This window comes from Girardinichthys multiradiatus, chromosome 6 (genome assembly GCF_021462225.1).
Source record: "Girardinichthys multiradiatus isolate DD_20200921_A chromosome 6, DD_fGirMul_XY1, whole genome shotgun sequence".
In the NCBI taxonomy this organism is placed as follows: domain Eukaryota; kingdom Metazoa; phylum Chordata; class Actinopteri; order Cyprinodontiformes; family Goodeidae; genus Girardinichthys; species Girardinichthys multiradiatus.
In genome coordinates this window covers 45057985-45201571 of record NC_061799.1, presented here as the reverse complement: position 1 = coordinate 45201571, position 143587 = coordinate 45057985, and the positions used below count along the sequence as shown (strand labels likewise).

At 43.8% G+C, this 143587-nt stretch overlaps 6 protein-coding genes, 1 long non-coding RNA gene and 1 pseudogene across 12 annotated transcripts; 4 read left to right on the top strand and 4 right to left on the bottom strand.

Annotated features, from left to right (window-relative positions):
* Nucleotides 1-32451: 32451 nt before the first annotated feature.
* On the bottom strand, nt 32452-36228 carry LOC124869726 (transcriptional regulator Myc-B-like). Its single transcript, XM_047367800.1, has 3 exons — nt 35821-36228; nt 33338-33980; nt 32452-33226 (listed from the first exon to the last, which is right to left on the bottom strand). Exons 2-3 carry the CDS (start codon nt 33969-33971, stop codon nt 32724-32726), a joined length of 1137 nt encoding a protein of 378 aa, XP_047223756.1. The 5' UTR covers nt 33972-33980; nt 35821-36228; the 3' UTR covers nt 32452-32723.
* Nucleotides 36229-42841: 6613 nt separating this feature from the next.
* Nucleotides 42842-53229, bottom strand: LOC124869725 (zinc finger protein 391-like). Its single transcript, XM_047367799.1, has 2 exons — nt 52927-53229; nt 42842-44195 (listed from the first exon to the last, which is right to left on the bottom strand). The coding sequence occupies exons 1-2, from the start codon at nt 53084-53086 to the stop codon at nt 43204-43206; spliced, it is 1152 nt and encodes a 383-aa protein (XP_047223755.1). The 5' UTR covers nt 53087-53229; the 3' UTR covers nt 42842-43203.
* Nucleotides 53230-59217: 5988 nt separating this feature from the next.
* On the top strand, nt 59218-68793 carry LOC124869742 (immunoglobulin lambda-1 light chain-like). Its single transcript, XM_047367825.1, has 6 exons — nt 59218-59458; nt 59544-59864; nt 64546-64578; nt 67699-68007; nt 68140-68208; nt 68306-68793. Exons 1-6 carry the CDS (start codon nt 59416-59418, stop codon nt 68437-68439), a joined length of 909 nt encoding a protein of 302 aa, XP_047223781.1. The 5' UTR covers nt 59218-59415; the 3' UTR covers nt 68440-68793.
* A 4673-nt stretch (nt 68794-73466) lies between these two features.
* LOC124869734 lies at nt 73467-82643 on the bottom strand. Of its 2 annotated transcripts, none has more exons than XM_047367809.1 (4): nt 82537-82643; nt 77561-78290; nt 74054-74365; nt 73467-73953 (listed from the first exon to the last, which is right to left on the bottom strand). In XM_047367809.1, exons 2-4 carry the CDS (start codon nt 77784-77786, stop codon nt 73718-73720), a joined length of 774 nt encoding a protein of 257 aa, XP_047223765.1. In that variant the 5' UTR covers nt 77787-78290; nt 82537-82643; the 3' UTR covers nt 73467-73717. The 2 variants fall into 2 exon arrangements, with proteins under 2 accessions (XP_047223765.1, XP_047223767.1); XM_047367811.1 differs by lacking the exon at nt 82537-82643 and having other exon boundaries at nt 77561-77909; nt 77995-78401.
* Nucleotides 82644-83917: 1274 nt separating this feature from the next.
* LOC124869736 lies at nt 83918-96022 on the top strand. Of its 4 annotated transcripts, XM_047367818.1 has the most exons (6): nt 83918-84382; nt 84946-85008; nt 85234-85409; nt 94928-95236; nt 95369-95437; nt 95535-96022. In XM_047367818.1, the coding sequence occupies exons 3-6, from the start codon at nt 85307-85309 to the stop codon at nt 95666-95668; spliced, it is 615 nt and encodes a 204-aa protein (XP_047223774.1). In that variant the 5' UTR covers nt 83918-84382; nt 84946-85008; nt 85234-85306; the 3' UTR covers nt 95669-96022. The 4 variants fall into 4 exon arrangements, with proteins under 4 accessions (XP_047223774.1, XP_047223773.1, XP_047223771.1 ...); XM_047367817.1 differs by having other exon boundaries at nt 84943-85409; XM_047367815.1 differs by lacking the exons at nt 83918-84382; nt 84946-85008; nt 85234-85409 and adding an exon at nt 93999-94781.
* A 3781-nt stretch (nt 96023-99803) lies between these two features.
* On the bottom strand, nt 99804-104458 carry LOC124870152. Its single transcript, XM_047368678.1, has 3 exons — nt 103633-104458; nt 100140-100451; nt 99804-100039 (listed from the first exon to the last, which is right to left on the bottom strand). The coding sequence occupies exons 1-3, from the start codon at nt 103856-103858 to the stop codon at nt 99804-99806; spliced, it is 774 nt and encodes a 257-aa protein (XP_047224634.1). The 5' UTR covers nt 103859-104458.
* Nucleotides 104459-107484: 3026 nt separating this feature from the next.
* Nucleotides 107485-142226, top strand: LOC124869744. 2 transcript variants are annotated; one of them, XR_007038653.1, is made up of 4 exons: nt 107485-108253; nt 108815-108880; nt 109106-109292; nt 141487-142226. It is a non-coding gene; the product is annotated as an uncharacterized LOC124869744 (long non-coding RNA). The 2 variants fall into 2 exon arrangements; XR_007038652.1 differs by having other exon boundaries at nt 108815-109292.
* Nucleotides 111575-112600, top strand: LOC124869729 (annotated as a pseudogene).
* Nucleotides 142227-143587: the final 1361 nt, after the last annotated feature.

Below are 143587 nucleotides of genomic sequence, written 5' to 3'. Positions count from 1 at the left end.
AGAGGATGGTCGGCTCAAACTCAAGTCTCCTTGTTTGATTTCTTAGTGTTTAAAGATTAAAAGAATACATATGAGTACAAAGGTACACAAGGTGATTTCAGATTACTAAGAGATAAAATATTGGAACATTTATCAGCATTTTGATTATTAAAGAGGGGTTCTAGTAATAGATTTTCCCCAACTCTCAAAATTTAAATAGCCCAAATTAAAGAAAATGATGTTTGTTCTTTTTTGAAACACTATGTGGGAAAAAGTCCAGTTTGGAGTCAAGCTTCTTATCTTAATTTCTGATTAAGTCAAACACTGCAGTTTTGTTTAGTTTGGGTATAACATAAAAATGTCAACGCTGACTTTTCTAATTTCCCCTCAGGGATCAATAAACTATCTTTGAATTTGAATTGAATTAAATAAAAAATACTTCTTTGCATTTAACTTGAAATTCTGCAATGCAGCTGCGATCAAATTGAGAAACAAAAAGAGAATTGTAACAATAACTCTCAGGATTGTAGTTATTATTACAGAGTTACAGTACAAAGAATTAGCAAAAGGTTTCAGCATCAGTAAATTTGGATTCATTTAAGAGAAAACTGTTGCTGTGCTTCTAAATAGTTTGAGATCTCTTTGGACTATGTGCACTCATCTTAAAAAGGATCCTGAAGATTGTCATAACAAAATTGATCAATTATAGCATTAAAAGATATGGTTGAGAAAACATATTCTGAAAATGTTTGTTTATATGTTGCATGAAACAATAATCCATGTTTAGAATAATGTTTCTAAATCTCAGATTGATTAAAACTTTGAGTTTTCAGGAGAGTTAAGAAGCAGCTTGTTTCTGAGGTAGGTTCATGTTAATAGCTAAGCAGTTTAAGTTACACTAATGTGGGATGGGATGAAGAAACTGTGGGTCCGCCCATAGGCTGTCAATCAGAGGTTAGTTCTGCCTGACTCCGCCCACCTACCAGGTTGGTTCACGCCTTTGTTGTCATGGTAACGCTCAGCACCTCCCTTCCTGAGTTTTAACATTGTTTAAGAGACAATAGAATCAAAATGCTTGTAGTGATTGTTGCCTTAATAACATGTTTTTTTGTATAATAATTAAGGATGTAGCATGACTTTTAGATTTATGTGTTTTATTACTAAAAGGTTAATGAAATAGTTTAAACTAGTTTGAATAATTAGTTTTGAATGCAGAATCATTGGTGATTTATTAGATTGAAAGTTTCCCTGGTGCCATTAAACTAGCTGACAGTTCAAGATATGCAAAAGTAAGGAATATATTTTTGATAAAGAATCAGAGTTATGCCTTTATACTTGGTGGGAATTATTTATTTGATTCAATTTGTAGAGTTTATGCATCAAAATTACATTGGATGTCCATTAATCTAATACTCATCTTCATACAAGACAAATCAGGATGATATGTGACTAATTTCTAAGTGAGACATTGATGACGTGAATAACTAAAGTTTGTGTTTAGTTGTTAATGGAACTGAATTGCAGTTAAAAACATCTGGATTTTCTTTTTGTTGCTTTCATTAAATTCATAGAGACACATAGTTATGTCAGAATTCATTTCTTTGGTTCTATGTAATGTGATCTTGGTTATTAAAACATTTTTGTACAAACTTTTTGCTGAATTGTCGCATGGGTTGGACCCTGCGTCAGAAGAGGGGAATGTCAGAATAAAGTAACATGGGGTTCCAAAAGTTTTAGCACCCATGGGAAAAAGGGTAGCTCATACCTCCAGTGAGGACTTAGTGACAATGCGAGAGAAACGTTGTACTTTGTTTATATAAATGGTGCATAGCTCCCTAAGACCACATTATGAAAACATCTCTGAAATTATGGTGTTGATTCTTTGTGAAATTTTATATCTCCACAGATTAGACCATTTTTGAAATTCTTTTTGGGTTTTCTGAAACTATGAAATGTTGACCTGTAATCAGACCTTCCACAAACATCATGTCACATTTTTGATATTCAGAATATTTAGCCGATGGTCACTGCTAGTATATCAGGTGAAGTCAGAAGATCAATTCTCTTTGGTTTTGTTGGATGTTTTGATGAAGTTCATGTAGTTAAGCACTTAGGTTTGAGAATGGGACTTTGAATTGAAAATTAGCCAAGTGTTGTGAAGGTTCTACCTATTATTCTCACTTATATGAGATTGAGACAAAGGACACAGGTAAATCTCAGTCCTTTTGAAGTGCTGTGTGGCAGGTCTCCTAATTTGGACATGGGGATATTGCCAAGATAATTTTCTTCCACATCTTTGTGTGAAGATAGGATGTTGTTTTACTGTCAAAACCTGTCCACTGTGTTTTCTCAAGTTTCACAAACGGTGAAGGCTGCATTACCAGAAACAGCCACTTCCACCCTTCAGTCCTTTATTCCTGGTGACTGGATTCTGGTCAGAGAATCTAGGAGAAAACACAGGAAGTCCAGGCGCTGGAATGGCCCATATCAGATCCTACTAGACACCCAGGAAAGCTGCAGGAAAGCTGCAGGAAAGCTCCAGCTCCTCCAGCTTCATCTGGCTTCCAGGACACAAGTCATCTTCCAACTGGATCATCCACGGCCTGAAAGGTGTGAGGACAGCGGACCACCACAAGATAAAGAACTGTAAGCTGATCACTGGCGAGTGATTGAAGAGGTGGTTGAAGAACACTGTTCTTACAAGGACACAATAATCCCTTGGGCAGTGCAACGTTATTTAAGAATCTACTTAAGGCCATCGCATTGCCTGAAAGTTAGAAATCATAAGGTCATTTGCCTCACTGCACACACACCACAGTGAGAGATTCTTTCCTCCCACTTTGACAGCGAGACTGACTCTGAGGAGGAAATCTCGGATGCTTTTATCTAACTTTTATGTTTATTACTTGATATTTATCATTATGGTATTATTACAAATTTGAATGTGTTCATTTCCACCGTTGTTTAGTTGGACTATGGAAGCCTAACTTCCAGCAGGTTAGAGTTCCTGTTTCTAAATATATTTCTAGAGGAGCTTCCTACGACCGCCCACCTGTACCAGACTGGTAACAGGGCAGCTTGAAGCCATTCAGGAGAGACAGCAGGATTTTAGTTTTTTTTGTTTTTTAAGTTGTGTTTATAATTTGTTTTCTTTGAGAAAAAACTGTTTTCTTTCAGTACCAGAAGAAAGGACATTCCACTTCAAGGTCACGATGCAGCTATATGGAAGATGGTCTGTTCAGATGCTAATGATTGGTATTGCAAGTATTTTTATAACTCTTGTGTTCATTTTGGGAAAAGGTACAGCAAAGACAATGTGTGGTTAATCTGACTAATAATATTCATCAGCGGATTCAAAGAGAGATTCATCACTTTTCTGACTATTATGAACATACTGATAATGTTTGGTGGCAACTGATGCATCAAAACTGTGAGGAATTATAGTGTAAGAAAAAGCAGAAATGTTAGTAGATTTTCTAGTGAGATTAATTTAACGTGTGCGTCTACAGGAACTCTTTATAGAATTCGGGGTAATAGATTATATATCCAGATATTTGTATTACACAGGAGGAACGTACACCTTATTTCCTTGGGAAGACAGTAGATTGCAAAGCTATTATATGTGTTTTATGTGCTTTAATCAACAGACATAAATTTGTGTCATGTCCTATCAGAACTGATCCTTCTACTATTTCAGAATCTTTGGATCCAGATCCCTTTGTGTTAACTTTTAATATTACAGCTTTACCGGATGGAGGTTAAGTGTATGGCCAGGCAGGTAAATTAACCAGGATTCTTGTTACTTTTCCTTTATGAGATGGGTACTCATGTCCTCAGAACATGGGTTAGATGTGTGGAAATAGATCATATCTGTATCTGCCTGCTACCTGGTCTGGAGTATGTTATCTAGCTCACTTACTACCTACGGTCACAACTTATACTTCAATCAGCCTAAGCTATTAGAACGATGAGTTTGCAAACTAGAATGGCTTTGGATTATCTGTTAGCTGAGAGGGGCGATGGTTTTGAAGAATTTTCCTTTAGTTGTGATTATCTTGTAATCAGAAGAAAGGAGTTGTAATGGAAATTCTTTTATTAAGTGTCCCAAAGTGTATGACCTTTGGTTTACCTCACTCCTCAGAACATCTGTGTTAGAGGAGGAAGCTGTAAAAGCCATTATCAGAAGTTTAATGGTTAAGGCCATTTGTTACGGGGATGCCTCGGGGAGAGTAGATGGTTGTTCCTAGGTGACCTTGTCACCTTTCCTCTGAGTTTGACTAATTAATACCTAACATAAAGTTGGTCCTTCGAGCCGGAGAATTTTTAAACAAATCTAATCTTGGTTTTTTTGCAGTGACTGAAGGACCCTGGGGACCGCCGACCCCGAGGAAGCGCTACCGCACAGCCGCACCTAGGCTTGGTGGCTGAAAGCCCCGGTGTGTAAATTCACATCAGGCCGGTAGGTTAACTGTTAGCTCGACGCCGGGGGACTCTGGGGGTCCGGAGAGTCACCTAGAAGTCAGCTCAGAGGTGAGACGTTTTGTTTAATATTAAAGAAAGTTGGAAGTCGCTGGTAGTGTCTCGCCGAAAGGAGACAGCAATTGGAAAGGTATTATTTTGCCGAAAGGGAATAGCAATAAATTAGGTATAATCTCGCCGCAAGGAGATCAGAAACAACTAGATAGTTCTGCCGTAAAGGAACTGGATAATTTGGTTGGTAACATTCCGCCGGAAGGGAATGAAATTAAATGTTGATCGGGGCTCTGCTTCACTGACCAAGTTCAATGACAGGGTCTTCAAACGCTGAATGCCTTTGAATAAAACTTATAAAGACAAAGCCCGGTGCTCTATTAATTAGTTAATTTCTCTCCTACTTTGATAAGAAAATTTCACAACAATTTTAGCGTCACGAACAGGATCTAACGTGCCAGAGGAAACCGCAGGATGGGACACGGACGCCTGGCCAGCCTGGAGACGTTGTTCTCAGTCCACCTCCATTTTATGGAGGGGAGTCCTCATGTCCGCCTGCGGCTTCTGGCCAATTGGATCCGAACTATTTGTCTACAAATATATCTGGGTGAGAAGTTGCTCTGTATGATATAATGTATATTATTATTATTTTTATTACACATGAACCATCATCTCCTAAAAAATGAAAGGAAAAGGTGGGGATGATTGTGTTAAATATGCTTTAATTTGGGAAGATATGTTTGGTTTTTCACAGAGTGGAAGTTTGAGTGTAAATAAGTTAAATAGTTTAAAGAGTTTCAAGTAAAACAGTTGATGGATGGAGATGAGAAAAATAAAAAACATAAGAAAAAGATTAAAAAAGCACAGAGTGCATCAATTAAGGGGTTAAATAGTTAAAACTTTCCTGCAGGAAGTTTTGTTTGTCTTAAATATTGCGATCAGTCGGTAAAGAAGGTAAAAGTGAAAAGGGACATTAGAGATGCGAAAAGAAAGTTGTTTTAGAAAGGAGTATAGTTCATGTTGTGAAAGGAAGTGACAGGCAGGGGGACAACTGACTGACTGACTGATAATATTTATTTGTACAAAATCTGAACCTATATTAAACTTTTCTTCTGCCTCTCTCACACACACACACATATATGGGATTTGAGTTCAACATCTGCGTTTTTGAGTCTAGATTTTAGAAACCTGCCCTTCTCCATGGCTACTCCACCAGAGATGCTTCTTCATCATGGCCTGAAAGAGAAAGATCTGCCTTCCTGTCTGTCTGCTTGCTGTAAATCACAGTGTGAGTTTCCACCAGAACTCAGAAGAAGTCTGGACCCACTGAGATGGACAACGATCCATGCTGCTGCAGAGCCAGAAGAGCGATACACTGGATTTATATTGAAAGCATCTTATGCGGGCAGAAGAGAAACCGGAGCAAAGTTTCTTCTTTCTCCCTCCTGGAAAAGTTAAAGTGGACAAAGAATGATTGAATGTCTCACCAACAGACCTGGGAAGGGCCTGGTTGTTTTTTGGACTGATAAAGGACTGTGTGCCTGACAGTCTGACTCTGGAGCGATTTAGAAACTGATGGAGGTAACGTACAAACACACACACACATTTGCATAAATCTTTTCCTATTTTCTGCAATGAAGAACGCTTATTAACCGCTGCTCATGTGACGCTTGCTTGACGTTGACAGATATAGCGGGTTAAAATATTATTTTAGGGTTAGAAAAGTATCTTTAAAAGGGTGATAACTTAACTCATTTGATACTTTCCAGTTAATTATTTTAGAGAAGCAAGTTCTCTTTCGTCGTGGAATATTCAGGGTCAATTATTCTAGTTATTAAAAGTTATGAAAATGCAGAGGAAGTTACAACATCTCCAAAACTCAGCAGTAACCAAGTGTTTCTATGTTATTCTCAGGACAGATCTCATGAAGGAGCATGTTTAAAACCTGATGGGTTTCTCCTTCAGATATTATTTTCTGTTGTCAGATTTTGTATCCCATAAATCTAATGGGTAGAGACCTCATTAAAACAGGCTTAGTTTTACTGCAGATGGTCTTCATACAGTCTCTGACACAGTATTTACAGTTTGGTGCAGTTTTTGTCCGCAAGTGTTAACTGACGCTTATGGAAAGTACAAATTCATTGTTTTTCACAGCAGCTGCTGGGATGAGGTTATATTAGTGTTTTTTTCTTCCCTCTTCTGATTCATGCAGCATGTTGATTTATACTGTACCTTATATCAGGTCCTGATAAAAACTATGACAGGCTTGGTTCTGCAGGTTCTTTTTTCTCCCTTTGGAGAAGGAAAGGACACCTGATCAGTTCTGTGTTGCACAGAAATATTAAAACACTTGTTGTTTTCTAAGATATCACCAGCTAAAACTATTAAAACTTTGAGAGTAATTGGTTTTGTTAAACACATTTTCCTTGGTAAAACAAACCTTTAAAATGAGAATGAAAAAATTTGGTTATTTTTGAAGGTAAGAAAGATTCTGATTGGACAGTGGTACCACACAAAAATTAAAACAGATCTAAGCCAATGATGAGTTCCAGTCATTTGGTGGCTTTGAAATGCAGTCAGTCAGTCATTTTCTACCTCTTATTCCATAGTGGGTCGCAGGGGAGCTGGTGCCTAACTCCAGCAGTCTATGGGCAAGAGGCAGGGTACACCCTGGACAGGTCACCAGTCCATTGCAGGGCAACATACAAACAACCATACACTCATTCATACAGCTAAGGGCAATTTAGAGAGACCAATTAACCTAACAGGCATGTCTTTGGACTGTGGGAGGAAGCCAGAGTACCTGGTGAGAACCCACGCATGCACAGGGAGAACATGTAAACTCCATGCAGAAAGACCCCCAGTTGGGAATCGAACCCAGGACCTTCTTGCTGCAAGGCAACAGTGCTACCAACTGCACCACCGTGCAGCCCACTTTGAAATGCAATAATACTCAAAATGTCTACTCTGGGGACACAGATTGGGGCTGAAGAGTTTAGTTTTGGAACCAAGGTTAGGATTTTTATAACAGAATCAAGACAAGTAAAATCCTTCATTTTAGTAAAAGAAAAGAAATAAAGGCTCTCTTAACAGTAAGGGGATGGTCGGCTCAAACTCCAGTCTCCTTGTTTGATTTCTTAGTGTTTAAAGATTAAAAGAATACATATGAGTACAAAGGTATACAAGGTGATTTCAGATTACTAAGAGATAAAATATTGGAACATTTATCAGCATGTGGATTATTAAAGAGGGGTTCTAGTAATAATTTTCTCCTCAACTCTCAAAATTTAAATAGCCCAAATTAAAGAAAATGATGTTTGTTCTTTTTGAAACATTATGTGGGAAAAAGTCCAGTTTGGAGTCAAGCTTCTTATCTTAATTTCTGATTAAATCAAAATCTGCAGTTTTTGTTTAGTTTGGGTATAACATGAAAATGTCAACGCTGACTTAAAATACTTCTTTGCATTTAACCTGAGCAGAGAAATTCTTGAATGCAGCTGCGATCAAATTGAGAAACAAAAAGAGAATTATAACAATAACTCTCAGGATTGTAGTTATTATTATAGAGTTACAGTACAAAGAATTAGCAAAAGGTTTCAGCATCAGTAAATTTGGATTCATTTAAGAGAAAACTGTTGCTGTGTTTCTAAATACTTTGAGATTTTTTGGACTATGTGCACTCATCTTAAAAAGGATCCAGAAGATTATCATAACAAAATTGATCAATTATAGCATTAAAAGATATGGCTGTGAAAACATATTCTGAAAAGAGATTGTTAAAAATTTCTTTGAATTCTTGAAGCTTCAAATTTGTTCATTTGTTTGTCTTTGATTGTTTTTGTTTTGTTGGACTGAATGTTTGTTTATATGTTGCATGAAACAATAATCCATGTTTAGAATAATGTTTCTAAATCTCAGATTGATTAAAACTTTGAGTTTTCAGGAGAGTTCAGAAGCAGCTTGTTTCTGAGGTAGGTTCATGTTAACAGTTTTGTAGTTTAAGTTACACTAATGTGGGATGGGATGAAGAAACTGTGGTCCCGCCCATAGGCTGTCAATCAGAGGTTAGTTCTGCCTGACTCCGCCCACCTACCAGGTTGGTTCTAGAGGCTGACATTTTTTTGGGAGTCCCACGGGAGACAGCATCAGTAAAGATCACGTGATTGGGACGGTACAGGATATAAAATAAAAGGGAGCAGATGGGAGCGGGAGCTAACCAATAGGAGGGAAAATAAACTAGGATCAATTGTCTTTGGAAATGTAAAACTGAGACTTTGTTATAAATTTTAAGAAAAAAAAAAACTTGGATCGACGCCATCATTGTGTCGTTTTTTTCCAAGAAGCCTATACTATAATGTGAGTCAAACGAACTACACGACCCACAAGCCAACAGTGCTTCTGATCGATGTTTTCCACCTGCGTTCAGAATGGAGGGAGCAAACGCAGGTGGAGAACTGGACGTGGTAAAATTGGATTTGTAACGTAAAGTCAGAAATAAGGACTTATCTATTAAACTCATAGAGCTGACAGGAAAGTCGCAAATATGACCGAACTTCAGGAGAGTTGAATGTAGCGGTTTTAACACGCAGTCTGCTGCTTGTAAAACGTGTTTAGTTGTAATCAAGTTCACCAGTAATTAAGGGACACTTGTAAGACAGATTCTGGATTAAATCAACCCTGCATCTCTTCATTCATCAAACCAAAAGTACCATCATGCATCAAGTCTCATCTGACCAACTAAATTGCTGCATGTGCTCTAAAGATTTAAGAGGTAAGGTACGGAAGCCCGTGAGGGGACATGTGGAAATGTATTTATTTTGCGTCCCCACGCAATACTTTTGCGTTCGGCATTTTGGAGCAACAGCACAGATGATAAACTGCTCATAAAACAAACACTGATATGTCATTGATATGGTTTATTTGTCATATGCAGGTTAACACGCAGTAAACAATGTGATTAAATGCTTAGGATAAGAAGAACCGTTCAAATCACGATAAAAACAAAAACACTAATGGCGTACAAAAAAAAGTACCCATCATGCAGCAGTAATAAGGAAATAAAGTGTCACAGATGTGGTTTCATGCAGTTTTATTGTTCAGTAGTTTGTTTGACAGCTTGTGGATAAAAACTGTCTTTTAGTCTGATTTGAAGATAATTTTATTTAATGCTGATTTCAAAATAAAACTCAATAAATCTCAAAACGGGTGTAGTGTTTGTTTCATTTTTGCAGTTATCTGGTTTAGAAACTATCCCACAAAGTATTGCGAAATAACGCAAAGACTATTGCGTGAGAACGCAAAAGAGAAATAATTCCCCATGTCCCCTCGTGGACCTCGTAGAAAGGCTTCATCAAGGGAAGATATTAAATAAATACGTAGTGAAATAGAAAAAAATTGAATGTACCATTAAATGTACAATTTATTTAATACATCATTAAATATTAAGTGTACCACTAATTACGTCATGTCGTCTTTAAAATTATACTTAATTATTAAGTGGCACATTTAATTGCATAATAATCCATTTCATGATATAATGGTACATTTATTGTTTCTAATGATGTATTAAATAAATAAATGGTACCTTTAATTTAATGGCACATTTAATGTTACATTTCTTTCATGTTACATTTACTTCACTTATGGGACATTCACAACATTTATTTATTTAATGATGATTTAATTGTATTAATTTTGTCCAGTTTGACCCTCCATTCTTGATGCCTGTATAGGAGGTCATGTCAGAATTTAAATCAGGTGTTCTGGAGCAGACAAACATCTAAAACTTGCAGAGAAGAGGTCCCTGAGGACCAGGGCTGTGAACCATTGAGGTACAGTTTCTAAATTATGAAGGTAATGCCTTTTTACACTTTTGTTCAACAAGTACAGTTCCCTTACTAGGTGCATTTTTCTTTCGTTTCAGCAACTTGAAACATAAAAGTAATGTCATTGTTCAAAGGAAACAATCACTTAATAAATAAGTAAAATACAATTAGGTATATTTTGTTTATTCAACTAAGATAGGCATGGTCTGTTTCCTTGTTTGATATTTTATTATTTCTTCATTATTATTCTTTTTACTTTAACTGGCCTTTACTACAGCTAAAAACAGGGACCTAACTGGTCCTTCAAAGAAAGAAATTACCAAAAGACTAAATGAAGAAAACTAAAATGGGAGTGACACAGGAGTGGGACGTGACAGAAAATCCACTCCCGTGTCACCCTCTAGTTAGTTCACGCCTTTGTTGTCATGGTAACGCTCAGCACCTCCCTTCCTGAGTTTTAACACTGTTTAAGAGACAATAGAATCAAAATGCTTGTAGTGATTGTTGCCTTAATAACATGTTTTTTTGTATAATAATTAAGGATGTAGGATGACTTTTAGATTTATGTGTTTTATTACTAAAAGGTTAATAAAATAGTTTAAACTAGTTTGAAGAATTAGTTTTGCATTCAGAATCATTGGTGATTTATTAGATTGAAAGTTTCCCTGGTACCATTAAACTAGCTGACAGTTCAAGATATGCAAAAGTAAGGAATATATTTTTGATAAAGAATCAGAGTCATGATTTCATACTTGGTGGGAATTATTTATTAGATTCAATTTGTAGGGTTTATGCATCAAAATTACATTAGATGTCCATTAATCTAATACTCATCTTCATACAAGACAAATTAGGATGATATGTGACTAATTTCTAAGTGAGACATTGATGAACTGAATAATTAAAGTTTGTGTTTAGTTGTTAATGGAACTGAATTGCAGTTAAAAACATCTGGATTTTCTTTATGTTGCTTTCGTTAAATTCATAGAGACACATAGTTATGTCAGAATTCATTTCTTTGGTTCTATGTAATGTGATCTTGGTTATTAGAACATTTTTGTACAAACTTTTTGCTGGATTGTCTCATGGGTTGGACCCTGCGCCAGAAGAGAGGAATGTCAGAATAAAGTAACATGGAGTTATTGCCAAGATCATTTTCTTCCACATCTTTGTGTGAAGATAGGATGTTGTTTTACTGTCAAAACCTGTCCACTGTGTTTTCTCACGTTTCACAGACGGTGAAGGCTGCATTACCAGAAACAGCCACTTCCACCCTTCAGTCCTTTATTCCTGGGGACTGGATTCTGGTCAGAGAATTTAGGAGAAAACACAGGAAGTCCAGGCGCTGGAATGGCCCATATCAGATCCTACTAGACACCCAGGAAAGCTGCAGGAAAGCTGCAGGAAAGCTCCAGCTCCTCCAGCTTCATCTGGCTTCCAGGACAAGTCATCTTCCAACTGGATCATCCACGGCCTGAAAGGTGTGAGGACAGCGGACCACCACAAGATAAAGAACTGTAAGCTGATCACTGGCGAGTGATTGAAGAGGTGGTTGAAGAACACTGTTCTTACAAGGACACAATAATCTCTTGGGCAGTGCAACGTTATTTCAGAATCTACTTAAGGCCATCGCATTGCCTGAAAGTTAGAAATCATAAGGTCATTTGCCTCACTGCACACACACCACAGTGAGAGACACATAGGAAACATACAGGGAAGACCTCTACACATTTACACATAACCTTTCTCTGGATGATGGACTGGCGACGTCTGCAACAGAGAGACAGTCAAACATGCGCCATGATGCTAATTCTCCTTAATTTCTTAATATTTGGTGGCTACTAGGGGCTCCTTTGTCTGGACAGCAAGGGTCAGCCAAGTTCTTTTCTCCCAGCGAAACTGACTCTGAGGAGGAAATCTTGGATGCTTTTATCTAACTTTATGGTATTATTACAAATTTGAAATGTGTTCATTTCCGCCGTTGTTATAATTTGTTTTCAGTACCAGAAGAAAGGAGTTGTAATGGAAATTCTTGTATTAAGTGCTCTAAGGTGATCCAAAGTGTTTGACCTTTAGGTTACCTCTCTTTCTTCAGAACATCTGTATTAGAGGAGGAAGCTGTAAAACCAGTATCAGACGTTTAATGGTTAAAACCCATTCCTTTTGGGTGATGTCTCAGGAAAAGCAGATGGTTGTTACCTCTGACCCGAGGACGGTTTAGGGTCATAAAGCACAAACTCTTTTAAGTTGAGATAACACCCATATACTCTTTAAATACTGTGTAAATGTTGACACCACACTGAACCCAAAGACAGATGACTGAAGACACAGGAAAGGTTTATTTTACCGAGCTACAAAATAAAGACCACTACTCCTATGATGACATGTTATAAATGAAAATATATTTGACGCCTGAGTGTATTCATAATTGTTCTTCATAAAATGACTTTATAGCAGAAAATCGAAAGAAGTTGCTGTTTAAGTGAAATGAGAAAAAGTACAATGATGACATGAACAAGGCTTGTTTTAATTCTTTTACTTTTATTACATTTTGTTTTCTTTGATTTATTTTATTATTATTGTACTCTACCATACCCCTTAGGGGGAGGGGCATGTGAGTATTTTTCCCACAATATAATCTGCTTTCTGTCCGTGGGTTTTTCACTCACAGAGTATTTTCTTTTACATGTATCTAATCATGACTTTATTCGTGATAAAAAAGGAGGGACTGTTAGGGTTTGAAAACTTTTGTAATGTTTATCACTCATGTCAGCTCTAAGTGCTTTTCTCTCCTACATGCCACAGAAAAGGGATAAGAGGGAAGGGTGAGTTATGCTTTTATCAGCAACATCTAGGGGCTGGTACCAGTCCTCACTCCCTCTCTCTGTTTAAAATGAAGACACATGAACCCTAACCTTTCTGACCCCACACACACACACACACACACACACACACACCCTGAATGTTTGTTGAACTGTGTGTGAACCAGCATGTATAAATAAAGAAAGAGGGGTGCTAATATTTGCAATGCAGAGTGTGAGCTACCTCTTGCACAAGAAAAGAACAAAGACTCTGTGTCGATTTCTTCTTTCCTCTGAGTTGACGAATTAATACCTAACAGAAACCAACAAGGAAGGAGCTGCTTGAAGCAGCCAAAGGTAGCGGACTGTTAACCAGCCGGTTAGAAAGAGAACAACAATACTAAGATTTCATATCGTCAACGTAAAGCTGTTTGGTTGTGAACTTATGCTGAAATTTACAAGCATCCAGTTTAAAAGTTATTAATGATCAGGGGCACATATGTGTGCTGTGGTGAGGTGGACCAGTACTGTAGTTAAATGCAGATTAACTGATGGCTAATTTCTTGCCCCTAGATGGATAGATCCAGATGAGGAGATTGAGACAGATATTAGAAAAGACACAGAGCAACAGTCGACAACACAGGGAGCACCGAGAGATAATAGACGGGAGTCAGAGACAGAAATAATGAAGACCCAGAGCTACAAATCAGAGACAGGACATAAATGTGTTTAATTGACATTCAACACCCAACTGACCCAGCTCATGTCCTACAGTTCAATATAAATAAGATGAGCCGTTTATCCAAATGTAAGTAAACCAAGGACACTGCCAACCAGTGCTCCCAATCCCAAAAAGTGAAGAGGGGAGGTCATTTAAAAATTGTATGAGAAAACCAATAGCTGGAGTACTGGCCCGGTTCTGATGAAATGACTGGTTTCAGCTGCCATCGATTTTTGAATGAGGAAAAGAACATGAAAAGCCTGGAAGACAGAAATAGACCTACTTCACACTACAATCAGTCATCCACCCGTTCATCCACCCACAGTGGTGAGCTACATTGGAGTCACAGCTGGGGCACACTGACAGAAGCGAGGCTGCCATACACAGGCCCCCTGACCACCACCAGCAGGCATGGAGGGTGAAGTGTCTTGCCCAAGGACACAATGACTGAGACAGACAGAGCGGAGATTTGAACCAGCAACCCACAGGACAAACCTCTACCACTGTCGCCATCATCACACCGTAGGGATATACGGGTGGAAAAGAGCTTCAGAGAAAATTAAAGAGCACAGTGCATCCAGGGCACATATGTGTGCAGTGGTGAGGTGGAAAAATCACTGGAGGCAGCTTTGCAACCGGTAACTTTCAGTCACACGACGCAACATAAAGAAAAAGGCAGAGAACCACAGGAATGTTTTCTCAGTTACTTGTTGTTACTCATCTGGCAAGACAGGATGTGTCTTTTAAGGGAGCTGATGAGACTTCAGGAAGCCAAAATCCAGGGATTGGTTTAGAACTTGTAGAGTTATTCAGCAAGTATGACAGTAATTAAATTGCACCTTGATGGGATAAAAAAGAAAGCAGGAAAGACCTCTTGTGTCACTTCATCAAATAGATTGCACAATGACATAATGAAAGCTTTATTAGTAAGACACGCCATCCAAACAGAAATAAAAGATCTGGAACTGCATTTCATACTTATTGATGAAACCACAGACGTTTCACATGGAACAAGTGTTATTTATGGTCAGATATGTGCACAACAAGCAACTCAACATGCGATTCAAGGAGCGATTTATTCAGGTGTGCAATCTTCACTCAACAAGCAGAGAAGCTCTTAAACATCTTGTTCTGGATGTACTGAAGGAAAATAACCTAAAAGAGATAAGATCAGGGGTCATGGATACGATGGAGCGGCCAACATGAGCGAAAACTACGAGGGACTTTGGTCAAGGATTCTCCAACACAATCCTAGGGCTTTGTATGCATACTGCCTTCATTTGGTGTTAGTTTGTCACATTTTACAATTTGGTTGAAAAACTTTACACATTTATAGCTAAGTCATCAAAAAGGCTCACTGCATTCACTGAATGCAGAAAAGAACCAGCGACCACCAGGGGCGGACTGAGGAAGGAAAGGTGGCCCGGGTGTTCCTGGCAGACTGGCCCACTTTCAACTGCTGGGCTGAAACTTTAATGAATAATATAGGCAGTTAAATACTATATACACACATAGTTGTAGGTGTTCACAACTTGAACCAGACAAAATAGAGAGGAAGAAAAACCGTTTAGTTGCTGTATTTTTCCACCTACATTATTTAGGAACCGACTCTTTTCTGCTCCACCACCTCAAATCTTCTCACTCTCCTGCAAGTACAGTTACTTTGATAACAATTTACTTAAATAAAAATAAAAGTAAAAAGTACCTCATCAAAATGTTACTTAAAGAAAAAAGTTTTATATGAGCAGAGGAAAGTGTCTCATGCACGTCATACAGGAAAAGAAGTTTTTAATCCGAGGAGCATCTTTATAAATGTAAATAGATCACAAAAATAACACGTTAGCCTATGACATCATGAGTATTTTGTGTAAACATAAGTTTCTTCTGTCAGCTGCTGTCTGTATGGTTCTGCTCAGGTGTTATGAGAGCCCAGGTTGCTCTGATAGTGGCCTTCAGCTCTTCTAAATTGTTGGGTCTGGCGTATTGCATCTTCCTCTTCACAATACCCCATAGACTTTCTACAGGGTTAAGGTCAGGCGAGTTTACTGGCCAACAGGGATACCATGGTCTTTAAACCAGGTACTGGTAGCTTTGGAACTGTGTGCAGGTGCCAAGTCTTTTTGAAAAATGAAATCTGCATCTCCATAAAGTTGGTCAGCAGCAGGAAGCATGAAGTGCTCTAAAACGTCCTGGTAGACGGCTGCATTGACCTTGGACCTCAGAAAACACAGTGGACCAACACCAGCAGATGACATAGCACCCTAAACCATTACTGACTGTGGAAACTTCACACAGGACCTCAAGCAATGTGGGTTCTGTGCCTCTCCTCTTTTCCTTCAGACTCTGGGATCTGATCTCCAAAGGAAAAGCAACATTTACTTTCATCAGAGAACATAACTTTGGACACTCAGCAGCAGCCCAGTCCTTTCAGTCTCTAGCCTAGGCAAGATGCTTCTGACAGTAAACCCGAGCAGCCTGAGGCGCCGTGTGAACTACAGGAGCTTTCTGTGCCGTCACGACATAAAAGTGGAAGGACATATACATGAAGCAAACCACAATGAGAGCAAAACAAATCAACATTTTCTGGACCGTTGAAGGAAACTCAAGGTGAAAAGAAATGGCAATTTAAAAGGATGTATTTATTGCTATAGCTGCATATTTTAATACCTACAAAAGTCTAAACGTATTTAATATCCATTCATTCATTTTCTATACTTGCTACAATTGTTTTCTTTCCATAAATTTGATCAAAATGTTTTTATTTACATTTATGAACACTTTTCTCCTACTTTTGAATAATGTTGTTCTTTTTTTTGATCACTTGTGTTTGTTAACATGACTGTTGTAGCTGTTCCTCAAGCAGCTGAGGAGAGATTTTACCTTCATCTAAATCCCTAAAGGCTTTTCTAATTGCTCTTCTCCTTTTTCCCATTTTGGTTGTTTTAAAATGAGGTTTTCTACAATGCAACAAATAAACAGAACCCCTCAGATAAAACTGGGTCCAGTACAACAGACCACACCCAGCAAACAAACCCAATCACCTGTCCAGCTGTTTGATGTTCAAATAAATGTCATAAAATACTGCATCTTATTTTATGGTTCTGCAGCAGAGACGAACACAGAGCCGGACCACAGAAACACCAGGAAAGTAAGGGTAAAAGCAGCAAAGGTCTAAAAAAGAAAATCTATGAAAGACCTTCAGAAAGTCTGGAGAAGTGATGATGAAAACCACCTTAAAAAATGAAATAGAGCAGAAAAGTCTGGATCACAGGAAGGAGATCAAAAAATGATGAGAGACGGATCAGAAATTTACTTCCAAGGTTTGAACAATAATGCAGAAATATGAACATTTTCATGTATTCATTTAATGTGGATTTTTGTCAAACGCAAAGTATTCCCAACAGGAATGAACAAGAAAGAGTTTTAAAAAATGATTGGCTGTGAACTAACTGTCTCCCTCCATTGGTAAACTTCCTTAAGCCCTCTTGTCAACATGCTGCAGTTTTCACACAGAATCAATTGTTGCTCTGCAGGTTCCCCTGCTTCCTTTGAAACTAAACATCTGACACATTAAGCCTCCATGATTGAAACTGTAGCTTCTCTGCTCCTCAGCCTGCAGTTTTCTTTACATACCGACTCTGTGCAGCTTTATCTGGGGTCTCCAGCAGATTTCCAGCAGTCTGCGCTCATCCTCGATGGTTTTCTCAACCTCTGAGAAGATTTCTTCAGCAGCAGCAGTTAGTCGCTCTCTGATAAACTCTCTCAGATGCTGAACTGAAGACATTGTTACTGAAACTACTGAAATATTCAGCTGAGATACGGAAACACAACCGTTTGACACTAGATATTGAAATTTGAGCAAAGCAGGACTTCTGAATAGACAAAGGAGAAAAGCCGATGATCCAATCAGAGCTTTTTTAAATGGTGTGAACCAATCAGGAACGAGCAGTGTAAAAATATGCTGAGCAGGTTTGGCCCGACTGCTCTGAGATGGAAGAACAGTTTGTGTCATCTTCAAAAAATCTAATGTTTTGTTGTTCTGATGGGAACATTTCAGACGTTTCCGTTGATCTATCGTTTCTATTTGAATGTTTGCTCCTATTGAGTTGGAAGAATATGAGAACTCAGTTCTAGTCTTCTCCTTCTTCCTGAAAGCTTCATGTGCAACCAGGTGAGCGGACAGAACCCGGCAGGCCTAAAACAACTGTATGCAGCAGATAAGCTGTGTCTTTAATAAACAGGGGACAGGACCTGAGAGGTGCATCATCTGGCCAGCTGTGTGACCTATGATGGTTCTAGATTTGTCTGAACTAGCTTTGTCTTTATGACAAGCTGCTGGTGGAAGATCCAGTTACAACCGGTTCTTCTGCTGGCAGAACTCTAGCTCATCCCTTGAGTTTAGGAGCCTTTTCCTGCCTGAACAGTTCGGAGGTCAGAGGTCAGGGTTTTTACAGCCACTGGTTTCCCATACTCCTCCCCTGTCCTGCCTGAGCTATTTTACTTCCTGTTTGACCCGGTTACACTTCAGCTTGTTCTTCATATTAAAACCACATAAACACTGCATATCAGTCCAAGCATGAAGTCACATTAAGTCCCACAAACACAACAGCAGAAGGTCTACTGCCTCTTCTTTTGAGCTGTGGCTGTTTTTGATTATGTTGCCACAACATTATGAATATTAGCTGTCTATGAATTGAATTTAAAAAATTTTATTAATTTCTAAATGGATATTTAGTAGTTGTTTCAGGAGAAGACACATCTTTAAGAACCAGAAAAACTGGACCTTTGAAACTGCAATGAACACTACAGCCTGCAGGGGGAGGCATTGATCAACAGCCAAAGAAAACTGAACCAGTTAATGTTTCCAGATGTGGAAGTGTTGATCTCAACAGTGTGGAGATCAGATGTTCCTAACCTCATGGCAGGAGATGAGATCCTGAAGGAGCTCCAGGAGATTCTCCAGATGTTCTACAGTTGTGAGAGGAAGTATAATGGTTCAGAGGGATGGACTTTGTTTTTAAATGCAGGTTAGAAACCTCCATTCAGATCCACCTGTAGGCTTTTTCTGCTCTTCAGATCCACCAAAAACAAATTCAGCAGATCAAACTAAAACACGTCAGAAAATCTTCAAACATGAACCTTCATAACCTTCCTGTCTGGAACTGAGACACAGCAAGTTGAACTCTCCTACAGAGATCATGTCTCTTTCTGCATACCTGGACCCTCCGGTGCATTCTGGGTAGCGTAGTTCCCAGACATTATCAACATTAACACATCAACATCACTAGAGTTACGATCAACACCGTCCACATCAGGCTTACTGGTCCATATTTTAAACGACATCTAATAGAAACAGAACCCGTCCAAATTCAGAGAATATGTTCTATCAGCGCCAACTACTGGTACGTTTGTTCCTTCAGCCTGTCGTCCTCGCCAGAGTTTGATAGCATCAGCTGGCTCTGTTCTGATAAATCCTGTAGTTTGGATCCATCAGGTCCAGTTCTTCAGTCTGGAACCATCAGGTCCAGTTCTTGAGTCTGTGATCCACCATCAGGTCCACTTCTTCATTCTAGATCCACCAGCAGGTCCAGTTCTTCATTCTGGATCCATCAGCAGATCCAGTTCTTTAGTCTGGATCCATCAGCAGATCCAGTTCTTTAGTCTGGATCCATCAGCAGGTCCAGTTCTTGAGTCTGTGATCCACCATCAGGTCCACTTCTTCATTCTAGATCCACCAGCAGGTCTAGTTCTTCGTTCTAGATCCACCAGCAGGTCCAGTTCTTCATTCTGGATCCACCAGCAGGTCTAGTTCTTCGTTCTGGATCCATCCGCAGGTCCAATCTTCAGTCTTTGATCCATCAGCCGGTCCAGTTGCTCCCAAGCTTGATGGCTCAGATGGATCAGAACTTGGTGAAAACAACCTGCTCAGATCCATCCTGCCTGCTGTCAACGGTCCAGGCTGGAGGTGGTGGTATCATGGTGTGGGAGATATTTCCTTGGACTCTTCAGGACTGATGGATCCCTGTTTAAACCCCACAACCTACCTGAGTTCTGATGCTGACCGGGTCCATCTCTTTATGATGACAGTGGATCCATCTTCTAATGGCTGCTTCCAGCAGGTCAATGTTCCACGTCACAAAGTTCGCTCCACATATCTGTGATAATATGAAATCTTTCCTCACTAAATGAGCCTCAAACATGTTTAGTTTAAATTTTTTACTTTTTCCTCATTTTTTCTGCCAACAGCAGCTGAGATCAGCTGTGGAGAAGCTGTGCTAAAGGTCCTCATGAACATCAGGGCTACATGTTGATCTTCTGAAGCTTTGAAAGTTTGCTCACTTTAACTGTCTCCATGCAGGTCAGATAATATTATTATCACCTCTGACCTGATTTCCTTCAACTGCTACAGTTAAAAATAAACTTGAATGTTTCAGACAGGCAGAAGATAAACGTCCTGCAGGTGGAGAAGCTCTCCTCCTGCTTCCTGTCAGCTGCTGTGGGTCGTTTTCACCACCAACTGAACACAGCCGGGTCAGATGGAAAACATTGATGAATTCATCTTCCTTAGTTTTTATTCTGCATTATTAGGAAGCTACAAGACGTCACCATGAAAAAATCTGGAAAATGAGCCCTGAGTTTTGTCTGTCAGGCCTGAAACAGCACAAAGGAGTCAACTCTCTCGTGTCTACAGGCTTTCCTCAGAAAATTTATTGAAACTTCAGAAAATTTGAACTTTAGCCTAAATTAATATTTCGACATTGGAATGTGCAAAAAGTAAAAAATGTGTGGTATAGCATTATTAACAATTTTAATATTTAAGGATTTTATAGAAAAGCAACAGGCCACATGTTTTAAGACTGAATCGTTTACCTTTTATCATCATGGCGCTCATACCTGCTGCCCATATAAGGAGCTTCCTTCCTCCCTGTTGGTGGGATGAAGCAGGAAACCTCTCCTGGGTCTGACCGATAAGGCAGCTCAACAGCTTATCAGAGGGCGGTTAGCACCTTTAACAGCTCAGCCGTCAGGTGCAAAGTTTTTCTCTCAGTTATTGTTGGTTAGCCTAACAGCAGATTACACACTAACAGGCTGAAGGGGCTGCGTTTTTCCTCGGGTAATCTCCAGCTGAAGGCCACGGCTCCTGGTTGGACTTCTAGACTTTTAGTTTCCATTCAAATCCACAAAAAGACAACAAAAAGCACAGAAAAACAATTACAATTAAAAACAGCAGAAAGTATGTATATGAAAATAAAAGTCCATGATCCCGAGCATTGTTTGGACTAGCACCCCTACAGGTCAACAGGAGGTATTACACATTTTCAGAGGTCAACGACCAAAAAGGACATTAGTTAAACTCACTGACTGGGGACTAAACTGCTAAACTGCAGCTGGATGAGGCGATATGGAGATTAACACAGAGTGATCGGTGAGGACGAGCAGCTGCTGCCTGATCTGAGGTCAGAAACCGCAGCAGAAAAGCTAAAGCTGCTTTCTTTGAACTTCAGGAAACTGCTGCAGTATTTTTAGGTTCCTCTCTTCCTGACGAGTCTCAGCAGCTAAAACAAAACTGCTGCTTCAGGCCTTCTTCACCTCTTTGAATCATCTGCAGTTTACTGGATCTTCTCACAGCAGCTGAGGCTTCATGCAGATATCAGGTCACTGAACTGATTTTAGATCAGTGTAGTTTAATAAAATCTTCTCTTCAGATGTTTAATAAAGAGAAACAAACAGAGAGGAGAGGAGATGAAGCTAAACGTTCTCTGTGGAAAATGAAAGCAGAAGGTTTCTGCAGATGTTATCAGCATGTAAACTCTGTCACGCAGATCTTTGTAGATGTTCCTGGAAAATAAGACGGAAGCACGAAGAGCTTGATTCAAAAGGTAATGTCTGCTTGGAAGGTTCTGGTTCTGTTCTGTGATGCATTCATTCCAGTCCACTGAGGTCTCTGATCCAACAACAGGTTGAGAATGTTCTCCAGCTCCTTCTGGGAGAACCCAAGGTGTTCCCAGTCTACATGGAACATAAAACTAAAATATTAGTTGAACAAAATCATAAACTTTATATAATTGAATCAGTTCAAGAATCTGATTTAAGGGGATCCGTCCTCACATGTTGGGTAAAAATACATAAATTACATAAATGTTATGTATTAATTTAGTTTCTACACATTAAATAAATCTTTACATAAAACATTTAAACATCAATGGAGCAATAAACTTTATTCAGTTATGTTACAAATTAATTCATTGTGAAAAATAAGTAATAATAATTCACACATTCAACCAATATAACAACTGCAAATCTAAGTGATGAACATGAAATAGTTACATTTGTACAATATTTATTTCTCTCATTGCCTCCTAAGACCAGAGGAAACATCCAACAAGCTGCTCAGCAGGTAGAAACAAGATGTTTCCATCAACAATTCAGAAGGGTGAAAATTATTGACATGCAACTTATTTTTTTAAATGTATATAATCAGATCTTAATAATATTATTTTATTATCTGTATTAGATACATGTTTCATTTTCTGTCTCAAACAAACTTGTTAGTTAAATAAAAACCATTTGAATCTAAATCTGCCAGGAGTTTGAACATCCTTCCATCAGTTGTCCTCCGGTTTTGATAAGGAGGAGCAGCGGCTCTCCCGCTGGATGATGGAGCTCCTCTCGCTGGATGATGGAGCTCCTCTCGCTGGATGATGGAGCTCCTCTCGCTGGATGATGGAGCTCCTTCCGTTGGATGATGGAGCTCCTTCCGTTGGATGATGGAGCTCCTTCCGTTGGATGATGGAGCTCCTCCCGCTGGATGATGGAGCTCCTCTCGCTGGATGATGGAGCTCCTCCCGCTGGATGATGGAGCTCCTCCCGTTGGATGATGGAGCTCCTCCCGCTGGATGATGGAGCTCCTCTCGCTGGATGATGGAGCTCCTCCCGCTGGATGATGGAGCTCCTCCCGTTGGATGATGGAGCTCCTCCCGCTGGATGATGGAGCTCCTCCCGTTGGATGATGGAGCTCCTCTCGCTGGATGATGGAGCTCCTCCCGTTGGATGATGGAGCTCCTCCCGCAGAATGATGGAGCTCCTCTCGCTGGTTGATGGAGCTCCTCCCGTTGGATGATGGAGCTCCTCCCGCTGGATGATGGAGCTCCTCCCGCTGGATAATGGAGCTCCTCTCGCTGGATGATGGAGCTCCTCCCGCTGGATGATGGAGCTCCTCCCGTTGGATGATGGAGCTCCTCCCGCTGGATGATGGAGCTCCTCCCGCTGGATGATGGAGCTCCTCTCGCTGGATGATGGAGCTCCTTCCGCTGGATGATGGAGCTCCTCTTGTTGGATGATGGAGCTCCTTCCGCTGGATGATGGAGCTCCTCTCGTTGGATGATGGAGCTCGTCTCGCTGGATGATGGAGCTCCTCCCGTTGGATGATGGAGCTCCTCCCGCAGGATGATGGAGCTCCTCCCGTTGGATGATGGAGCTCCTCCCGCAGAATGATGGAGCTCCTCTCGCTGGATGATGGAGCTCCTCTCGCTGGTTGATGGAGCTCCTCCCGTTGGATGATGGAGTTCCTCCCGCAGGATGATGGAGCTCCTCCCGTTGGATGATGGAGCTCCTCCCGTTGGATGATGGAGCTCCTCTCGCTGGATGATGAAGCTCCTCTTGTTGGGTGATGGAGCTCCTTCCGTTGGATGATGGAGCTCCTCTTGTTGGATGATGGAGCTCCTCCCGTTGGATGATGGAGCTCCTCCTGCTGGAGGCTGGAGCTCCTCCCACTGGATGATGGAGGTCCTCCTGCTGGTTGATGAAGGCCCTCCCGCTGGATGATGGAGCTCCTCTCGCCAGCGGGATGGAGCTCCTCCCATTGGATGATGGAGCTCCTCCCGCTGGATGATGGAGCTCCTTCCGTTGGATGATGGAGCTCCTCCCGTTGGATGATGGAGCTCCACCCGCTGGATGATGGAGCTCCTTCCGTTGGATGATGGAGCTCCTCTCGCCAGCGGGATCCTCCCGTTGGATGATGGAGCTCCTCCCGCTGGATGATGGAGCTCCTTCCGTTGGATGATGGAGCTCCTCCCGTTGGATGATGGAGCTCCACCCGCTGGATGATGGAGCTCCTTCCGTTGGATGATGGAGCTCCTCCCGCTGGATGATGGAGCTCCTCCCGCTGGATGATGGAGCTCCTTCCGTTGGATGATGGAGCTCCTTCCGTTGGATGATGGAGCTCCTTCCGTTGGATGATGGAGCTCCTTCCGTTGGATGATGGAGCTCCTCCCGTTTGATGATGGAGCTCCTCCCGCTGTCTCTAAGGCTGTGTCCAGCCACCCTCCGGAGGAAGATCCTTTTTAATTTCCCTGGAGACAACAGTGTTTGAGAAAAGCAAATCATGAAAACTAACCACTGTAGACCTGAAGCTCCTGCTTTCCTTCTTGAGGTCTGATGACTTCACTAAAAAACACCAAAAACAAAAAAGAAGCTCAAAACTTGTCCAAGTTTCATCCAACAGATTCCATATAAATGAACAATCCCTCATTTTCAACATCTGGACCTTTTCTGTGCTGTAAAACATGTAAACCCTTAGTTGAAGGTCTTCACATCAGAGGGAGAACAAGTGAAAACAAGCATCTGGGTTTTATTTGCAGAGCAGCTCTAAAGGTCCAGGTTTGCCGGGGATGATCCATTTCAGCTTCCTGACTGAACCTCAGAGAAGAAATGTGACAAACCTCAGCAGCAGAGTCCTTTTCTTTCTTCTATGGTCCAAATAAGGATGACGAGATGTTTCACTGGGGTATTGCTGTCTTCTAGGGACTCTTTATGCTTTTATTATTAATATTTCTTTTAATATGGATGGGTTTAGCTCACAGCTAATGAAAACTCTAAATTGAGTTTTTCAGAAATTTACGTAATTGCATCAGGTCCTTAAAATCCATAAAAATCATTAATGTTCTCCAGCAGACAGTCACCGCTTCCCTCCACAGGGGAGGGTCAATCACAAAAGCTCATTGCTGAATGTAAAAAGGTTCACAGATTTGCTTAATCCAAGTATGTTATTGGAAAGTTGAGTGGAAGGAGAAATATGTCAGAAAACCAGTGCACAATCAACTGCTGCAGCTGGAGCCAGATCTTCAAGAGACTCCAGAGACAGAGAGATCCAGGACCTGGACTACAGCTGTCACAGTCCTTAAGTTAGGACCACTCCTCAACCAGAGACAATATCAAATGGTCTTATCTGGGCTAAGGAGAAACAGAACCGGGCTGTTGCTCATTGGTCCAAAGTTTTTCTTTTAGATGAAAGCAAAGTTTGGACCTCATTTGGAGATCAAGACTCTGGAGGAAGAGTGGAGAGGCCCAGAATCCATGTTGCCAAGTTTCCAGTCAGTGAGGATTTGAGATGCTATGTCATCTGTTGGTTCTGGTCCACTGGGTTTTCTGAAGTTCACAGTCAACGCAGCCATCTACCAAGACATTTTAGAGCACTTCATGCTACCTCTGCTGACAATCTTCATGGAGATGATGATTTCATTTTCCAGCAGGATTTGGTACTGGCCCACCAACCAACAGTACAAATAGATGCTTTAATCACCATGGTAACGCCAACAAAGCGGTCTGACCAGAACTCCATACAGAACCTATAGAGCAATATCAAGAGGAAGATGAAAGACACCAGAACCAACAGTGCAGATGACCAGAAGGTCACTATTAAAGTAAACCGGGCTTCCTGATCACCTCAGCAGAACCACAGGAGGTTCACATCCATGCCACACCGCAATGATGCAGTAGTTCGTTCAAAAGGAGCCCAGACCGAACAGAACCTGGACATTTTGTTTAGTAGCCCCACATTAGTTAATTAGCAAGAAACCATTATTAGGATGAACCTGTAGAACCTGTAGAACCTGTGTGACCCATTCTCAGATTGATCCTAGGGGGACATGCCCGGGAAACCTCCAAAGGTAGACATCATGGAGGGTTCTGAGGAGATCACTTCTAAAGTGGAGGAGCAGTAGCTGATAGAGTTCCTTTCCTCATCTCCAAGGCAGAACCAGAACAAACCCACTGTAGCAACTGATATTCAGGATCTGGTTCTTTCGCTCATGAAATGTTTCAGTGGTACTGTCAACACCTTATGATATATCTGCATTAACATATCGGCATCGGTTCCATCAGTAAAACCGGGCCGATATTAACAACTGATTCATTTCCGTCCTGTTGCTGTGAGGTTTCACCATCACTGTCATGTGATGCAGCACAGGATTGTGGGCCATTTAACTGGAGCAGAAAGCAGTGGCAGAGGTCTGGTCGTTTGGGTGGGGAAAAATTTATATAATAGATACCATATCTGTAAATATTGGTCATCGGTCATAACAGCAATATTATCGGTTGTCGACATTGGCCCAAAGTTTCATATCGGTACGTCACTAGTGACAGCTGGACTGGTCTTCAGAAAACCTGAAATCTGAATATTTTCTGACATATTTCTCCAGAAAGATTCCTGGTGGCTCTAGACGCTGAAACAGGATTTGACTCCAGAAGTCATCAGAAATCTGTGTCTCTTTCTGTGAAGCGTTGAGCATTTCTTCGGGTTTGTGGAATTTCCACTCAGTTTTTTTTTACATACTTACTGAGAAAGTCCTCAAAAACAGCTGGATGGAAACTCACCTACTGGGGTTCTTGGTTTCAGTCATGCTCCAGCTCCTACATTCAGATTTCTGACCCAAAGACCGGATGTTTACAGTATGTGCACAAACCAGAACTGCTTTGCATGGAACATTACTCTGCACCCTGCTTCTGTAAGTCATCTGAAAGTAGGAACTCCAAGTTCATTGATTCCCCACAGTTTTAATGCTCAATGCTTCCTGCTTAAAGACCTAAAGAAGAGTTTTTAAGGGGGCCTGATGGGACAGGACAAGGGTCTTTAGTTGTGTTTCTGCAGGAAGTGAGCGATGGAGCGCAGAGAGCTGAGGGAGGTGAAGGGGAGACACCGATGTCTCACACGCTTCTTTCTGACACATTTAGATTTTCCAAATTTAACATCACGTTTCTGTCTTTGTTTCACAAGCCGAATGATGCATTTAAAGGGAAATTCCCCTTTAAAGGAGTAAAATCAAATTCTCCAGCTGTCATATTTCCTTCAGTGAGTCATCTTCAATCGTTGCTCTTTGTTTTGGAAGATCTTTGCCTCTTTTTTTTTTTATCACGGTTATTTTTTTCTCTTAATGTTATTTTATGCAGATACGTATTTGGATCCCAAAATCACTGATAATCCTTTTTTCACTTGACTGGTCAGCATGTTTATTTAGAGGCTGCGCGGTGGTGCAGTGGGTAGCACTGTTGCCTGGCAGCAAAAAGGTGCAGGGTTTGAATCCTGACCTGGAGTTGGCCTGTTCTCCCTGTGCAGGCAGGGGTTCTTTCCAGGCACTCCAGCGTCCTCCCACAGTCCAGAAACAAGCCTCTCTACATCCCTTGTTGGTGCATGGTTGTTTGACTGGTGATGGACTGGTGACCAGTCCAGGCTGTGCCCCACCTCTCACCTAATGACACCCCCACCCCTCGACGTGGTAAGGATGCAGGTAAAGGCAATGGATGTTGATTTTGAGTTTCTTCTCTCTGATCCTTTATTAATGTGCTACAATTAAACAGGCAATAAAAAAGTATTTAAGGCTGAAATGTTTGTAAAGAAGCTTTAAAACTGATCCGTGAGAGAGACCCTCGTCCCAAGAGGGCTCACATTTTTATTTATTTACTTTGTCAAAAGCTAAACATTGCTGTTTCGGTGGATAATCTGCAGTGGAAACATCTCTGAGGTGCGGTTGACAGACGGTGGTCTGCTGACAGAAGTGGTTTCACTTTCCGTGCAGCGCTCAGGAAAACCCGGCTGCAGACGTAGGTGGGTGCTGTTAGAGGGGCGGAGGCCATCATGGAGTCCCAAGGGGGCTCTGCCCGTCATCGGGGGAAATTTTCTTTTAATTCGTAAACGTCGTGAAAAAGCCAGAACATCCATCAGAATTTGAACCCGGTAGCAGCTGCTGGTTTGGTTCATCAGATCTGAGTTATTTATATGATTCATTTACAGACCGCCTCGTTGGAGCAGGTGCAAGAAAGAAGCTGAATTATTGATAAAACACCTGCAGGCCTTTAATGTGGGTCTGATGCGAAAATGTTGGCCTGGTTCTGAACAGCAGAATAAACTGGGTCAGGTCAGAGGAACAGTGTTCTTGGTGTTTTCTATGAACAGAGTTTATTCTTATCAGGATCTTTGAACAAACCCACAGATATAAATAAATGACTTAGTTTCCACAAAGTGTTTCAGAGCTCAGAAACCTGCAGCAGGTCCATGATGATGAAGACAGAGTTCCTCCTCCTCATCAAACCCGTCCTTCATGATTCCCTACATCAAGAGACACATCCTGCTGGAAGAGTCACTTATGTCAAGTAAAGGAAGTTCTGCAGGAGGAATCGGTAATTAAAGTGCTTCAAAATTCAATCTTTCTCCACCAGAGTCTCAAACTCTTGACCATTCTGTCTAAACATGCTGCAGTTTGATGATTATCATGTTGATAATTAAATATAAAGCTAATAAACTGATAACACAACAGCTATAGAGTTATATTATGTTCTCCAGGTTATAAACAGGTTGGGTCATCAGTGACCCTGCCGGCAGCAGGTTCTGAAGAAACCGCTGCTTAAATCTGCCTGCAGGCTGCCAGGCTGGCCGTGACATGAAGCTGCCAGGTCTCTTGTGGAGATCACATCAGGAGTCATTAACATGGTAGTTTTCAACAAGTTTCCACAATGGACTGCACGGTGGCACAGTTGGTAGCACTGTTACCTTGCAGCAAGAAGGTCCTGGGTTTGACTCCTGGCCAGGGGTTTCTGCTTGGAGTTTGCATGTTCTCACCGGGTACTCCGGCTTCCTCCCACTAGTCCAAAAACATGACTGTCAGGTTGATTGGTCTCTCTAAATTTCCCTTAGGTGTGCATGATTGTTTGTTCTGTGTTGCCCTGTGATGGTCTGGTGACCTGTCCAGGGTGGACCCCGCCTCCCACCCATAGACTGCTGAGAGAGGCACCAGCTCCCTGTGACCCACTATGGAGGAAGCGGTATAGAACAATTACTTGGTTTAATGGGAGGCTGCTGGGTGAAGCTGAAGAACACCACTGCTCACAGGCCAGCTAGGATCAAATCATCATTTATGTTGAACTTTTACCAACAGGTTTACCAAGTGGTTTAGGAAGCAGGAGGCAAACAGTGAATCTGGTCACAGCAGCTTATGTTTGACATCATCTTCAAGGTTTCTCAAAATCAAACGGTTTGGGTTTTTCTTAATGTAGTTAAAGTTCTGAGCTCTTAAAGAAGAGTTTAATAAAATGTGGATAATTAATGAAAATACGTTGATTCCTCCTTTGTTCTGAAACTGGGAACAGTCGGCAGGCTGCTGATGAGGAATCTCATTGCTCAGATGAGCGAGTCATGTATTTATGGGACATTTCAGGCTTTAAAGGTAAAAGCTGCTATTTTAAAATAATTAACAGGCGGGTTTTTGGGCAGATGTTTTTGTCCACTTCCCTCCTGGTTAACAGCCCAAGTAGAGGCAACTAGCCGGGCAGAACAACGACTGCTTCAGGGATCCCTGAGAGGAGCACAGCGCTGTAGTCAAGGAGGCAAAACAGCAGAGAAGTTGTTGTTGTCAGTCAGCAGACTGTAAAGAAACGCTCATATTATGTTTCCATGGAGAAAACATCAGCCGTCATCCATCAGCATTACTGACAGATTCTTGTCTTACCTGAGAGAGATAAAAACAGACTGGATGACCTCTGACCTGTTAATATGACAGATTCTTTGTCTATTCAAGCTAGATGTGAAACTAGAAAACTAATAATCTACAAGTTAAATAGATTACATTCAAATATGATCCTAGTTATAGTGGAACGCAGACAAATTTAGTTCATTATGCTCGTTAGTGAAACATTTACAGAAAGCCCAAACCTCCAGCAGAACCTGGTTCTTACCTGGGCTAAGGACATCATGTAAAAAAGCAGAGAAGTAACTTCTGTTATTTCTTATGTAAATATAATGACAGATAAATGTGTTTCTGTTGCCTGGAAGAGAACAAAAACACATTACCTTCATTTTGATAACAGGTGATTAAATCAGACTTTAGGGAGGAGCCGGGTCCCTAAAACATGTCAATAAAGAATCAATGGGGACCCGTGATTGGTTCCTGTGTTACACAACAACTAAACCAGATGATCTGAGTATAAAATCACTCAGATTCTCCTGTCTTCCCTCTGGGATCAGAAGGTCAATAATCACTTTAAATGGGTTCAATGTGGTGATTTATTCAGTGAGGAGGAGAAGGTCCTGAGAAATGTTGTCCAAGAGCAGTAGTTTGGAAACCTATCAAACCGGCACCATACGGAGGGATTTACCAGCCCTCTGTGGTGAGCCCAGTCTGTCTGTAATTCATCATAGGAGAATAAATGCTTGTGACAAAATTCTGACAGCATTAGAATTTTTCCACCAGTTCTGACCAGTTTGTTATTCTAGGGTTCAGGGCCAGAACCAGAACCAATCCTCTTGAACAACTCACCTGAGGAATGAACGATGCTGTGGTTGAGCAAGTCTGACTTTCCCCCACCTAGTCAGTTTTACCTGCGAGGGTTTTAATCACTGCAGCGTTGTAGCTATAAAAACGTCTGCAGTTAGTTTACCCACAATGACACGCTGTTTGGTTCTGGAACGTCTCGACCCACCTGCTGGAAAGGAGTTTGGTGGGAAACTGAAGCGTCTTCAGACAGAGACGTTTTATGCATGTCTGAAGGTTAAATGATTACCCACATTGTTCCAGTGACCTGCTGTCCTCTACAGAGGAACCGCTGGGGGAACCGCTGCAGGAACGCTTCGTTTGAGGTGTTCAATAGAAGCAAACAGGAAGTGATTTCCTGAGGAACCCTGCAGGAGAACCGGGATTATCCCCGATGACATCGGGACATGGTGCAGTTTCATGGTTTTAGGATTCTATCACCGCTGAGATGTTGCTGAGGTTGAGGTTAATGAGACCGATGAGGAGCAGAAATCTGAACCTGATGAAGACATTTTACAGCCAGTTAGTTTCAGCAGTTTGTTGAAGATGAAAACATGGCGGATGGTTCATGAAGACATAAAACAGGTTAATAATTAGGACCCCGTCCTTCAGTGTAACTCAGTTCGGGTCATCCTGCTGCAGCTGAAGCAATAACTGGACCGAGATTATATACAGTTTACTGAAACCTTCAGAACCTTTAGAGCGTTTTAAGAGAAGATCCATGCAGGTTAGCAGGGTCACCCTGGAGCTCTGAACCATGACAAACCGATGAGCTGCTGGGGGTCACACTAGGAAGGAGGAGCAGAAAAATCAAGGTCTGCTGTAGATCTTTCTCTCCTGACCCAGAAGATCAAACCACATCCTTTAAGATCCAGTCCAACCATGAAGATCTGAACGGGTTTGTGTTGTTTGTGAATCAGCTTTAGAGCAGGTTTGAGTTAATAAATTAAACTAGAAAATCATTTATTTTCAGATGTTTGATCAGATTAACATGAAACAAGCTGAGGAAGACGAGGCTGAAAGGATGTTTATTAGGAGTTAATCATCGTTTCTTCATGAAATTCTGTCAAAATCAGGACAACATGAAAACAGTCAAATAAAACTGAACTCATCAAGTTCTCCAGAACCCAGATGTTAACGTTTTACATCTGGTTTTAACTAAAAATAAACTGGAACCAGCTGCTTCTGGTTCTGATCATTTATTCTCAGACATCCTGGAACAGAACAAACATTAACTCCTAAATTTAGGGAAGAACCTGCTGGAACATGTTTTGGTGCCAAGAGAAACAGGAAAGCCGTTACTCATCACTGATGAAGCAGAACCAGCAGGACCAGCTGGAGACCCGGACCATGACTCAGCAGTCTGGACTGATGTTCTGACTCAGTCTTGTAACCCACCACAGCTTCTTGTTTTTACTGTTTTTGGTAAGAGGAAGGAAGAAGCTGCGGTTCTGCCAAGAGTCCAGATTAACTCCGTAGTTTAGGAGTCCAGGCGACCCAGATGACCTTTTTGTTTCTGCTTCTTTAGTGAAAAATGAAATAAAGTTGAATTTTTCTTCAATAAAACCGTCAAATTTTCCCCTGAAGAAATAAAACTGTTTTATTCCTGGTGTTCATCTTTGGGTTTGGGATTAGAAGTTCTGAATCAGGCCCGCTTGTGTCTGAAGCCACTTCGCTGCTCGTGGATCAGCTGATCCAGGTTTAAACAGACCGGAGCTGAACTTTCACCCAGTTTTCCCTCCCAGTTCACTGGAAACAGAACCAGATAACATCAGATGTTCCTGGATGACACAACGGTGTGAAACACTCCAACTGGACCTCTGTGGAGACATTTGATGGGATCGCAGAGAGTGATCCAGAACATAAACAGGAGAAAGTTCTAGAAAAACAGCCCACCGGATCAGATTCTGTTGCTCCCATGAGGTCAGGGTCAACCCTGAGGAATGACATCGGGTTTCACCAGAAATTCTCTTCCAGTGAATCTGAGCCGACTGGGAATGCGGGTAAGATTTGAGCTGTGAGGCTGTGAGGAAAAGTTCTGGTTAATGAGAAGAAAAACCACGGTCTACAGAACCTCTGATCCAAACAGGGGTTTTATTTTGTTTGATTGTGTGAAGGAAAATATAAAAATAAAATGTTTCGGGACAGAATCAGAAGAACACAGCGATGATAAATTAACCTCTAAACAGGAAATAAATAAGATTACAGACCAGCCGCCCGCCGCCGGTCGCTCAGATATGATCTGGTACTGTTCTGCAGAACATGTTTAGTCATTATGACCCACGGGTTATAAACTACACCTCAGTTTCCAACATGAAAACTAACTAAAACAGCAGAAAAACTGCCGTTAATGTAAAGTCCGGAGCTGCTCCAGTCGCCGCTTCAGCTCTCTGCTCCTCTTCGTCAGCTCGTCCTTCTTCCTCAGCAGCCTCCTCTCGTCCTCTCCGACCTCCCTGATGAACTCTGTCGCCCTCTTCAGGATCACCACCTTCGCCGCCTTGTCGTTGTTGGCCACCGCCGGGATCTGGTCCCTCAGAGCCAGGAAGCTGATCCTCAGCTCGTTCCGTCGCTGCCGCTCCAACACGTTGTGAGTCCGGCGCCTGTCCTCGTCCTCTCCGTCGGACCGCGGGCTCCAGCACCGCCGGCCGCCGCTCTGCTTCGCTGTCGCCGGGCTCTCCGCCACCTTCAGCCGCTTCTCAGCAGGCTGTGGGGCGGCGTAGTTGTGCTGCTGGATGTTGATGTGGGAGCGCTTAAGGACCAGAGGTAAGGCATCAGACCTCCGAGATGTCCTCTGTCTGTCCACCGTCACCACGTCAATCTCTTCTTCCTCACCATCCTCCTCTTCTTCTTCTGTGGAAAGAAACAAAAACACTGAAATGAACCAGATTTACACCAGAGAGGAGCAGAACTTCATAGAACATCAACAGGACAGGCAGAAAAGAACAACTTCCTGTTTCCCACCTGATTCGCTGTCGCTGCTGCTGAGCGGCGGCGTCTCCAGACTCAACTCTGACCCCGCCTCCATCGTCGCTCCGTCTTCCTCGCTCTGCTTCTCGCTCGCTGGCGAGTACATGAACACCACAGAGGGATCAATGCACTCTGATGCTGCAGCCTGGAGGTCCTGCAGGTACTCTGCGTTCACCTGGCACCGGCCCACCTGTGGATCAGAACCTCCACCTGTGAGGCTGCAGGTGTCAGACGAGTCCCTGCGGGCCCGGAGAGACGCCAGCCTCTCTGACACCACCTTCTCCAGCTTGGTGGCTGCTCCGAAGCTGCTGCTCCACATGCAGTCCTGGATGATGAAGGACTGAAGGAACGCCGCTGAGGGGTTGGAGTCTTCATCCAGCAGTTCTGACACCGCCTCCAGGTGGTCTGCGGCGGACAGCGAATGGTCCGACTGAGGAGGAGTCCGGCTGGGCGACAAGGGAGGAGTTGGGAGGAGCTCAAACTTCTTCCAGATGTCCTCACCTGGACCAGGGAGGAGCTGGCTGTGTGGAGGAGGGTAGAAGTCCTCCTCCTCCCCACTCAGGAAGAAGCACGGCTGGATGGTGTCGTAGTCGTAGTCTGTGCTGGGCGTGGCTAACATCGGCGCCATCACAGCTGCCTGAGAAGACAACAACACACGGGTTAAACGAGACTTTTCCTGGACCGGTTTCGGTGAGGTCCGAGTTGAGTCCAGAACTGCTGCAGGTTCTCAGATAGAGACGTATCTGCAGGCTGTGAGGTGATGCATTCACTGACTGAAAAGTGTGGGAGTTTTTAGCTTTGAGGCATTTACTGAACAGGAAAACAAAATCAGATATTCCAGAATCTGACTCTCAGATCAGTGGCCGGAGTCGGTTCAGAGAAGGTCCGATGTTCAGTGCCAGACCTTGTTAGAAATATTATAAAATGTTAAAATGGGTCAAAAGAGAAAATCTGTTTCAGTTTAGGAAAATTTTAAAGATGAAAACAGGATGAAGCGTCTCTGTTGGAAAATTATCAGGAAATTTGGGTTTTATTTGAACAGAAATCCAACAAGAAAAGTTTTTATCAGAAAGTTTAATAAAAGCAAACCTGAGCTGTCTACAGACAGCCGAGATGTTCTGCGGGTTCTACAAGGTTCTAGTGTCAGGTTCTACAAGGTTCTAGTGTCGGGTTCTATCGAGGTTCTACTGTCAGATTCTATTAAGGTTCTAATGTCAGGTTCTATTAAAGTTCTAGTGTCAGGTTCTACAAGGTTCTAGTGTCAGGTTCTATTAAGGTTCTAGTGTCAGATTCTACAAGGTTCTAGTGTCAGATTCTGCAAGGTTCTAGTGTCAGATTCTACAAGATTCTAGTGTCAGGTTCTATTAAGGTTCTAGTGTCAGATTCTACAAGGTTCTAGTGTCAGATTCTATTAAGGTTCTAGTGTCAGATTCTACAAGGTTCTAGTGTCAGATTCTACAAGATTCTAGTGTCAGATTCTACAAGATTCTAGTGTCAGGTTCTATTAAGGTTCTAGTGTCAGATTCTACAAGATTCTAGTGTCAGATTCTACAAGGTTCTAGTGTCAGATTCTGCAAGGTTCTAGTGTCAGATTCTGCAAGGTTCTAGTGTCAGATTCTACAAGATTCTAGTGTCAGGTTCTATTAAGGTTCTAGTGTCAGATTCTACAAGATTCTAGTGTCAGATTCTACAAGGTTCTAGTGTCAGATTCTATTAAGGTTCTAGTGTCAGATTCTACAAGGTTCTAGTGTCAGATTCTACAAGGTTCTAGTGTCAGATTCTACAAGGTTCTAGTGTCAGATTCTATTAAGGTTCTAGTGTCAGATTCTACAAGGTTCTAGTGTCAGGTTCTATTAAGGTTCTAGTGTCAGATTCTACAAGATTCTAGTGTCAGATTCTACAAGGTTCTAGTGTCAGATTCTATTAAGGTTCTAGTGTCAGATTCTACAAGGTTCTAGTGTCAGATTCTACAAGATTCTAGTGTCAGATTCTACAAGATTCTAGTGTCAGGTTCTATTAAGGTTCTAGTGTCAGATTCTACAAGATTCTAGTGTCAGATTCTACAAGGTTCTAGTGTCAGATTCTGCAAGGTTCTAGTGTCAGATTCTACAAGGTTCTAGTGTCAGGTTCTATTAAGGTTCTAGTGTCAGATTCTACAAGATTCTAGTGTCAGGTTCTATTAAGGTTCTAGTGTCAGATTCTATTAAGGTTCTAGTGTCAGATTCTACAAGGTTCTAGTGTCAGGTTCTATTAAAGTTCTACTGTCTCGGCTAATTACAGACTGTCCCGTGGTGTTTAGAGTGAAACTAGAGAAGATGTTCAGAAGAAGCTCCAACCAGATTCAGGTTTTATTTCACATAGAAACAATAGAACCGTGACGTCACGTTCTCTGACAGCTGAGATGTTCTGCATCCAGATGTTTCCGTTTATTTACAATCAAGGTGGGATAATTAAAAACCAACAGCTGTTGAACTCACCGCTGACGTGAAATCCAGAAGTTCCCGCAGATAAAGTGGAGTCTTCAGAGTAAAGTTGGTGCAGCAGAACCTCAGAGTCAGAACCGAAACCCGTCCGGATCAGTAAACCAGGGTTATTATTGTCTGTGAGCTGATGTTCTCTGCTCTGCTTTCTCAGGCTGACTCACCGCATCGAGCCGCACTTCACGCATTTATCTCCTCCGACTTCTTTTCTTTCCGCTTACGTCACAATCTTCCCGCCACTTGTCTTCTACGTAACAACCTGATGCGCGTCGTCGCTCAGTTTCTAAGCAGCTGACAAACATCAACATCTGTGTTTCTGACAGAGCAGCAGAACTACGGCTGCGGGTCCGGGTCCATCCGGGTCAAGGGACGCGTTTAATGAGGGAACTATTTTACTCCGCGGATGTGCGGTGTAACGGTTCGGGTGGTCCACACTGACTGTAAATGATGCAAGGGGAGAAAGTTCCGGGAAATCAGAGATTATCCACTGGTGATGTCATGAAAACAAGGACAAACAAACAAACAAACAAACAAACAAAGAAAACAGGGAAATAAAAGAAAATAAAAAGGTTTAAAGAGCGCGAAAATCTCACAAATTACTGACAAGAACCAGTAAAAGTATTATTATAAGATCATAAAATAGACAAAAATGTTAATATGGAGGTTTTTTTTATCTTATAAACATGAAATATAAAAAATATACAAATAAAAGTTTACAGTTTTTGCTTTAAAACTAAACAAATACGTCAAAGAAAATAACATTTTAAAATTATAAAAATAAAAAACAAAAAGACCTAAAACTGCTGCTTGAAACTGAAGAGAATTCATCAGTAATTTTAGCTTTTTAAAAAAAATTAAGAAAATTTAAAACATTTTTTTTTAAAACTAATAAAATGAAACATTTAAAGTGATAAAGCTGATTTAGATCTGGTCCACATATCTGATCCGGAACCAGAATCTGGTTCAATAAAAGTGAAAAAATAAAATAAGTATTTTATAGCTGAATTAAATCAAACATGAAAATATTTCTGCAGCCATGTTTGACTGGAGTTACTTCTGGTTGTATTTATCATTAAATAAATGGTCTGTTTTCAACAAACGGTTCTGTTTGGTTCACTTGACCGTCTAAAACCCAAAACAGAACATTTACATTTTCACTGAAATAAATTCAACTTTTATTTTAGATAAATCACTGAAGACAGATGAATAAAGTTTGCAAACTTCAAATTTCTTTATTATTATTTTAGATTTTTTTTTATTTTGTATTTTATTAATATTTTATTGCTTTATTATTGTCACCAGCAGTTTCACACATTTATGTGGAGCTCCAACTCTGGCAGAAAACAGGGAACCACTTCTTCTACTGGAAACAAACGAATGCTTCTGCATCAGGTCCAAAGACCTTCAGCTGCCTCGAACCGACAGGAAACATGGGCCCAGTTGGATCCAAACAAAATGTTCTGGCTGGAAAGCAGAACCATCCTGGTCAGCCAAGAAGAACCCAGAGCATCAGGCCAGAAGACTCAAAGCAACGTGGCTTAAAATAAAAACTGCAGAACTGAAAGACAATCTGAGCTGAAGGAGAAGAAATTCAATTCAAAAATACTTTATTAATCCCAAAGGGAAATTAAATGTTGTTGTAGCTCATATTATGAAGGTTTCCTCAAAGAGCCGTTGTAGATGCTGATGACTGTGGACAGGAAGGATCTCCTGTAGAGCTCCATCTTACAGCAGATCTGAAGAAGCCTCTGACTGAAGACACTCTGTTGTTGTAGGACAGTCTCATGAAGAGGATGCTCAGGGTTCTCCATAATGTTCTTCATTTTATTAAGAATCCATCTTTCCACAATGATCTCCAGAGGTTCTAGAGGAGTCCCCAGAACAGAGCCAGCCTTCTTTATCAGCTTGTTGAGCTTTTTTAAGTCCCTGGTTCTGATGCTGCTTCCCCAGCAGATGATGGTAGAAGAGATCACACTTTCCACAACAGACTTATAGAAGATATGCAGCATCTTGCTGTTAACACTGAAGGACCTAAGCTTCCTCAAGAAGTACAGTCTGCTCTGTCCCTTCTTGTAGATGGCTTCACAGTTGCATCTCCACTCTAGTCTATTGTCCAGGTGAACACCGAGGTATTTATACTCCTCCACCACCTCCACTTCTTCTCCCATGATAGAAATAGTTTTTGACTTATTCCTGTTTCTCTTAAAATCTACAATCATCTCCTTTGTTTTAGTCACGTTCAAAATGAGATGATTGTTTCCACACCATGCCACAAAGTGGTCCACCACCTTCCTGTACTCAGCTTCTTGTCCATCTCTGATCCACCCCACAACTCCAGAATCATCCGAGTATTTCTGCAGATGACAGGAGTCTGTCTTGTACTGGAAGTCTGAGGTGTACAGAGTGAAAAGGAATGGTGAGAGTACAGTCCCCTGTGGTGCTCCTGTGCTGTGGTTTAGAAGCCAAACTAGAACCTTCATGAACTCCTAAACAAGCCTCCCGAGGTCCAAAGAGGAGAGAACGGACTGTGGGTGACGGAACCAAAGTGGGATTCAGGCAGGAATCCTGGAGATGATGCTGGAACGTTGTTTACTGTCAACCCATGGAAACGTCTGAAGATGATGCAGGACCTCTGCAGGAAACGTCCAGCAGAACATTCTCTCCTTCCATCAGGTTTGCTGCTGATGAAGTGATGTTTCAGCAAGGAGAACCAAACAGATCCTGCAGGTCAGATCTGATCTGTCAGCTGCTGAGCGAGAACGTTGGAGCCTAAATGATGAAGAAGATGGATTCTCATGAGTGACGTTCTGAGATCATTCAAGCCATCAGAAAACCCAGAGGAGCTTTTTTCTCCGTTTGATCTGCAAAAACAACACGAGCCACTAAGGTTGTTACCAAACTAGACAGCTCAGATGTTCCAAAAATTATCTGGGATTATCTTCTGGAGCAAACCAACGGAGGATGAAAACTTTATATGAATAAAACTGTAGATAGTTTTAATAATGTTTTGTAAATGTTGGGCCAGACTTGGCAGGTAAAATCCATAAATCCAATAAACTGGATAATTTATCCATAGAAATCAATTCAAAGAAGATGTTTCTGTCTGGAGTTACTGAGGTAGAATGAATAGATATTATTTGATAAATGTAGGAACAAATCATCTACTGTTTGTTATAAAATAGATATTACGTTAGTAAAAAGAATTATACATAGTATCTCTAATCCATTAATGTATATATATATAATCTATCATTTCTAACAGGAACTTTTCCAAATAAAACGAAGATTACTAAAATAATACCACTATACAAGAATAGAAAAACTGAATATAATCATTAAATCATAATATTTAATGTATCTAAGTTATTAAAACTAATTCTATTTGCAGATGACACCCATATATTTTACTCTAGTGATAGTTATATTCATTTAATATACATTATAAATAATGAACTACTTCAACTAAAATCATGGATGGATATAAATACATGATCTCTATATTTAAATAAAACTAAAGTAATGTTCTTTGGAAATTATAAAGAGATTTTAAACTCAGTAATAAATATAGATGATGTTGATATTGATATCGTGTCAGAAATAAAATGTTTGGAAATAACTATTTAGAGCAGATTAAGATGGAAACCACACATCAGACACACACAAAGTAACATTTCTAAAAGTGACTCAATTATTAACAAGGTTAAATACTCCTTGGAAAATAATGCACTGCGATTATTGTATTGCTCATTAGTTTTGCCTTATTTAACCGACTGTATAGAAATCTGGGACAATAAGTTTACTACATCCTCTCTTTATACTCCAAAAACGTGCTGCGAGAGTTATACATAAAGTAGGATTTTTTGATCACACTAATACTTTATTCTGGGAGTCTAAAATGTTAACATTTTTTGATTTAGTAGATTTTTATATAAAGCCAATAAAAACATATTACAAATATTTGGGGTGTGACTGGACCTATAATGTAGATCTATATATTGTGGTTATAATGACTATATATTGAATATGTTGATTCTCTTCTTTATGTATATTGTTATTGATGTAAAATGCTATGTTGATATGACAGATTTAGTTATTAAGCTGTAATTGGCAGCAATCATATCATTTCTTAAGGAATGTGAACAGGAGGTCGGACTAAAACAGGTTTTCTTCATCCCACTCCTTTCCAAGTCATTCTTACTATTATTATTATTGTTATTATCATTTTTTGGATTCAGTAGTACACTATACTTAAAAAAAAAATGTTTTTATTATATGTGTTTTCTTACTGGCTTGGAATAAACCTTTAAATAAAAAAATTTAAAAATCTTCTAGCGGCAAGAAGGATGCTTGGACTAATGGACCAATTAGAACCAAACCCTGCATGAAGAAGTTCTGAAGACTTCCTCTGAATAAATGAAAACCCAAATTGCTGCTTTCTGATTACCTGAAGAAGATCCATCATCACCCTCCTGAAGCTGCTGCTCTGCTGCCCTCTGCTGGTGAAGATAACAAACTGCTTTCATCTAATGAAGTTGGCTCCACCTGCCCTTCATCACACAACAGAACACAACAGAACAGAACCATTGATTTGCTGCAACAGCAAACAGGAAAGGCAGAGCGAGGGGGAAACATTAAAGAAACTACTGCACAAAAATAATATTATAAAAAACGTATTAATGCAGAAACGTCATCAGTAGATCTAACCAGTCTGTAGATAAAGAGCACATAAAGACCTGCAGCGATGGCTCTGTAGATGTTTCTTCTCAAATGTTCTACAGGGCTTACATACATGGACAAAATTCTTGGTACCCTTCGGTTAATGAAAGAAAAACCCACAATGGTCACAGAAAGAACCTGAATCTGACAAAGGTAATAATGAATAAAAATTCTATGAAAATGAACAAAGTCAGACGTTGTTTTTCAAACATGTTTCAACAGAATTATTTTAAAAAATAAACTCAGGAAACAGGCCTGGACAAAAATGATGGTACCCTTAACTTAATATTCTGTTGCACAACATTTTAGGCAATCACTGCAATCAAATGATTCCTATAACTGTTAATGAAACTTCTTCACCTCTCAGCAGGTATTCTGGACCACTCCTCATGAGCAAACAGCTCCAGTTGTCTCAGGTTTGAAGGGAGCCTTTTCCAGACGGCATGTTTCAGCTCCTTCCAAAGATGCTCAATAGGATTTAGGTCAGGGGTCATAGAGGTCCGCTTCAGAATAGTCCAATGTTTTCCTCTTAGCCATTCTTGGGTGTTTCTAGCTGTGTGTTTTGGGTCATTATCCTGTTGAAAGACCCATGACCTGCGACTGAGACCAAGCTTTCTGACACTGGGCAGCACATTTCTCTCTAGAATCCATTGATAGTCTTGAAATTTCATTATACCCTGGACAGATTCAAGACACCCTGAGCCAGATGCAGCAAAACAGCCCCAGAACATAACAGAACCTCCTCCATGTTTCACAGTAGGAACAGTGTTCTTCTCTTCATATGCTTCATTTCTCCGTCTGTGAACATAGAGCTGATGTGCCTTGCTGAAAAGTTTAATTTTTGTCTCATCTGTCCATAGGACATTCTCCCAGAAGCTTTGTGGCTTGTCAACATGTAGTTTGGTAAATTCCAGTCTGGCTTTTTATGAATTGTTTTCAACAATGGTCTCCTTGGTCGTCTCCCATTAAGTCTTTTGTTACCGTTCGTTTTATCCGTCTCTTTGTTTTGTCATCAATGTTCCTCCTGTGGCCACGTCCAGGGAGGTTGGCTACAGTCCCATGGATCTTACATTTCTGAATAATATGTGCAACTGTAGTCACAGGAACATGAAGCTGCTTGGAGATGATCTTATAACCTTTACCTTTAACATGCTTGACCATAACTTTCTTTCTAATCTCCTGAGACTCTTTCCTTCACTTCCTCTGGTCCATGTTGAGTGTGGTACCATGTTACCAAACAGCACAGTGACTTCCTGTAGCCCTATATATAGGCCCACTGGCTGATTACACGAATGGAGACACCTGTGATGCTAATTAATGGACACACCTTGATTTAACACGTCCCTTTGGTCACATTATTTTCAGGGGTACCATCATTTTTGTCCAGGCCTGTTTCATGAGATTATCTTTTAAAATAATTCTGTTGAAGCATGTTTGAAAAGCAACGTCTGACTTTCATTTGTTCATTTTCATAGAATTTTATTCATTATTACCTTTGTCAGATTCAAGGTATTTCTGTGACCATTTTTCTTTCATTAACCGAGGGGTACCAACAATGTTGTGGACGTGTGTACATTCCTGAGGTGGTTGTTGCTCCACTGCTCCCCCTGGGGGTCACCACTTGTCCTGGAGGTGGATCCAACCTCACAGTCATTTAGTTGTTCTGGATGTCAGGATTGGACCGCTCTCCTGGACCATGTTGGAGGAACATACACTCACCAGCCACTTCATTAGGTACACCTGTCCAACTGCTCGTTAACGCAAATTTCTAATCAGCCGTGTCATGAAGCACGAATCATCTCTGACTGGTTTCTTGAACATGACAATGAGTTCACTGGACCCAAATGACCTCCAGTCACCAGATCTCAGTCCAGTAGAACATCTTTGGGATGTGGTGGAACAGGAGATTCTCATCATGGATGCAGCTGACAAATCTGCAGCATCTGTGTGATGCTATCATGTCAATATGGACCAAACTCTCTGAGGAATCTATGCCACCAAGGATTAAGGCAGTTCTGGAGGCAAAAGGGGGTCCAATCCGGTACTAGCAAGGTGTACCTAATAAAGTGGCCAGTGAGTGTATGATTTATAAATGATGAAGCTTCATGAAACCCATCAGATCTTCTCCATGTGATCACTTTAAAATCTGGAGGAATTGTTTTCTTAATATTTTGCTTCTTATTCTGTGAATTTATTGGAAGATTTTAGGTTTGAACACAAACTCTTTATTTGTGTAAAATATCAAATTATTCTTAAAATTCAAAGATCTCATCTGTTCTGGAATAATTATCACTGATGCAGATTTATTAATGAAGAATCTTTAATAATGAAATGATTCACAGCAAAAACTGGATCTTTTCCTCATTAAACATGCAGAGATAAGCTGAAGGCTGTCAGGAACCATAACCCAAATGTTTCACCCACTTTCCTCTGCTGGTACCGAACCCAGAATCCAGCAGCTCACTGACTCAGAATCTCCATCAGAACCCGATCCTGTCTTTAGATTTTTAGGAGGATGGATGAGTTTTCCTGTCCAGGAAGACAGAACCTGAAGCTAGAGATCAGAACATGGAACAGAACTGGTTCCTGTGGATAGATCATGTAGGCACAACTAGATTTAATGACACCTGTAAAAACATAAAGTCCATTTCCATGAGGCCCGGTTCAGGATGGAGGCGGACCATCGGTATGGGACCGCAGGTGAATCTTTAAGCTGGTTCTCTGGCTGAAACTCTTCCCACACGTCTCACAGGAATAAGGCTTGTCTCCCGTGTGGATCCGCTGGTGGTCCGTCAGACCCGTCCTCTGGCTGAAGTTCTTCCCACAGGTTCCACAGTAGAAAGGCTTCTCGCCTGTGTGGGTTCTGGTGTGGATGGTCAGGCTGCTGGAATGAGTGAAGCTCTTCCCACACGTGTCGCAGGAATACGGCCGGTCCCCCGTGTGGGTTCTCATGTGGACGGTCAAGCCGGTCCAGTAGCTGAAAGACTTTCCACACGTGTCGCAGGAGTACGGCCTCTCTCCTGTGTGGACCCTCATGTGGAGACCCAGCTGGCGTTTCAGTCGGAAACTTTTCTGACAGGTCCGGCACTCGAAGGGCTTTTCTCCTGTGTGGGTTCTGCGGTGTTCCTTCATGTGAGACTCGCATTTAAAGGATTTTCCACAAACGTCACATTTCACAGAACATGTTGCTGGTTTCCCAGTAATCGGATCCTGTGGCACCGGAGATCCGTCCACAACGTTACTGGGAGGTCTGTGGTCCAGCTGCATCTCTGAAGTTCTTGTTAGGTCTGACTCCACAGGTTTCATTTCAGTTTCAGAGGAGCTCATAGGACAGAACCGGACCGGGTCTAGTGGTTCTTCACCGAAGTCCGTTTCACCATAATCAGCAGTGACCATAATGATCTCAGTCTCCAGCTTCAGAGCAGCTTCTCCTCCATGCTGACTGCAGCAAAGTTCCTCCTGTTCCTCTTTAACCAGCAGATGTTCTGGTCGCTCCGGGTCTTCCTTAATGTGTGGACTTCCAGGTTCCTTTTGGTTGTCTTTAATCTGTAGAGGTTCTGGTTCATCCTGGTCCAGACTGCACTTCCTTCCCTGGTTGCAGAGCTGCAGGTCAGCAGGAGCTGCCGGGTCCTTCCAGTCGTGTTGCTGATGGAGGTCTGCAGAGACAAGAAGAAAAACACCTCTGTGAAAAATATGTTCTCCTGGATCAGGCTACAGTATGGTGGTTCTGTAGTTCTTATGGTTTAGCGGTTATAGGTCCGGGTGGAACCGTGTGTCCAAACCTTTGATCTACAAACTGATTTTTATTTTCTCTTTCTAGCGTCGACCACAACGGACCATGAGTCCGTCTGTCTTAGGAAACTAGCTGTATTCTGACAGGTTGGATGGATATATTTGCCCAAATGTTCTTTAGTTAAAGTTGCCGGACCTTTCTGGTACCAGTTTCCATTAAAGTGCAATAAAAGACCCAGTTCATTAACTTTGAGTTGGTTTCCATTTTAAGACAATTCTGTAAAAATCTCACCTTAAAAATGACAAAAAGTCTCCATCTGCACCATCATGGAGGCCCACATTTTACCTTTCTGAAACTGAGGCCAAACGGAATCCTTCCAAGGGCCACAAATGGCCCCCGAGCCGCACTTTGTACAACCCTGATTTAATATGTGGTAGGAGATCATGGCTGAAGAGCTACAGCAGATAGAAGAAATGAGGGAGGAACTAGAGAGAGGAGAACACGGAAGCTGGAGGGAGGTTCTCAACGTACAGAACCAAGGTGTGCTCCAAAGGTCCTCAAACGTGGCACATTAAAACTAAAGAGAAGAGGAAGCATCCCATAATAACCCGACACAAGGAACCGAGAAGATACATGAGCCGAGCTGTCCAAACCACTGCAGGTTAAACTAGAGAAGATAAAAAAGCCTTAATCTGAGTTAATGAAAGAGGTCATCAACGGCTCATCCAGGAGGTCCCAGAACAACATCTGGAGCTCTGCAGGCCTCACTGCATCAGTTAAGGTCAGAGGTCATGATCCAACAATAAGAAGGAGAGAATGTGCAGAGATGGCCTCCATGGGAGAGTTCTAATGCCAGAACCACTGCTGCCCCAAAAGGACAGAAAGGTCCATTTCACATTTATCACAAAAACATCTTGATGATCCCCAGGACTTCTGGGAAAATATTCTGTGGACCTTTTAGGAAGGTTTGGGTCCCGTTACATCTAGTGTCAAACTAACACAGTATTCCAGAAAAGGAATGTCATACCTACAGTCAAACACGGTGGTGGCAGTGTGGTGGTGTGGGGTTTCTTTGCTGCTTTAGGACCTGACGACTTGCTGTAGCTGATGGAACCATGAGTTCTGCTTTTTATCTCAAAATCCTGAAGGAGAATCTCCGACCATCAGTTTGTGACCTTCAAGGTCACTTGGGTTTACCAAAGCACACCAGCAGGTCCACCTCTGAATGACCCAAAAAATAACAAGGAGGTGTAGAGTGGCCTAGTCAAAGTTTGACATAAATCAGAGCAAGACGCTGAGGGCGTGACCTTAAACAGGCCGTTCAAGCTGGAAAACTCTCAGGGTCCAAATTTCTCCACAGTGACGGAAAAGACCCATTACCAGTTATCAGAAGGGTGGAACAACCAGTTAGGTTTAGGGTGTTATTACTTTTTTACGTAGAGGCAGGTTGGTTGGATAGATTTTCCTTTAACACATGAAATCTGTTTTTGTATCTCCTCAGATGAAGATGATCTGAAACATTTAAGTGGGACAATAAAGCAACAAGGAAAATCTGTCAGGAGGAAAAACTTTTATTAGACACAAACACACCGCTGACCCACCTGGGCCCAGCTGTCCTAGACCTCTACGCACCCAAACACACTATGAGCTTCTGTCAAATGGACTTGAGCCACTCCTGATCCCTGCAGAACCCTGCTGTCGGTCCTGCTTGGAGGTTGGTTTGGTCATAAAAGTTCTCACTGCAGTTTGAAACGGAGTTAATGATCCTGACACTCCATCGTTCCTGAGCCCAGTTTCTGTTACCTACCGACAGGGTTCTGGTTCTGTTGTTTCCAGCTGATCTCCACCAGTCTGCGTTAACATCTCTTCTTCAGCAGCAGAGCTCCATGTTTCACTGAGAAACTCTCTGAGACGCTGAACTGACTCAGATCTTCAGCTCACAATCAGCCATCTTCTCTACATGGGGCTGGTTTCTTTGTTTACTTCCGGTGAGCGCCCTCTGCTGCCACCTCGTGGTCCCTGCAGCTCAGTGCATGTCCATCGTTCAGGTACAGCAGTGTTTCAGATGTATTGAAATGTTTTCTCGCTGACAAGCTGATTTGTTGAAAGTTGATGCTTCTGTATAAAAGTCATAATCCAGATTTAATTCCTTTAAATTCATCTTCCTGACAGACGTTGAATGTTTCTGTACCTGATCGACGTTTGCAGGCTTTCTGAAGGTCTTTCAGGTTTATTTTTGTCTTTCACTGAATGCTTTTCTGATTATTTCTGGTCAAAAACTAGTTTAATACTAGTTAGAACTTTGACACATGTTCCTAAGGTTTCCACAATTGCCCCAAATTAAATGTACTAAAATCTGAATAAATATGACTAATATTTATAGTATTACTGCTTTGAATATATGTTGTCATAAGATTTTAGACAATGTTCACACACAAAAGATCTCTTCTTCTCTGAATGGAGGATATGTTTTCATTTCATTGAAATATTTATTTACTAAACTATTTTTTATGATTGTTTAAAACAGGGGTGTCAACAGGACAATGTGTTTAATGCCAGAGAAAAAAGAGGAGTTTTCAAAAAGGATTTAAAAGAAGACGTGAAGGAGCCCGCCGAATACGTAGCACCGACCCGCTCCATAACTTAAAGGCCGCAACTGCAAAATCCCGATCACCAGTGAGCTTCAGTCCTGTCTTTGGAACAAGCCAAATGCAGCTAATGTTGACCTCAGAGACCATTTTTGTTTCAGATTAAACCTCATTCATTTATTTAGTGTTAGTTAAGGAGTTTTTATAAGAACCTGAAGTCTAGTCCAGTTTCCCTCCCCTGGTTCTCAGGGAATCTAATCAGAATGCCGCCTGGGTGCCTCCCTTTGAAGGTTTTCTGGACAAGTCCCACTTGGAGGAGACCCCAAGGAAGACCTAGAACTCGCTGGAGGGACTGTATACCTGCCTGGCCTGGGAACACCTTGGGATCCCAAGAATAGGCTGGAGGATGTCGTTGAGGACAGGGATGTCTGGAGTTCCCTCCTGGTTGTGTTGTCCCTGCAACCCAATCTCGGTTGTCCCTGCAACCCAATCTCGGTTGTCCCTGCAACCCAATCTCAGTTGTCCCTGCAACCCAATCTCGGTTGTCCCTGCAACCCAATCTCGGTTGTCCCTGCAACCCAATCTCAGTTGTCCCTGCAACCCAATCTCAGTTGTCCCTGCAACCCAATCTCAGTTGTCCCTGCAACCCAATCTCAGTAAGCGGAAATCAATGGATGAATGGATCCATCCTACCCTAACCCGTCCATCCACCCGTCCGTCCCTGAAAGCCCCCAGACTTTGCACTCCTAAATTCTGACAGCTTCTCTTTTTATCAACTCAGAAACTCGGGTTTGTGGGACCAGAACACAACAAAATGTTTTCCTTTCATGCAGATTTTAAAGTGATTTAACCTGAAATGAAGAAGAATAAAATTTCTCTAATTTCTTTAATAAAGATGAAGCTGATATGAAAATGTTCTGTGTGGAAAAACTGAGGACTGAAGAAGGAAAGAAGCAGCCAGGTTAAAACAGCAGAGTTTCAGGCTGCATTTCCAGAAAAACTGTTGCAATGGCCTAGTCCAAGCTGTGTAGTCCAACCTAACCAGAGCTGTGTAAAAATAAATGTGTGCAAACTTCCATAAAACAAGAAAAAAGAACAATGAGCTAATATTTAAAACGAGAGAATGAAAAAATATTACAGAAAAACATCCTACTGAGAGTTCCTGTTGTAAAAAGACTTCAAGCTGTTGGATCATGGGGTGTACTTAGTTCTTCCTCACCTGACAGAGTGGAAAGTGCTTGTTTTGAACATAACCGTAGAACCTGGTGAAGACCAAACCGTTATCATTATGTCCTGACATGTAAAACTGTTGGAAACAAGATTAATTTTGTCTTTACTCTGAGATTTGAACTAAATGATACTTTATTTCTATGCTTCTGTTCTCAAACTGAGCCGCTCTTCATCCCCTGTGAAGAAATGTGTTTAGATGATTTACTCCACAGTGATCTCCATGAACTTTCCACAGTGATGGAGAACTTCCAATCTGCTGTCACCACAGCCTTCAACATCATCTGCTCCACTCCACATGTTGCTTCACCTCAACACACACGGTTCTGGGGGTATTTTAATCATGTTAATGAAACACTAATAACTTAAATTATTTATTTTAGTTTGATTATGCTTCTTTCTATAATATATGCATTTTTTCATTATAAAAAACTAAATATTAGTACTAAATAATAATAGGTGGATTATTAACATTTAGGGGAGAAAAGCTCCTAAAATGACCAACATGAGGCTACATTAAAACACAGGAAGAATTTCTGCCTTGAACCTTTTAGGACAGGGACGTCAGTCAGGAGTGTAACCCTGAACAACAGCTTCAGGGGGGTCGTTATTCCCAGCAGGAGGCTTCCTGATCTCCCCACCCAGGCTCAGCCAGGTGCTGGTGCTCCCCGCCTCGACCCAGTCTGCATACATGGGGGAAACCAGAGACGTGCAGACACACCACTGCAAGACCAAATCTCAAACCAGAACATGAGCTATTGGATCAAACATCTGGACATCAGATAAGTCAGTAAATAACATTTCTTTAACAGATGTTCTGATTATTCTGTGTTTGGTCTCCTGCATTGTTCAGAATCATTTTAGATTGAATGGTTCTGGGTCTGAACCAGAGACATTTATGTTTTAATGTCAAGTTTTACAGTTAAAACTGAGTAAATGTTCATGGCTGCTTTGCTTAGAAGATGTTTGTGGTTGATATCTGAGCAGATCTCCAGAAGCTTGAAGTGCCTGATCCGACCAGCTATCTTCTACTTGGACCTCTGGTTCTGAAACCTTTTAGGCCGACTTCCCCTTTAGAGGAACAATTCAGTATTTAGAGTTCCTGGATTTCTCTTTTTTTATGTTGTCTCAAGAGAAAAATAAACTAGTTTTTATAACGTTGTCCGTCTCATCATGTGTTGTCAACATAAAAAAGAAAATAGACTGAACTTAAATAGTTTTTCCAGTCATACCAACCACTCAAAGAGCTCTTCTCTAGAGCCACATTCACCCATTCACACTCAAAAACTCACACATTCATTCACCAATATGCTGATCGGAAGGCAACTTGAGGTTAAGTGCCTTGCCCAGGGGCACATCGACATGTGGCAGGAGGAAGCTGGAATCTAACCCACAACTCTCAGGTTGCAGGAGGACTGATCTACCTACTGAGCCGCAGTCGCTTTTACTCACAATAAAGACGCAATAAAGTAGAACATGAAGTTTTATAAAACAATAAAAATAAAATATTTCATCAGTGATTAATAATTAAAAAACGGAAATAAAAATAAATGTGTCATTTTTTAAGATTCATAAAGAAATAAAGTTAATTTGTTTAAAAGAGTCCAATAATTTTTAAAACTCCATATGTTTGACTGATTACTTGGATTTAAATTTTTATTAAATCAATACTAATATACATTAAAAGTGTTTTTCTGTATTAAATCATTTTTAACTGTTAGTTTAAAACAGGCCAGACTGGAAAATAAGACGTTGAGCCTCAGTGAGATTATTTGTGTTGAAAAGGTTTAAATCTGAAAAATAAGGAAGAAACGAGAGAAAAACCTTCAAATTAAACCCAGTTTGGACTTTCTTGAAACAGTGACAACAATCTTAAAATAAAAAGATGGTAACCGTTTTATTTCAGTCAAGCAAAAAAGAAATAAAACTCAAAATGTTTTTGTAATATACACTATATATATATATATACACTGAACAGGAATGCCTCCCACAACAAAAAGCAAATAAGTCTACATATAATATATATATAAAAGTCAGGAGGGTTGCATCGGTCAAACATGTCTGACCAAATATACAGGTCCTTCTCAAAATATTAGCATATTGTGATAAAGTTCATTATTTTCCATAATGTCATGATGAAAATTTAACATTCATATATTTTAGATTCATTGCACACTAACTGAAATATTTCAGGTCTTTTATTGTCTTAATACGGATGATTTTGGCATACAGCTCATGAAAACCCAAAATTCCTATCTCACAAAATTAGCATATTTCATCCAACCAATAAAAGAAAAGTGTTTTTAATACAAAAAACGTCAACCTTCAAATAATAATGTACAGTTATGCACTCAATACTTGGTCGGGAATCCAAATATCTTTTGTTCATACAAAGTTAGCTTCCTGCCGAAGATACCAGTAAAAATATTTTAGAGTCACATTAACACTTACCATCATCCATCTTGGAACCCAGTTCCACGGTGGCCGAGTCGCAGGCACTTTCCCTCATATCGCTGGCCAGTCGGTTCCCCTGGATGGAGTCTATCTGGTCGAACTACTTCCAATTTTTCCAGTCCGAACCGCTCCGGCCGTTGTGGTCCTCGATGGTCCGGTAATCACTCTACAACTTCTTAAGCTTCACCCGGCATTGTTTTGCTGTTAGCTGGTAGCCTTGACCGGCCATTAGCTCAAGCAACTCTGTAAACGCTTTTTCATTTCTAGTTGCTCTGACCAGCTCTGTATGCATTTTCTCATCTACCACCAAGTGCCAAAATGTGCGCAGCGCAGCGTTGGACCCCGGCGTCGATCCGAATGCTTCCATCTTCGTTCAGTGAAAGTAATCTGCTGTCGATGTTTATACGGCGCTCAGATTGATGTTTTGGAGTCACTCTTTGTACGGAAACGGTGACTCTACCCCCTATCCATTCAGAACCCTGTACCTTCTATAACTTAGAAGGTACAGGGTTCACCTTCTATAACTTAGGAGGTACAGGGTTCACCTTCTATAACTTAGAAGGTACAGGGTTCACCTTCTATAACTTAGAAGGTATACCCTGTACCTTCTATAACTTAGAAGGTACAAGGTTCACCTTCTATAACTTAGAAGGTACAAGGTTCACCTTTTATAACTTAGAAGGTACAGGGTTCACCTTCTATAACTTAGAAGGTACAGGGTTCACCTTCTATAACTTAGGAGGTACAGGGTTCACCTTCTATAGCTTAGAAGGTACAGGGTATACCTTCTATAACTTAGAAGGTACAGGGTATACCTTCTATAACTTAGAAGGTATACCCTGTACCTTCTATAACTTAGAAGGTACAGGGTTCACCTTCTATAACTTAGAAGGTACAAGGTTCACCTTCTATAACTTAGAAGGTACAAGGTTCACCTTTTATAACTTAGAAGGTACAGGGTTCACCTTCTATAACTTAGAAGGTACAGGGTTCACCTTCTATAACTTAGGAGGTACAGGGTTCACCTTCTATAGCTTAGAAGGTACAGGGTATACCTTCTATAACTTAGAAGGTACAGGGTATACCTTCTATAACTTAGAAGGTACAGGGTATATCTTCTATAACTTAGAAGGTACTGGGTACACCTTCTATAACTTAGGAGGTACAGGGTTCACCTTCTATAGCTTAGAAGGTACAGGGTATACCTTCTATAACTTTGAAGGTACAGGGTATACCTTCTATAGCTTAGAAGGTACAGGGTTCACCTTCTATAACTTAGAAGGTACAGGGTTCACCTTCTATAACTTAGAAGGTACAGGGTATACCTTCTATAACTTAGAAGGTACAGGGTATACCTTCTATAACTTAGAAGGTACAGGGTATACCTTCTATAACTTAGAAGGTACAGGGTATACCTTCTATAAGGTACAGGGTTCACCTTCTATAGCTTAGAAGGTACAGGGTTCACCTTCTATAGCTTAAAAGGTACAGGGTTCACCTTCTATAACTTAGAAGGTACAGGGTATACCTTCTATAACTTAGAAGGTACAGGGTTCACCTTCTATAGCTTAGAAGGTACAGGGTTCACCTTCTATAACTTAGAAGGTACATGGTACACAGTTTATGCAGGTCAAATGTACCTGAAGGCAACGTGTTTTCCTCTGTAAAACAGACACTTTCAGCACTTTAAAGATGGCGGCTCCGACACAGACAATCACTAAGTCGACCTTCTATCACCTGAAGAACCTTTACAGGTTTAATTATCCAGCAGGATAATGAAAAACTCATTCACGTGTTTATCAGACAGCTGCAGCTGATCCAGAACGCTGCTTCCTCACTAGAACCAAGAAAGTAGAGAACATCAGCCCGGTTCTAAAGTCCTTCCAATGGACCTCAGAGATTAGACTTCTAAATCACTGAATGGCCTCTGGTTCCAGTCTACTCTGCATCCAGAACCAGAACCAAATATTGAAAAGCAGCTTTCAGTTCTTCTGCTCCACCAACTTGGAACAAACTTCCAGAAAACTGCAGAGATGCTGAAACTCCGAGTTGTTTTAAATCAAGGTTAGAAACTTATGTGTTTAGATTTGCTTTTGACTTTTTGATTTAAACTATTAACTGAAGCATCATTCATTTTAATCTGTAGTCCAACTTTCCTTCATGTTCCCTTATTATCCACTGTTATTTACTTTGATGTGTTTTTTATCATCTAAAACACTTTGAATGATCTTGATACTGAAATGTGTTCTAATCAACTCGCCCTGAAGTAACAGGATAGAAACAGGTTCAGGTGCCGCCAGTTGGCAGAACAAATAATCTTATGTTTTAATACTGAAGTATATTTATATATACCTGATTTATCAGACACTTTTTGTCATTTCTTACCGGTTCTGGTCGTGTTTATCTGGGGTTTCCAGCAGGTTCCCAGCAGTCTAACGTCCTCCTCGTAGCGGACGATGGTTTTCTCAACCTCTGAGAAGATTTCTTCAGCAGCAGCAGTTAGTCGCTCTCTGATAAACTCTCTCAGATGCTGAACTGAAGACATTGTTACTGAAACTACTGAAATATTCAGCTGAGATACGAAAACACAACCGTCTTCCAGCTGAGTCCAAACAAGCTGCTGCTGGAGCCTTTAGTTTTACTTCCGCTGGACGTCACACTGAGACAAAGCAGCTGATTGGTCCATTTACCGCCCCCTGCTGGACTGGAATAGAACAGCAGCTTGGCAGCAGAACCAGACTCTATTCTCTGAATCAAACCAGAACTTTTCTAAACTGTCATTATTGGAGCAGATATTAACCAAAAATATTTTCTACAGTAAAAGTTATTTTCAGTTGTTTCAGAGTCTTCCTACTATCCTCATATGCGTTACATTCTAATAATTCATGTGGAAACGTGAGTCAGTTTTTAGTTCCACCTTTAATTCTCCCTGTATATCTGGGTCACTTCTTTTACAACTAATGTTTCTATATCTGTCCTACTAAATTTACCTGATGAGTTTAAGGATATATTACTACAGTTAAACATTATTCACATTTATCTTTAAAGCTGCTTTGTATAACGTCTCCACTGACTGTGAATCACCACCATTGTTGTGAAATAACGATTGTTTGGCTGTTAGGAACAATTCATAATTATAATGAATAATTACCAATAATTAACAACTTTTTAAATAAAGTTACAATATAAAACTTTCAGTCAGACTAACAAATCAGAGAACTGTAACTGTTCCGCTTTGGTTACTCAAGTCCTTTTTTCCAGGCAAAGAATTTCCATTTGCCCTTTAAACTATAGATGACATACTACAACTCTGTAATTAAATTTAAGATGTTTTATGTAGAAAAGCAACAAATAGCACAACCAGGGAACCACGGTTATGTGTCAGCCTGGAGCAGCTTTTACTGGATTGAACAGTGTGGTCTGTGGGTCTGATAAAACCTCATCTTGTGTGTGCAGCAGTAAAACTTCTAATAAGCCATTTAATAAGCAGATTACATATTTTCATTCTATGTTCCTGTAAGGAGACATAGGTAACTTTAAGAAAACTCTAACAGCACCACCGCTGGGTGACGGTGATTGATTTAACTTTTAGAAATTATTCACAATTATAATGAAAAATGAATGAACAAAATGACTAATAAAGTAAGAATACTGGGTTTTTAGTCAGAATAATAAATTGAGTCACTCTGTCAGGTATTGTTCTGTTAACTGAGCTCAACGCGGCTGGATTGTAGGACATCAGGGGAAAGAGGAGAGGTGAGCACTGGCTTTAAAACAGTAGTCACTGTACCGACACAGAATACGCACTAATGAGAATTTATTATCAAAACAGCTCAACCTTACAGTCAATATATGTGAGCCAATAAACTGAGGAATAATAAACCAATAATAGAAAGATTACTCAATTAATGAACTGTAATAACGTAACTGTACAACCGAGGTCAGGACTCTATGCAGACCAGTCAAGTTTCTCCACAGCAAACTTTAGACACCTGCAGCCATGGAAGCGATTGGACCCCCAGAATTCATATGCATGCATATATTTCTGCTGAACATGAACCGACCTTCATCAGAGAACAGCACTGGGGTCCCCTGGTCCCTCATACAGAACAAATACTCCCTGTCCCGTGCAGGACGATGATGTCTGTGGCTGGTTGTGTGGTCAGGTATCCTTGCAGGTCATCTAGCACGCAGACCATGCTGATGTAAACGGTTTCAAACGGCCTGACATGACAGTTGGGTGCCTTTCACCTCCCTTAAATGTGCCTGGAATCAAGTGGCATTCATCCTTTGGTTCTGCAGGCTATGAAGCCATCAGTGTGTGAGTCTGTGATCCTAAATTTAGCACCAAGCTTGAATGTTTTTAGCGTTTCTGCATCATGTGAGGCAGATTTTTTCCATCTGTTTTAAATTTAAATCAGGATGATGGAACCAGCAGCAGCTTGAGCTGACCTGATAATTAGCGTCAGAAAATCATGGCTGGATGCAATCAGAACTGTGGGAGAAGCTCACAAGTTCTGATTGCGGTTTTTGAGAAGGACTTCCTTTTTGACTTGGAGGTTGGTGTAATTGGGTCGGAATGGCATTAGAGATAAAAGTGAGGAAATACATTTTGCTGACTGGACTTTAGTGTTTGAAAAAGGAAGAGAGGCACGATGGACACAAGGTGTAACGAGGATGCCAGAACTTCTCATAAAACAAGTTTAATTGCAGTAAGTCCAGATGACGGTACCACGATTATTCAAAGGAAAGTGAAAGGGGAGAAGTTCAAAATGTTCCTTAAATTTAGTAGGGAGAAGAAATTAATTTTGGTCCAATCATGTTGTCAAGGGAACTGAAAAAAAGCTGGGGGATGTAGAACTGGCAAAAGATCTTAGAGATGGGAATTTGTTGATAAAATGAAAAGATGAAAAACAGCTAAATAAAGCTCTACATATTGAAAACATTTGCAAGAAACGGGTCTCAGAGAGGAGTTCTGGGTGAAAATGTCTTGTGGAGTGATGTTTGACCTTCCTATCGCAGTAGATCTGGAAAAACTAAATGAATCATTCAGGACTTAGTGCTGCCTGAACAAGTAAAAATAGGTTGTATGAGTTTTACTGTCTGACCATACGTTCCTCCACCTCTTCGTTGCTATAAATGTCAGAGGTATGGACTTATAACCGTGGCCTGCAAAGGGAAACAAAGGTGTTTGAAGAATGTGGAAAGAATGAACCGGTTAAATGCAACAAGCACACTGTGATATATGGGGCTGTGAAGTCAGGAAGAGAGCTGTGGAAACTCACACGGTAAAGACAATAAATTATACTGAGGCAGTGACAAGAGAGTAAAAATAGACAAGGGTAGAAACGGATAAATTAAATCAAAGACTGCGACCAGGGGGCAGCGACAGAGGGGAAGTTAAACACAAAACTATTTAAATAATCAGAGGGTATGAAAAATTTCTGGAAATGAAGGAATTATCATGGAAAGAAATAAACAGAAGACTTGGAGCAGATGGGAGAACATGAAGTGTTGAGGAAAGACTTAGATGATTATTCTGCAATATTTTGCAGATGAGTCAAACCACACAGATGGATGAGCACAAAACAGACCGAGTAATAGCAGAGTAGAAGATGACAGCTCCTATGGAAGGTCGTACTTCTTGAGTTGCTGCAGGAAATAAAGTCTCTGCTGGGCCTTCTTCAGAACAATATGTATATGTGAGAACCAGCTCAGGTCCAGAGACAGGGTGGCTCCTAGGAACCGGAAACAATCAAAAGAAGATACAGTGTTGTTACCGGGATGATGGTGGAACATTTGAAGCAGGAGGGATCATCACACTGGTCCAGAGCCTCGTTGAAGATCTGACTGAAGACTAGGACCAGTAGGTCAGCACAGGGTTTTAGGCAGAAGGAAATACCATCAGGTCTCAGAACTTTCCTGATGCTGAAAGACCATTTATACATCTTCTTCAGTGATCTTTAGTGCAGACAGGGGGTCAAAGGGGAAAGCAGAGGTGGTTGTAGGGTTCTTGGTGGGGAGGTGCAGGTAGGCATTTTGTGTGGGAGTGAGGTGTGAATAGCTGGTTGTACACAGATATATATAAAGACACTGCTCAAAAAAATAAAGGGAACACTTAAACAACACAATATAACTCCAAGTAAATCAAACTTCTGTGAAATCAAACTGTCCACTTAGGAAGCAACACTGATTGACAATTAATTTCACATCTTGTTGTTCAAATGAAAAAGACAACAGGAGGAAATCTTTGGTGATTATCAAGACACTCAATAAAGGAGTGGTTCTGCAGGTGGGGACCACAGACCACTTCTCAGTACCGATGCTTTCTGGATGATGCTTTGGTCACTTTTGAATGTTGGTGGTGCTTTCACACTCGTGGTAGCATGAGACGGACTCTACAACCCACACAAGTGGCTCAGGTAGTGCAGCTCATCCAGGATGGCACATCAATGCCAGCTGTGGCAAGAAGGTTTGCTGTGTCTGTCAGCGTAGTGTCCAGAACCTGGAGGTGCTACCAGGAGACAGGCCAGTACACCAGGAGACGTGGAGGAGGCCGTAGGAGGGCAACAACCCAGCAGCAGGACCGCTACCTCCACCTTTGTGCAAGGAGGAACAGGAGGAGCACTGCCAGAGCCCTGCAAAATGGCCTCCAGCAGGCCACAAATGGTTAGAAACCGACTCCATGAGGATGGTATGAGGGCCCGACGTCCACAAATGGGGGTTGTGCTCACAGCCCAACACCGTGCAGGACACTTGGCATTTGTCAGAGAACAACAGGATTGGCAAATTCGCCACTGGCACCCTGTGGTCTTCACAGATGAAAGCAGGTTCACACTGAGCACATGTGACAGACGTGACAGAGTCTGGAGACACCGTGGAGAGCGATCTGCTGCCTGCAACATCCTTCAGCATGACCGGTTTGGCAGTGGGTCAGAAATGGTGTGGGGTGGCATTTCTTTTCATGAGCTCACCAGAGGTAGCCTGACTGCCATTAGGTACTGAGATGAGATCCTCAGACCCCTTGTGAGACCATATGCTGGTGCGGTTGGTCCTGGGTTCCTCCTAATGCAAGACAATGCAAGACCTCATGTGGCTGGAGTGTGTCAGCAGTTCCTGCAAGATGAAGACATTGAAGCTATGGACTGGACCGCCCGTTCCTCAGACCTGAATCCAAATGAGCTCATCTGGGACATCATGTCTCGCTCCATCCACCAACGTCACGTTGCTCCACAGACTGTCCAGGAGTTGGCGGATGCTTTAGTCCAGGTCTGGAAGGAGATCCCTCAGGAGGCCATCCTCCATCTCATCAGGAGCATGTCCAGGTGTTGTAGGGAGGCCATACAGACACATGGAGGTCACACACAATACTGAGCCTCATTTTGACTTGTTTTAAGGACATTACATCAAAGTTGGATCAGCCTGTAGTGTGTTTTTCTACTTTCATTCTGTGTGTGACTCCAAATCCAGGCCTCCATTGGTTAATAAATTTGATTTCCATTGATGGTTTTTCTGTGATTTTGTTGTCAGAACATTCAACTTTGTACAGAAGAAAGTATTCAATGAGAATATTTCATTCATTCAGATCTAGGATGTTATTTGAGTGTTCCCTTTATTTTTTTGAGCAGTTTATAACATATAACAGTTCTTCCTTCAAGGTCCAGTACTGTTTGATTTTGTTTGGAACTTGTCTCTGTTTATCTGGACAGATTCTCTCAACTCAGCATCTTCTTTTGTTGCTTGTTTGAACTCCTGCAGCTTTCCATATAAAATTGGAAGTTGATGATTTACACAATTGACCTCCAGCTCTTCGTCAAGAAGTTTCTCATAATCCTCTTTTAGAAATGCTCTGCTCCTCTGCTGCTTACAGATCTTTGAATCAGTGAGAACCTCCTCCTGGTTGCTGACATGTTGTTCTGGCTGGTCTGTAAGAACAAATAGATCCAAGAGCTCATAAATATGATGATTGTGTCCAGAACCTGTGATGTGTGACCCAGACATCCTGGTCTGTTACTCTGGATGTTTCCTCTGATCTCCTTCTAGAAGGAACCAGTAAAGACTTCTTTAAAATCAGGCTTTAAGCCCCTAAAACATCAGAACTGTTAAGAATGTTTGGAGAAACCTTCATGGAGAACATCTGATGGTTTCTGTGGATTGAAGCTCCATCTACTGAACAATGCCTGGACCCATGGAGTCTGCTGGAGACAGCTGTTTCACTGGTTACCATGGTAACATCTGCAGTGGTTAGCATTACCATATTAAAAGTTACTGAAGTGAAATCAAATGTCTGTCATGTCACCTTCAGTGGACTAAAACAGGCTGTGGTGTGAATCACGGTGGAAGGAGAATCATTTATTTTCAGGTCAGTTTCTCAGCATTTATTCACTCTAAAGGTTTCTGGCTTTAAACGCTGCAGATGTTGAACATCAGAGAAAGTTTGAATCTTAATCTCTGAGGAACAATCCAACTGGTTTAAATCCTCTTTGCACTAAATGATCAAAGACAAAAACAATTCAGTCCAGCAGGTGGAGCTGTTGTAAATATCTACCTTTATTTCCTGCTCTCCAGTCTCTAAAACTTACTTTAAACTTGTCCTGGTTTGTTTTGGAGGTTAAACTCTGTTAAGAAAATGATGCTGATGAGTTTTAAACTATTTTACTAGATTTAAACATGAAACCATCCAGCATCTTGAGCTGAGCTGTCAATCAGCAGCAGCAGTCTTATCTGTGGGCAGCAGGGGCTGATGGGAGCTTTGAGGAGCCGTTAGAAACCACGTGGTCCTCGTCTGATCTCACAGCTCGTCCTTGTTTGGCCTCAGCTGCATCAGAGCTCCACTTCTCCCCAGGTTCACCAGAGGAAACACCACTGCACAAAATGCTTTTCCTCCCAGCTGCTGCTCTGTGCTGTCTGTGTTCAGGTGAGTGTTTCCAGCCAATCAGGAGCCAACACCTGGAACAAACACTGTCCCACTGACCTTCACCTGTCTGTCTGTGTCTCTACAGCGCTGGCTGCCATGGCAACACAGCTGAGTCAGGATGATTTAACTCTGACCAGGAGAGAAGGTCAGAGCGTCTCCTTCAGCTGTGGAGGAATGGATCAGTGTGCTAGTGATGTAACCTGGTACCAGAAGAAAGACACAGAAACATTCAAAGCGATTCTTTATATCTACACTGGTGGTAGCGCAGAAAAACCTTTCAATCATCCTCAGAAAAATGATTTCTCAGCTGAGAAAAATCAGAACGACTGTAAACTGAAGATAAGTAAAGTTAAACCCAGTCATTCAGCCTCCTACTACTGCGGCTGCGTGAAGGATGGAACCACAGTGAGAAATGATCCCTGCAGCCTGAACAAAAACCTCCAGATGAACTGATGTCAAACAGTGTTTGTGACAGAAAGAGAGCAGTAAACCACAGCCCAGGTTCACTGATTTCACCTCCATCTCAGAGACACACTGAGCTCAGGAAGATTCTTCATTCTTTCCCTTATTTTTCTTTACAGATTTTATTTATTTTGGTCATAAAAGAAGGAGGAAATCCACCTGACAATTTCTAAATATCAAACATATTTTAATGCATCCAAGAGCTGCAGGAAGTCCATCAGTTCTTCCTAATGTTAACGAGCTCTTCATGAAAACACTTCCAGCAGATCTTGATGTTTATCAGATTCCAGCAGATTATTTTACTTTATTCCATGTGAAAGTCTGAGTTAGTAAAAGTATCAGATGTGTGATGTTCTTCCCTCCATGAGAAGTCAGTAGAAGGTTGAACAAGGAGAACTGCCTTCTTGTCTTCATTATAATGTTGTAGCAGCTTCCAGGTTGGTCAGAGTTCAGGTTCTGCAGAAGTTGTAACCCTGAACAACAGCTTCAGGGGGGTCGTTATTCCCAGCAGGAGGCTTCCTGATCTCCCCACCCAGGCTCAGCCAGGTGCTGGTGCTCCCCGCCTCGACCCAGTCTGCATACATGGGGGAAACCAGAGACGTGCAGACACACCACTGCAAGACCAAATCTCAAACCAGAACATGAGCTATTGGATCAAACATCTGGACATCAGATAAGTCAGTAAATAACATTTCTTTAACAGATGTTCTGATTATTCTGTGTTTGGTCTCCTGCATTGTTCAGAATCATTTTAGATTGAATGGTTCTGGGTCTGAACCAGAGACATTTATGTTTTAATGTCAAGTTTTACAGTTAAAACTGAGTAAATGTTCATGGCTGCTTTGCTTAGAAGATGTTTGTGGTTGATATCTGAGCAGATCTCCAGAAGCTTGAAGTGCCTGATCCGACCAGCTATCTTCTACTTGGACCTCTGGTTCTGAAACCTTTTAGGCCGACTTCCCCTTTAGAGGAACAATTCAGTATTTAGAGTTCATGGAAAATAATGTAATTGGAAGCTGGAATCTAACCCACAACTCTCAGGTTGCAGCAGGACTGATCTACCTACTGAGCCGCAGTCGCCTTTACTCACAATAAAGACGCAATAAAGTAGAACATGAAGTTTTATAAAACAATAAAAATAAACAGTTTTATTGTCATTGTTTTGGACACGGCTTTCACACACATGCAGGAACTCACTCAGGGAGACTCAGAATAAGTTTTAATAGATTCTATTTTAGCAGGGTGAAGTGGAAAGGACTGGAATCCGGAACCGTCCGTGGTAGGACTGCATGGAAGGATGACAGGTGAGTTAGTGACTAGGAATGAATACTGAAGAAGAATGATGTGAATTGCTTAGAGGTGGGTTGTGGAAGAATCTCCAGGGGGAGAGATGTAAGGCTTGAGAGTGGTGATCCTTATCTGCTGATCCAAGTAAGGTTGGCCTTGAGGTCAGTATGAGGTTCAGAGGTATCTGTGTTTGCTGCGTTTGTGAGGAACCAAGTTCTTAGTCGTCCTTGGATCTTTCCCAGATGGCGGTGAGGGTGAGCAGGGTCCGCTTGGAGTCTAGATCCAGGAACATGAGAGAAGCCACGGAGCTGCCAGATGGGTTCTTGTCTGAGGGATCTCAGCATAGGAGTCGTGGATGTGTCTGTGGCCAGGAGCAGCTGGAAACAGACTTGAGAGTCAGGCAGGAATCTAGGAGGGAAGACAACGAAGGTAAGTACTAGTACTTCAAGAAAAACAAGAGTATCTAGTATTGTTACTCTAACACAGAGGCTTCAAACAACGCTTCAAACTCGACAGGATAGTTATGGTGAAGCAGTGGGCCAGAGCTTGCTTCATGTGACGTCACAGATCACGTGTGAACCACTTCACTGCTTCATTCAGACCGAGTCAGCTGACTGCTTGGAGTTGAATGGCGGAGTTTCAAATATCTGGTGTGATTCAGTGTCTTTGAGATGCTCTCAAGCCCCGCTTCACATCCCCGCTCTACCTTTATTATACGTTACGAACAGATCTCGTTTTTGGATATTCGGAGTTTTGGTGGATTATTCTGTCATGGAGCAAACATCTAGGAAGCGTTCCCAAGTGTAGGAATATTTCAATTTGGTGCCACCTAATAAGGTAATTAATGTACATTCAAAGTGTTTATTAGAAAGCCTATAGCCTAAACTATGCAGTAGTGTTATAGTTATGGTATCATGCAAGAGGTGCATCACATTCGCAGGGTTTAATTTGGTGCAACAATCACAACTGCCAGTAGATGTAATCCAAGGGAACTGAATGAACCTTTGGGTAGTGAACCACTTTATGACACAATGGTTCAAAATGATTCTATGATTCAAAAAGCCTCATTATGACGTCACTAAGAGTATCACTTGGTCAGGAGGCTCGGGTTTATCACATAGGCTAACACACAAGCAATGAAGTACTGGCAGCGACCTCTCTTTATGTTCTTCTCCTTAATGAGGTAACAGGGCACACCTGTCACCACTCACAACAATGCTCTTAGCGCCATCTAGGGTAGAAGCAGAGTAAGCAGCAGGCAACAAAGACAAAGTTTCTCAAACCCTGACATTTATCAGTGATTAATAATTAAAGAATGGAAATAAAACTAAATGTGTAATTTTTTAAGATTCATAAAGAAAGAAAGTAATTTGTGCAAAAGAATCCAATAATTTATAAAACTCAATATGTTTGACTGATTGCTTGGATTTTAATTTTTATTAAATCAATACTAATACACATTAAAAGTGTTTTTCTGTATAAAATGATTTTTTAACTGTTAGTTTAAAACAGGCCAGACTGGAAAATAAGACACATCCACCTCCAACATGTCCACCTCTGTCCTCCAACATGTCCACCTCTGACCTCCATCATGTCCACATCTGTCCTCCAACATGTCCACCACTGTCCTCCAACATGTCCACCTCTGTCCTCCAACATGTCCACCACTGTCCTCCAACATGTCCACCTCTGTCCTCCAACATGTCCACCACTGTCCTCCAACATGTCCACCACTGTCCTCCAACATGTTCACCACTGTCCTCCAACATGTTCACCTCTGTCCTCCAACATGTCCACCACTGTCCTCCAACATGTTCACCTCTGTCCTCCAACATGTCCACCACTGTCCTCCAACATGTCCACCACTGTCCTCCAACATGTCCACCACTGTCCTCCAACATGTCCACCTCTGTCCTCCAACACCTCCCCTTCCATCCTCCAACATGTTCACCACTGTCCTCCAACATGTTCACCTCTGTCCTCCAACATGTCCACCACTGTCCTCCAACATGTTCACCTCTGTCCTCCAACATGTTCACCACTGTCCTCCAACATGTCCACCACTGTCCTCCAACATGTCCACCACTGTCCTCCAACATGTCCACCTCTGTCCTCCAACATGTCCACCACTGTCCTCCAACATGTCCACCTCTGTCCTCCAACATGTCCACCACTGTCCTCCAACATGTCCACCACTGTCCTCCAACATGTCCACCTCTGTCCTCCAACATGTCCACCTCTGACCTCCAACATGTCCACCTCTGACCTCCAGCTGCAGACACTCTCCATCTACTCCAAACATCAGTCTCCAGATGGGACAATATTGATGACCAAGTGTTGCTCCTTCTCCTTCCTGTGAGTCCAGCTTTGTTCTCCTGATGTGTTTCCATTCCCAACTCAGACGCAGCTCTCACTCTGCTTCATGACACCATCAGCATCCAGGAAACCACAGACCACCATGCAGCATTCATGATCACAGGAGATTTCAGCAGCTGCAGCTCAGACTGAACACACTGAAGACTTTCAGCAAGACAACATCCCAACAAACAAGGAGACACACTGGGAGAGATGAGAGCTTTCATACATGATGTCTGCAGAGCTTCCTTCAGACCTGCTTTGGATCTTCAGAGCACATTTCTGATGTTTCTGCCAAGGATCCAGACAGGAGCTCAGAGCAACGTCTCCAAGACAGTTCAGGTATGATCTCCTGAACATCAGCTCATATTACAGGACTGTTTTCTTCTCATTCAGACACTTTTTAAATCTGCATCCAATCATGAAGAAGCAGCAAACTTTATTCCAGTTGATCCTGAGGACAACATGAAGATCTGAACTAACTCCCAGATCCAGTCCATGTGAACTAAAGTAGTGGACCGACCCACTGGCTGACATCAACATCAGAACCATGCTGCTAGTGTGGCTAAAAGAGAAGAGAAGAAGAGACAGTCATGTTGATGTGAACATTAGAGAAACACATCATGGAGCTGAAATATGGTCCTGCTTCATCATTTGGACCGGTTCACCTCAGCTGACCCATTCAACAGCAGACTGGGTTTTGGAGCAGTCTTTCTCACTGTGTGGAGGGTTCTGGTACCACATCTTTGGTTCTGGAACCAAACTCTCAGTAACTCTAACCCTGTAATATCTGCTGATATTGTTGATAAACGTCTAATTACTGTCAAATATTCTTTATACATTTACTAACTGCTAAAACTCAGTGTTTCATGTAGCTGACAGTGAAAAACTGAATATAATAAGACCAGAAAACAGCAGACAGGTTTTTGTAGCAGTCTTTCTCACTGTGTGGATGAGTGATGGCCGTACCTATGGGCAACCCTTGATTGGTTCTGGAACCAGACTGTATGTTTCAGGTAAGAAACAACATTTATTGTTTTATTATAGAAGTTAAAATGTGTTTAAAGTCACTTTCTGCTGCTTCAGGATTTCAAACTACTTATTATTTGATCATTTTAATAATCCTGTTTAATCTGCTGAAAATGCATCAAATGAAAATATAATTTAGACAGAAAAAGATGAAAAATGTCTCTGAATGTATCAAAGATTTAACTTTTAAAGGTTGGAAAGTTTCCCTGGTAATAAAACCCTAAATGTGATCTGATCAGCAACGATGTAAAAATGTTTCAATGAGTTCAAACTTCCAAAGTTTCTGAGTTTTCAGAGTCGAGCAACAGAAACATTTTCCTGCCATGAATCAAATGGTTTTAGCGTCCTGGTTCTGACCCGTGTTCAGTGTGGCTGCAGGGTGGATCAGTGGGTAGAGCAGCTGCACCAGGTTCTCACAATGTTGGGCCTGGATGCAGCGGTTCTGGGTCAGAACTCGGAGCCCGGCCCGTTTACTGCACAGCTTCCTTTTCTCTGCCTGGTTTTCTGTCTGATTTCCATCAAATAAAGAAAACTTGTTCCATAAAAACCTTGAAAAATATGATTTAGAGTCAAAATGTTTGATCCATGAAATATTTTACTGTGAAATGATGAAGATGGTGTTTTAATTTGGACTTTTATTAATATTTTATCTTTATTAATGACTGAATGAGACGGATGTTTTCACATTAAAGATTTTCTGTTTATTATTATTCAGAATAAAAAATATTTTAACATTATAATAAATATATAAATATATATATTATACATATAAATAACAAAAATCAAGTTTCAGTTTAATGAAATATATGTATGTAGAAAAGCTATTCAATAAAAAGAGAAATAAATAAAAGATTTTAATCATATAACATGAAATAAATAATTTAGTTAAATAATTTTATGATGAATTAAAACAACTCAGGTTATTAAAGCTGTGGGTTAAAGTTATTAAACTTTGTTTCTATTAAATCAAACAGAAAAATAATAAAACAAAAGATCAAACATGAGAACAATTGTGAAACATTCATAAAATGTCTGCGTTTTCATTTCTGACATAAATAGAAATAAAAAGTATTTTATTGACATGTTGGACATGCAGATTTAATATTTTACCAGCTTATCTTGAACAAATATTAATATGATTTTATCACTGAGCTTTTTAAACATTTTATTATTTTATTCATTAAATCAGATAAATGTCAGAAATCTGCAGCTTTTCAGCAAAATTACTTCAGAAAAATGAAATATAGAAAAATTTCATCATATTTTATTTCAAGATTTTTATAAACTTGATTCATTTAAAAAAATCTAAACTTCAACGAGAAAAACATTTATTTTAATATTCTTTGTTGTTAAATATGTTAGTTTATAAATATGAATGATAGAAAACTACATTAAAATGTAATTTGACATTTTATGATGATTAATGATCAGGTGATTGAAGCTCAGAGGTTCTGAGTAACTGTTGGATCAGAACATCTGATTTAATTTGTGAAAATGATGGAAAACTAAAATATATAATTAGGTGTAGATTCTTACGGAGCTCATTAAGGGACATTGAAGGGAAAAGAAATAATAAAGGTTCTGGTGCAGCAGATCATTTCACCTGTGCACCAAATACTTTCTCCAGCTTCAGATTAGTTTTAAATGTGGTTCTGAAACAACATAACGGTGACGTCTGGCAAGCAACGCAGCAATGTCTTTGTCTGCAGCCCAAACTGGAAATATAGCACCATTAGGTCACGTATTTCCAGTTCAATGAACACAGCAGCCTGAAACACTCTGAAAGATCCTGAGAGTCACACAATGAATTGGTAGAAAGTATCTGGTGCCAACATGAAACTTTATGTATTTATTTTCCCTTCAAAGTCCCTTTATGGCCTCCGTAGTTTCTGGTATTTTAAAGAATAAAATCAGAAATGAGTAAAAATAAATGACATTATTAGAAAGGAAATTCAGGCAGAAGAAACTGATCTAATTTTTTACAACATGAAGCTTTTTAAAAACCAGTTCTTCCAGTAGTTAATATCCAGTCATATTCAATAAATGAAAATATTATTGAACAGCTGATTTATTCCAGTAACTCCATCACTAAGTGAAACACATTATATAGATTAATTTCACACAGACGGATGTTTTAAGTCTTTATTTCTGTTAATTATGATGATTTTCTGCTTCCAGCCAATGAAAACACAGCATTTAAAATCAGAATATTACATCAGACCAATAAAAACATTTAATACAGAAATGTGGGATTAATGAGAAGTATGTTTAATACCTGCTGAAAGGTTGTTATTTTCTAAAGGTTCTAATCTAACAAACGGGCCTGATCAGAACCAGATTCTAATGTGTTAAATATGACTGTATATATATGTTAGAATGGTAAATGGACTGAATTTATATAGAACTGTTCTACTCATACCGACCACTCAAAGCTCTTTACACCAGAACCACGTTCACCCAGTCACACTCACTAACTCACACATTCATTCAGCGACACGCAGATCGGTAGCAACCTGGGGTTAAGTGCCTTGCTCAGGGGCACATTGACATGAGGAAGCTGGAATCAAACCCACAACTCTCAGGTTTCCAGATGACTGGTCTACCTACTGGACCACAGTTAACCCCAAGAACAGGTCAAAGGTCCTCCAGTGACGATATCTACTGTTTACTGTATGTTCACCTGACCTCCATCTGGCCCAGCAGGCCCAGCAGAGAGAAACCAACATCAGAACCATGAAGATTGTGGAGAAGAAGTCTCACTTTAACATCAGCTGTAGGTGTTTGTCTGGTTCTGCTGCATTTCTGGGTCAAACATGTTTTCTTCATTCAGTGAAGTAACTGGAGGTGGGGAGAGGAACCAGAAATGTTCTCCAGTAAGAGTAGCGTTCCTTCAGAATAATAACCTCTGGTGGAGCTGCCATGAGTTAGTGTTTGATGTGAAGGTGGATCCAGTGTCTGCAGGTAACTTTGTGCTGTATTGATGAGTAGTTTAGTGATCAGAGTCCATGTAGTTTCCAGGATCAGACTGAATGCAGTGCAGTGCTGGAAGCTGCTGCTGACTGTGTCAATGTGTGTCTGTGCTGCTTGTTGCTGCTGTCCAACTTCAGATGAGAAGGTAGTGAAGCCCGTGGTGAGCGTGTACCCAGCAGCATCCAGAGCCCACCTGGAGGGGAAGAGCTCCCTGCTGTGTCTGGCCTCAGACATGTTTCCTCCTCTGGTCCAGATCTCCTGGAAAAGACAGAAGAAGGACGGTGATCTGGAGGATCTGCCCCCTGTTGAGGGAGAGCAGCTGGAGCTCAGAGAGTCGGGTCGCACCGCCTCCATCTTACTGGTGGATCGGCAGGAGAACGGCTCATCTAAATACAGCTGCTCTGTCCAGCATGAGGGAGGCAGAGTGGAGGCCCAAACACTACAAGGTAATGAAGGCTTGGTGACTGTGTTCAGCAGTGATTCAGCTTCATGTGGAGACGCTGTCAAAGAGAGCAGAGGAGCAGAGGACGGACATTTCTCACTGCAACTCCAAACATTTGACTCCTTTTCTGTTCCAGAGCTTCCAGCTCCAGCAGCCTCCTGTCCTCCAGAGAGACCAGACCTGGCAGCTCTGCAGCAAGCTGACTGTAAGATCTCCTGCTGACAAATACATGATCATCTTCAGCTCATCATCACCTGGATTTCTAGATGTCTCAGGTCTCTGTGTCTCTGTGTGTCTGTCAGTGTCCTTCCAGTCTCAGTGCAGGGTGAAGCTGCTCTGCCTGCTCTACACGGTGCTGATAGTGAAGAGTCTGGTGTACTGCTGTGGACTCTCTCTGCTGATGATGCTCAGAACCAAGGGACCGTCCACCATCTGAACACCTGCTGACTCACTGTTTTCTCTCCAACTTTTCCTCCTTTCATTGTTACTGATTGTTTGTTTTAAAGCTTCTTATGATGCGTTGAAGTCGATCATGAAGAGAATCTGTTTATTGCAGCTTCACAGAGTTCCTGTAAGGATTTCCATCCAGATGAGGAAATATTTCTGTCCTGGGCTGTAATCTGTGTTCTAATAACTTTATAGTTTGATTTAGATCCTCTCTGATCATTTCTGTCTGCTCCATATTTGATTGTTTGTCATCAGTTTGGTCATTTTTCTTTCATTGTAACACAACTTTATGGACAAATAATTATTAAACCTTCTTGTGGCCAAAATGACCACATAAACTGTTTGTGTTTGTTCTTCAATGGTCCATCAAACCAGGAGTCTTTGTCCCGACATATTTCATCTCACACTGTGGCTGATGAGCAACATGCTGAGAAGCTTCAGGACAATCTGCTCAATTTCTACAGAACCGGTCTGAGTCAAGGACCCACAAGACCTTCATCAAATACACATTTTTGTTTCATTTAGTTTTTAAACATAAAATCAGGAAGATGGAGACTCTTTTACTGAGAAAATGACTCAGTTCAGACAACAGTCCAATTCTATCCCATAATAATCTAGTTTAGACCATCATATTCAATAAAAACATATTTACTGAAAACCAATTTATAATTATAGATGAAGAATATAAACATGAAGGTGTTTAAAGTCTTGTAAACCAGCTCTATCTGAGCTGTTCTGATGCTGATGGAGAATTTGTTCCACGTTCTTGAAGCTAAAACAGTAAAAACATGGTTCTCTTTGTTCTAAGTCTGAACCGAGGATCTTTAACCAACAGCTGAGTCTGTGATCTGAGGGGTCAAGGTCCAGAATAAGGGGTTCAGAGGTCTGACATGTAAAGTAGAGACAGAACATGTAGGATTTCAACAGAACCTTAAATGAAGGTGTGTAATGAGTGGGCCGCCATAAACAGCAGGACTGAACAAGAACCTTAATGTGCTGGTTGAAGTTCAGCTACTGATTAGAAACATCTGCCAAGTTTCCATCTGAGAGCTTTTTGTTGGTTGTTTAAGGTGTGACTGTGACACTGTTAGAACAACTATCAGGTCCAATAGAACGAACTTCAGTCTGATCTGGGTTTAGTTCCAGGAAATAATAATATGGTTCCTAATGGGAGGAAGGCAGGGATGCAGAGAACCCAGATTGTTCTGACTTTAGTTCTAATGAGACATAGAACAGAATCACCAGTGGAACAATGCTGGGACACTGGGCTGAAATGGTCAATAACAGAACCAAGAACTGAGCCCTGAGGGACTCCACTAAACATGAGAGCAGCTGAAGAACTGAAGCTGTCAGCAGTGACTCTGAATACTTTGTGTGGTGAGTCTGATGGAAACCAGTGGACAGCAGGTCCACAGAGACAGAACCAGTTTGAAGTGAACTGAACCAAAGTTCAGCTCTGATTGAGACGTCCAGACTCCTCTGACGGCTCTGCAGGAGGTTTTTTATTCAACTATCAGCCACTGAAATAATGAGACTGGAGCTGAAGCAACATGGACGTCTGGTCCTGCTTTTGTCTTCAGAGGAACAAAACAACATGACTTGTTTGTGTCGGTGGTTTGTGTTTCTGTCTCAGTGTGGTTTGTGTTGCTCTGATCAGTGAGAACAGAAGTACAGTCGGCTGCTTTGTTTCTTCCTGCAGCTGAAATCTCTCCTGTTGCATCATCGACAAATACAGAAAAGTTTGATCATAATTTAGATTCAGGTTTTGGTTTAATGATGATTATTAGAATGAATAATCATCATTAAACAGATTCAGCTGTTTTCAGTCTGATCAGAGTTGATGGATCAGCTCTGAGTTCAGGGTTTGAGATGTTTCTCTCCCAGATGAAGACCACAGGTGCTTCCTGGACTGATTCTTTCAGCTCAGTCGATGCTTGTAACTGTCATCGTGTTATTAAAGTGAAAAGCCACAGCTAACGGTGTGGAGGCTGCAGAGCACAAACCCACACAGCTGCAGGAAGGAGGTTTGATTGGCTGTCAGCAGTTTGTTCTGTTCTAATAACCACTGAGAACAGATTCATATCTGCTGCTCTACAAACTCATCATCTGCCCTCCATCTCTGTGGTTTGTTTCTGCTTCCTGGAAACTAAATCAACATTAAAGCTTATTTACTCTTCTACCTCCATTTTGCCCTGTAACACTGTAGATGAGCTGGTAGATAACTTTCATTCTAAAATCTCCGACATCATTGATTCAATTGCTCCAATTAAAGTGAAAGTCGTTTCTGGGAAGAAAATGTCTCCATGGAGAAGTGCTCCACCAGTCAGAAGTGAAAAAAAGGAGTGTCGAAAAGCTGAAGGCAGGTGACGAACGACTGGACTCCAGGTTCACTATATTATCTATAAAGAGAGACTATACAGATATAACCTACAACTGAAAAATATGAGAGAATCTTTCCCAATTTCACCAAATAAACTATAAAAACTTAGAAGAAATCGTACAGCAACTAAGCTCTTAGGTCTCGATGTTTTACCCACAGCTTTCCTTCAGAAAGCTTTGCCTGTAATAACATCTGATTTAACACAAATAATAAACACGTCCCTTTTGTCAGGTGTTTTCCTCCAGGCCCTAAAAACAGCAATTATCAAACCTCTATTGAAAAAGAGCAACTTGGACAAGCTGCTACTACAGAACTACAGGCCAATATCAAGAATCAGGAGGGTGGGGGGGGGGGGGGGGGCCGAGTGTCAGGGTGGTTTCTGGGCTTTGTTAACCAAACCTCCCCTTCATCAGTAAGATTATTGAAAAAGCTGTGTTTCAACAGTTAAACAACTTCCTAACAACGACCAACCGCTTCGATGTCTTCCAGTCAGGCTTCCTGCTCACCACAGTACAGAGACTGCTCTTGTCAAGGTGTTCAATGACATCCGTATAAATGCAGACTGTGGAAGAACCACAGTGCTGGTATTATTGGACCTTAGTGCAGCATTCGACACTGTTGATCACTCCATTTTATTAGAGTACCTGGAAAACTGGGTCGGCCTTTCTGGTACAGCACTCAACTGGTTTAAATCCTACTTGAAGGACAGGGACTTTTTTTGTGTAAGTAGGTAACTTTACATCAGAGAGCACAAAAATCACATGTGGTGTTCCCCAAGGATCCATCTTAGGGCTCCTTCTATTCAATATCTACATGCTCCCCCTAACTCAGATTTTAATAAACAACAACGTAAGTTATCATAACTATGCAGACGACACACAGCTATACGTTACAATGTCATCAGATGATTATGAACCCATTCAAGCGCTGGGTAAATGCTTAGAAGAAATCAATGCTTGGATGTGCCAAAATGTTCTTCAGCTGAATCAAAACAAAACTGAAGTAATAATCTTTGGACCAAAGGAAGAGCGTTTAAAAGTTAGCACCCAGCTTCAGTTAATACATCTAGAAACCACCAGTCAGGCTCCAAACCTGGGTGTAGTGATGGACTCAGACCTGAACCTTCAGAGGCACATAAAGACAGTAACAAGGTCGGCCTTCTATCACCTAAAGAACATCTCCAGGATTAAAGGACTAATGTCTCAGCAGGACCTTGAAAAACTAATTCATGCGTTCATCTTTAGTAGAAGTGATTACTGCAACGATGTCTTCACAGGTCTGCCTAAAAAGTTGATCAGACAGCTGCAGTTGATCCAGAACGCTGCTGCCTGCGTCCTCACTAGAACTAAGAAAGTGGAGCACATCGGCCCGGTTCTATAGTCCCTACACTGGCTCCCTGTAGCTCAAAGAATAGACTTTAAAATACTTCTGTTAGTCTATAAATCACTGAATAGCTTAGCACCAAAATACATTACAGACTTGTGTTCAGTGGATCAACCACCCAGACCTCTCAGGTCTTCTGGCTCAAATCTACTCTGCAGAACCAGAACCAGAACCAGAACCAGAACCAAACATGGAGAAGCAGTTTTTAGTTCTCATGCTCCACTAATCTGGAATAAACTCCCAGAAAACTGTAAAAGCGCCGAAACCTTAAGTTGCTTTAAATCAAGATAAAAAACTTATTTGTTTAGAGTGGCCTTTGACTGTGCCATCTAAACATTATTGGTTATGTTTTCAGTCCAACTTTCATTGCATTTCTTATCAATCATTTTATCATAAATTCTTTATTTAATTATTTTTTATTATCATCTTTTTAATTATTGATTTTTTATTCTCTTTTATTATTTAATTACCTTTATGCCACTGCAGTGTACTTTCCCTATTATGTCTCTTTTTCTTTCTTTCATGTACAGCACTTTGAATTGTCTTGCTACTGAAATGTGCTATATAAATAAACTTGCCTTTCCTTGCCTTTGATGAACACAATAAAGTCGGCGAGTAGTCAGCGACTCTGCGAAACTAAATAAGCTTATTTGCACTATTAGAACTTGCCTTTCTCTTTGACTTGATATGAAAAAAATGGCTGTACATGCAACGGCATACGGTTCCTTTTATCTTTTTTTTTTTTTTTACCTCTAAGGTGAATATATTCATTCTTAATGTCTGGAAACCGACATTCGCTGGAAACTGGAGTCAGATTCCTTGTTTGTGCACACAGTCTTGGCCAATAAGGCTGATTCTGATCATTAATTCTTCATTTTCCACTGGTAAATCCCACTGTCTGACTGAGTTCCTGCTGATGAAACTACTTCAGGTATCTGATGAACTCATGGAGCCAACATTCAGCGTTCAGTCCGGACTGATCAAACCTCTTGATGTTTATTTTCAGCAGCTGGAGCTTCAAAGCAGCTCGTTCTGCTGTTTGTTGATGTGTGGAAACAACAGTGTCATCAGCGTAGAGTCTCACATTCTCACTGTGAGATGATTCAGACACAAACTAAACCATCAGAGGACCAACAGCTGGACCTGCTGGATATCAACACTGTTTGCTAGACTTTCTATCAAAAATATATCAATTAATTAAATTTAAACCATTTAAACATTGTTGATGTAAAAATTAGAAATTTACACAAAAATTATATTTTTGAGTTTATTAAAATACTTTTTAATCAATGTACAGAACCTTTAACACTCTGTGTTTACAGTGTATAAAAAATAAAAAGCAAGAAATAATTATTTGAATAAAAAGCAGCAAAATGAAATCAAATTTATTTTCTAGTTTGTCTTTAATAACATTTGTTCATACTGATTAAAGTGGTGAATGAGATAAATCACTGAGATGTGATGGTACTAAAAGTTGGAGAGAAAACAGTGAGTCAGCAGGTGTTCAGATGGTGGACGGTCCCTTGGTTCTGAGCATCATCAGCAGAGAGAGTCCACAGCAGTACACCAGACTCTTCACTATCAGTACCGTGTAGAGCAGGCAGAGCAGCTTCACCCTGCACTGAGACTGGAAGGACACTGACAGCTTCACTGGCAGCTGAGGAGGGACAGAACCTGCTGGTGGACCAGAACGTGGAGGTACTGCTCCTGGTGGAGATGCGATTGTTGGATCTGGAAGTTCTAGAAGAAAAAGAAGTCCAACAGGTCAATCATGGTGTGAAATGTCCCAGTCTTCTTATGAAGCTGAATCACTGCTGAACTGATCTTCTGCTTTTCTTACCTTGGGTCAGGGTTTGGTTCCTCACTTTGCCGCCCTCATGTATAACTTCACAGATGTATTCATAATTGTAGAGAGTATCATCATTAACCAGCCTGACCATGGCAGAACGTTCTGACCCGCTGAACTCCACCTGTTTCTCCTCAGCAGGGGGCAGCTGCTCCTGCTTGTTGTTCTTCTCCTGCCTTTTCCAGGAGATCTGGACCAGAGGAGGAAACATGTCTGAGGCCAGACACATCAGAGCGGTCTTTCCCTCCATGGTGGGTTCTGTTTTCACCGAGCACACAGTCACCTCGGGTTTCTTCACCGATTTACCTGAAGAAAACAGCAACAAGCAGCACAGATACAGTCAGCAGCAGCTACAGAGCTGAGAAAAAGTATTTACACCCTCACAGATTTGTTCTGGTTTTGTTTAATTAAACATAAATGTTTCAAAGATAAACTGAGAAAATACAAAAAGTTGTTTTAAGCTGATAATTTCATTTATTATAAATTTATTAAACCATACCAGCTTTATTTAAAGAGGACTTTAAACGCCCTCAGAACCAGCCTGCTGTACACAGAGTAAATGAAACAGCAGTGACATGATGCAATAAGAAAGCAATAATTAAATCAAAAGCTCCTAAAATTAATAAAACAATTAGTCAGAATGGAGTAAAATGGAAACAGATAAAAACAAAACTTAAAATAAAACAATTTAAACGATTTAAAAGTTAACATCTCAGATGGTGTCAAAGGTCAGGGAGAAGAGATGGGTTTAAATAAGGGATTTAAAAGCAGACAGAGTAGAGGCCTGTCTGATGTCCAAGAGAAGGTTGTTCCATCATCTAGGAGCTGCTGCAGGAAAAGCTCGGTCTCCTCTGAGCTAAACTGGTCTAGAGCTGCACCGCTGATGCCCCCCGTCTTTAATCTGTCGTTAAAAACCTTTAAAAGGACTGATTCTGTATTGTGTAAAGATTTAAAACCAGGCTGTAAAACCTCTAAAATGTTCTGCTCTTTCATTAATGACATTATTTGGTTGTAGACTTCCTTCTCAAGGGCTTTCAGAAGAAACAACAGTTTAGAGATTGACCTATAATTAGGAAGAACAGAGGGTCAAGAGTGGGTTTCCTAATCAGAGGCTGGACAGCTGCAAGGGCCAAAGGTCTACAGTGAGGAAAACCTCTTTAAATAATGAAGAAGGAACAGCATCATCTGGAGAACCTGCTGGCTTTAACTGACTGACCACCTCCTGCAGAGACAACAGAGTCACAGGTTCAAAGCTGTCAGACCTAGCAGAGCAAGGCACAGAGACTGAGGGGTCATGACCAGAAGGTGATATCTGGGCCCCGGTGGAAGTGACTTTCTCAATGAAAAACTGGGAAATCTTTTCACCTACAGCAGGTGAGGTTCAGTCCAGTCTGAGTGTGGGTTCATTTAGAACAAAATCAATAGTTTTAAATAAAACACAAGGATTGTAACGTCTGATGCAATCACATCAGACTGGTGTTTAACACCAGCACTCCTTTCATATTTGGACCGACCTGTAATTTATCAGTCTTCCATCTGCGCTCAGCTCTCTCCTTGCAGCCTGAGTGTCAGAATTTAACCAGGACTCAGACTTGGGTCTAGGATGTCTGATTTTTAATGGACCCACAGAACCCAGAACTGTTTTGTAGGTGGAGGTAAAGCATGAGGTGAGATCATCAGGTTTATTGCACCATCTCTGGGATGGCACACTTCATTATAAACAGATGAAAACTGACCAGCAGTGGAAGAGATAAAAACACGACAGAACCGAGTTTAGCTTTAATGCAGGACAGGTTCATCTCAAATAAAACAGGCATGTGGTCCAAAAACACTGGATCACTAATCACCAGGTTACAAACAGGTAAACCATGAGATGAAACCAGATCAACTGTGTCCATGTTCAGGCATGGGACCCATCACAGACTGCACAAGATTAACAGAGTCAATACGGTTTAAAAAGGACTGAGCCGTAGATGAACCAGGACACCATTAATACTAAGATCACTAACAGTAAGAACTCGGTCAAACTTCAGCATCATTTCCAGCCCAAAGAGAAATCTTTGTTCCAAAGAGTTCCCAGAAGAACCCAGAACAACATATAAGTTCTGCAGGCCTCACTGCCCCAGTTAAGGTCAGAGGTCATGATTCAACAATAAGAAAGAGAGACTGGGGAAAAATTGCCTCCATCGTAGAGTTCGAAGGACAGAACCAGTGCTGACCCAAAAGAACACAAAGGCCTGTCTCACATTTAAAAGAAAAACTTCTTGATGATCCCCAAAATATTCTGTGGACTGATGAGACAAAAATGGACTTTGTTGGAAGGTGTGCGTCCCGTTAAATCTGGTGTAAAACTAACAAGCATTTCAGAAACAGAACCTCATACCTACAGTCAAACACGGTGGTGGTAGTGTGGTGGTCTGTGTCTGCTTTATGCTTCAGGACCACCTCTTAATTACTCAAGAAATGATTAAATAAAATATTTAAATAATAAATAATTTACAAAAAAAAAACTATTTAGGCATGGTCTAGTCAAAGCCTGGACGTAGATCTGAATCAGATGATGTAGCATAACCGTAAACAGGCCGTTCCAGCTGGAAAACCCTCAGATGTGTCTGAATTAAATCAATTCTGCAGAGCAGAGTGGGTCAAAGTTCCTCCACAGTGATGTTAAACACTCATTTACCAGTTATCATGATCACTGATGGTGATCAACAACCAGTTTTTAGGGTGTAAATACTTTTTTCACATAGAACCAGGTTGGTTTAGATAGATTTATTCCCTGAATAAATAAAATAATTTCAAACAGTTTTTTGTAATTTCTCAGGTTATTTTTGTCTCATTTAAACTTTATTTGATGCTCTGAAATATGATCTAAGAGTGAAAATAAATTAAAAACAGAAGAATTCTGGAAGGCGGTAATTTTTCTCAACCCAAATATTCTCTGATCACTGAACTACTCATCAGTCCAGAACAAAGTTCACTACAGAACCAGGACTCACCCCCACAGAACCTCAAAGTTTTATTCCTTTTAATCCATTTAATTGATCATTTATAAGCGCTTCTACCTGCAGGGCGGCGGGGGGGTTGGTGCCTGTCTCACTATCGACCGTCATTAAATTAATCTACAGTTAAATAAAATATCAGACTGTTTTATTTCCTTACTTCACTAATTAATACTTTATTTGTGTTGCAGACTAATTTTCTATATATCTTTTTTACAAAGTAAAGTTTTTCTTTACTTTCATCTAAAATAAAACCTTTTATATTTGTTGCTCAGTTTTTATATTCACTATATTTTCACTAAAACTAACAGATCGGACCAGTTTTAAAAGATTAAAATTTAAAACCTCTTAGCATCAGGATTAGTAGCTGAAAACTGAGTTTAGTTTAACAGAGATTTTATATTAAAGAAAGAAAAGTTCCCGTAAATCCTGAAGCAGCAGAAAGTGACTTTAAACACATTTTAACTTCTATAATAAAACAATAAATGTTGTTTCTTACCTGAAACATACAGTCTGGTTCCAGAACCAAAGATGTGGTACCAGAACCCTCCACACAGTGAGAAAGACTGCTCCAAAACCCAGTCTGCTGTTGAATGGGTCAGCTGAGGTGAACCGGTCCAAATGATGAAGCAGGACCATATTTCAGCTCCATGATGTGTTTCTCTAATGTTCACATCAACATGACTGTCTCTTCTTCTCTTCTCTTTTAGCCACACTAGCAGCATGGTTCTGATGTTGATGTCAGTCAGTGGGTCGGTCCACTACTTTAGTCCACATGGACTGGATCTGGGAGTTAGTTCAGATCTTCATGTTGTCCTCAGGATCAACTGGAATAAAGTTTGCTGCTTCTTCATGATTGGATGCAGATTTAAAAAGTGTCTGAATGAGAAGAAAACAGTCCTGTAATATGAGCTGATGTTCAGGAGATCATACCTGAACTGTCTTGGAGACGTTGCTCTGAGCTCCTGTCTGGATCCTTGGCAGAAACATCAGAAATGTGCTCTGAAGATCCAAAGCAGGTCTGAAGGAAGCTCTGCAGACATCATGTATGAAAGCTCTCATCTCTCCCAGTGTGTCTCCTTGTTTGTTGGGATGTTGTCTTGCTGAAAGTCTTCAGTGTGTTCAGTCTGAGCTGCAGCTGCTGAAATCTCCTGTGATCATGAATGCTGCATGGTGGTCTGTGGTTTCCTGGATGCTGATGGTGTCATGAAGCAGAGTGAGAGCTGCGTCTGAGTTGGGAATGGAAACACATCAGGAGAACAAAGCTGGACTCACAGGAAGGAGAAGGAGCAACACTTGGTCATCAATATTGTCCCATCTGGAGACTGATGTTTGGAGTAGATGGAGAGTGTCTGTAGGTGGAGGTCAGAGGTGGAGGTGTTGGAGGACAGAGGTGGACATGTTGGAGGACAGTGGTGGACATGTTGAAGGATGGAAGTGGAGGTGTTGGAGGACAGAGGTGGACATGTTGGAGGACAGTGGTGGACATGTTGGAGGACAGTGGTGGACATGTTGGAGGACAGAGGTGAACATGTTGGAGGACAGTGGTGAACATGTTGGAGGATGGAAGTGGAGGTGTTGGAGGACAGAGGTGGACATGTTGGAGGACAGTGGTGGACATGTTGGAGGACAGAGGTGGAGGTGTTGGAGGACAGCGGTGGACATGTTTGAGGACAGTGGTGGACATGTTGGAGGATGGAAGTGGAGGTGTTGGAGGACAGAGGTGGACATGTTGGAGGACAGTGGTGGACATGTTGGAGGACAGTGGTGGACATGTTGGAGGACAGAGGTGAACATGTTGGAGGACAGTGGTGAACATGTTGGAGGATGGAAGTGGAGGTGTTGGAGGACAGAGGTGGACATGTTGGAGGACAGTGGTGGACATGTTGGAGGACAGTGGTGAACATGTTGGAGGACAGAGGTGGAGGTGTTGGAGGACAGCGGTGGACATGTTGGAGGATGGAAGTGGAGGTGTTGGAGGACAGAGTTGGAGGTGTTGGAGGACAGAGGTGGATTGTTGGAGGACAGAGGTGGAGGTGTTGGAGGACAGAGGTGGAGGTGTTGGAGTACAGATGTGGAGGTGTTGGAGGACAGAAGTGAAGGTGTTGGAGGACAGAGGTGGAGGTGTTGGAGGACAGAGGTGGAGGTGTTGGAGGACAGAGGTGGAGGTGTTGGAGGACAGCGGTGGACATGTTGGAGGATGGAAGTGGAGGTGTTGGAGGACAGTGGTGGACATGTTGGAGGACAGCGGTGGACATGTTGGAGGATGGAAGTGGAGGTGTTGGAGGACAGAGTTGGAGGTGTTGGAGGACAGAGGTGGATTGTTGGAGGACAGAGGTGGAGGTGTTGGAGGACAGAGGTGGAGGTGTTGGAGGACAGAGGTGGAGGTGTTGGAGGACAGAAGTGGAGGTGTTGGAGGACAGAGGTGGAGGTGTTGGAGGACAGAGGTGGAGGTGTTGGAGGACAGAGGTGGAGGTGTTGGAGGACAGAGGTGGATTGTTGGAGGACAGAGGTGGAGGTGTTGGAGTACAGATGTGGAGGTGTTGGAGGACAGAAGTGAAGGTGTTGGAGGACAGAGTTGGAGGTGTTGGAGGACAGAGTTGGAGGTGTTGGAGGACAGTGGTGGACATGTTGGAGGATGGAAGTGGAGGTGTTGGAGGACAGAGGTGGACATGTTGGAGGATGGAAGTGGAGGTGTTGGAGGACAGTGGTGGACATGTTGGAGTACAGTGTTGGACATGTTGGAGGACAGCGGTGGACATGTTGGAGGATGGAAGTGGAGGTGTTGGAGGACAGAGTTGGAGGTGTTGGAGGACAGAGGTGGATTGTTGGAGGACAGAGGTGGAGGTGTTGGAGGACAGAGGTGGAGGTGTTGGAGTACAGATGTGGAGGTGTTGGAGGACAGAAGTGAAGGTGTTGGAGGACAGAGGTGGAGGTGTTGGAGGACAGAGATGGAGGTGTTGGAGGACAGAGGTGGAGGTGTTGGAGGACAGAGGTGGATTGTTGGAGGACAGAGGTGGAGGTGTTGGAGTACAGATGTGGAGGTGTTGGAGGACAGAAGTGAAGGTGTTGGAGGACAGAGTTGGAGGTGTTGGAGGACAGAGTTGGAGGTGTTGGAGGACAGAGTTGGAGGTGTTGGAGGACAGAGGTGGAGGTGTTGGAGGACAGGGGTGGATTGTTGGAGGACAGAGGTGGAGGTGTTGGAGTACAGATGTGGAGGTCAGAAGTGAAGGTGTTGGAGGACAGAGGTGGACATGTTGGAGGATGGAAGTGGAGGTGTTGGAGGACAGTGGTGGACATGTTGGAGTACAGTGTTGGACATGTTGGAGGACAGCGGTGGACATGTTGGAGGATGGAAGTGGAGGTGTTGGAGGACAGAGTTGGAGGTGTTGGAGGACAGAGGTGGATTGTTGGAGGACAGAGGTGGAGGTGTTGGAGGACAGAGGTGGAGGTGTTGGAGTACAGATGTGGAGGTGTTGGAGGACAGAAGTGAAGGTGTTGGAGGACAGAGGTGGAGGTGTTGGAGGACAGAGATGGAGGTGTTGGAGGACAGAGGTGGAGGTGTTGGAGGACAGAAGTGAAGGTGTTGGAGGACAGAGGTGGAGGTGTTGGAGGACAGAGGTGGAGGTGTTGGAGGACAGAGGTGGAGGTGTTGGAGGACAGCGGTGGACATGTTGGAGGATGGAAGTGGAGGTGTTGGAGGACAGTGGTGGACATGTTGGAGGACAGCGGTGGACATGTTGGAGGATGGAAGTGGAGGTGTTGGAGGACAGAGTTGGAGGTGTTGGAGGACAGAGGTGGATTGTTGGAGGACAGAGGTGGAGGTGTTGGAGGACAGAGGTGGAGGTGTTGGAGTACAGATGTGGAGGTGTTGGAGGACAGAAGTGAAGGTGTTGGAGGACAGAGGTGGAGGTGTTGGAGGACAGAGGTGGAGGTGTTGGAGGACAGAGGTGGAGGTGTTGGAGGACAGAGGTGGATTGTTGGAGGACAGAGGTGGAGGTGTTGGAGTACAGATGTGGAGGTGTTGGAGGACAGAAGTGAAGGTGTTGGAGGACAGAGTTGGAGGTGTTGGAGGACAGAGTTGGAGGTGTTGGAGGACAGTGGTGGACATGTTGGAGGATGGAAGTGGAGGTGTTGGAGGACAGAGGTGGACATGTTGGAGGATGGAAGTGGAGGTGTTGGAGGACAGTGGTGGACATGTTGGAGTACAGTGTTGGACATGTTGGAGGACAGCGGTGGACATGTTGGAGGATGGAAGTGGAGGTGTTGGAGGACAGAGTTGGAGGTGTTGGAGGACAGAGGTGGATTGTTGGAGGACAGAGGTGGAGGTGTTGGAGGACAGAGGTGGAGGTGTTGGAGTACAGATGTGGAGGTGTTGGAGGACAGAAGTGAAGGTGTTGGAGGACAGAGGTGGAGGTGTTGGAGGACAGAGGTGGAGGTGTTGGAGGACAGAGGTGGAGGTGTTGGAGGACAGAGGTGGATTGTTGGAGGACAGAGGTGGAGGTGTTGGAGTACAGATGTGGAGGTGTTGGAGGACAGAAGTGAAGGTGTTGGAGGACAGAGTTGGAGGTGTTGGAGGACAGAGTTGGAGGTGTTGGAGGACAGAGTTGGAGGTGTTGGAGGACAGAGGTGGAGGTGTTGGAGGACAGGGGTGGATTGTTGGAGGACAGAGGTGGAGGTGTTGGAGTACAGATGTGGAGGTCAGAAGTGAAGGTGTTGGAGGACAGAGGTGGACATGTTGGAGGATGGAAGTGGAGGTGTTGGAGGACAGTGGTGGACATGTTGGAGTACAGTGTTGGACATGTTGGAGGACAGCGGTGGACATGTTGGAGGATGGAAGTGGAGGTGTTGGAGGACAGAGTTGGAGGTGTTGGAGGACAGAGGTGGATTGTTGGAGGACAGAGGTGGAGGTGTTGGAGGACAGAGGTGGAGGTGTTGGAGGACAGATGTGGAGGTGTTGGAGGACAGAAGTGAAGGTGTTGGAGGACAGAGGTGGAGGTGTTGGAGGACAGAGATGGAGGTGTTGGAGGACAGAGGTGGAGGTGTTGGAGGACAGAGGTGGATTGTTGGAGGACAGAGGTGGAGGTGTTGGAGTACAGATGTGGAGGTGTTGGAGGACAGAAGTGAAGGTGTTGGAGGACAGAGTTGGAGGTGTTGGAGGACAGAGTTGGAGGTGTTGGAGGACAGAGTTGGAGGTGTTGGAGGACAGAGGTGGAGGTGTTGGAGGACAGGGGTGGATTGTTGGAGGACAGAGGTGGAGGTGTTGGAGTACAGATGTGGAGGTCAGAAGTGAAGGTGTTGGAGGACAGAGGAGTACTGTTTTCTGGTCTTATTATATTCAGTGTTGCTTCCTAAGTGGACAGTTTGATTTACTTGGAGTTATATTGTGTTGTTTAAGTCTTCCCTTTATTTTTTTGAGCAGTGTAGTTAACCTGGTTCTGTTCTACAGAACAAAGCTCATTGAGTTCTGGTTACCTCTTTAACAGGTGTATCTGTAAAGGTTCTGGTTCCTCCTGGTCTAGACTGGAGCTCCTCTGCTGCTTACAGATCTTTGGATCAGTGAGAACCTCCTCCTGGTTGCTGACATGTTGTTCCGGCTGGTCTGTAAGAACAAATAGATCCAAGAGCTCATAAATATGATGATTGTCTCCAGAACCTGTGATGTTTGACCCAGACATCCTGGTCCGTTACTCGGGATGTTTCCTCTGATCTCCTTCTAGAAGGAACCAGTAAAGACTTCTTTAGAAATCAGGCTTTAAGCCCCTAAAACATCAGAACTGTTAAGAATGTTTGGAGAAACCTTCATGGAGAACATCTGATGGTTTCTGTGGATTGAAGCTCCATCTACTGAACAATGCCTGGACCCATGGAGTTAAACTCTGTTAAGAAAATGATGCTGATGAGTTTTAAACTATTTTACTAGATTTAAACATGAAACCATCCAGCATCTTGAGCTGAGCTGTCAATCAGCAGCAGCAGTCTTATCTGTGGGCAGCAGGGGCTGATGGGAGCTTTGAGGAGCCGTTAGAAACCACGTGGCCCTCGTCTGATCTCACAGCTCGTCCTTGTTTGGCCTCAGCTGCATCAGAGCTCCACTTCTCCCCAGGTTCACCAGAGGAAACACCACTGCACAAAATGCTTTTCCTCCCAGCTGCTGCTCTGTGCTGTCTGTGTTCAGGTGAGTGTTTCCAGCCAATCAGGAGCCAACACCTGGAACAAACACTGTCCCACTGACCTTCACCTGTCTGTCTGTGTCTCTACAGCGCTGGCTGCCATGGCAACACAGCTGAGTCAGGATGATTTAACTCTGACCAGGAGAGAAGGTCAGAGCGTCTCCTTCAGCTGTGGAGGAATGGATCATTGTGGTGGTTATGTAACCTGGTACCAGAAGAAAGAATCAGAAACATTCAATGCGATTCTTTATATCTTGACTGGTGGTAGCGCAGAAAAACCTTTCAATCATCCTCAGGAAAATGATTTCTCAGCTGAGAGAAATCAGAACGACTGTAAACTGAAGATAAGTAAAGTTAAACCCAGTCATTCAGCCTCCTACTACTGCGGCTGCTTGAAGTCTGGAACCACAGTGAGAAATGATCCCTGCAGCCTGAACAAAAACCTCCAGATGAACTGATGTCAAACAGTGTTTGTGACAGAAAGAGAGCAGTAAACCACAGCCCAGGTTCACTGATTTCACCTCCATCTCAGAGACACACTGAGCTCAGGAAGATTCTTCATTCTTTCCCTTATTTTTCTTTACAGATTTTATTTATTTTGGTCATAAAAGAAGGAGGAAATCCACCTGACAATTTCTAAATATCAAACATATTTTAATGCATCCAAGAGCTGCAGGAATAAAGTCCATCAGTTCTTCCTAATGTTAACGAGCTCTTCATGAAAACACTTCCAGCAGATCTTGATGTTTATCAGATTCCAGCAGATTATTTTACTTTATTCCATGTGAAAGTCTGAGTTAGTAAAAGTATCAGATGTGTGATGTTCTTCCCTCCATGAGAAGTCAGTAGAAGGTTGAACAAGGAGAACTGCCTTCTTGTCTTCATTATAATGTTGTAGCAGCTTCCAGGTTGGTCAGAGTTCAGGTTCTGCAGAAGTTGTAACCCTGAACAACAGCTTCAGGGGGGTCGTTATTCCCAGCAGGAGGCTTCCTGATCTCCCCACCCAGGCTCAGCCAGGTGCTGGTGCTCCCCGCCTCGACCCAGTCTGCATACATGGGGGAAACCAGAGACGTGCAGACACACCACTGCAAGACCAAATCTCAAACCAGAACATGAGCTATTGGATCAAACATCTGGACATCAGATAAGTCAGTAAATAACATTTCTTTAACAGATGTTCTGATTATTCTGTGTTTGGTCTCCTGCATTGTTCAGAATCATTTTAGATTGAATGGTTCTGGGTCTGAACCAGAGACATTTATGTTTTAATGTCAAGTTTTACAGTTAAAACTGAGTAAATGTTCATGGCTGCTTTGCTTAGAAGATGTTTGTGGTTGATATCTGAGCAGATCTCCAGAAGCTTGAAGTGCCTGATCCGACCAGCTATCTTCTACTTGGACCTCTGGTTCTGAAACCTTTTAGGCCGACTTCCCCTTTAGAGGAACAATTCAGTATTTAGAGTTCATGGAAAATAATGTAATTGGAAGCTGGAATCTAACCCACAACTCTCAGGTTGCAGCAGGACTGATCTACCTACTGAGCCGCAGTCGCCTTTACTCACAATAAAGACGCAATAAAGTAGAACATGAAGTTTTATAAACAATAAAAATAAACAGTTTTATTGTCATTGTTTTGGACACGGCTTTCACACACATGCAGGAACTCACTCAGGGAGACTCAGAATAAGTTTTAATAGATTCTATTTTAGCAGGGTGAAGTGGAAAGGACTGGAATCCGGAACCGTCCGTGGTAGGACTGCATGGAAGGATGACAGGTGAGTTAGTGACTAGGAATGAATACTGAAGAAGAATGATGTGAATTGCTTAGAGGTGGGTTGTGGAAGAATCTCCAGGGGGAGAGATGTAAGGCTTGAGAGTGGTGATCCTTATCTGCTGATCCAAGTAAGGTTGGCCTTGAGGTCAGTATGAGGTTCAGAGGTATCTGTGTTTGCTGCGTTTGTGAGGAACCAAGTTCTTAGTCGTCCTTGGATCTTTCCCAGATGGCGGTGAGGGTGAGCAGGGTCCGCTTGGAGTCTAGATCCAGGAACATGAGAGAAGCCACGGAGCTGCCAGATGGGTTCTTGTCTGAGGGATCTCAGCATAGGAGTCTGTGGCCAGGAGCAGCTGGGAACAGACTTGAGAGTCAGGCAGGAATCTAGGAGGGAAGACAACGAAGGTAAGTACTAGTACTTCAAGAAAAACAAGAGTATCTAGTATTGTTACTCTAACACAGAGGCTTCAAACAACGCTTCAAACTCGACAGGATAGTTATGGTGAAGCAGTGGGCCAGAGCTTGCTTCATGTGACGTCACAGATCACGTGTGAACCACTTCACTGCTTCATTCAGACCGAGTCAGCTGACTGCTTGGAGTTGAATGGCGGAGTTTCAAATATCTGGTGTGATTCAGTGTCTTTGAGATGCTCTCAAGCCCCGCTTCACATCCCCGCTCTACCTTTATTATACGTTATGAACAGATCTCGTTTTTGGATATTCGGAGTTTTGGTGGATTATTCTGTCATGGAGCAAACATCTAGGAAGCGTTCCCAAGTGTAGGAATATTTCAATTTGGTGCCACCTAATAAGGTAATTAATGTACATTCAAAGTGTTTATTAGAAAGCCTATAGCCTAAACTATGCAGTAGTGTTATAGTTATGGTATCATGCAAGAGGTGCATCACATTCGCAGGGTTTAATTTGGTGCAACAATCACAACTGCCAGTAGATGTAATCCAAGGGAACTGAATGAACCTTTGGGTAGTGAACCACTTTATGACACAATGGTTCAAAATGATTCTATGATTCAAAAAGCCTCATTATGACGTCACTAAGAGTATCACTTGGTCAGGAGGCTCGGGTTTATCACATAGGCTAACACACAAGCAATGAAGTACTGGCAGCGACCTCTCTTTATGTTCTTCTCCTTAATGAGGTAACAGGGCACACCTGTCACCACTCACAACAATGCTCTTAGCGCCATCTAGGGTAGAAGCAGAGTAAGCAGCAGGCAACAAAGACAAAGTTTCTCAAACCCTGACATTTATCAGTGATTAATAATTAAAGAATGGAAATAAAACTAAATGTGTAATTTTTTAAGATTCATAAAGAAAGAAAGTAATTTGTGCAAAAGAATCCAATAATTTATAAAACTCAATATGTTTGACTGATTGCTTGGATTTTAATTTTTATTAAATCAATACTAATACACATTAAAAGTGTTTTTCTGTATAAAATGATTTTTTAACTGTTAGTTTAAAACAGGCCAGACTGGAAAATAAGACACATCCACCTCCAACATGTCCACCTCTGTCCTCCAACACCTCCACCTCTGTCCTCCAACACCTCCACCTCCGTCCTCCATCATGTCCGCCTCCATCCTCCATCATGTCCACCTCCATCCTCCAACATGTCCACCTCCATCCTCCAACATGTCCACCTCCATCCTCCAACATGTCCACCTCCATCCTCCAACATGTCCACCTCTGTCCTCCAACATGTCCACCTCTGTCCTCCAACATGTCCACCTTTGTCCTCCAACACTTCCACCTCTGTCGTCCAACACCTCCACCTCCGTCCTCCATCATGTCCGCCTCCATCCTCCATCATGTCCACCTCCATCCTCCAACATGTCCACCTCCATCCTCCAACATGTCCACCTCTGTCCTCCAACATGTCCACCTTTGTCCTCCAACACCTCCACCTCTGTCCTCCAACACCTCCACCTCCGTCCTCCATCATGTCCGCCTCCGTCCTCCATCATGTCCACCTCCATCCTCCAACATGTCCACCTCTGTCCTCCAACATGTCCACCTCTGTCCTCCAACATGTCCACCTCTGTCCTCCAACACCTTCACCTCCGTCCTCCATCATGTCCGCCTCCGTCCTCCATCATGTCCACCTCCATCCTCCAACATGTCCACCTTTGTCCTCCAACACCTCCACCTCCGTCCTCCATCATGTCCGCCTCCGTCCTCCATCATGTCCACCTCCATCCTCCAACATGTCCACCTTTGTCCTCCAACACCTTCACCTCCGTCCTCCATCATGTCCGCCTCCGTCCTCCATCATGTCCACCTCCATCCTCCAACATGTCCACCTTTGTCCTCCAACACCTCCACCTCCGTCCTCCATCATGTCCGCCTCTGTCCTCCAACATGTCCACCTCTGTCCTCCAACATGTCCACCTCTGACCGCCAACACCTCCACCTCCGTCCTCCATCATGTCCGCCTCCATCCTCCATCATGTCCACCTCCATCCTCCAACATGTCCACCTCCATCCTCCAACATGTCCACCTCTGTCCTCCAACATGTCCACCTTTGTCCTCCAACACCTCCACCTCTGTCCTCCAACACCTCCACCTCCGTCCTCCATCATGTCCGCCTCCGTCCTCCATCATGTCCACCTCCATCCTCCAACATGTCCACCTCTGTCCTCCAACATGTCCACCTCTGTCCTCCAACATGTCCACCTCTGTCCTCCAACACCTTCACCTCCGTCCTCCATCATGTCCGCCTCCGTCCTCCATCATGTCCACCTCCATCCTCCAACATGTCCACCTTTGTCCTCCAACACCTCCACCTCCGTCCTCCATCATGTCCGCCTCCGTCCTCCATCATGTCCACCTCTGTCCTCCAACACCTCCACCTCCGTCCTCCATCATGTCCGCCTCCGTCCTCCATCATGTCCACCTCCATCCTCCAACATGTCCACCTTTGTCCTCCAACACCTCCACCTCCGTCCTCCATCATGTCCGCCTCCGTCCTCCATCATGTCCACCTCTGTCCTCCAACACCTCCACCTCCGTCCTCCATCATGTCCGCCTCCGTCCTCCATCATGTCCACCTCCATCCTCCAACATGTCCACCTCTGTCCTCCAACACCTCCACCTCCGTCCTCCATCATGTCCGCCTCCGTCCTCCATCATGTCCACCTCCATCCTCCAACATGTTCACCTCCTTCCTCCAACATGTCCACCTCTGTCCTCCAACATGTCCACCTCTGACCGCCAACACCTCCACCTCCGTCCTCCATCATGTCCGCCTCCTCCATCATGTCCACCTCCATCCTCCAACATGTCCACCTCTGTCCTCCAACATGTCCACCTCTGTCCTCCAACATGTTCACCTCTGTCCTCCAACATGTCCACCTCTGTCCTCCAACACCTCCACCTCCGTCCTCCATCATGTCCGCCTCCGTCCTCCATCATGTCCACCTCCATCCTCCAACATGTCCACCTCTGTCCTCCAACACCTCCACCTCCGTCCTCCATCATGTCCGCCTCCGTCCTCCATCATGTCCACCTCCATCCTCCAACATGTTCACCTCCTTCCTCCAACATGTCCACCTCTGTCCTCCAACATGTCCACCTCTGACCGCCAACACCTCCACCTCCGTCCTCCATCATGTCCGCCTCCGTCCTCCACCATGTCCACCTCCATCCTCCAACACCTCCACCTCCGTCCTCCATCATGTCCGCCTCCATCCTCCATCATGTCCACCTCCATCCTCCAACATGTCCACCTCCATCCTCCAACATGTCCACCTCCATCCTCCAACATGTCCACCTCCATCCTCCAACATGTCCACCTCTGTCCTCCAACATGTCCACCTCTGTCCTCCAACATGTCCACCTTTGTCCTCCAACACCTCCACCTCTGTCCTCCAACACCTCCACCTCCGTCCTCCATCATGTCCGCCTCCATCCTCCATCATGTCCACCTCCATCCTCCAACATGTCCACCTCTGTCCTCCAACATGTCCACCTCTGTCCTCCAACATGTCCACCTCTGACCGCCAACACCTCCACCTCCGTCCTCCATCATGTCCGCCTCCATCCTCCATCATGTCCACCTCCATCCTCCAACATGTCCACCTCCATCCTCCAACATGTCCACCTCTGTCCTCCAACATGTCCACCTTTGTCCTCCAACACCTCCACCTCTGTCCTCCAACACCTCCACCTCCGTCCTCCATCATGTCCGCCTCCGTCCTCCATCATGTCCACCTCCATTCTCCAACATGTCCACCTCTGTCCTCCAACATGTCCACCTCTGTCCTCCAACATGTCCACCTCTGTCCTCCAACACCTCCACCTCCGTCCTCCATCATGTCCGCCTCCATCCTCCATCATGTCCACCTCCATCCTCCAACATGTCCACCTTTGTCCTCCAACACCTCCACCTCCGTCCTCCATCATGTCCGCCTCCGTCCTCCATCATGTCCACCTCTGTCGTCCAACACCTCCACCTCCGTCCTCCATCATGTCCGCCTCCGTCCTCCATCATGTCCACCTCCATCCTCCAACATGTCCACCTTTGTCCTCCAACACCTCCACCTCCGTCCTCCATCATGTCCGCCTCCGTCCTCCATCATGTCCACCTCTGTCCTCCAACACCTCCACCTCCGTCCTCCATCATGTCCACCTTTGTCCTCCAACACCTCCACCTCCGTCCTCCATCATGTCCGCCTCCGTCCTCCATCATGTCCACCTTTGTCCTCCAACACCTCCACCTCCGTCCTCCATCATGTCCACCTCTGACCGCCAACACCTCCACCTCCGTCCTCCATCATGTCCGCCTCCATCCTCCATCATGTCCGCCTCCGTCCTCCATCATGTCCACCTCCATCCTCCAACATGTCCACCTTTGTCCTCCAACACCTCCACCTCCGTCCTCCATCATGTCCGCCTCCGTCCTCCATCATGTCCACCTCTGACCTCCAACACCTCCACCTCTGTCCTCCAAAACTTCCACCTCTGTCCTCCAACACTTCCACCTCTGACCTCCAACACCTCCACCTCTGTCCTCCAAAACTTCCACCTCTGACCTGCAACATGTCCACCTCTTTCCTCCAACATGTCCACCTCTGTCCTCCAACATGTCCACCTCTGACCTCCAACATGTCCACCTCTGACCTCCAACATGTCCACCTCTGACCTCCAACACCTCCACCTCTGTCCACCAAAACTTCCACCTCTGACCTCCAACATGTCCACCACTGTCCTCCAACACCTCCACCTCTGTCCTCCAACACGTCCACCTCTGTCCTCCAAAACTTCCACCTCTGACCTCCTACATGTCCACCTCTGACCTCCAACACCTCCACCTCTGTCCTCCAAAACCTCCACCTCTGACCTGCAACATGTCCACTTCTGTCCTCCAAAACTTCCACCTCTGACCTGCAACATGTCCACCTCTGTCCTCCAACATGTCCACCTCTGACCTCCAACATGTCCACCACTGTCCTCCAACAATCCACCTCTGTCTTCCAACACCTCCACCTCTGTCCTCCAAAACTTCCACCTCTGACCTCCAACAATCCACCTCTGTCCTCCAACACCTCCACCTCTGTCCTCCAACAATCCACCTCTGTCTTCCAACACCTCCACCTCTGTCCTCCAACACCTCCACTTCCATCCTCCAATATGTTCCCCACTGTCCTCCAACATGTCCACCTCTGTCCTCCAACATGTCCACCTCTGACCTCCACCTACAGACACTCTCCATCTACTCCAAACATCAGTCTCCAGATGGGACAATATTGATGACCAAGTGTTGCTCCTTCTCCTTCCTGTGAGTCCAGCTCTGTTCTCCTGATGTGTTTCCATTCCCAACTCAGACGCAGCTCTCACTCTGCTTCATGACACCATCAGCATCCAGGAAACCACAGACCACCATGCAGCATTCATGATCACAGGAGATTTCAGCAGCTGCAGCTCAGACTGAACACACTGAAGACTTTCAGCAAGACAACATCCCAACAAACAAGGAGACACACTGGGAGAGATGAGAGCTTTCATACATGATGTCTGCAGAGCTTCCTTCAGACCTGCTTTGGATCTTCAGAGCACATTTCTGATGTTTCTGCCAAGGATCCAGACAGGAGCTCAGAGCAACGTCTCCAAGACAGTTCAGGTATGATCTCCTGAACATCAGCTCATATTACAGGACTGTTTTCTTCTCATTCAGACACTTTTTAAATCTGCATCCAATCATGAAGAAGCAGCAAACTTTATTCCAGTTGATCCTGAGGACAACATGAAGATCTGAACTAACTCCCAGATCCAGTCCATGTGGACTAAAGTAGTGGACCGACCCACTGACTGACATCAACATCAGAACCATGCTGCTAGTGTGGCTAAAAGAGAAGAGAAGAAGAGACAGTCATGTTGATGTGAACATTAGAGAAACACATCATGGAGCTGAAATATGGTCCTGCTTCATCATTTGGACCGGTTCACCTCAGCTGACCCATTCAACAGCAGACTGGGTTTTGGAGCAGTCTTTCTCACTGTGTGGAGGGTTCTGGTACCACATCTTTGGTTCTGGAACCAAACTCTCAGTAACTCTAACCCTGTAATATCTGCTGATATTGTTTATAAACGTCTAATTACTGTCAAATATTCTTTATACATTTACTAACTGCTAAAACTCAGTGTTTCATGTAGCTGACAGTGAAAAACTGAATATAATAAGACCAGAAAACAGCAGACAGGTTTTTGTAGCAGTCTTTCTCACTGTGTGGAGGGTTCTGGTACCACATCTTTGGTTCTGGAACCAGACTGTATGTTTCAGGTAAGAAACAACATTTATTGTTTTATTATAGAAGTTAAAATGTGTTTAAAGTCACTTTCTGCTGCTTCAGGATTTCAAACTACTTATTATTTGATCATTTTAATAATCCTGTTTAATCTGCTGAAAATGCATCAAATGAAAATATAATTTAGACAGAAAAAGATGAAAAATGTCTCTGAATGTATCAAAGATTTAACTTTTAAAGGTTGGAAAGTTTCCCTGGTAATAAAACCCTAAATGTGATCTGATCAGCAACGATGTAAAAATGTTTCAATGAGTTCAAACTTCCAAAGTTTCTGAGTTTTCAGAGTCGAGCAACAGAAACATTTTCCTGCCATGAATCAAATGCTTTTAGCGTCCTGGTTCTGACCCGTGTTCAGTGTGGCTGCAGGTTGGATCAGTGGGTAGAGCAGCTGCACCAGGTTCTCACACTGTTGGGCCTGGATGCAGCGGTTCTGGGTCAGAACTCGGAGCCCGGCCCGTTTACTGCACAGCTTCCTTTTCTCTGCCTGGTTTTCTGTCTGATTTCCATCAAATAAAGAAAACTTGTTCCATAAAAACCTTGAAAAATATGATTTAGAGTCAAAATGTTTGATCCATGAAATATTTTACTGTGAAATGATGAAGATGGTGTTTTAATTTGGACTTTTATTAATATTTTATCTTTATTAATGACTGAATGAGACGGATGTTTTCACATTAAAGATTTTCTGTTTATTATTATTCAGAATAAAAAATATTTTAACATTATAATAAATATATAAATATATATATTATACATATAAATAACAAAAATCAAGTTTCAGTTTAATGAAATATATATATGTAGAAAAGCTATTCAATAAAAAGAGAAAGAAATAAAAGATTTTAATCATATAACATGAAATAAATAATTTTAGTTAAATAATTTTATGATGAATTAAAACAACTCAGGTTATTAAAGCTGTGGGTTAAAGTTATTAAACTTTGTTTCTATTAAATCAAACAGAAAAATAATAAAACAAAAGATCAAACATGAGAAAAATTGTGAAACATTCATAAAATGTCTGCGTTTTCATTTCTGACATAAATAAAAATAAAAAGTATTTTATTGACATGTTGGACATGCAGATTTAATATTTTACCAGCTTATCTTGAACAAATATTAATATGATTTTATCACTGAGCTTTTTAAACATTTTATTATTTTATTCATTAAATCAGATAAATGTCAGAAATCTGCAGCTTTTCAGCAAAATTACTTCAGAAAAATTAAATATAGAAAAATTTCATCATATTTTATTTCAAGATTTTTATAAACTTGATTCATTTAAAAAAATCTAAACTTCAACGAGAAAATTTTTTATTTTAATATTCTTTGTTGTTAAATATGTTAGTTTATAAATATGAATGATAGAAAACTACATTAAAATGTAATTTGACATTTTATGATGATTAATGATCAGATGATTGAAGCTCAGAGGTTCTGAGTAACTGTTGGATCAGAACATCTGATTTAATTTGTGAAAATGATGGAAAACTAAAATATATAATTAGGTGTAGATTCTTACGGAGCTCATTAAGGGACATTGAAGGGAAAAGAAATAATAAAGGTTCTGGTGCAGCAGATCATTTCACCTGTGCACCAAATACTTTCTCCAGCTTCAGATTAGTTTTAAATGTGGTTCTGAAACAACATAACGGTGACGTCTGGCAAGCAACGCAGCAATGTCTTTGTCTGCAGCCCAAACTGGAAATATAGCACCATTAGGTCACGTATTTCCAGTTCAATGAACACAGCAGCCTGAAACACTCTGAAAGATCCTGAGAGTCACACAATGAATTGGTAGAAAGTATCTGGTGCCAACATGAAACTTTATGTATTTATTTTCCCTTCAAAGTCCCTTTATGGCCTCCGTAGATTCTGGTATTTTAAAGAATAAAATCAGAAATGAGTAAAAATAAATAACATTATTAGAAAAGAAATTCAGGCAGAAGAAACTGATCTAATTTTTTACAACATGAAGCTTTTTAAAAACCAGTTCTTCCAGTAGTTAATATCCAGTCATATTCAATAAATGAAAATATTATTGAACAGCTGATTTATTCCAGTAACTCCATCACTAAGTGAAACACATTATATAGATTAATTTCACACAGACGGATGTTTTAAGTCTTTATTTCTGTTAATTATGATGATTTTCTGCTTCCAGCCAATGAAAACACAGCATTTAAAATCAGAATATTACATCAGACCAATAAAAACATTTAATACAGAAATGTGGGATTAATGAGAAGTATGTTTAATACCTGCTGAAAGGTTGTTATTTTCTAAAGGTTCTAATCTGACAAACGGGCCTGATCAGAACCAGATTCTAATGTGTTAAATATGACTGTATATATATGTTAGAATGGTAAATGGACTGAATTTATATAGAACTGTTCTACTCATACCGACCACTCAAAGCTCTTTACACCAGAACCACGTTCACCCAGTCACACTCACTAACTCACACATTCATTCAGCGACACGCAGATCGGTAGCAACCTGGGGTTAAGTGCCTTGCTCAGGGGCACATTGACATGAGGAAGCTGGAATCAAACCCACAACTCTCAGGTTTCCAGATGACTGGTCTACCTACTGGACCACAGTTAACCCCAAGAACAGGTCAAAGGTCCTCCAGTGACGATATCTACTGTTTACTGTATGTTCACCTGACCTCCATCTGGCCCAGCAGGCCCAGCAGAGAGAAACCAACATCAGAACCATGAAGATTGTGGAGAAGAAGTCTCACTTTAACATCAGCTGTAGGTGTTTGTCTGGTTCTGCTGCATTTCTGGGTCAAACATGTTTTCTTCATTCAGTGAAGTAACTGGAGGTGGGGAGAGGAACCAGAAATGTTCTCCAGTAAGAGTAGCGTTCCTTCAGAATAATAACCTCTGGTGGAGCTGCCATGAGTTAGTGTTTGATGTGAAGGTGGATCCAGTGTCTGCAGGTAACTTTGTGCTGTATTGATGAGTAGTTTAGTGATCAGAGTCCATGTAGTTTCCAGGATCAGACTGAATGCAGTGCAGTGCTGGAAGCTGCTGCTGACTGTGTCAATGTGTGTCTGTGCTGCTTGTTGCTGCTGTCCAACTTCAGATGAGAAGGTAGTGAAGCCCGTGGTGAGCGTGTACCCAGCAGCATCCAGAGCCCACCTGGAGGGGAAGAGCTCCCTGCTGTGTCTGGCCTCAGACATGTTTCCTCCTCTGGTCCAGATCTCCTGGAAAAGACAGAAGAAGGACGGTGATCTGGAGGATCTGCCCCCTGTTGAGGGAGAGCAGCTGGAGCTCAGAGAGTCGGGTCGCACCGCCTCCATCTTACTGGTGGATCGGCAGGAGAACGGCTCATCTAAATACAGCTGCTCTGTCCAGCATGAGGGAGGCAGAGTGGAGGCCCAAACACTACAAGGTAATGAAGGCTTGGTGACTGTGTTCAGCAGTGATTCAGCTTCATGTGGAGACGCTGTCAAAGAGAGCAGAGGAGCAGAGGACGGACATTTCTCACTGCAACTCCAAACATTTGACTCCTTTTCTGTTCCAGAGCTTCCAGCTCCAGCAGCCTCCTGTCCTCCAGAGAGACCAGACCTGGCAGCTCTGCAGCAAGCTGACTGTAAGATCTCCTGCTGACAAATACATGATCATCTTCAGCTCATCATCACCTGGATTTCTAGATGTCTCAGGTCTCTGTGTCTCTGTGTGTCTGTCAGTGTCCTTCCAGTCTCAGTGCAGGGTGAAGCTGCTCTGCCTGCTCTACACGGTGCTGATAGTGAAGAGTCTGGTGTACTGCTGTGGACTCTCTCTGCTGATGATGCTCAGAACCAAGGGACCGTCCACCATCTGAACACCTGCTGACTCACTGTTTTCTCTCCAACTTTTCCTCCTTTCATTGTTACTGATTGTTTGTTTTAAAGCTTCTTATGATGCGTTGAAGTCGATCATGAAGAGAATCTGTTTATTGCAGCTTCACAGAGTTTCTGTAAGGATTTCCATCCAGATGAGGAAATATTTCTGTCCTGGGCTGTAATCTGTGTTCTAATAACTTTATAGTTTGATTTAGATCCTCTCTGATCATTTCTGTCTGCTCCATATTTGATTGTTTGTCATCAGTTTGGTCATTTTTCTTTCATTGTAACACAACTTTATGGACAAATAATTATTAAACCTTCTTGTGGCCAAAATGACCACATAAACTGTTTGTGTTTGTTCTTCAATGGTCCATCAAACCAGGAGTCTTTGTCCCGACATATTTCATCTCACACTGTGGCTGATGAGCAACATGCTGAGAAGCTTCAGGACAATCTGCTCAATTTCTACAGAACCGGTCTGAGTCAAGGACCCACAAGACCTTCATCAAATACACATTTTTGTTTCATTTAGTTTTTAAACATAAAATCAGGAAGATGGAGACTCTTTTACTGAGAAAATGACTCAGTTCAGACAACAGTCCAATTCTATCCCATAATAATCTAGTTTAGACCATCATATTCAATAAAAACATATTTACTGAAAACCAATTTATAATTATAGATGAAGAATATAAACATGAAGGTGTTTAAAGTCTTGTAAACCAGCTCTATCTGAGCTGTTCTGATGCTGATGGAGAATTTGTTCCACGTTCTTGAAGCTAAAACAGTAAAAACATGGTTCTCTTTGTTCTAAGTCTGAACCGAGGATCTTTAACCAACAGCTGAGTCTGTGATCTGAGGGGTCAAGGTCCAGAATGAGGGGTTCAGAGGTCTGACATGTAAAGTAGAGACAGAACATGTAGGATTTCAACAGAACCTTAAATGAAGGTGTGTAATGAGTGGGCCGCCGTAAACAGCAGGACTGAACAAGAACCTTAATGTGCTGGTTGAAGTTCAGCTACTGATTAGAAACATCTGCCAAGTTTCCATCTGAGAGCTTTTTGTTGGTTGTTTAAGGTGTGACTGTGACACTGTTAGAACAACTATCAGGTCCAATAGAACGGACTTCAGTCTGATCTGGGTTTAGTTCCAGGAAATAAGAATATGGTTCCTAATGGGAGGAAGGCAGGGATGCAGAGAACCCAGATTGTTCTGACTTTAGTTCTAATGAGACATAGAACAGAATCACCAGTGGAACAATGCTGGGACACTGGGCTGAAATGGTCAATAACAGAACCAAGAACTGAGCCCTGAGGGACTCCACTAAACATGAGAGCAGCTGAAGAACTGAAGCTGTCAGCAGTGACTCTGAATACTTTGTGTGGTGAGTCTGATGGAAACCAGTGGAGAGCAGGTCCACAGAGACAGAACCAGTTTGAAGTGAACTGAACCAAAGTTCAGCTCTGATTGAGACGTCCAGACTCCTCTGACGGCTCTGCAGGAGGTTTTTTATTCAACTATCAGCCACTGAAATAATGAGACTGGAGCTGAAGCAACATGGACGTCTGGTCCTGCTTTTGTCTTCAGAGGAACAAAACAACATGACTTGTTTGTGTCGGTGGTTTGTGTGTCTGTCTCAGTGTGGTTTGTGTTGCTCTGATCAGTGAGAACAGAAGTACAGTCGGCTGCTTTGTTTCTTCCTGCAGCTGAAATCTCTCCTGTTGCATCATCGACAAATACAGAAAAGTTTGATCATAATTTAGATTCAGGTTTTGGTTTAATGATGATTATTAGAATGAATAATCATCATTAAACAGATTCAGCTGTTTTCAGTCTGATCAGAGTTGATGGATCAGCTCTGAGTTCAGGGTTTGAGATGTTTCTCTCCCAGATGAAGACCACAGGTGCTTCCTGGACTGATTCTTTCAGCTCAGTCGATGCTTGTAACTGTCATCGTGTTATTAAAGTGAAAAGCCACAGCTAACGGTGTGGAGGCTGCAGAGCACAAACCCACACAGCTGCAGGAAGGAGGTTTGATTGGCTGTCAGCAGTTTGTTCTGTTCTAATAACCACTGAGAACAGATTCATATCTGCTGCTCTACAAACTCATCATCTGCCCTCCATCTCTGTGGTTTGTTTCTGCTTCCTGGAAACATTTTCTCTGTTTTATCTAAATTAAAACTGTAGCTAATTAATTGTAAAGTGAATCAGCTCAGGAGTATGTAAGTACATTTTATTTATTTAGCACGTTTCACGGGTCAAAAACTAGAAAGTGATTTATAATAAACACAAGAATAAAAACATAAATGATAAAAATAATAAATAAAACAGCAAACATGTAACATCATACAGCATAAAACAAGTTAAAAGTCAGTCAAAATAAATGAGTCTTCAACTGCTTCCTAAAAGAACCAACAGAACCAAGACAGCTTAAAGATGGAGGCAACACCTTCCTCAGTCTGGGGCCACAGCTCTGAAGTATTTATGTCCTCTGGTCTTAAAATGGGTTTAATGGAACCATCAGCAGTCTTTGACTGGAAGATCTCAGACTGCAAGAAGAGGTGCAGGGCTCTAGAAGGTCACAGATAGAGGCTGGGCTTGTCCACACAGGACTCTAAAAGTAAATACTAAATATTAAAATTAATTCTAAAATGTACCAGTAGCCATTGTAAAGAGATTAAAACTGGAGTAATGTGCTGTCTTTTTAGTGTGTGGTTAAAAGCTGCAGCAGCATTCTGATCCGACTGAAGATGGTCAAGATCTTTCCTTCTGAGACCCATAAAAAGGATGTCACAATAATCAAGAAGAGATTAAATAAAAGCACAAGAAATCTTCTATAATTCAGATTTTGACACCAGAGTTCAAAGCATAAAAATATTTTTAGCTGACGACAACAGTTTCTGATTAATCTGTGAGAATGGCCCTCCAATGACCTGGCAGAGTGGAAAATATTCCCAAGGTTTCTGATGTTTGGTTTGACAGAAGAGGCTAACACACCAAGATGCTGCTTGAGGCACTAAATTGTTTCTCAGGGGAAATAATTAAGGTCTCAGTCGTATCAGAGTTTACCTGCAAGTAGTTGTCATAGAGCCCCTGTTTGATACTATTAAATGAGTTTATTAGTGGAGCTGAATATCATCAGCATAGAAATGATAAGACACATCAGAAAACATTTTGATTATTTGGCCTAGAGGGAAAATAAACAAAATAAACAGAATAGGTCCCATGACTGAGCCCTGTGGCACCCCACATGGTAGGCTCTCGGAGTCTGACATGATTTGGCAAAAACACAGAATGTTCTTCCAGAAAGATACGAGTAAAACCATTCTAGAGCTACACCTGATAGAGCAACTACATCTCTGAGCCTGTTAATCAAAATACTGTGATCTACAGTGTCAAAATCAGAAGTAAGATCCAGTAGAACCATTACAGTGGAGCTGCAGAGTCAACCGACATCAAAATGTCACTAGAAACTTTGAAAAAGGCCTTTTATGTAGAGTGGAGCTTATGAAAGCCAGACTTAAATTTGTCAAAGATCTCATGTTCTCCCATAAAAGAAATGAGCTGTTCTGCCAACACTTCTCCAGATGTTTGGACATTAAAGAGAGACATGCCTGTAGTTTTTAAGATGTGCAGCTGGAGCTTCAAAGCAGCTCGTTCTGCTGTTTGTTGATGTGTGGAAACAACAGTGTCATCAGCGTAGAGTCTCACATTCTCACTGTGAGATGATTCAGACACAAACTAAACCATCAGAGGACCAACAGGTGGACCTGCTGGATATCAACACTGTTTGCTAGACTTTCTATCAAAAATATATCAATTAATTACATTTAAACCATTTAAACATTGTTGATGTAAAAATGAGAAATTTACACAAAAATTATCATTTTAAGTTTATTAAAATACTGAATAATAAATGTTCAGAACCTTTAACACTCTGTGTTTACAGTGTATAAAAAATAAAAAGCAAGAAATAATTATTTGAATAAAAAGCAGCAAAATGAAATCAAATTTATTTTCTAGTTTGTCTTTAATAACATTTGTTAATACTGATTAAAGTGGTGAATGAGATAAATCGCTGAGATGTGATGGTACTAAAAGTTGGAGAGAAAACAGTGAGTCAGCAGGTGTTCAGATGGTGGACGGTCCCTTGGTTCTGAGCATCATCAGCAGAGAGAGTCCACAGCAGTACACCAGACTCTTCACTATCAGTACCGTGTAGAGCAGGCAGAGCAGCTTCACCCTGCACTGAGACTGGAAGGACACTGACAGCTTCACTGGCAGCTGAGGAGGGACAGAACCTGCTGGTGGACCAGAACGTGGAGGTACTGCTCCTGGTGGAGATGCGATTGTTGGATCTGGAAATTCTAGAAGAAAAAGAAGTCCAACAGGTCAATCATGGTGTGAAATGTCCCAGTCTTCTTATGAAGCTGAATCACTGCTGAACTGATCTTCTGCTTTTCTTACCTTGGGTCAGGGTTTGGTTCCTCACTTTGCCGCCCTCATGTATAACTTCACAGATGTATTCATAATTGTAGAGAGTATCATCATTAACCAGCCTGACCATGGCAGAACGTTCTGACCCGCTGAACTCCACCTGTTTCTCCTCAGCAGGGGGCAGCTGCTCCTGCTTGTTGTTCTTCTCCTGCCTTTTCCAGGAGATCTGGACCAGAGGAGGAAACATGTCTGAGGCCAGACACATCAGAGCGGTCTTTCCCTCCATGGTGGGTTCTGTTTTCACCGAGCACACAGTCACCTCGGGTTTCTTCACCGATTTACCTGAAGAAAACAGCAACAAGCAGAACAGATACAGTCAGCAGCAGCTACAGAGCTGAGAAAAAGTATTTACACCCTCACAGATTTGTTCTGGTTTTGTTTAATTAAACATAAATGTTTCAAAGATAAACTGAGAAAATACAAAAAGTTGTTTTAAGCTGATAATTTCATTTATTATAAATGTATTAAACCATACCAGCTTTATTTAAAGAGGACTTTAAACGCCCTCAGAACCAGCCTGCTGTACACAGAGTAAATGAAACAGCAGTGACATGATGCAATAAGAAAGCAATAATTAAATCAAAAGCTCCTAAAATTAATAAAACAATTAATCAGAATGGAGTAAAATGGAAACAGATAAAAACAAAACTTAAAATAAAACAATTTAAACGATTTAAAAGTTAACATCTCAGATGGTGTCAAAGGTCAGGGAGAAGAGATGGGTTTAAAGAAGGGATTTAAAAGCAGACAGAGTAGAGGCCTGTCTGATGTCCAAGAGAAGGTTGTTCCATCATCTAGGAGCTGCTGCAGGAAAAGCTCGGTCTCCTCTGAGCTAAACTGGTCTAGAGCTGCACCGCTGATGCCCCCCGTCTTTAATCTGTCGTTAAAAACCTTTAAAAGGACTGATTCTGTACTGTGTAAAGATTTAAAACCAGGCTGTAAAACCTCTAAAATGTTCTGCTCTTTCATTAATGACATTATTTGGTTGTAGACTTCCTTCTCAAGGGCTTTCAGAAGAAACAACAGTTTAGAGATTGACCTATAATTAGGAAGAACAGAGGGTCAAGAGTGGGTTTCCTAATCAGAGGCTGGACAGCTGCAAGGGCCAAAGGTCTACAGTGAGGAAAACCTCTTTAAATAATGAAGAAGGAACAGCATCATCTGGAGAACCTGCTGGCTTTAACTGACTGACCACCTCCTGCAGAGACGACAGAGTCACAGGTTCAAAGCTGTCAGACCTAGCAGAGCAAGGCACAGAGACTGAGGGGTCATGTGATATCTGGGCCCCGGTGGAAGTGACTTTCTCAATGAAAAACTGGGAAATCTTTTCACCTGCAGCAGGCGAGGTTCAGTCCAGTCTGAGTGTGGGTTCATTTAGAACAAAATCAATAGTTTTAAATAAAACACAAGGATTGTAACATCTGATGCAATCACATCAGACTGGTGTTTAACACCAGCACTCCTTTCATATTTGGACCGACCTGTAATTTATCAGTCTTCCATCTGCGCTCAGCTCTCTCCTTGCAGCCTGAGTGTCAGAATTTAACCAGGACTCAGACTTGGGTCTAGGATGCCTGATTTTTAATGGACCCACAGAACCCAGAACTGTTTTGTAGGTGGAGGTAAAGCATGAGGTGAGATCATCAGGTTTATTGCACCATCTCTGGGATGGCACACTTCATTATAAACAGATGAAAACTGACCAGCAGTGGAAGAGTTAAAAACACGACAGAACCGAGTTTAGCTTTAATGCAGGACAGGTTCATCTCAAATAAAACAGGCATGTGGTCCAAAAACACTGGATCACTAATCACCAGGTTACAAACAAGTAAACCATGAGATGAAACCAGATCAACTGTGTCCATGTTCAGGCGTGGGACCCATCACAGACTGCACAAGATTAACAGAGTCAATACGGTTTAAAAAGGACTGAGCCGTAGATGAACCAGGACACCATTAATACTAAGATCACTAACAGTAAGAACTCGGTCAAACTTCAGCATCATTTCCAGCCCAAAGAGAAATCTTTGTTCCAAAGAGTTCCCAGAAGAACCCAGAACAACATATAAGTTCTGCAGGCCTCACTGCCCCAGTTAAGGTCAGAGGTCATGATTCAACAATAAGAAAGAGAGACTGGGCAAAAATTGCCTCCATCGTAGAGTTCGAAGGACAGAACCAGTGCTGACCCAAAAGAACACAAAGGCCACATTTAAAAGAAAAACTTCTTGATGATCCCCAAAATATTCTGTGGACTGATGAGACAAAAATGGACTTTGTTGGAAGGTGTGCGTCCCGTTAAATCTGGTGTAAAACTAACAAGCATTTCAGAAACAGAACCTCATACCTACAGTCAAACACGGTGGTGGTAGTGTGGTGGTCTGGGTCTGCTTTATGCTTCAGGACCACCTCTTAATTACTCAAGAAAATGATTAAATAAAATATTTAAATAATAAATAAATTACAAAAAAAAAACAATTTAGGCATGGTCTAGTCAAAGCCTGGACGTAGATCTGAATCAGATAATGTAGCATAACCGTAAACAGGCCGTTCCAGCTGGAAAACCCTCAGATGTGTCTGAATTAAATCAATTCTGCAGAGCAGAGTGGGTCAAAGTTCCTCCACAGTGATGTTAAACACTCATTTACCAGTTATCATGATCACTGATGGTGATCAACAACCAGTTTTTAGGGTGTAAATACTTTTTTCACATAGAACCAGGTTGGTTTAGATAGATTTATTCCCTGAATAAATAAAATAATTTCAAACAGTTTTTTGTAATTTCTCAGGTTATTTTTGTCTCATTTAAACTTTATTTGATGCTCTGAAATATGATCTAAGAGTGAAAATAAATTAAAAACAGAAGAATTCTGGAAGGCGGTAATTTTTCTCAACCCAAATATTCTCTGATCACTGAACTACTCATCAGTCCAGAACAAAGTTCACTACAGAACCAGGACTCACTCCCACAGAACCTCAAAGTTTTATTCCTTTTAATCCATTTAATTGATCATTTATAAGCGCTTCTACCTGCAGGGCGGCGGGGGGGTTGGTGCCTGTCTCACTATCGACCGTCATTAAATTAATCTACAGTTAAATAAAATATCAGACTGTTTTATTTCCTTACTTCACTAATTAATACTTTATATGTGTTGCAGACTAATTTTCTATATATATTTTTTACAAAGTAAAGTTTTTCTTTACTTTCATCTAAAATAAAACCTTTTATATTTGTTGCTCAGTGTTTATATTCACTATATTTTCACTAAAACTAACAGATCGGACCAGTTTTAAAAGATTAAACCTTAAAACCTCTTAGCATCAGGATTAGTAGCTGAAAACTGAGTTTAGTTTAACAGAGATTTTATATTAAAGAAAGAAAAGTTCCCGTAAATCCTGAAGCAGCAGAAAGTGACTTTAAACACATTTTAACTTCTATAATAAAACAATAAATGTTGTTTCTTACCTGAAACATACAGTCTGGTTCCAGAACCAAAGATGTGGTACCAGAACCCTCCACACAGTGAGAAAGACTGCTCCAAAACCCAGTCTGCTGTTGAATGGGTCAGCTGAGGTGAACCGGTCCAAATGATGAAGCAGGACCATATTTCAGCTCCATGATGTGTTTCTCTAATGTTCACATCAACATGACTGTCTCTTCTTCTCTTCTCTTTTAGCCACACTAGCAGCATGGTTCTGATGTTGATGTCAGTCAGTGGGTCGGTCCACTACTTTAGTCCACATGGACTGGATCTGGGAGTTAGTTCAGATCTTCATGTTGTCCTCAGGATCAACTGGAATAAAGTTTGCTGCTTCTTCATGATTGGATGCAGATTTAAAAAGTGTCTGAATGAGAAGAAAACAGTCCTGTAATATGAGCTGATGTTCAGGAGATCATACCTGAACTGTCTTGGAGACGTTGCTCTGAGCTCCTGTCTGGATCCTTGGCAGAAACATCAGAAATGTGCTCTGAAGATCCAAAGCAGGTCTGAAGGAAGCTCTGCAGACATCATGTATGAAAGCTCTCATCTCTCCCAGTGTGTCTCCTTGTTTGTTGGGATGTTGTCTTGCTGAAAGTCTTCAGTGTGTTCAGTCTGAGCTGCAGCTGCTGAAATCTCCTGTGATCATGAATGCTGCATGGTGGTCTGTGGTTTCCTGGATGCTGATGGTGTCATGAAGCAGAGTGAGAGCTGCGTCTGAGTTGGGAATGGAAACACATCAGGAGAACAAAGCTGGACTCACAGGAAGGAGAAGGAGCAACACTTGGTCATCAATATTGTCCCATCTGGAGACTGATGTTTGGAGTAGATGGAGAGTGTCTGCAGCTGGAGGTCAGAGGTGGACATGTTGGAGGACAGTGGTGGACATGTTGAAGGATGGAAGTGGAGGTGTTGGAGGACAGAGGTGGACATGTTGGAGGATGGAAGTGGAGGTGTTGGAGGAGAGAGTTGGAGGTGTTGGAGGACAGAGGTGGATTGTTGGAGGACAGAGGTGGAGGTGTTGGAGGACAGAGGTGGAGGTGTTGGAGTACAGATGTGGAGGTGTTGGAGGACAGAAGTGAAGGTGTTGGAGGACAGAGGTGGAGGTGTTGGAGGACAGAGGTGGAGGTGTTGGAGGACAGAGGTGGAGGTGTTGGAGGACAGAGGTGGATTGTTGGAGGACAGAGGTGGAGGTGTTGGAGTACAGATGTGGAGGTGTTGGAGGACAGAAGTGAAGGTGTTGGAGGACAGAGTTGGAGGTGTTGGAGGACAGAGTTGGAGGTGTTGGAGGACAGAGGTGGATTGTTGGAGTACAGATGTGGAGGTGTTGGAGGACAGAAGTGAAGGTGTTGGAGGACAGAGGTGGAGGTGTTGGAGGACAGAGGTGGAGGTGTTGGAGGACAGAGGTGGAGGTGTTGGAGGACAGAGGTGGATTGTTGGAGGACAGAGGTGGAGGTGTTGGAGTACAGATGTGGAGGTGTTGGAGGACAGAAGTGAAGGTGTTGGAGGACAGAGTTGGAGGTGTTGGAGGACAGAGTTGGAGGTGTTGGAGGACAGTGGTGGACATGTTGGAGGATGGAAGTGGAGGTGTTGGAGGACAGAGGTGGACATGTTGGAGGATGGAAGTGGAGGTGTTGGAGGACAGTGGTGGACATGTTGGAGTACAGTGGTGGACATGTTGGAGGACAGCGGTGGACATGTTGGAGGATGGAAGTGGAGGTGTTGGAGGACAGAGTTGGAGGTGTTGGAGGACAGAGGTGGATTGTTGGAGGACAGAGGTGGAGGTGTTGGAGGACAGAGGTGGAGGTGTTGGAGTACAGATGTGGAGGTGTTGGAGGACAGAAGTGAAGGTGTTGGAGGACAGAGGTGGAGGTGTTGGAGGACAGAGATGGAGGTGTTGGAGGACAGAGGTGGAGGTGTTGGAGGACAGAGGTGGATTGTTGGAGGACAGAGGTGGAGGTGTTGGAGTACAGATGTGGAGGTGTTGGAGGACAGAAGTGAAGGTGTTGGAGGACAGAGTTGGAGGTGTTGGAGGACAGAGTTGGAGGTGTTGGAGGACAGAGTTGGAGGTGTTGGAGGACAGAGGTGGAGGTGTTGGAGGACAGGGGTGGATTGTTGGAGGACAGAGGTGGAGGTGTTGGAGTACAGATGTGGAGGTCAGAAGTGAAGGTGTTGGAGGACAGAGGAGTACTGTTTTCTGGTCTTATTATATTCAGTGTTGCTTCCTAAGTGGACAGTTTGATTTACTTGGAGTTATATTGTGTTGTTTAAGTCTTCCCTTTATTTTTTTGAGCAGTGTAGTTAACCTGGTTCTGTTCTACAGAACAAAGCTCATTGAGTTCTGGTTACCTCTTTAACAGGTGTATCTGTAAAGGTTCTGGTTCCTCCTGGTCTAGACTGGAGCTCCTCTGCTGCTTACAGATCTTTGGATCAGTGAGAACCTCCTCCTGGTTGCTGACATGTTGTTCTGGCTGGTCTGTAAGAACAAATAGATCCAAGAGCTCATAAATATGATGATTGTCTCCAGAACCTGTGATGTTTGACCCAGACATCCTGGTCCGTTACTCGGGATGTTTCCTCTGATCTCCTTCTAGAAGGAACCAGTAAAGACTTCTTTAGAAATCAGGCTTTAAGCCCCTAAAACATCAGAACTGTTAAGAATGTTTGGAGAAACCTTCATGGAGAACATCTGATGGTTTCTGTGGATTGAAGCTCCATCTACTGAACAATGCCTGGACCCATGGAGTCTGCTGGAGACAGCTGTTTCACTGGTTACCATGGTAACATCTGCAGTGGTTAGCATTACCATATTAAAAGTTACTGAAGTGAAATCAAATGTCTGTCATGTCACCTTCAGTGGACTAAAACAGGCTGTGGTGTGAATCACGGTGGAAGGAGAATCATTTATTTTCAGGTCAGTTTCTCAGCATTTATTCACTCTAAAGGTTTCTGGCTTTAAACGCTGCAGATGTTGAACATCAGAGAAAGTTTGAATCTTAATCTCTGAGGAACAATCCAACTGGTTTAAATCCTCTTTGCACTAAATGATCAAAGACAAAAACAATTCAGTCCAGCAGGTGGAGCTGTTGTAAATATCTACCTTTATTTCCTGCTCTCCAGTCTCTAAAACTTACTTTAAACTTGTCCTGGTTTGTTTTGGAGGTTAAACTCTGTTAAGAAAATGATGCTGATGAGTTTTAAACTATTTTACTAGATTTAAACATGAAACCATCCAGCATCTTGAGCTGAGCTGTCAATCAGCAGCAGCAGTCTTATCTGTGGGCAGCAGGGGCTGATGGGAGCTTTGAGGAGCCGTTAGAAACCACGTGGTCCTCGTCTGATCTCACAGCTCGTCCTTGTTTGGCCTCAGCTGCATCAGAGCTCCACTTCTCCCCAGGTTCACCAGAGGAAACACCACTGCACAAAATGCTTTTCCTCCCAGCTGCTGCTCTGTGCTGTCTGTGTTCAGGTGAGTGTTTCCAGCCAATCAGGAGCCAACACCTGGAACAAACACTGTCCCACTGACCTTCACCTGTCTGTCTGTGTCTCTACAGCGCTGGCTGCCATGGCAACACAGCTGAGTCAGGATGATTTAACTCTGACCAGGAGAGAAGGTCAGAGCGTCTCCTTCAGCTGTGGAGGAATGGATCAGTGTGCTAGTGATGTAACCTGGTACCAGAAGAAAGAATCAGAAACATTCAAAGCGATTCTTTATATCTTGACTGGTGGTAGCGCAGAAAAACCTTTCAATCATCCTCAGGAAAATGATTTCTCAGCTGAGATAAATCAGAACGACTGTAAACTGAAGATAAGTAAAGTTAAACCCGATCATTCAGCCTCCTACTACTGCGGCTGCTTGAAGTATGGAACCACAGTGAGAAATGATCCCTGCAGCCTGAACAAAAACCTCCAGATGAACTGATGTCAAACAGTGTTTGTGACAGAAAGAGAGCAGTAAACCACAGCCCAGGATCACTGATTTCACCTCCATCTCAGAGACACACTGAGCTCAGGAAGATTCTTCATTCTTTCCCTTATTTTTCTTTACAGATTTTATTTATTTTGGTCATAAAAGAAGGAGGAAATCCCCCTGACAATTTCTAAATATCAAACATATTTTAATGCATCCAAGAGCTGCAGGAAGTCCATCAGTTCTTCCTAATGTTAACGAGCTCTTCATGAAAACACTTCCAGCAGATCTTGATGTTTATCAGATTCCAGCAGATTATTTTACTTTATTCCATGTGAAAGTCTGAGTTAGTAAAAGTATCAGATGTGTGATGTTCTTCCCTCCATGAGAAGTCAGTAGAAGGTTGAACAAGGAGAACTGCCTTCTTGTCTTCATTATAATGTTGTAGCAGCTTCCAGGTTGGTCAGAGTTCAGGTTCTGCAGAAGTTGTAACCCTGAACAACAGCTTCAGGGGGGTCGTTATTCCCAGCAGGAGGCTTCCTGATCTCCCCACCCAGGCTCAGCCAGGTGCTGGTGCTCCCCGCCTCGACCCAGTCTGCATACATGGGGGAAACCAGAGACGTGCAGACACACCACTGCAAGACCAAATCTCAAACCAGAACATGAGCTATTGGATCAAACATCTGGACATCAGATAAGTCAGTAAATAACATTTCTTTAACAGATGTTCTGATTATTCTGTGTTTGGTCTCCTGCATTGTTCAGAATCATTTTAGATTGAATGGTTCTGGGTCTGAACCAGAGACATTTATGTTTTAATGTCAAGTTTTACAGTTAAAACTGAGTAAATGTTCATGGCTGCTTTGCTTAGAAGATGTTTGTGGTTGATATCTGAGCAGATCTCCAGAAGCTTGAAGTGCCTGATCCGACCAGCTATCTTCTACTTGGACCTCTGGTTCTGAAACCTTTTAGGCCGACTTCCCCTTTAGAGGAACAATTCAGTATTTAGAGTTCATGGAAAATAATGTAATTGGAAGCTGGAATCTAACCCACAACTCTCAGGTTGCAGCAGGACTGATCTACCTACTGAGCCGCAGTTGCCTTTACTCACAATAAAGACGCAATAAAGTAGAACATGAAGTTTTATAAAACAATAAAAATAAACAGTTTTATTGTCATTGTTTTGGACACGGCTTTCACACACATGCAGGAACTCACTCAGGGAGACTCAGAATAAGTTTTAATAGATTCTATTTTAGCAGGGTGAAGTGGAAAGGACTGGAATCCGGAACCGTCCGTGGTAGGACTGCATGGAAGGATGACAGGTGAGTTAGTGACTAGGAATGAATACTGAAGAAGAATGATGTGAATTGCTTAGAGGTGGGTTGTGGAAGAATCTCCAGGGGGAGAGATGTAAGGCTTGAGAGTGGTGATCCTTATCTGCTGATCCAAGTAAGGTTGGCCTTGAGGTCAGTATGAGGTTCAGAGGTATCTGTGTTTGCTGCGTTTGTGAGGAACCAAGTTCTTAGTCGTCCTTGGATCTTTCCCAGATGGCGGTGAGGGTGAGCAGGGTCCGCTTGGAGTCTAGATCCAGGAACATGAGAGAAGCCACGGAGCTGCCAGATGGGTTCTTGTCTGAGGGATCTCAGCATAGGAGTCGTGGATGTGTCTGTGGCCAGGAGCAGCTGGAAACAGACTTGAGAGTCAGGCAGGAATCTAGGAGGGAAGACAACGAAGGTAAGTACTAGTACTTCAAGAAAAACAAGAGTATCTAGTATTGTTACTCTAACACAGAGGCTTCAAACAACGCTTCAAACTCGACAGGATAGTTATGGTGAAGCAGTGGGCCAGAGCTTGCTTCATGTGACGTCACAGATCACGTGTGAACCACTTCACTGCTTCATTCAGACCGAGTCAGCTGACTGCTTGGAGTTGAATGGCGGAGTTTCAAATATCTGGTGTGATTCAGTGTCTTTGAGATGCTCTCAAGCCCCGGTTCACATCCCCGCTCTACCTTTATTATACGTTACGAACAGATCTCGTTTTTGGATATTCGGAGTTTTGGTGGATTATTCTGTCATGGAGCAAACATCTAGGAAGCGTTCCCAAGTGTAGGAATATTTCAATTTGGTGCCACCTAATAAGGTAATTAATGTACATTCAAAGTGTTTATTAGAAAGCCTATAGCCTAAACTATGCAGTAGTGTTATAGTTATGGTATCATGCAAGAGGTGCATCACATTCGCAGGGTTTAATTTGGTGCAACAATCACAACTGCCAGTAGATGTAATCCAAGGGAACTGAATGAACCTTTGGGTAGTGAACCACTTTATGACACAATGGTTCAAAATGATTCTATGATTCAAAAAGCCTCATTATGACATCACTAAGAGTATCACTTGGTCAGGAGGCTCGGGTTTATCACATAGGCTAACACACAAGCAATGAAGTACTGGCAGCGACCTCTCTTTATGTTCTTCTCCTTAATGAGGTAACAGGGCACACCTGTCACCACTCACAACAATGCTCTTAGCGCCATCTAGGGTAGAAGCAGAGTAAGCAGCAGGAAACAAAGACAAAGTTTCTCAAACCCTGACATTTATCAGTGATTAATAATTAAAGAATGGAAATAAAACTAAATGTGTAATTTTTTAAGATTCATAAAGAAAGAAAGTAATTTGTGCAAAAGAATCCAATAATTTATAAAACTCAATATGTTTGACTGATTGCTTGGATTTTAATTTTTATTAAATCAATACTAATACACATTAAAAGTGTTTTTCTGTATAAAATAATTTTTTAACTGTTAGTTTAAAACAGGCCAGACTGGAAAATAAGACGTTGAGCCTCAGTGAGATTATCTGTGTTGAAAAGGTTTAAATCTGAAAAATAAGGAAGAAACAAGAGAAAAACCCTCGTACTCGTCGTCTTCCACTTTATCCGGGACCGGGTCGTGAGGGCAGCAGACTCAGCAGAGACGCCCAGACGTCCCTCTCCCCGGACACCTCCTCCAGCTCCAGCCCAAGGGGTTCCCAGGCCAGCCGAGAGACTTTTATTTCCTGCTCTCCAGTCTCTAAAACTTACTTTAAACTTGTCCTGGTTTGTTTTGGAGGTTAAACGCTGTTAACAAAATGATGCTGATGAGTTTTAAACTATTTTACTAGATTTAAACATGAAACCATCCAGCATCTTGAGCTGAGCTGTCAATCAGCAGCAGCAGTCTTATCTGTGGGCAGCAGGGGCTGATGGGAGCTTTGAGGAGCCGTTAGAAACCACGTGGTCCTCGTCTGATCTCACAGCTCGTCCTTGTTTGGCCTCAGCTGCATCAGAGCTCCACTTCTCCCCAGGTTCACCAGAGGAAACACCACTGCACAAAATGCTTTTCCTCCCAGCTGCTGCTCTGTGCTGTCTGTGTTCAGGTGAGTGTTTCCAGCCAATCAGGAGCCAACACCTGGAACAAACACTGTCCCACTGACCTTCATCTATCTGTCTGTGTCTCTACAGCGCTGGCTGCCATGGCAACACAGCTGAGTCAGGATGATTTAACTCTGACCAGGACAGCCCGTCAGAGCGTCTCCTTCAGCTGTGGAGGAACAGATCAGTGTGGTGGTAGTTATGTATTCTGGTACCAGAAGAAAGACACAGAAACATTCAAAGTGATACTTAGATTTGATACAAGTAATTCTAACATAGATAAAGGCTACAATCATCCTCAGAAAGATGATTTCTCAGCGAGCAACACACAGAATGGCTGTGAGTTGAAGATAAATCAGGTTAAGCTCAGTCATTCAGCCTTCTACTACTGCAGCTGCTGGAAGGATGGAACCACAGTGAGAAATGATCCCTGCAGCCTGAACAAAAACCTCCAGATGAACAGATTACTGAGGTGTGAAGTTCCTCCTTCCTGTCAGAGGAGAATTATTGAAGCTCTATTGCTGCTTTTCTTCTTCTCTGTTCTTATTTTAAAAACTCGCTGTTGTTTTTAATGCTGGTATTTTAAATTTTAGAGTGTTTAAAACATGGCTTCTGTGTCTGTTTGAGAACTTCAAGAAATGGAAGTGGATTGAAGGGGTGAGTCTGAGGAGTCTGGTGATGATGAGACCAGAACAAAGAGTATCAACGGTGACGTGGACCCAAGTCAGCCTACAGGCACAAGTAAAGAAGAGTCCCCTGTTGACATGGACACTATAACCTTGGAGCCAGAGGAAGAGGATGTTGATCTTGTTCACTGTCTTATTGGTAAAATTGAAGGGCTGGAGGTGCTACAGAAGGCTAAAGTGCTCTCCTTAAGACAGAACCTCACAAAAAGATAGAAAACCTTGAGAGCTTGAGCTCGCTGTGAGAACTAGATCTCTATGACAATCTGATCCACAAACTAGAGAACCTGAGCAACCTCAAAGAATTAGAGCTGCTGGACGTTTCCTGTAATATTTGAGAAGTTGGAGGAGCTGACTACGCTGAAAAAACCTTTTCTGGTTCACAACAAAGTCACTGCCATCTCCAACCTGGACCACCTCACAGATCTGGAGATGCTGGAGCTGGGCTCTGATCGCATTAGGGTCATCCAAGACATGGACGCTCTATCGTCTTTGCAAAGTTTATTTCTTGGAACCAATAAAACAACAAAGCTTCAGAATCTGAAAAGTTTACACAATATGACTGTTTTAAGCGTTCAGAGTAACTGGATTACTAAAATCGGGGGCCTGCAGAACCTGGTCAACCTGAAAGAGCTCTATCTGAGCCACAATGTTGTTGAGGTCATAGAAGGCCTGGAAAACAATAAGAAACTCACTACGCTGGATGCTGCTGCCAATTGAGTAAAGAAAATTGAAGACATCAGCCGTCTGACAGAACTGCAGGAGTTCTGGATGAACGACTTTCAATTAGACAACTGGTTGGATCATGGCGAGCTCAAGAATGCTCAGTCCCTGGAAATAGTGTATTTGGAGCAGAACCCTTTACAGAAAGATCTTCAGTACCGAAGAAAGATCATGCTGGCACTGCCCAGCGTGCGCCAGATCGACGCTACCTTTATCCGCTTCTAAACTGCAGTGTACGACCCACCTGTCAAACCTCTCAGTGTTTCACCTCACCTGCCTGCCTGCCCATGAAAACACCTCCTCAGCATAATGGCTGCACTACAGGTCCTTCTCAAAAAATTAGCATATTGTGATAAAGTTCATTATTTTCCATAATGTCATGATGAAAATTTAACATTCATATATTTTAGATTCATTGCACACTAACTGAAATATTTCAGGTCTTTTATTGTCTTAATACGGATGATTTTGGCATACAGCTCATGAAAACCCCAAATTCCTATCTCACAAAATTAGCATATTTCATCCGACCAATAAAAGAAAAGTGTTTTTAATACAAAAAACGTCAACCTTCAAATAATCATGTACAGTTATGCACTCAATACTTGGTCGGGAATCCTTTTGCAGAAATGACTGCTTCAATGCGGCGTGGCATGGAGACAATCAGCCTGTGGCACTGCTGAGGTCTTATGGAGGCCCAGGATGCTTCAATAGCGGCCTTTAGCTCATTCAGAGTGTTGGGTCTTGAGTCTCTCAACGTTCTCTTCACAATATCCCACAGATTCTCTATGGGGTTCAGGTCAGGAGAGTTGGCAGGCCAATTGAGCACAGTGATACCATGGTCAGTAAACCATTTACCAGTAGTTTTGGCACTGTGAGCAGGTGCCAGGTCGTGCTGAAAAATGAAATCTTCATCTCCATAAAGCTTTTCAGCAGATGGAAGCATGAAGTGCTCCAAAATCTCCTGATAGCTAGCTGCATTGACCCTGCCCTTGATAAAACACAGTGGACCAACACCAGCAGCTGACACGGCACCCCAGACCATCACTGACTGTGGGTACTTGACACTGGACTTCTGGCATTTTGGCATTTCCTTCTCCCCAGTCTTCCTCCAGACTCTGGCATCTTGATTTCCGAATGACATGCAGAATTTGCTTTCATCTGAAAAAAGTACTTTGGACCACTGAGCAACAGTCCAGTGCTGCTTCTCTGTAGCCCAGACCTGGGGAATGCGGCACCTGTAGCCCATTTCCTGCACACGCCTGTGCACGGTGGCTCTGGATGTTTCTACTCCAGACTCAGTCCACTGCTTCCGCAGGTCCCCCAAGGTCTGGAATCGGCCCTTCTCCACAATCTTCCTCAGGGTCCGGTCACCTCTTCTCGTTGTGCAGCGTTTTCTGCCACACTTTTTCCTTCCCACAGACTTCCCACTGAGGTGCCTTGATACAGCACTCTGGGAACAGCCTATTGGTTCAGAAATGTCTTTCTGTGTCTTACCCTCTTGCTTGAGGGTGTCAATAGTGGCCTTCTGGACAGCAGTCAGGTCGGCAGTCTTACCCATGATTGGGGTTTTGAATGATGAACCAGGCTGGGAGTTTTAAAGGCCTCAGGAATCTTTTGCAGGTGTTTAGAGTTAACTCGTTGATTCAGATGATTAGGTTCATAGCTCGTTTAGAGACCCTTTTAATGATATGCTAATTTTGTGAGATAGGAATGTTGGGTTTTCATGAGCTGTATGCCAAAATCATCCGTATTAAGACAATAAAAGACCTGAAATATTTCAGTTAGTGTGCAATGAATCTAAAATATATGAATGTTAAATTTTCATCATGACATTATGGAAAATAATGAACTTTATCACAATATGCTAATTGTTTGAGAAGGACCTGTATATCATAATGTCACTCCAAAAAGGAAATACATTCCAGCACAGAATTCCCTCCACATACATGTATGCACTTATAAAAACCTCGATTAATGCTACTATGTGCAAGCTTTTATTTATGAAGGTAGAATTGTGAAAATGGAAAACCACCAACTCTCCTTTCCTAATGTTTCCTCTATACTTTGTGGGTTTTTCTTCTTCTTATGTTTGAGTTTATTTGCATGTGGGATACAATTAGGTGCCCCAGACCTGCTGTGGCCATCAGGAAAATAAGGAGTCATTATCAAACACATCAATAAAGTGGCACTGTTCTAATGTTAGTGGGAAGGGAGGCAATGTTTTAAGTTTTTTTTAAATGTTTTTCACATTGATGCTGTTTGCTAAGTGAACCGGAAGAAAAGAGCAATTCAGGATCAAACATTTAGAGGGAAATTGTATGAAAATTAAACGTAGAATTGACAAAAAATAAATTAATAAATACATTTTAGAGTTATAAAAATACAAAGGTATTTAAATGCATTTTAAAAATATAAATGGAACCAAATTATAATTTTTTTGCACAAAAAATAGAATCTCTGAGCTGCTGCAGGAATGAAGAACCATTGATTCTTCCTAATATTAATGAACTCTTAATGAATTGTTTAACAACTTTCAGCAGATTTCAGCTGATTATTTGACTTTATTCCATTTTAAAAGACAAATCTTGGTCTGATCTCAGGTCAGCATTTTGTCCTTCTAGCAGCAGGGAAGCTGACTTTGTTGGACAGATTTCCATCAGTTTTCTCTGGATGCTTCTACTTCTTAGAGAAGGTTTGAGTTTTATTTGTAAAATTTTTCACCAGCTTAAAAAGGACTAGTAAAACCAGTCCATATCCAGGTGACAGTGGAAAGGAAGAACACCTGTTTAAACAGGAAGAAACTCCAGCAGAACCAGCCTCAGTGTGAGCGACCATTTGGGACTAATGACAGAGGAGCCAGGGGTGTTTTCTATGTTAGAGGAAAGTAAACAGAGGTAAAAGCAGCAGTTCTATTAGTGGCTTCATCTGGAAGAGAAACACAGTTAAACAGATCTACTCTGAGCCAGAAGTAAAATCTGTGGGATGTAACTCAGAGAACATATAGTCAGTGGCAGCAGCTCATTCAGTGGCTTTGTTTATATATAAAGCAGAGACGCCCAGACTTGCATCTCCCCAGATACCTCCTTCAAGTCCTCCTGGGGGAGCCCAAGGCATTCCTAGGCCAGCTGAGAGACATAGTCACCCACACCATCCTGGGCCGTCCCCTCGGTGTCCTCCCGTTGGGATGTGCCTGGAACACCTCCTGGGGGAGGCGTCCAGGAGGCATCCGAAGCAGATGCCCGAGCCACCTCAACTGACTCTTCTCAATGTGGAGAAGCAGCGGCTCTACTCCGAGCTCTTACCAGATGGTCAAGCTCCTCACCCTGTCTCTAAGGGAGTGCCCGTCCACCCTGCAGAGGAAGCTCATTTCAGCTGATCTAAGATCTTGTTCTTTCAGTCGTGACCCAAAGTTTATGCCCATAGGTGACAGTAGGAATGGTCCGACCAGTAAATCAAGAGCTTCGCCTTTCGGCTCAGCTTTCTTTTCACCTCAACAGACCGGCACAGCATCCCCAAAACTATGGCAGCCGCACTGATCCGTCTGTCGATCTCCCGCTCCATTTTCCCCTCACTCGAGAACAAGACCCAGAAATACTTGAACTCCTCCACTTTAGGCAAGAGCTTCCCTCCAAACTGAAGAGGGCTAGCCATCCTTTTCCGGTCGAGAACCATGGCCTCTGACTTAGAGGACCTGATCGTCATCCCAGCTGCTTCAAACTCAGCTGCAAACAGCCCCAGTGCATTTTGTAGGTTTTGGCTAGAGAGGGTCAGCAGAACCACGTTATCTGCAAAAAGGAGAAACGAAATCCACTGGTCCACATACCAGACCCCCTCTGGCTCTTGGCTGCACCTAGAAATCCTGTCCATAAAAAGTTATGAAGAGGAGTCCTGCAAGAGTCCAACATGCGCCGGGATCAGGTCCGACTTAATGCCGGCAATGCGAACCAAACTCCTGCACCGCTTGCACAGAGACCTGATGGCCCCTGATATAAAGGGCCCCCTGACTCCGTACTCCTGAAGCACCCCCAAAGGGCACCATGAGGGACACAGTCGAATGCCTTCTCCAGGTCCACAAAACACATGTGGACCGGTTGTACAAACTCCCATGAAGCCTTGAGCCCCCTGTAGAGTGTGTAGAGCTGTTCCAGTGTTTGACAGCTGGGACGAAAACCAAACTGCTCCCCCTGTGGAAGTGTGTTGTTACAAGATAAAGCTGTTTATGACCTGTTTACGATGCAGTTGTTTTTCCCATTTGTGGAAACACTACATTAGAAATGCAAAATTATTTAAAATTAATATTTTTTAGGCTGAAATTGTCATGTTTTTAACAGATTTGACCCACATGCAGAAAGCAATTCAGGAGACTGAGTTTAACGGTAAGGAGTTTATTTACAGTGTACTGGAAAGTGCAGGAAAGTGGAACCGCAACACAAACTGTAAAATAAACAGAACGGTAAGCAAGAAAAAACTCAGGACCTATATTCTTAAATAATAATTCTGTTTTACTGGATAGATGGGGAGATCCGCCAGAGGGGGGTGTGGAGAGACCAAAGGGTTGTTTACCCGTGAGACTGGAGACTGAATACTGGAGTGCCAGGATGTTAATAGGTCCAAGAGTATCTGATGTTGGTGCGGTGGACGAAGGAGAGTGGACAGGGTTCACAGAAGGAGGTCCAAGGAACGAAGGAACCAGGAGGCTGCTAGCCGATTTAATCCAACGAAGTAACAGGAGGCTTGAGTCTTTATTCATGGAGCAGGATAGCTTCTTTCCAGAAGATGGTAATCCAAGCAGAGTCTGATGCTGAGGACAAAGTCAGGTTCAGGTAAACCTGCAAGGTAGCAAATCCTAAATTACAAAAGTAACAAGGCAAGGGCAAGGCAAAGGTAATGTGGCTTGAGCTATACCACTAAGGGCAACACTCTGGCAATGAGTTGCTGGGAACCTCCTCCTTAAATACTCCTCTGGTGGTGATCAGGGAGAATAGAGAACACCTGTCACCTCTCCTCCAGGTTCCAACACCATCTAGAGGCTAAACACAGTAAACAAACAGACAAAGCACAGATCCTGACAGAAATGAACTGACAAAAGTTCTAGCTATAATCATCCAGGGGAAAATATTTACAGTTTTAATGTTGTTAACAGTCATAATTGTTGTACCTGGTTCTTTATTCATCAAACATTTCTTCTGCTTGTGTCTGAACTGGAGTCACATTTCATGTTACTGAAAATTAATTAATTAATGGTGATTTTCTGTTTGTCTGTAAAGTTAATAAACTAAAGTGGCCTCTCCATCCTGACTCTACTGAGTCTCTGTTGAGACACGGAGATTCAGAGACAATAAACAGAATCAGAATCAGCTTTATTGTCAAGTTTGTACAGACAAACGAGGAATTTAACTCCAGTACACTTTATATTTATATATAACAGTGAAAATAAATAAAATCTTTTTAAATGAAATATATACACAAGTCACTTTCCAATAGAATATAATGTGAGATCAGTCCAAGTATGCATGTTGTTGTTCTGGAGCTCTGACTGTTCATCAGAGAAACAGCCTGGGGGAAGAAACTGTCTCTGTAGCGCCACCTGAAGATAAAAGCCTAAACAGTTTGTGTGCAGGGTGTGTGGGGTCTGCAGAGATGTTAGCTGCCCTTCTCCTGTCCCTTGACCTGTATAAGTCCTGGATGGAGGGAAGGTCAGCCCTGATGATTCTCTCTGCAGACCTGATTGGTCGTTGCAGTCTGGACCTGTCCTGTTTTGTGGATGATCCAAACCACCCTGAGATGGATGAAGACAGGACAGACTGAATGATGGCAGTGGAGAAGATGACCAGCAGCTCCTGTGGAAGGTTGAACTTCTTGAGTTGCCTCAGGAAGTACAGTCTCTGCTGGGCCTTCTTCAGAACATTGTCTATGTGTGAAGACCATCTCAGGTCCAGAGAAATGGTGGTTCCTAGGAACTGGAGGTGGTCCACAGCAGATATAGTGTTGAGGATGGTGAGGGGGTATGTGGGGGTGGTGATCTCTACCATCATCCCCAGAGTTAATAAGTAAAAAAAAAAAAAAGCTTATTTATTCACTGCTGTTTATTTAATAAAAAAGGTGAAGCAAATAATTTAGGATCCAGTAAAACATTCTGTGATTAAGTCAATTAATTGTTGACTTATTAATGAATCATAACATTGTTGTGTGTCAAACCCAAAATGTACAAAAAAAACAAGTTTGGAAAATCAGTAGCAGGTTTTGAACAATATGGCTCACTGCCTGGGGCGGCATGGCCTAGGGGGGCAACACACGTAGTAATTATTCTATCATTCTTTTGTCCGTCCAGTCGCTGGGGATTGGGTGACCCCTGCATGGTTTAATCATTCTTAGAAGACTTTCTCTAGACTGTGGGTGGATTATGACCCTGAAGTAGGATCTGATTCCCATCTGGTGCTAAATAAAAGAATTTTTCACAGTTTTTTTAAGGAACATGGACTACATTTAATCATATCTGTCTTAAAATCTAAAAGATTTAGAAAGGTCAAACCTGAGCTGGATTATTACAAAATGAACAGATAGTTTTGAAGTTTATGAAACTTTAATTATATTTGTGAATACACCAAAAAGCCCCATTTCATTGTTTCTTTGTTTCCTTTATCTGTTATTTAAATTAGGACCACCTTAGATTTTGACAAATTTCAAAACCACACCATATAGACCAGACTAACTTGGACTTATTTATTCTAAGCTGATTACAGATTTTAAGTCTTCGAAACACAGTTTTGAGTTTGGGGGAACGTTTGAAAGGATGGAAGGAGGCGGTCGCTCTGTGCACAATTTATACAAGAACCACCACTTTGAGAAGTGAGACATTATTGGTGCTTTGTGTCTGCAGATTACTTAACCGATGTATGGAGATGTTTTCGTTCCTTACAAGAATTCATCATAAGTTCAGCCCAATTAGGAGAAAGGAAGTTTGGGTCTGGATAAAATCCAGAAGTTGTAACGGTTCGAAGAGACATGCTCCTTTACCAGAGCATGGTAAATCTGAGGCTCCCTTCACAACCAAGGAGCAAGGTCTGACCATCTCTGGAGGTATGGTTCTCTTCGAAAACTGACGTATGACGTAGATATATTCCTAAGGCAGAGCTGTGATAACAAGAACCAGATGTAGGCGTCTGTATGTCTGAACACAGATATGGGCTTTGTTGAAATAAAATCACCCTATGTTCAACGAATGTGATGGAAACTCCATCAACATACATGAGGGCCCCAAATCTCATTCTGCTTCAGGCCCCATACATTCCTGGAGCGGCTCTGGAGACATTGAACACAGAGAAGTGGACCTTGTTCCTCAGTTCAGAACCAAGCACAGAACAACCTGCTGTTTGGTTTCATTGTTAAATCAAGATGATGAAACCATCCAGCATCTTGAGCTGAGCTGTCAATCAGCAGCAGCAGTCTTATCTGTGGGCAGCAGGGGCTGATGGGAGCTTTGAGGAGCCGTTAGAAACCACGTGGTCCTCGTCTGATCTCACAGCTCGTCCTTGTTTGGCCTCAGCTGCATCAGAGCTCCACTTCTCCCCAGGTTCACCAGAGGAAACACCACTGCACAAAATGCTTTTCCTCCCAGCTGCTGCTCTGTGCTGTCTGTGTTCAGGTGAGTGTTTCCAGCCAATCAGGAGCCAACACCTGGAACAAACACTGTCCCACTGACCTTCACCTGTCTGTCTGTGTCTCTACAGCGCTGGCTGCCATGGCAACACAGCTGAGTCAGGATTTAACTATGACCATGAGTGCGGGTCAGAGCGTCTCCTTCAGCTGTGGAGGAACAGATCAGTGTGGTAGTAATGTTGTAACCTGGTATCAGAAGAAAGAAACTGAAACATTCAGATCGATTCTTTATATCTTGACTGGTGGTAGCGCATCTAAACCTTTCAATCATCCTCAGGAAAATGATTTCTTAGCTGAGAGAAATCAGAACGACAGTAAACTGAAGATAAGTAAAGTTAAACCCAGTCATTCAGCCTCCTACTACTGCGGCTGCTTGAAGTCTGGAACCACAGTGAGAAATGATCCCTGCAGCCTGAACAAAAACCTCTAGATGAACTGATGTCAAACAGTGTTTGTGACAGAAAGAGAGCAGTAAACCACAGCCCAGGTTCACTGATTTCACATCCATCTCAGAGACACACTGAGCTCAGGAAGATTCTTCATTCTTTCATTATTATTCGCAGACTTTAGAAGTTCATGGTTTTGTTGCTGTTTTAATGTTAAATAAATCACAAAGTCTCTTTGAATCATAAATCAAATTATTTTAAATTATTTAAAATTCTTGTCTTCATTATTGACAAACCAAGCTAACATGCTAACACGTGCAGCTTTAACCATGTTCTCATGCTGACATTTAATAAATAACAGTGAAACTTTAGCTGGGGATGATGGGATTGTTGAAGACATCAAACTAAGACTAGTTGAAGGACTCAGGCAGAGCTCCAATCAACTGATGTTCCTCAAGATTTCTGTAACTTTACCATGAGGTCGGCCCTTTGTTATCCTTCAGGGAGTCGTCCATCATTGGTTCTGGTAGGTCTGAAATGAAGGCATAACTTAAAAGTTTAAAAAGAATAAAATTATTTCAATGGTTCAAAGGTTTCCACTCTTTAATACGGTTGCTTAACTCTTTCCAACTGTTCTCAACAGTTTCACCAACATCTACACAGAATTGGCTGGTTCTGTCCACCTGGGAGAGATAGCTGGGGTCTCCACCTAGTAGGGAGTCTGCTTTAACTAGTCCTAAAGTCCAACAAGGACATTTGGAAAGAACCTTGAGGAAAGCATTTATTGTAGGATCTAGATAAGATGGGCCTCGCTACTTTTACTTCAAATCAATTCAGTTTATTTATACAGGACCAATTCATTCAATGCTCTTATTGTGAAGGGGTAAAGGAAGTCACGTCTCAGTTGATCTGCTCTAATGAAACTTAAAGTAGACACTTATAACAATTATGGCAGTTCTGGGGTCTCATGTGCGAAAGAGTGCGCAGCTTTCATAATAAAAGTTTGCGATTGGGAGAAATTCAGAAACTTGGGGCGCAAAAAAAATTCAGATGCGTGAAACTGTGCGTAGACATGTCACGACACACGACTTCATTCATCCCAAGTTTTAATTAAGTGCAGCTGAATGTGGCGCTTTAACGGCCCAGTCCCGCCCATAAGTACATACGCAAAGTAGTTTAACTCAGTTCAATTCAGTTTAATTTATATAGAACCAATTCACAACATGTCGTCTCAAGGCACTTTACAAAGTCAATTCAGGGAATTTTTACCAATTCCAAGTCAGGTTCATACATTCCAATTAATCCTAACTATCCAACAGTTCAGTCAGGTTCAGTTTATTATTCAAATTGGTTAAAAGGTTTTTCTATCTAAGGAAACCCAGCAGATTGCATCCAGTCAGTGACTTGCAGCATTCACTCCTCCTGGATGAGCATGTAGAGACAGTGGACAGTCACTGGTGTTGACTTTGCAGTGTTGGGACCCCAGCCATGGTTACAACATTAAAGACCAGTAAGAACTTTTCTGGACCTTTCAAAATAAATCGCATTAACCTACTTCCAGCACAGCCAGGAACAAGAAGGAAATAACAGGGGACTTCCCATGATGTCACTGTTTGAATAAAAACCCCGCTTTGCAACAAACTGACCTCTTCCACGCGGGTCCCCAGAGGAACTGGACAGAGGGACACAGCTTGCTAATGTCTCTTTGCAGGCCAGCAGACATAACTCTTCAAACTGGATCCAAAAGTGTCATAAGATCATCGATCATATGCACTAAGTTAAGTAGGAATGAATTGCTGTTTGTGTATCCGGTATTCATTCATGAATGAGGTAATTAAGGTACAAGCGTGGTTTGACTTTCTCTCTGAGGTCTACTGAAGCAAACTGTGTTCCAGAGAGTTCCCAGCAGACACCCTGTCTCTACAACGCTGAGTGGAGCAGTTTTCCCGGTTTGAAGGAAGGACAACGGAACCCCATCACCGTGGTTACAGCAGTAACATACAGTTCAACCGGCCCGACAGAACGAGCTGCCCCACCCCAAAGCTACGGAGGTTAGGTGCAGTTAACTCTTTGTTCACTGTGGATGTTTTCTTCAACTTTGTCACCACTGACAACCTTTCCTCAGCACGGTTCACCTGAGGTTGTGTTTGGGCAGAGAGAAGTAGTTTAGAATGAAATAATCTAAACATTTTTCATTTTATGAAGTTTGGTTTTGTTTGTGTTGAAAACTCAGCCTTCTTAGTGCTAGCAGATTATCTGCTCAGCACATCTGCTCAGTTTATATGTTTGCGTTTTTAAAGTTAAGTCGGAGTAGAGCCGCTGCTTCTCCACATCGAGAGGAGCCAGTTGAGGTGGCTCGGGCATCTATACCGGATGCCTCCTGGACGCCTTCCTCGGGAGGTGTTCCAGGCACGTCCCACCGGGATGAGGCCCAGGGGACGACCCAGGACACGCTGGAGGGACTATGTCTCTCGGGTGACCTGGGAACGCCTTGGGCTCCCCCTGGAGGAGCTGGAGGAGGTATCAGGGGAGAGGGACGTCTGTCTGGGCGTCTCTGCTGAGTCAGCTGCCCCCGCGACCTGGTCCCGGATAAAGCGGAAGACGACCAGTACGAGTTTTTAAAGATAACAAACTTTATTTAAAGGGTGATTTTAAACACAGAAGATCGACCATAACGCGTCGTCCACGCTTATGCATTTTAACCCTTTTATTAATGGTATTTTTAAGGTCTGTTTGATTCTGATGATAAGCTATAAGCTTCTTTTGTTAGCTTCAACCGCTAACAGCTAAGAACACGTGCTTGCCTGCTAAAGATCATTTACCCAAAAAAGGTTATTAGTTTTCAAGCTAGGAAATAATATATCTCTAAATATTATTTTACTAAACTTGATAACTAATTAAACACCATTAAGACCAATTAATCCAGAAAGATTTGGTTCTTATTTAAAATTGTCATCGTTTTACCAAGCTTTTTGACCCACATGAAGAAACTTTCAGGAGACCAAAGAAGTTTAAGATATTTATTTTAGAAGAGACAATAACATGAGTGAGGAATTCAGGGCTTCTCCAGCGGTCCGTCCTCTGAGGAAGGAAAGAAGACAGTGAGCAAGGTTTCTTGAACATGGAGGAATAGTCAGAGGAAAGATTACTGTTGCAGGAGGATTAGGAGTCCGGGAGGGGAGGTCAGTTTTTGTCCTCCAACACCTCCACCTCTGACCTCCAACACGTCCACCTCTGTGCTCCAACACCTCCACATCTGTCCTCCAACACCTCCACCTCTGACCTCCAACATGTCCACCTCTGTCCTCCAACACCTCCACCTCTTCCTCCAACACCTCCACATCTGTCCTCCAACACCTCCACCTCTGTCCTACAACACCTCCACCTCTTCCTCCAACACCTCCAAATCTGTCCTCCAACACCTCCACCTCTGACCTCCAACATGTCCACCTCTGTCCTCCAACACCTCCACCTCTGTCCTCCAACAATCCACCTCTGTCTTCCAACACCTCCACTTCTGACCTCCAACATGTCCACTTCTGTCCTCCAACACCTCCACCTCTTCCTCCAACACCTCCACATCTGTCCTCCAACACCTCCACCTCTGTCCTCCAACAATCCACCTCTGTCTTCCAACACCTCCACTTCTGACCTCCAACAGGTCCAACTCTGTCCTCCAACACCTCCACCTCTGTCCTCCAACACCTCCACCTCTTTCCTCCAACACCTTCACTTCTGTCCTCCAACACCTCCACCTCTGTCCTCCAACAATCCACCTCTGTCTTCCAACACCTCCACCTCTGACCTCCAACATGTCCACCTCTGTCCTCCAACACCTCCACCTCTGTCCTCCAACACCTTCACTACTGTCCTCCAACACTTCCACCTCTGTCCTCCAACAATCCACCTCTGTCTTCCAACACCTCCACTTCTGACCTCCAACAGGTCCACCTCTGTCCTCCAACACCTCCACCTCTGTCCTCCAACACCTCCACCTCTGTCCTCCAACACATCCACATCTTTCCTGCAACACATCCCCTCTGTCCTCCAACACCTCCACCTCTGTCCTCCAACACCTCCACCTCTGTCCTCCAACAATCCACCTCTGTCTTCCAACACCTCCACCTCTGTCCTCCAACACCTCCAACTCTGTCCTCCAACACCTCCACTTCCATCCTCCAACATGTCCACCTTTGTCCTCCAACACCTCCACCTCTGTCCTCCAACACTTCCAACTCTGTCCTCCAACATGTCCACCTCTGTCCTCCAACACCTCCACCTCCACCTCTGTCCTCCAACACCTTCACTTCTGTCCTCCAACACCTCCACATCTGTACTCCAACACCTCCACCTCTGTCCTCCAACACCTCCACCTCTGTCCTCCAACAATCCACCTCTGTCTTCCAACACCTCCAACTCTGTCCTCCAACACCTCCACCTCTGTCCTCCAACACCTCCAACTCTGTCCTCCAACACCTCCACTTCCATCCTCCAACATGTCCACCTTTGTCCTCCAACACCTCCAACTCTGTCCTCCAACACCTCCACTTCCATCCTCCAACATGTCCACCTTTGTCCTCCAACACCTCCACCTCTGTCCTCCAACACCTCCACCTCTGTCCTCCAACACCTCCAACTCTGTTCTCCAACATGTCCACCTCTGTCCTCCAACACCTCCACCTCTGTCCTCCAACACCTTCACTTCTGTCCTCCAACACCTTCACTTCTGTCCTCCAACACCTCCACCTCTGTACTCCAACACCTCCACCTCTGTCCTCCAACATGTCCACCTCTGTCCTCCAACACCTCCACCTCTTCCTCCAACACCTCCACATCTGTCCTCCAACACCTCCACCTCTGTCCTCCAACACCTCCACCTCTGTCTTCCAACAGCTCCACCTCTGTCCTCCAACACCTCCAACTCTGTCCTCCAACACCTCCACTTCCATCCTCCAACATGTCCACCTTTGTCCTCCAACACCTCCACCTCTGTCCTCCAACACTTCCAACTCTGTCCTCCAACATGTCCACCTCTGTCCTCCAACACCTCCACCTCCACCTCTGTCCTCCAACACCTTCACTTCTGTCCTCCAACACCTCCACATCTGTACTCCAACACCTCCACCTCTGTCCTCCAACACCTCCACCTCTGTCCTCCAACAATCCACCTCTGTCTTCCAACACCTCCAACTCTGTCCTCCAACACCTCCACCTCTGTCCTCCAACACCTCCAACTCTGTCCTCCAACACCTCCACTTCCATCCTCCAACATGTCCACCTTTGTCCTCCAACACCTCCAACTCTGTCCTCCAACACCTCCACTTCCATCCTCCAACATGTCCACCTTTGTCCTCCAACACCTCCACCTCTGTCCTCCAACACCTCCACCTCTGTCCTCCAACACCTCAAACTCTGTTCTCCAACATGTCCACCTCTGTCCTCCAACACCTCCACCTCTGTCCTCCAACACCTTCACTTCTGTCCTCCAACACCTTCACTTCTGTCCTCCAACACCTCCACCTCTGTACTCCAACACCTCCACCTCTGTCCTCCAACATGTCCACCTCTGTCCTCCAACACCTCCACCTCTTCCTCCAACACCTCCACATCTGTCCTCCAACACCTCCACCTCTGTCCTCCAACACCTCCACCTCTGTCTTCCAACAGCTCCACCTCTGTCCTCCAACACCTCCAACTCTGTCCTCCAACACCTCCACTTCCATCCTCCAACATGTCCACCTTTGTCCTCCAACACCTTCACCTCTGTCCTCCAAAACCTCCACCTCTTCCTCCAACACCTCCACATCTGTCCTCCAACACCTCCACCTCTGTCCTCCAACACCTCCACCTCTTCCTCCAACACCTCCACATCTGTCCTCCAACACCTCCACCTCTGACCTCCAACATGTCCACCTCTGTTCTCAAACACCTCCACCTCTGTCCTCCAACAATCCACCTCTGTCTTCCAACACCTCCACTTCTGACTTCCAACATGTCCACTTCTGTCCTCCAACACCTCCACCTCTTCCTCCAACACCTCCACATCTGTCCTCCAACACCTCCACCTCTGTCCACCAACAATCCACCTCTGTCTTCCAACACCTCCACCTCTGTCCTCCAACACCTCCACGTCTGTCCTCCAACACCTCCACCTCTGTCCTCCAACACCTTCACTTCTGTCCTCCAACACCTCCACCTCTTCCTCCAACACCTCCACATCTGTCCTCCAACACCTCCACCTCTGTCCACCAACAATCCACCTCTGTCTTCCAACACCTCCACCTCTGACCTCCAACATGTCCACCTCTGTCTTCCAACACCTCCACTTCTGAATTCCAACAGGTCCACCTCTGTCCTCCAACACCTCCACGTCTGTCCTCCAACACCTCCACCTCTTTCCTCCAACACCTTCACTTCTGTCCTCCAACACCTCCACCTCTGTCCTCCAACAATCCACCTCTGTCTTCCAACACCTCCACCTCTGACCTCCAACATGTCCACCTCTGTCCTCCAACACCTCCACCTCTGTCCTCCAACACCTTCACTTCTGTCCTCCAACACCTCCACCTCTGTCCTCCAACACCTCCACCTCTGTCCTCCAACACCTCCACCTCTGTCCTCCAACACCTCCAACTCTGTCCTCCAACACCTCCACTTCCATCCTCCAACATGTCCACCTTTGTCCTCCAACACCTCCACCTCTGTCCTCCAACACCTCCAACTCTGTCCTCCAACATGTCCACCTCTGTCCTCCAACACCTCCACCTCTGTCCCCCAACATGTCCAACTCTGTCATCCAACACCTCCACTTCCATCCTCCAACATGTCCACCTTTGTCCTCCAACACCTCCACCTCTGTCCTCCAACACCTCCAACTCTGTCCTCCAACATGTCCACTTCTGACTTCCAACATGTCCACCTCTGTCCTCCAACACCTCCACCTCTTCCTCCAACACCTCCACATCTGTCCTCCAACACCTCCACCTCTGTCCTCCAACACCTTCACTTCTGTCCTCCAACACCTCCACCTCTGTCCTCCAACACCTCCACCTCTGTCCTCCAACACCTCCAACTCTGTCCTCCAACATGTCCACCTCTGTCCTCCAACACCTCCAACTCTGTCCTCCAACATGTCCACCTCTGACCTCCAACATGTCCACCTCTGTCCTCCAACACCTCCACCTCTTCCTCCAACACCTCCACATCTGTCCTCCAACACCTCCACCTCTGTCCTCCAACACCTCCACCTCTTCCTCCAACACCTCCACATCTGTCCTCCAACACCTCCACCTCTGTCCTCCAACACCTCCACCTCTTCCTCCAACACCTCCACATCTGTCCTCCAACACCTCCACCTCTGTCCTCCAACACCTCCAACTCTGTCCTCCAACACCTCCCCTTCCATCCTCCAACATGTCCACCTTTGTCCTCCAACACCTCCAACTCTGTCCTCCAACACCTCCACTTCCATCCTCCAACATGTCCACCTTTGTCCTCCAACACCTCCACCTCTGTCCTCCAACACCTCCACCTCTGTCCTCCAACACCTCCAACTCTGTCCTCCAACATGTCCACCTCTGTCCTCCAACACCTCCACCTCTGTCCTCCAACACCTTCACTTCTGTCCTCCAACACCTTCACTTCTGTCCTCCAACACCTCCACCTCTGTCCTCCAACACCTCCACCTCTGTCCTCCAACATGTCCACCTCTGTCCTCCAACACCTCCACCTCTTCCTCCAACACCTCCACATCTGTCCTCCAACACCTCCACCTCTGTCCTCCAACACCTCCACCTCTGTCCTCCAACACCTCCACCTCTGTCCTCCAACACCTCCAACTCTGTCCTCCAACACCTCCACTTCCATCCTCCAACATGTCCACCTTTGTCCTCCAACACCTTCACCTCTGTCCTCCAAAACCTCCACCTCTTCCTCCAACACCTCCACATCTGTCCTCCAACACCTCCACCTCTGTCCTCCAACACCTCCACCTCTTCCTCCAACACCTCCACATCTGTCCTCCAACACCTCCACCTCTGACCTCCAACATGTCCACCTCTGTTCTCAAACACCTCCACCTCTGTCCTCCAACAATCCACCTCTGTCTTCCAACACCTCCACTTCTGACTTCCAACATGTCCACTTCTGTCCTCCAACACCTCCACCTCTTCCTCCAACACCTCCACATCTGTCCTCCAACACCTCCACCTCTGTCCACCAACAATCCACCTCTGTCTTCCAACACCTCCACCTCTGACCTCCAACACCTCCACGTCTGTCCTCCAACACCTCCACCTCTTTCCTCCAACACCTTCACTTCTGTCCTCCAACACCTCCACCTCTTCCTCCAACACCTCCACATCTGTCCTCCAACACCTCCACCTCTGTCCACCAACAATCCACCTCTGTCTTCCAACACCTCCACCTCTGACCTCCAACATGTCCACCTCTGTCTTCCAACACCTCCACTTCTGAATTCCAACAGGTCCACCTCTGTCCTCCAACACCTCCACGTCTGTCCTCCAACACCTCCACCTCTTTCCTCCAACACCTTCACTTCTGTCCTCCAACACCTCCACCTCTGTCCTCCAACAATCCACCTCTGTCTTCCAACACCTCCATCTCTGACCTCCAACATGTCCACCTCTGTCCTCCAACACCTCCACCTCTGTCCTCCAACACCTCCACCTCTTCCTCCAACACCTCCACATCTGTCCTCCAACACCTCCACCTCTGTCCTCCAACACCTCCACCTCTGTCTTCCAACAGCTCCACCTCTGTCCTCCAACACCTCCAACTCTGTCCTCCAACACCTCCACTTCCATCCTCCAACATGTCCACCTTTGTCCTCCAACACCTTCACCTCTGTCCTCCAAAACCTCCACCTCTTCCTCCAACACCTCCACATCTGTCCTCCAACACCTCCACCTCTGTCCTCCAACACCTCCACCTCTTCCTCCAACACCTCCACATCTGTCCTCCAACACCTCCACCTCTGACCTCCAACATGTCCACCTCTGTTCTCAAACACCTCCACCTCTGTCCTCCAACAATCCACCTCTGTCTTCCAACACCTCCACTTCTGACTTCCAACATGTCCACTTCTGTCCTCCAACACCTCCACCTCTTCCTCCAACACCTCCACATCTGTCCTCCAACACCTCCACCTCTGTCCACCAACAATCCACCTCTGTCTTCCAACACCTCCACCTCTGACCTCCAACACCTCCACGTCTGTCCTCCAACACCTCCACCTCTTTCCTCCAACACCTTCACTTCTGTCCTCCAACACCTCCACCTCTTCCTCCAACACCTCCACATCTGTCCTCCAACACCTCCACCTCTGTCCACCAACAATCCACCTCTGTCTTCCAACACCTCCACCTCTGACCTCCAACATGTCCACCTCTGTCTTCCAACACCTCCACTTCTGAATTCCAACAGGTCCACCTCTGTCCTCCAACACCTCCACGTCTGTCCTCCAACACCTCCACCTCTTTCCTCCAACACCTTCACTTCTGTCCTCCAACACCTCCACCTCTGTCCTCCAACAATCCACCTCTGTCTTCCAACACCTCCATCTCTGACCTCCAACATGTCCACCTCTGTCCTCCAACACCTCCACCTCTGTCCTCCAACACCTTCACTTCTGTCCTCCAACACCTCCACCTCTGTACTCCAACACCTCCACCTCTGTCTTCCAACACCTCCACCTCTGTCCTCCAACACCTCCAACTCTGTCCTCCAACACCTCCACTTCCATCCTCCAACATGTCCACCTTTGTCCTCCAACACCTCCACCTCTGTCCTCCAACACCTCCAACTCTGTCCTCCAACACCTCCAACTCTGTCCTCCAACATGTCCACCTCTGTCCTCCAACACCTCCAACTCTGTCCTCCAACATGTCCACCTCTGACCTCCAACATGTCCACCTCTGTCCTCCAACACCTCCACCTCTTCCTCCAACACCTCCACATCTGTCCTCCAACACCTCCACCTCGGTCCTCCAACACCTCCACCTCTTCCTCCAACACCTCCACATCTGTCCTCCAACACCTCCACCTCTGTCCTCCAACACCTCCACCTCTTCCTCCAACACCTCCACATCTGTCCTCCAACACCTCCACCTCTGACCTCCAACATGTCCACCTCTGTTCTCCAACACCTCCACCTCTGTCCTCCAACAATCCACCTCTGTCTTCCAACACCTCCACTTCTGACTTCCAACATGTCCACTTCTGTCCTCCAACACCTCCACCTCTTCCTCCAACACCTCCACATCTGTCCTCCAACACCTCCACATCTGTCCTCCAACACCTCCACATCTGTCCTCCAACACCTCCAACTCTGTCCTCCAACATGTCCACCTCTGACCTCCAACATGTCCACCTCTGTCCTCCAACACCTCCACCTCTTCCTCCAACACCTCCACATCTGTCCTCCAACACCTCCACCTCTGTCCTCCAACACCTCCACCTCTTCCTCCAACACCTCCACATCTGTCCTCCAACACCTCCACCTCTGTCCTCCAACACCTCCACCTCTGACCTCCAACATGTCCACCTCTGTTCTCCAACACCTCCACCTCTGTCCTCCAACAATCCACCTCTGTCTTCCAACACCTCCACTTCTGACTTCCAACATGTCCACTTCTGTCCTCCAACACCTCCACCTCTTCCTCCAACACCTCCACCTCTTCCTCCAACACCTCCACATCTGTCCTCCAACACCTCCACCTCTGTCCACCAACAATCCACCTCTGTCTTCCAACACCTCCACCTCTGACCTCCAACACCTCCACGTCTGTCCTCCAACACCTCCACCTCTTTCCTCCAACACCTTCACTTCTGTCCTCCAACACCTCCACCTCTTCCTCCAACACCTCCACATCTGTCCTCCAACACCTCCATCTCTGTCCACCAACATGTCCACCTCTGTCCTCCAACACCTCCACCTCTGTCCTCCAACACCTTCACTTCTGTCCTCCAACACCTCCACCTCTGTCCTCCAACAATCCACCTCTGTCTTCCAACACCTCCAACTCTGTCCTCCAACACCTCCACCTCTGTCCTCCAACACCTCCAACTCTGTCCTCCAACACCTCCACTTCCATCCTCCAACATGTCCACCTTTGTCCTCCAACACCTTTAACTCTGTCCTCCAACACCTCCACTTCCATCCTCCAACATGTCCACCTTTGTCCTCCAACACCTCCACCTCTGTCCTCCAACACCTCCACCTCTGTCCTCCAACACCTCCAACTCTGTTCTCCAACATGTCCACCTCTGTCCTCCAACACCTCCACCTCTGTCCTCCAACACCTTCACTTCTGTCCTCCAACACCTTCACTTCTGTCCTCCAACACCTCCACCTCTGTACTCCAACACCTCCACCTCTGTCCTCCAACATGTCCACCTCTGTCCTCCAACACCTCCACCTCTTCCTCCAACACCTCCACATCTGTCCTCCAACACCTCCACCTCTGTCCTCCAACACCTCCACCTCTGTCTTCCAACAGCTCCACCTCTGTCCTCCAACACCTCCAACTCTGTCCTCCAACACCTCCACTTCCATCCTCCAACATGTCCACCTTTGTCCTCCAACACCTTCACCTCTGTCCTCCAAAACCTCCACCTCTTCCTCCAACACCTCCACATCTGTCCTCCAACACCTCCACCTCTGTCCTCCAACACCTCCACCTCTTCCTCCAACACCTCCACATCTGTCCTCCAACACCTCCACCTCTGACCTCCAACATGTCCACCTCTGTTCTCAAACACCTCCACCTCTATCCTCCAACAATCCACCTCTGTCTTCCAACACCTCCACTTCTGACTTCCAACATGTCCACTTCTGTCCTCCAACACCTCCACCTCTTCCTCCAACACCTCCACATCTGTCCTCCAACACCTCCACCTCTGTCCACCAACAATCCACCTCTGTCTTCCAACACCTCCACCTCTGACCTCCAACACCTCCACGTCTGTCCTCCAACACCTCCACCTCTTTCCTCCAACACCTTCACTTCTGTCCTCCAACACCTCCACCTCTTCCTCCAACACCTCCACATCTGTCCTCCAACACCTCCACCTCTGTCCACCAACAATCCACCTCTGTCTTCCAACACCTCCACCTCTGACCTCCAACATGTCCACCTCTGTCCTCCAACACCTCCACTTCTGAATTCCAACAGGTCCACCTCTGTCCTCCAACACCTCCACCTCTGTCCTCCAACACCTCCACCTCTGTCCTCCAACACCTTCACTTCTGTCCTCCAACACCTCCACCTCTGTCCTCCAACAATCCACCTCTGTCTTCCAACACCTCCATCTCTGACCTCCAACATGTCCACCTCTGTCCTCCAACACCTCCACCTCTGTCCTCCAACACCTTCACTTCTGTCCTCCAACACCTCCACCTCTGTCCTCCAACACCTCCACCTCTGTCCTCCAACACCTCCACCTCTGTCCTCCAACACCTCCAACTCTGTCCTCCAACACCTCCACTTCCATCCTCCAACATGTCCACCTTTGTCCTCCAACACCTCCACCTCTGTCCTCCAACACCTCCAACTCTGTCCTCCAACATGTCCACCTCTGTCCTCCAACACCTCCACCTCTGTCCCCCAACATGTCCAACTCTGTCATCCAACACCTCCACTTCCATCCTCCAACATGTCCACCTTTGTCCTCCAACACCTCCACCTCTGTCCTCCAACACCTCCAACTCTGTCCTCCAACATGTCCACTTCTGACTTCCAACATGTCCACCTCTGTCCTCCAACACCTCCACCTCTTCCTCCAACACCTCCACATCTGTCCTCCAACACCTCCACCTCTGTCCTCCAACACCTTCACTTCTGTCCTCCAACATCTCCACCTCTGTCCTCCAACACCTCCACCTCTGTCCTCCAACACCTCCAACTCTGTCCTCCAACATGTCCACCTCTGTCCTCCAACACCTCCAACTCTGTCCTCCAACATGTCCACCTCTGACCTCCAACATGTCCACCTCTGTCCTCCAACACCTCCACCTCTTCCTCCAACACCTCCACATCTGTCCTCCAACACCTCCACCTCGGTCCTCCAACACCTCCACCTCTTCCTCCAACACCTCCACATCTGTCCTCCAACACCTCCACCTCTGTCCTCCAACACCTCCACCTCTTCCTCCAACACCTCCACATCTGTCCTCCAACACCTCCACCTCTGTCCTCCAACACCTCCAACTCTGTCCTCCAACACCTCCCCTTCCATCCTCCAACATGTCCACCTTTGTCCTCCAACACCTCCAACTCTGTCCTCCAACACCTCCACTTCCATCCTCCAACATGTCCACCTTTGTCCTCCAACACCTCCACCTCTGTCCTCCAACACCTCCACCTCTGTCCTCCAACACCTCCAACTCTGTCCTCCAACATGTCCACCTCTGTCCTCCAACACCTCCACCTCTGTCCTCCAACACCTTCACTTCTGTCCTCCAACACCTTCACTTCTGTCCTCCAACACCTCCACCTCTGTCCTCCAACACCTCCACCTCTGTCCTCCAACATGTCCACCTCTGTCCTCCAACACCTCCACCTCTTCCTCCAACACCTCCACATCTGTCCTCCAACACCTCCACCTCTGTCCTCCAACACCTCCACCTCTGTCCTCCAACACCTCCACCTCTGTCCTCCAACACCTCCAACTCTGTCCTCCAACACCTCCACTTCCATCCTCCAACATGTCCACCTTTGTCCTCCAACACCTTCACCTCTGTCCTCCAAAACCTCCACCTCTTCCTCCAACACCTCCACATCTGTCCTCCAACACCTCCACCTCTGTCCTCCAACACCTCCACCTCTTCCTCCAACACCTCCACATCTGTCCTCCAACACCTCCACCTCTGACCTCCAACATGTCCACCTCTGTTCTCAAACACCTCCACCTCTGTCCTCCAACAATCCACCTCTGTCTTCCAACACCTCCACTTCTGACTTCCAACATGTCCACTTCTGTCCTCCAACACCTCCACCTCTTCCTCCAACACCTCCACCTCTGTCCTCCAACACCTCCACCTCTGTCCACCAACAATCCACCTCTGTCTTCCAACACCTCCACCTCTGACCTCCAACACCTCCACGTCTGTCCTCCAACACCTCCACCTCTTTCCTCCAACACCTTCACTTCTGTCCTCCAACACCTCCACCTCTTCCTCCAACACCTCCACATCTGTCCTCCAACACCTCCACCTCTGTCCACCAACAATCCACCTCTGTCTTCCAACACCTCCACCTCTGACCTCCAACATGTCCACCTCTGTCTTCCAACACCTCCACTTCTGAATTCCAACAGGTCCACCTCTGTCCTCCAACACCTCCACGTCTGTCCTCCAACACCTCCACCTCTTTCCTCCAACACCTTCACTTCTGTCCTCCAACACCTCCACCTCTGTCCTCCAACAATCCACCTCTGTCTTCCAACACCTCCATCTCTGACCTCCAACATGTCCACCTCTGTCCTCCAACACCTCCACCTCTGTCCTCCAACACCTCCACCTCTGTCCTCCAACACCTCCACCTCTGTCCTCCAACACCTCCACCTCTGTCCTCCAACACCTCCACCTCTGTCCTCCAACACCTCCAACTCTGTCCTCCAACACCTCCACTTCCATCCTCCAACATGTCCACCTTTGTCCTCCAACACCTCCACCTCTGTCCTCCAACACCTCCAACTCTGTCCTCCAACATGTCCACCTCTGTCCTCCAACACCTCCACCTCTGTCCCCCAACATGTCCAACTCTGTCATCCAACACCTCCACTTCCATCCTCCAACATGTCCACCTTTGTCCTCCAACACCTCCACCTCTGTCCTCCAACACCTCCAACTCTGTCCTCCAAAATGTCCACCTCTGACCTCCAACATGTCCACCTCTGTCCTCCAACACCTCCACCTCTTCCTCCAACACCTCCACATCTGTCCTCCAACACCTCCACCTCTGTCCTCCAACACCTTCACTTCTGTCCTCCAACATCTCCACCTCTGTCCTCCAACACCTCCACCTCTGTCCTCCAACACCTCCAACTCTGTCCTCCAACATGTCCACCTCTGTCCTCCAACACCTCCAACTCTGTCCTCCAACATGTCCACCTCTGACCTCCAACATGTCCACCTCTGTCCTCCAACACCTCCACCTCTTCCTCCAACACCTCCACATCTGTCCTCCAACACCTCCACCTCGGTCCTCCAACACCTCCACCTCTTCCTCCAACACCTCCACATCTGTCCTCCAACACCTCCACCTCTGTCCTCCAACACCTCCACCTCTTCCTCCAACACCTCCACATCTGTCCTCCAACACCTCCACCTCTGACCTCCAACATGTCCACCTCTGTTCTCCAACACCTCCACCTCTGTCCTCCAACAATCCACCTCTGTCTTCCAACACCTCCACTTCTGACTTCCAACATGTCCACTTCTGTCCTCCAACACCTCCACCTCTTCCTCCAACACCTCCACATCTGTCCTCCAACACCTCCACATCTGTCCTCCAACACCTCCACATCTGTCCTCCAACACCTCCAACTCTGTCCTCCAACATGTCCACCTCTGACCTCCAACATGTCCACCTCTGTCCTCCAACACCTCCACCTCTTCCTCCAACACCTCCACATCTGTCCTCCAACACCTCCACCTCTGTCCTCCAACACCTCCACCTCTTCCTCCAACACCTCCACATCTGTCCTCCAACACCTCCACCTCTGTCCTCCAACACCTCCACCTCTGACCTCCAACATGTCCACCTCTGTTCTCCAACACCTCCACCTCTGTCCTCCAACAATCCACCTCTGTCTTCCAACACCTCCACTTCTGACTTCCAACATGTCCACTTCTGTCCTCCAACACCTCCACCTCTTCCTCCAACACCTCCACCTCTTCCTCCAACACCTCCACATCTGTCCTCCAACACCTCCACCTCTGTCCACCAACAATCCACCTCTGTCTTCCAACACCTCCACCTCTGACCTCCAACACCTCCACGTCTGTCCTCCAACACCTCCACCTCTTTTCTCCAACACCTTCACTTCTGTCCTCCAACACCTCCACCTCTTCCTCCAACACCTCCACATCTGTCCTCCAACACCTCCATCTCTGTCCACCAACATGTCCACCTCTGTCCTCCAACACCTCCACCTCTGTCCTCCAACACCTTCACTTCTGTCCTCCAACACCTCCACCTCTGTACTCCAACACCTCCACCTCTGTCTTCCAACACATCCACCTCTTCCTCCAACACCTCCACATCTGTCCTCCAACACCTCCACCTCTGACCTCCAACATGTCCACCTCTGTCCTCCAACACCTCCACCTCTGTCCTCCAATACCTCCACTTCCATCCTCCAACATGTCCACCTTTGTCCTCCAACACCTCCACCTCTGTCCTCCAACACCTCCAACTCTGTCCTCAAACATGTCCACCTATGTCCTCCAACACCTCCACCTCTGTCCCCCAACATGTCCAACTCTGTCCTCCAACACCTCCACTTCCATCCTCCAACATGTCCACCTTTGTCCTCCAACACCTCCACCTCTGTCCTCCAACACCTCCAACTCTGTCCTCCAACATGTCCACCTCTGACCTCCAACATGTCCACCTCTGTCCTCCAACACCTCCACCTCTTCCTCCAACACCTCCACATCTGTCCTCCAACACCTCCACCTCTGTCCTCCAACACCTTCACTTCTGTCCTCCAACATTTCCACCTCTGTCCTCCAACACCTCCACCTCTGTCCTCCAACACCTCCAACTCTGTCCTCCAACATGTCCACCTCTGTCCTCCAACACCTCCAACTCTGTCCTCCAACATGTCCACCTCTGACCTCCAACATGTCCACCTCTGTCCTCCAACACCTCCACCTCTTCCTCCAACACCTCCACATCTGTCCTCCAACACCTCCACCTCGGTCCTCCAACACCTCCACCTCTTCCTCCAACACCTCCACATCTGTCCTCCAACACCTCCACCTCTGTCCTCCAACACCTCCACCTCTTCCTCCAACACCTCCACATCTGTCCTCCAACACCTCCACCTCTGACCTCCAACATGTCCACCTCTGTTCTCCAACACCTCCACCTCTGTCCTCCAACAATCCACCTCTGTCTTCCAACACCTCCACTTCTGACTTCCAACATGTCCACTTCTGTCCTCCAACACCTCCACCTCTTCCTCCAACACCTCCACCTCTTCCTCCAACACCTCCACATCTGTCCTCCAACACCTCCACCTCTGTCCACCAACAATCCACCTCTGTCTTCCAACACCTCCACCTCTGACCTCCAACACCTCCACGTCTGTCCTCCAACACCTCCACCTCTTTCCTCCAACACCTTCACTTCTGTCCTCCAACACCTCCACCTCTTCCTCCAACACCTCCACATCTGTCCTCCAACACCTCCATCTCTGTCCACCAACAATCCACCTCTGTCTTCCAAAACCTCCACCTCTGACCTCCAACATGTCCACCTCTGTCTTCCAACACCTCCACTTCTGAATTCCAACAGGTCCACCTCTGTCCTCCAACACCTCCACGTCTGTCCTCCAACACCTCCACCTCTGTCCTCCAAAACCTCCACCTCTGACCTCCAACATGTCCACCTCTGTCTTCCAACACCTCCACTTCTGAATTCCAACAGGTCCACCTCTGTCCTCCAACACCTCCACGTCTGTCCTCCAACACCTCCACCTCTGTCCTCCAACACCTCCAACTCTGTCCTCCAACATGTCCACCTCTGTCCTCCAACATGTCCACCTCTGTCCTCCAACACCTCCACCTCTTCCTCCAACACCTCCACCTCTGTCCTCCAACACCTCCACGTCTGTCCTCCAACACCTCCACCTCTGTCCTCCAACACCTCCAACTCTGTTTTCCAACATGTCCACCTCTGTCCTCCAACACCTCCACCTCTTCCTCCAACACCTCCACATCTGTCCTCCAACACCTCCACCTCTGTCCTCCAACACCTCCACCTCTTCCTCCAACACCTCCACGTAAGTTCTCCAACACCTCCACCTCTTTCCTCCAACACCTTCACTACTGTCCTCCAACACCTCCACCTCTTCCTCCAACACCTCCACATCTGTCCTCCAACACCTCCATCTCTGTCCACCAACAATCCACCTCTGTCTTCCAAAACCTCCACCTCTGACCTCCAACATGTCCACCTCTGTCTTCCAACACCTCCACTTCTGAATTCCAACAGGTCCACCTCTGTCCTCCAACACCTCCACGTCTGTCCTCCAACACCTCCACCTCTTTCCTCCAACACCTTCACTTCTGTCCTCCAACACCTCCACCTCTGTCCTCCAACAATCCACCTCTGTCTTCCAACACCTCCACCTCTGACCTCCAACATGTCCACCTCTGTCCTCCAACACCTCCACCTCTGTCCTCCAACACCTTCACTTCTGTCCTCCAACACCTCCACCTCTGTACTCCAACACCTCCACCTCTGTCTTCCAACACCTCCACCTCTGTCCTCCAACACCTCCAACTCTGTCCTCCAACACCTCCACTTCCATCCTCCAACATGTCCACCTTTGTCCTCCAACACCTCCACCTCTGTCCTCCAACACCTCCAACTCTGTCCTCCAACATGTCCACCTCTGTCCTCTAACACCTCCACCTCTGTCCTCCAACAATCCACCTCTGTCTTCCAACACCTCCAACTCTGTCCTCCAACACCTCCACCTCTGTCCTCCAACACCTCCAACTCTGTCCTCCAACACCTCCACTTCCATCCTCCAACATGTCCACCTTTGTCCTCCAACACCTCCACCTCTGTCCTCCAACACCTACAACTCTGTCCTCCAACACCTTCACTTCTGTCCTCCAACATCTCCACCTCTGTCCTCCAACACCTCCACCTCTGTCCTCCAACACCTCCAACTCTGTCCTCCAACACCTCCACCTCTGTCCTCCAACACCTCCAACTCTGTCCTCCAACATGTCCACCTCTGACCTCCAACATGTCCACCTCTGTCCTCCAACACCTCCACCTCTTCCTCCAACACCTCCACATCTGTCCTCCAACACCTCCACCTCTGTCCTCCAACACCTCCACCTCTTCCTCCAACACCTCCACATCTGTCCTCCAACACCTCCACCTCTGTCCTCCAACACCTCCACCTCTTCCTCCAACACCTCCACATCTGTCCTCCAACACCTCCACCTCTGACCTCCAACATGTCCACCTCTGTTCTCCAACACCTCCACCTCTGTCCTCCAACAATCCACCTCTGTCTTCCAACACCTCCACTTCTGACTTCCAACATGTCCACTTCTGTCCTCCAACACCTCCACCTCTTCCTCCAACACCTCCACATCTGTCCTCCAACACCTCCACCTCTGTCCACCAACAATCCACCTCTGTCTTCCAACACCTCCACCTCTGACCTCCAACACCTCCACGTCTGTCCTCCAACACCTCCACCTCTTTCCTCCAACACCTTCACTTCTGTCCTCCAACACCTCCACCTCTTCCTCCAACACCTCCACATCTGTCCTCCAACACCTCCATCTCTGTCCACCAACAATCCACCTCTGTCTTCCAAAACCTCCACCTCTGACCTCCAACATGTCCACCTCTGTCTTCCAACACCTCCACTTCTGAATTCCAACAGGTCCACCTCTGTCCTCCAACACCTCCACGTCTGTCCTCCAACACCTCCACCTCTTTCCTCCAACACCTTCACTTCTGTCCTCCAACACCTCCACCTCTGTCCTCCAACAATCCACCTCTGTCTTCCAACACCTCCACCTCTGACCTCCAACATGTCCACCTCTGTCCTCCAACACCTCCACCTCTGTCCTCCAACACCTTCACTTCTGTCCTCCAACACCTCCACCTCTGTACTCCAACACCTCCACCTCTGTCTTCCAACACCTCCACCTCTGTCCTCCAACACCTCCAACTCTGTCCTCCAACACCTCCACTTCCATCCTCCAACATGTCCACCTTTGTCCTCCAACACCTCCACCTCTGTCCTCCAACACCTCCACCTCTGTCCTCCAACATGTCCACCTCTGTCCTCCAACACCTCCACCTCTGTCCTCCAACAATCCACCTCTGTCTTCCAACACCTCCAACTCTGTCCTCCAACACCTCCACCTCTGTCCTCCAACACCTCCAACTCTGTCCTCCAACACCTCCACTTCCATCCTCCAACATGTCCACCTTTGTCCTCCAACACCTCCACCTCTGTCCTCCAACACCTACAACTCTGTCCTCCAACACCTTCACTTCTGTCCTCCAACATCTCCACCTTTGTCCTCCAACACCTCCACCTCTGTCCTCCAACACCTCCAACTCTGTCCTCCAACATGTCCACCTCTGTCCTCCAACACCTCCACCTCTGTCCTCCAACACCTTCACTTCTGTCCTCCAACACCTTCACTTCTGTCCTCCAACACCTCCACCTCTGTAATCCAACACCTCCACCTCTGTCCTCCAACACCTCCACCTCTGTCCTCCAACAATCCACCTCTGTCTTCCAACACCTCCACCTCTGTCCTCCAACACCTCCAACTCTTTCCTCCAACAATCCACCTCTGTAATCCAACACCTCCACCTCTGTCCTCCAACATGTCCACCTCTGTCCTCCAACATGTCCACCTCTGACCTCCATCATGTCCACCTCTCTCCTCCATCATGCCCACCTCTGTCCTCCAACATGTCCACCACTGTCCTCCAACATGTCCACCTCTGACCTCCAACATGTCCACTTCTGTCCTCCAACATGTCCACTTCTGTCCTCCAACATGTCCACCTCTGACCTCCAACATGTCCACCTCTCTCCCCCATCATGCCCACCTCTGTCCTCCAACACCTCCACCTCCATCCTCCAACACCTCCACCTCCGTCCTCCATCATGTCCACCTCTGTCCTCCAGCTGCAGACACTCTCCATCTACTCCAAACATCAGTCTCCAGATGGGACAATATTGATGACCAAGTGTTGCTCCTTCTCCTTCCTGTGAGTCCAGCTTTGTTCTCCTGATGTGTTTCCATTCCCAACTCAGACGCAGCTCTCACTCTGCTTCATGACACCATCAGCATCCAGGAAACCACAGACCACCATGCAGCATTCATGATCACAGGAGATTTCAGCAGCTGCAGCTCAGACTGAACACACTGAAGACTTTCAGCAAGACAACATCCCAACAAACAAGGAGACACACTGGGAGAGATGAGAGCTTTCATACATGATGTCTGCAGAGCTTCCTTCAGACCTGCTTTGGATCTTCAGAGCACATTTCTGATGTTTCTGCCAAGGATCCAGACAGGAGCTCAGAGCAACGTCTCCAAGACAGTTCAGGTATGATCTCCTGAACATCAGCTCATATTACAGGACTGTTTTCTTCTCATTCAGACACTTTTTAAATCTGCATCCAATCATGAAGAAGCAGCAAACTTTATTCCAGTTGATCCTGAGGACAACATGAAGATCTGAACTAACTCCCAGATCCAGTCCATGTGGACTAAAGTAGTGGACCGACCCACTGACTGACATCAACATCAGAACCATGCTGCTAGTGTGGCTAAAAGAGAAGAGAAGAAGAGACAGTCATGTTGATGTGAACATTAGAGAAACACATCATGGAGCTGAAATATGGTCCTGCTTCATCATTTGGACCGGTTCACCTCAGCTGACCCATTCAACAGCAGACTGGGTTTTGGAGCAGTCTTTCTCACTGTGTGGAGGGTTCTGGTACCACATCTTTGGTTCTGGAACCAAACTCTCAGTAACTCTAACCCTGTAATATCTGCTGATATTGTGATAAACGTCTAATTACTGTCAAATATTCTTTATACATTTACTAACTGCTAAAACTCAGTGTTTCATGTAGCTGACAGTGAAAAACTGAATATAATAAGACCAGAAAACAGCAGACAGGTTTTTGTAGCCGTCTTTCTCACTGTGGAATGAATACCTCTTTGGTTCTGGAACCAGACTGTATGTTTCAGGTAAGAAACAACATTTATTGTTTTATTATAGAAGTTAAAATGTGTTTAAAGTCACTTTCTGCTGCTTCAGGATTTACGGGAACTTTTCTTTCTTTAATATAAAATCTCTGTTAAACTAAACTCAGTTTTCAGCTACTAATCCTGATGCTAAGAGGTTTTAAGGTTTAATCTTTTAAAACTGGTCCGATCTGTTAGTTTTAGTGAAAATATAGTGAATATAAAAACTGAGCAACAAATATAAAAGGTTTTATTTTTGATGAAAGGAAAGAAAAACTTTACTTTGTAAAAAATATATATAGAAAACTCATCTGCAACACAACTAAAGTATTAATTAGCGAAGTAAGGAAATAAAACAGTCTGATATTTTATTTAACTGTAGATTAATTTAATGACGGTCGATAGTGAGACAGGCACCAATCCCCCCGCCGCCCTGCAGGTAGAAGCGCTTATAAATGATCAATTAAATGGATTAAAAGGAATAAAACTTTGAGGTTCTGTGGGGGTGAGTCCTGGTTCTGTAGTGAACTTTGTTCTGGACTGATGAGTAGTTCAGTGATCAGAGAATATTTGGGTTGAGAAAAATTACCGCCTTCCAGAATTCTTCTGTTTTTAATTTATTTTCACTCTTAGATCATATTTCAGAGCATCAAATAAAGTTTAAATGAGACAAAAATAACCTGAGAAATTACAAAAAACTGTTTGAAATTATTTTATTTATTCAGGGAATAAATCTATCTAAACCAACCTGGTTCTATGTGAAAAAAGTATTTACACCCTAAAAACTGGTTGTTGATCACCATCAGTGATCATGATAACTGGTAAATGAGTGTTTAACATCACTGTGGAGGAACTTTGACCCACTCTGCTCTGCAGAATTGATTTAATTCAGACACATCTGAGGGTTTTCCAGCTGGAACGGCCTGTTTACGGTTATGCTACATCATCTGATTCAGATCTACATCCAGGCTTTGACTAGACCATACCTAAATATTTTTTTTTTTGTAATTTATTTATTATTTAAATATTTTATTTAATCATCTTCTTGAGTAATTAAGAGGTGGTCCTGAAGCATAAAGCAGACCCAGACCACCACACTACCACCACCGTGTTTGACTGTAGGTATGAGGTTCTGTTTCTGAAATGCTTGTTAGTTTT

What these genes read in the sequence shown, in the direction of transcription:
- LOC124869726 (XM_047367800.1), bottom strand. Translation starts at nt 33,971, where the DNA reads ATGGCGCCGATGTTAGCCACGCCCAGCACAGACTACGACTACGACACC. An exon ending in CAGCAGCGACAGCGAATCAG is followed by an intron (nt 33,227 to 33,337) that starts GTGGGAAACAGG and finishes TTCTTTCCACAG; the next exon opens with AAGAAGAAGAGGAGGATGGT.
- LOC124869725 (XM_047367799.1), bottom strand. Translation starts at nt 53,086, where the DNA reads ATGTCTTCAGTTCAGCATCTGAGAGAGTTTATCAGAGAGCGACTAACT. An exon ending in GATAAACACGACCAGAACCG is followed by an intron (nt 44,196 to 52,926) that starts GTAAGAAATGAC and finishes TTGTCTCTGCAG; the next exon opens with ACCTCCATCAGCAACACGAC.
- LOC124869742 (XM_047367825.1), top strand. Translation starts at nt 59,416, where the DNA reads ATGCTTTTCCTCCCAGCTGCTGCTCTGTGCTGTCTGTGTTCAG. An exon ending in TCTGTGCTGTCTGTGTTCAG is followed by an intron (nt 59,459 to 59,543) that starts GTGAGTGTTTCC and finishes GTGTCTCTACAG; the next exon opens with CGCTGGCTGCCATGGCAACA. An exon ending in CGTGAAGGATGGAACCACAG is followed by an intron (nt 59,865 to 64,545) that starts TGAGAAATGATC and finishes ATGGGCAACCCT; the next exon opens with TGATTGGTTCTGGAACCAGA.
- LOC124869734 (XM_047367809.1), bottom strand. Translation starts at nt 77,786, where the DNA reads ATGCTGCTAGTGTGGCTAAAAGAGAAGAGAAGAAGAGACAGTCATGTT. An exon ending in AACCAGACTGTATGTTTCAG is followed by an intron (nt 74,366 to 77,560) that starts GTAAGAAACAAC and finishes TGTTTTCTTCAG; the next exon opens with GTAAATCGGTGAAGAAACCC. An exon ending in GAACCAAACCCTGACCCAAG is followed by an intron (nt 73,954 to 74,053) that starts GTAAGAAAAGCA and finishes TTTTTCTTCTAG; the next exon opens with AACTTCCAGATCCAACAATC.
- LOC124869736 (XM_047367815.1), top strand. Translation starts at nt 94,634, where the DNA reads ATGTTTTCTTCATTCAGTGAAGTAACTGGAGGTGGGGAGAGGAACCAG. An exon ending in GGTGGATCCAGTGTCTGCAG is followed by an intron (nt 94,782 to 94,927) that starts GTAACTTTGTGC and finishes GTCCAACTTCAG; the next exon opens with ATGAGAAGGTAGTGAAGCCC. An exon ending in AGCTCTGCAGCAAGCTGACT is followed by an intron (nt 95,438 to 95,534) that starts GTAAGATCTCCT and finishes TGTGTCTGTCAG; the next exon opens with TGTCCTTCCAGTCTCAGTGC.
- LOC124870152 (XM_047368678.1), bottom strand. Translation starts at nt 103,858, where the DNA reads ATGCTGCTAGTGTGGCTAAAAGAGAAGAGAAGAAGAGACAGTCATGTT. An exon ending in AACCAGACTGTATGTTTCAG is followed by an intron (nt 100,452 to 103,632) that starts GTAAGAAACAAC and finishes TGTTTTCTTCAG; the next exon opens with GTAAATCGGTGAAGAAACCC. An exon ending in GAACCAAACCCTGACCCAAG is followed by an intron (nt 100,040 to 100,139) that starts GTAAGAAAAGCA and finishes TTTTTCTTCTAG; the next exon opens with AATTTCCAGATCCAACAATC.